Below are 144,179 nucleotides of genomic sequence, written 5' to 3' on the forward strand. Positions count from 1 at the left end.
CAGGAGTTTAGAATTTGAGACAGGCATTTAAAACTCTATGAGTAATGTTTTCATGTTTCTAGTGGAAGAAATAGACAAAATACTATAATATGAACCATTTCAACAGAGATGGAGACCATAAGAAAAAAATCAAAAGGGAAAAAAAAATCAAAAGGGAATGCTAAAAATAAAACCACAGTAACAGATGAAAAGTCATTTTGATTGACTCAGTACCCCTCAAAACAATGAAAAGAAGAATCAGTGATTTTGAAGATTTTTCAAAAGAAATTACCCAAATTGAAACAAATGGGAAAAACAAAAACAACATCTCAATCTGTGAGATAATATCAAATGGTTTAACATATATGCGATTCTTCCCCTCTCACCAAAAGGGACAGAATAAATACTTGAAAAGATAATCATTGAGGATTTCCTAAAAAATAGCAAAATACATCAAACTATGGAAATAGGGAATTTTGAGAATTCCAAGCACAATAAATTCCAAAGGAAATAAAACACACATATACACACCTAGATACATCATATTTCAATAGCTCAAAACCAGAAATAAAGACATCTTATATCCTGAAGATATACACAGAAAATAATGGGACAATTGCTGCAGACTTACTATCAGAAATTTACAAACTCCCCCAAAAGGATTACCATGTTTAATGTGCTAAAAGTAAAATGATATCAGTCTAAAATTTTACTCATAGTGAAAATACCTCCAATAAGTAAAATAGAAAAGAATATTTTTAAACAAACAAAAATAGAGAATTCATTGCCAGGAGAACTGCTCTATAAGACGTGTTTAAAAGTGGTCTTCAGGAAGACCATATGTGATATAAGAATAAAAACTTAGATCTATACAAAGAAATAAAAATTACTAGAAATGGTTAATGTAAGTGTAAATATAAAAGATTTTTTTAAAGAAATCTTAATTGCTCTGAAAGGTAACTTACTGTCCCCCATATATAAAAATAATAGCAGTATATTTGGGTTGATAACTATGAAGAAATAGCACAGATGACAACAGTAGTATAAAAATAGGAGGGAGCAATCTACTGTAATTTGTAAGATTCTTATACTACATGCCAAGCCATATAATATTATTGGGAGGTAGGTTGTAATTAAAGACTCATATTATAAACCCCAAGGCAACCATTAAATTTTTAAAGAGGTATAAATTATAATCCAGTAATGGAGATTAAATGGATTCTTATGAATATAAAAGTCATTCAAAAGCTGCCAGGAAGAGAAAGGAACAAGAAACAAACGGAACACATAGTGTTCTATGTTTGTCAAGTCTGGATGGAAAAATAGTGTTATTAACATAATATGATTATATAAGTATTTGGGAGAAGGTATTCTATATTTTATATTATACTTTATATATTTTAATATTTTATATACATAAAATACATATTTCTATTTTATATATTTTGCATATTTCAATTTTTTTAAAGATTTTATTTATTTATTTGACAAAGAGAGAGCACTAGCAGGGGGAGCAGCAGGCAGAGGGAGAGGGAGAAACAGGCTCCCCACTGAGCAGGGAGCCCGACGTAGGAGTTGATCCCAGGACCCTGGGATCATGACCTGAGCCAAAAGCAGATGCTTAACTGACTGTTCTACCCAGGTGCCCCTATTATTTCAATTTTCATGTAATTGTTTTACCATAAAGTTTATGCTGTGTTATTTATTGAAGAGATTTTTGAAATCATAACCAAGTAGAATTTTGTCTCTTTGATTCTCTTTCTCCACCTTTTTACCCAGACTCCATACTCCTGTCTCTAACATCAACCATCAGTGGGGAGTGTGATAATATATACCACTGGGTTATTACAAAAGCATCACACTTTATTTGTTGATACTGAATTTCATGTCAGTGAATAGAGTGAGACAGTGCTTGGGAAAAATAAATATAAAAAGGTAAATCTAAAACTAAAGCAAATTTCTTTCTAAAAAACTACTTGTTTTAATATTTACACTTGCTCAAAATTAAGTGTAATTAAGAAAGAAGAATACCCCACCATGCCACCAAAAGAGGATAATCAGTCACTATTTTGGTATGGTTTTTCAGACATTTTCCCATGCAATTATAAGCACATGTATGGAACACTGTAAAAACAAAATCAAATGTGCATATTTAGTTCATTTGCTCTTCCTGTCTTCCTTATTTTCCTCAGTCAATTATTATTTTTCATTTAATTTTATGATTATTACTGAAAATACTTTTTTGTGGTAGAATGAGGATATGTTAGAAATGATCCACTCTACATGTCTTTATGTAACATATCCTCATTTATCTGGCTATTTTTGCTAAGAATTGTATTTGGGAGATTCAGTAACCCTGCTGTTGTAGGTAACAGTTTATTCTTCTTGTTGCTGAATAGGAGTCCATTATTGAATATTCCACAATTTTTTAATTTAATAGTTTGATAAGCATTTTTGAAAGATGAAGAGGAAGGTGGAGGAAGAGCATTCCTCCTTGGACATTTGTTTGCCAAGCACTGTGCTTAGCAACTTATGTGCATTGTATCATTTAATCCCCACCAGGAACTTATAAAGTAGGCATTATTGTATCCCATATTTACAAGTGAAATAGCTGAGTCACAGGGCATATAAAAGACTTGTCCAACATCATATTGCTAATAAGCAACTGATCTGTATTTGAACGGTTACTGTACTCATTCAGTACCCTAAGTCTTGACAACTGTGAAATATTCCTTCTTCATCCACCTCCAGAAGTGTGTGAAACTGTTTCAACATTAACCAGCACTGTGGTAACAAATGATTTTTTAAAAATTTCTAACTGCTGTATTTGCTATATAAAAAATTTCTAACTGCTGTATTTGTAAAATCAAACCTTACACTGATAGCAGAAATCATAATTTCAATCTGCAGAGTAAAGCTACATTTTTCAAGCATATCCAGAAACAACACCTTGAAGTTACTTGATATCACTTTCATAGTATTGTATTCCCCCTTTCTTCTCTTTCCTTTTCCTTTTAACTTCTTATATCAGGTGCTCCCTGCATTGTACAACTTGGAATTTCTATAAAATACCACGGTCAGTTCAATATTGATATTTAAACTGTGAATGCCAGAGTTAGTAAATAAGAATACAAGAATACCTAGTTAAATTAGTTTCAGGTAGACAGTGAAGGCTTTTTAAATGGGCTTACACCCCTGTGAAATTTGGGGGATAATTTATACAAAAAATTTTTTTTGTTGTTCATCTTAAATTTACGTTTAACTGGTGTACTGTATTTTATTTGACAAGTCTAATCTAAACTAAAGCAATACAGTTTTTGAAGTTTTCTTCCCTGATGAGAGATAATCCTGTGTGTCCCAAGCAAGGAGAAACATAAAACATTACCACAAATGTTTAGTGGGTTTGTTTGCATAAAAAGAACATCTAAAGTCTACAATTAAAAATGCAGTTTCTAGACAAACTGTAAGAGACTCTTAATCTCACAAAACAAACTGAGGGTTGCCAGGGGGAGGGGGGTAGGGAGAGGGTGGTAGGGTTATAGACATTGGGGAGGGTATGTGCTATGGTGAGTGCTGTGAAGTGTGTAAGCCTGACAATTCACAGACCTGTACACCAGGGCTAATAATACATTATATGTTAATTTTAAAAAATGCAGTTTCTTCCCTCCTCCAGAAACCCTCTATACTAACCCCTCCTCTCAAGTAATTAAGGGGGGGGATCACAAAAATAAAAAACAAGGCACCAATAGGATGAATAAGAAACCTTAAAATAAACAGGGTTCACTTTTTGTCCAAGGGTGCTCTCATTGAAGTAAAAACTCATAAATATGGCCCAACATTCCTGAAATGAATAAAATTAGTTAGGAAGACACCCTTTTCTCTCAGTTCTGTTCCACTCTCCTTGCCACTATACTGCAATCTTGAAACAGATCTGGAGATAGCAGTTCTGCAAGTCTAATGAAATTGCTTGCAAGCAGCAATCATGAGCCACCCAGATTAGGGAATGCCTTTTCCTTCAACAAGTATAAAACTTGTAAAGACATTAAAAGAAGGCGTTTTGAGCCTCTTTTACCTTCCTCTTTGGCTTAAAGTTAGGGTTAAGGGACCTGGTGAGTCCCCAGCTCTCTTCTGTCACTAGCCCCAAGCCCTGATCTGCAGGAATAATCTGAGGCTCTCCTGGATGGCATGGGTATTCAAAGTTAGCATGTCGTTCGATGCAGTCTATTTAAAACTTTATTAGGAGTTTGGATTTTTCCTCCCCTATAATTTAGAAGGCAGAACAGAGAGGCAGTTTGCTCTTAAAACAATGCAATTGTGAGCTCCTGAGCTGTTGTCAGACTGACTTCCCTTCCATGGAAAGTAACTCCCTTGATGTGTTCTTGTGATCTGTGTACCCCCAGATTAAATGAGAGAGGGTTCACATAGCTTGTGCTTAATTCAGGACCTTGAAAAATGGTGATGTGACTACAGTGAGAGAAGTAGGAGAAGAGACCTAAGCAGCAGGCAGGAGACTAGGGTCTAGTTACCTTTTTCTCAGTCTTGCTTCACATTAGTTATTATGATCTTAGGTAAATTGCTTATCATCTTTGAGGCATAGTATCCTCTTGTATATAATACTGGGGCTTGACTAGATTATTATAATGATCTTATATTATAGTACTATAATAATTATTATAATTATTATAATGATCTTTTGAAACTACAGTTTTATCCCATTTTACATTATTTTTTTGTTTCCCTTGAGATTCTTGTGTTTTGTTCTGTTCTTCCAGCCATCCGCTGCTCCGACACCAGTCATATATCATGGGGCTCACTGGCTGTCTCACAACTTTTTAGAAACCTTCATATAACAAACCAGGATAAGGAATATCAAGGGCTGCTGCCTAAAGGCCCTCTGGGGAAAAAAACCAACAATGTGTAATTCCCAAAACAAAAAACAACCAAAGCACTGAAGTATAAATGAGAAAGGGAAGAAAGGGGAAATACAGCAGAGGGGACTAGTCAAGTAATTGGACAGAAAGATGAGTAGGAAGAAAACAACAGCAGCATTGTAGTGCAAGGTTCAAATGAGATGCTGATTTTTCCAAGGGGTGGTAAAGATACTAGACAGGAAGAAAGTGACAGAGATTGTCACATGAAGGAAGGAACAAGCACAGGCTGCAGAAGTAAAACTGTGTTCATTCTTCTGATGAGCAGAAGAGCTGTGAACTTTCTCTAAAGATTCCTGAGAAATAAATAAGGCATGTAGATCACGTATACAACTACCAATTTCTATCCTTGGATTGTTGGGCTATATGACAGAAAGAGAACAGCAAGGCAAGGTAATGAGTGGGTGGAGTAATTGGGTAGCAGTTCGTCTTATGGAATGGAAGAAATTAGTCATGTGGGAGTGGGGATGCGGAGGAAATGATGGGGAAGAAGAGCAGTGATGTGTGTCTATACTCCCTGGGAACTCAGAAACAGCAACCTACTCAGAAGCTCTTGACAGTGTTGGAGAAAGCCCTGGATGTTGAACACTGAAAGAAAGATGGAAATTTCTCCAGATTCTTCAGTGACAGAACAGAAAGAATATTCAATTTGACAGACCCTTGAGTTAGACTTCACGGATTTTTTCTCCTTTGGGCAGCTGATGAGTAGCTGCTCCCCTCAAGCTGTATAAAGAAATAGGTTTACCTTGAGCTGCGGAAGCAGCTGGTACCATGAGGCTCAGTCTTTTCTTGAGATAGATGCAAGCTTCACAGGAAAAATAGACAGGTTATGGGTTTTTTTCCTTCCCTTTCACCCATTATGCCTATTAATTTTACAACTTTTTCATTCACGTGGATGTAAAGAATGGGGCATATTCTCATCTGATCGACAGAAAGGAAATGGATTGGGCATATGCCGTTGACTCTTACCAACTGATGTCAAGTGTAGTTCCTGTTTTCTTAATGGAAGTTAAAACATGAAGATGGAGAGTAGAAAGGAGCCTTAAAATGTGAATGACTAGAGAGCGAAGAGGAATACAGACGGTGAAATAAATAATGAAGACTATCGTGTTCTAAGGAGCATTGTCACATAGGTCAGTAAAGGAGATAAATATCCCTAACTCCATGAATGTTTTCAAGTTAGCCTCTCTCAATAGGCCATTGGGTGTATAAGTTTAGTGTTCATTTAGTGGGTTCTGCACTCCTGGCTCTACAGAGAAGGACTTTGTCACATCCACAGCCAGCCCTCTAATCCTATAATGCAAATATTTCTTATTTCTGTGTCATTTAGCTTTCAGAATTGACAGCTAGACAGTCCTGTCATAGAAAGTCAAGCTGTAAGTATTTATTGAATTCCTACTCTATGCAAAGTCTGTATTAAAAACTGAGAAGATAAAGGTGGAAAGAAAATCTCTGTCTTAAGTTTTTATTCTGGCTCTAAGGAAAAACATCTAACAAAGCTAATTCATAGAGAAATATGTCAAAGCAGGCTCAGAAAAATAATGGAATAAATGTTGAAAATGGGAAAATGAAAAATATACAGAAAAAGAAACACGGCTTAAAATAGCTGAAAAGATAGAAAGATAAGTGTGATGTGTGTAAACATATACATATTATAATAACACATTAGTATTTTTATCAGGTTAGTTAAAACTGAAAACATCCATATTGGTGAAGAAAAATAAATCCCCATGTGTACTGTTGGTGTGTTTCGGAGGGAAACTTATGAAGCTAAATTTTAAGTGTATAGACAGTTGACCCAATATTTCCTTCTTGTCCTTTTTGATAAATCTCTCCTATAAATATTATATAAGTATTCTATAGAAGAGCAGAAATATTCATCATCAAATTGCCTGTCCTAGTGAAACATTGGAACAATCCAAAAGATATATGTATTATATATAATCACATACATAATATCACATTAAAAATGTGTGTGTGCATGCATGTGCATTTGCACACTTTGGGGGGAAACGAAAGGGAGATAGTGCAAAAGAAGGATTGAATGTGAGCTCTGTGGAACTCGAGCTGATTATTTTTCTAGATGTACTAATTACATAAGTTATAGGAGATGTGTAGAAAAACCTGAAGAGTATTAACTTCTTAGTAGTTGTTACTTTAGGAGGGGGAACTTGTAGGCAAGTTAATGGTCTTTCCATTTTTTTTTTTTTACACATCTCTGCACAGTTTGAATTTTTATAGCAGCAAATATACTTCTGTAATTTAAAAATCAATAAGAAAAATTGAGAATTATCACAAAGCACCACATGGTTAATATTCAGGTGAATTGTAGAGACAGTAAAAATGATACAGAGATTCAGAAAAGATAGAATTCCCAACTGGCTTAATCATGAAGATCAGTGGCAGGGATCACATTCAAGTTGGTCTCAGAGCGTACTGTGTTAGAATCCAGGGAATCGGCCTTGACATTGTCTTAGTTGCCAGCTCACTGGAAGTGGCCGAGCACAGCAGAAACAGCATCAACATCGTATTTCTGACCTGTGGGTCCAGAACATAGGGCTTTTACTTACCGAAGGAATTGGGGTTTGCCTAATCTTTCTGTATCTCAGTTTAAAATAAAGGGCTTTAGACAGATCTCTCTCAAGACCCTTGGAGTTCAAGAAGCAGGTGATACTGGAGGAGGAATGAGCATTTTTAAGGAGGAGGCACAAGAAGGAGGAAAAATACAACCTTGGGTCTGAAATGAGGGAGTAAACATTTTCCCCCACACAGAAAAAGGTTAGTAGAAAAGGATAATGGCAAATGTTGCTGAAAAGGTTTGCATGAATCAGATCGTAGTTGGCTCTGAATGTCAGGCTGGAGAAGATGAGCTTTATCTCATTTAGTCACTGGTGATTTCAGAGTGGGAGACTTAGGGAACTGTAATCTGGCAGTGATATGAAGGAGTAAAGGACTAGAAGTAGTCAAGAGGGTTATTTGAAGGTCCTGTCAATGGAAAAGATGATGTAAAAATAACTTGTATTGTTGGGGCACTTGGGTGGCTCAGTCGGTTAAGTGCCCAGCTCTTGATTTTGGCTCAGGTTATTATGATCTCAGGGTCCTGAGATCCTATCCCATGTTAGGCTCCACACTGAGTACAGAGTCTGCTTGGGATTTTTACCCTCTTCCTCTTTCTCCCCCTATGCCCTTCCCCCTCTCTAAAATAAATAAAATCTTTTAAAAAATTACTTGTATTGCATACTGGCCATGAACATTTAAAAAATGGGAAAATCTTGGACCTGGTGTTAGAATATAGATAATAGAAGCCTTAGGGTTGGAAGCTATAATTTTATTGCTGATATTTCACTTGAGGAATAAAAATATTAAACTGAAATGTGTATGTTACTAGAAGATCCTTTGTGGGAAAAAAGAAAAGGAATTAAAATTTAAGTCCTGGGTAATATTTATTACTGCCTTGGTCACTAATTTATAAACTCTAGGGGGTACATTAACAAATCCATGTTCTTGCTTGTAAATGGAAATGAGGTGATCTGCTCAACAGTAGCCAACATAAACAGTGCATTAAGAACTGAAAACCACAGAGGGCCTGTGCAACACAAAGGAAAGGTCACAGGGAGCTCCTCACTTCCGTATTTAAATTTTGCAATTTTTGTTCTAACAAGTGAAATGCTGGGAGGTTTAAATTTTGCCATTTTTATGACATAGCTTTATTTTATAAAGAAAAAAGTATTTCCCTTGTAAACATTTTTGACTCCATTGACTATGCTCAACCCTTTGAGCTAAGGATGCTAGTATTACAACATTGTTTTGCATGAGGGGACTTGAACTCTGAGAGCCTATGCTGATTTGCCCTAAGGCCAGTGGCTCCTTAGTGGTGGAGCTAAAGTGAGCGCCCAGCTCTTTCAGTTTAGTTACTCTGATGAGGGTATGTCCCAAGGTTCAGTGACTACCAAAGAGTAGTCTCTCATACATCCTTACATTGGAATAAACACCCGGTTTCCAGAAAAAAGTGATTTATTTATGATCACATTATAAGGTTCATAACATAACTAACTATATATCCAAGAATAAAACTGCTCCATGTATCCCTCACCCCAGATGGAGATTGTCTCTTGGAAGATACATTCCTCCCTCCAGTGTGCCCAGCAGGAACCCGCTGTCAGTGGTCATGACAGCACTTACAGGCTGCAACAGTGGGTGTTGCCCCAGCCATTCTTCCATATCTTTTTTATCTTCCATATCTCTAGAGCTCATGATCATTTTTCCCTTTTAAGCTAAGAAAGATTGTATTGCTTTTTTTCCACTTTGGATCTGTAAGATCCAAACAGTTTCTTGATATCTTAACCAGTTATTTTTCCTACTGTAACCATGCCAAAAATTAAACATGAAGAATTGCCATATTTGGAAAATTTCCTTTTTGCACATCCTATGGATGGATGTAACCCATGTGAGATTCCTCGGGAATGATTTCTGGATGTCTCTTGGACACTTAACAAATGGTCAAAACTTCAGTTGTTTTGAAAGTTATATTGAATCACGTGTTTGAGTATAGTAAGTGGGGAGGTAGAGGTGGAACATCCTGCAGTAAAGTTTCTCATTTGAATGAATTTGGATCAGCCAAGAAGCCAATGCCAATATGGTTTTAGACGTGCATGCAAGAGATTTATTTCCTGGAGATGAGCAGGAGAAGGAAAGATTCCTTAGACAACAGTGCAGATCTAACATTTTGGAAGGTGAGAGGCAAGGAAGAGGATTCAGTAAAAAGAATCTTGAACTGTAGCATATTTTCAAGAAAGATCAATGCAGAGTTCTCAAAGCAAAGCCAATAGTTAGAGTACTCCCACATCCCACCAGCTTAATCTGCTTTGACACCTCTTCCCAGTTTACTCTACGGGAAGCATGGCCTCTGTGGATCCAGAGCGACAGAAGTGAGGGTCACCAGTCAACTGTGCTGACGACAGCAGGAGATCTGAGCAGTGCATTTTCATAGCTGTTACACATTGGTATTATGTATTCCCCTGAAAAATGTTTCTTCTAGAACAGCTTTGGTGGCTTAATGTTGTTAGATATTCTGTCTCATTTACCATGAGATTCAAGTGACCCATTATGAAGTTAAAACTACTGAATATAAAATGTTTTTTTAAAAACAATGTAGCTAGGATTATTATACATGTATTGACTGAATTTGTTCTTTGAATTTGAATTGATTGAAATTATTTTACACAGGGGTACATAAAGAGATTTCTATATATCCTTAGTATAGGGGCACCTGGGTGGCTCAGTAGGTTAAGCATCTGCCTTCAGCTTCGGTCATGATCTTGGGGTCCTGAGATTGAGTCCCTCATCGGGCTCCCTGCTTAGCAGAGAGTCTGCTTCTCTTTCTCCCTCTGTCTGTCTCCCTCCTCCTCTCTGCTCCACTCTCTGCTCTCTTTCTCATGCTCTCTCTCAAATAAATAAAATCTTTAAAAATTATATATATATCCTTAGTATATTAAATATTTTGTGCATATCTTCTATTCAAATTTAGACTTTTGTAAGAAACTAACACTGACAAACCATATTGACATGTCTGTAGTAAGAGGACTAATCAGTGACTCTTGGAGGAAAGATTTCTGAAGATCAATGTCATAATGATTAGTATTTCCTGCAGTGTGTATAAAGAACTCCATAAATGAGTCTTAAAAGCAATAGAATCTTTTAATGTAAGTTTCCACTTGTTTCACCTCTACAGAGGAATTTGTGAGTTTTGATTGAAGAGGGATGCCTGTGCACAGAGGGACCTTAAGTTTTAAATAAAGCTTGGATGAGAAGTCGGTGGGTGGGGTGGGGGTGGGAAATGTGCGCCTGCATGTGCATGTGTGTTTATATTTCTATGAAATTAACACAGTCATTATAAATGGATTTATTCTTAAAAGAATGAAAAGGAACATGGCACAGAAGTACAGAAGACTTGGTTTTGGGTGTGAGTTCTGCCATGCCCAAATAATGAGTGGCCTTAGGTGCAGATCATTTTAAACTTGCTAATCTTAAGTTTCATTATTTAGAAAATTGCTCAGATGTCTTCTTCATATAGTTTCTAGGAAGGTCAGATGAGCTACGAAATCCCATTGGAGTGACTCCAGACAATGTTTCTGTGAAAACATTGAAGACTGGACTTGTGTAATGCAAGATTAATTATCCATAGGGATTGTTCATGGGGTGACAGTATGCTTTCTTCAAAGGAGTTGAATGCATCTCCTGAAAGCTGCTCTGTATTGTCTCCCAGTAAAAACATAAAATCCATCTCTGTCCATGAATTCTCTGGGAAGAGAGATGATTGTCTTCTCATTCATTATTTGGTCAACAAATATTAGTCAAGCACTTCTCAGGCACTGTTCTAGTCACTGAAGGATGCAACTGAGAATCAGAATGAGTCAGACAAAGTCCCCATTCTCATGGAGTTTATACTCCATATAAGTCTTAACTTGTGTTCCCAGGAAAACAGACTCTGAAATGGAGGTTTATGTACCAAAGGTTTATGAGGGATCAAGACATGTCCGAGTGATCGAAACAGGTTTGGGTGGAGGGAAAGGCAAAACTGAGAATTAATTGCAACAAAAAACTGCAGAGACGACCAGCAGCTCTGATGGCCTTCACACTGACCATATATCTGATGTGGTTGCCCCTTGGGAGAGACAAAACCTTGAGTGAGCCCACTTCCTTTAGTCAAGGGCAGTGGAGCAGGTTTTTAACCCATGATCTGTGAGCAGGTACCGCTGTCCACAGCTTGGGGAATGAATGTCTAGTTCCTGAAGGGATATCTGAGTGATGCCTCACAGAAATCCAGTATGGGAAATAAATGTATGCCCTGTCAGGTGGGACTGTGTGGACCATGGAGAAAAATAAGGCAAGGTGAAGCATTAGAGCCTCAGGGTGGAGGGGGCTTCTATCCAGAAAAGGCACTAGGGTACATTGAGAAGAGATTTGGAAGAGGTGAAAGCATAAAGCATGCAGATTTCTGTGGCCAGAATATTCCAAGTAGAGGGGAAGGTACCTGCAAAGGCTCTGAGGCAGGACGTGGTGATTGATGTATTTGAAGAACAGCAAAGAAACCACTGAGCCTTAAGTGGCATGAATAGCACATTGGTAAGAGGTGAGATCAGAGAACTGGTATTGGGACAGAGGAGGAGTCATGCAGAGTCATACTCACCAAACATTGCATTTCTACTACAGGCAGACCTGATGAGCAAGATACCAGTAAGTAAGAATGACTAGGCACCTGCTGTCACGGAGTTTATATCAGGTGGAGGGTTGGGGAACATGGAGCAGCACGTGGTAAACAAAAGTATAGGTGATTCTATTCAATAGTGGTCAGCGCTAGCAAGAAAACGTCTAAAAGGGTAAGTGATAGAAAATGAAGGCGGTAGAGAGGAATCCTCAGATTGTGTGATCAGGAAAGTATCTTCAAAAAGGTGTTATTAGAATTAAGACCCGAATCACCTAAAAATGACACCAGAACCTAAATACAAATTAGTAAACAGTGTAGAAACTTAATACAACTTATATATATTCACACTCTTTCTCTCATTTCAATGAATGGCATGTGGTCTTGAGGAAAATTCTGTCAGATATAATTAATTTTAAATGTGCCAAACTCACTAGCCAGGTACAAGATGCTACTGGACTGACTCTTGAAAACAGCTGGGCAGTCAGATCCTGGGGTTCATTGTTTTAGAGATGGGACCAGAATCCTGCTCCATCCTCATTCATTAAACTCATTCCTGGATTGCAAAGCTGATGAATGTCCAGAGAACAAAATAGATAAAATTGGTCTAATCGAGCCACCATTTGTCAATTTTTCATTACCTTATTTAATTAGGACTTGGTGAATGAGACTAAGGCAATCTCCTCTATGAGTCTATTAACTTCATACAGTTCTATAGTGACTTCGCAGACTTATTATCGCAACTAATATTTCAATTCAATTCTCCTCGAAAAAATGCTTTGTTAATAACAGATCATGTACAAAGCACAATGCTAGATGCAACCAGTATACTTAGATTATCAATATATGGTCCATGTCCCCAAGAAGGTTCCAAGAAGATTAGAGAAGGTGAAATTTATGGAAGAATAGAGCACCAGGCTGACCGTGATAAATATTATGGGAGCACAGTGACTAGTCATTAGTTTTTAAACACTGCTTTTGATCACAAAGCAGATAAGGCAAGTGAATTTAATGCAACTGATCAATACTAAAATAAACTTTAAAGAGCATACCTTTAACCAACATTAACAGCAGATAGCAAATATAATTTATTAACTTACTCATTTTGCACAGATATCAAATGCTATGGATTATATTGTGTCATCCCCTCCCCAAGTAATATGTTGAAACCCTAGCCCCAGCACCTCAGAATATGGCCTTTTTTGGGTAGGATCTTTACAAGTAAAAATGAGGTCATTGGCGTGAGCCCTAATCTAATATGACTGGTGTCTTAATAAAAGGAGTAAATTTGGAGATAGACTTGCCAAATCTAGAGAATGTCATGTGAACCCAAAGAAGGCTTTTTACAAGCTAAGGAAAGAAGCCTGGAACAGATTCTTCTCTTGTAGCTCTCAGAAGGAACTAGCTCTGACAACATCTTGATCTCAGATGTCTGGCGTACAGAATCACGAGGTAATATTTTTTTGCTAAGCCATCTAGTTTTTGGTACTTTATTATGGAAGTCCTAGCAAAATGATACATGAAGTTTAAATATGCTTCCTGTTATTGTCTAAAGGCAGGAAAGACTATTAGCTAATGCATTGATTTACCCCTGCTTATGTATTTATCTAGCTCAATATAGAAATGAGAGTTTGGGAAACGTTTATTTTCAAGATGACTAAAGTTTAGTCCTTCAAGTCCTGTTATTGGTGTTTTTTTTTCTTTAAGGAAATTAAGCTACAGATTGTATCAGCTTTTCTACCCTTTGAAAGAGTAGAATTAGCATAATTTAACCTCAAGATTATTAGGATAACTCAAAAATATTTAGCCAACTTGTAACACAGCAAACTTTGCAAGGGCCCTTGTGGTAAGAAAGGTTTTGTGTTCTGTCTGTGGCCCCAGAGATCACTGCCTCTGGAAGTCTCAGGAGGATTTTTTATTGATTTTTCTTTTTTTCACTCTTTCTAGGTTTTTAATCATCCATTCTCCTTAGTGTTTGTGTGCCTGTTCCTTAATTTTTATAATTGGATGCAGTTAACCTTCTTTTGGTTTGGAAATCAGATAACAGAGTCTGTGAGAGGAGAAGAAAGTTGCATCTGTGTAAGTGTGTGAGGAATTCCCCCCACAAAACATATGTTAGGGTCTTTTTAAAATATATATGTGTGTGTGTGTGTGTGTGTGTGTATGTTTGTGTGTGTGTGTGTGTGTATATACACACACCTATTTGTAAATCAGAGGAAGTATCTGTTTGTTTATTTGCTTGGAACATATAGACATGTTCCAAATACTTCATTTGGTGGAAGTCTGTGTTTTGACCAAGTAGGTTATTGCTTTATTTTCATCCTAGAATGAAAGGCTGTCTGGTTTCCTGTTCCCACAGGTATGTTAATCACCTACACCTCCCTAAGGATACTCTACCGCAATGGTCATATTCTTAGAATGGATTTGTCATTTATAAACACTCAACTTTGGGACAACTTGGGGGAAAAGAGTGGTAGCTGATTTCAGAGAAAGGAACTGTCCTTCATTCTCTAGTTCTGATAAACTGCATGATTAATCTGTGAAATAAATGCTTTTATGGAGAACCTGTTTATTGAGATAGAAACTCTTTAAAATTTTTTCACTGGACCATGGTGGACAGACCTCAGATTTCCTGATGTTGGTCCTGATCCTGCTCTGGTTCTAACTCTGCATCTTCTGCTCCTTCTTTGCTTGCTCTGCTAATCTTCCATGGTTTCCCACCCCTGCTGCTTCTCATCCCACAATCTCTCCGTAGGCTGTCTCGGTCTTACCCATGTCTTCAATTACCACCTAGGAGCAAATGACTCATAAAGTTATATATCTAGCTTAGACCTTTATTTGAGTCTCAGATCTGTAGTTTCAACTGTCTATTTGCCATTCCCTCTTGTTTGTCTGAAAGGTCCTTCAAATTCAGTATGCCTACCATGAAACCTCCTCTGAGAGCTTTTGTTCTCTTCCTGTGTTTCCAGTTTTAGTCAATGGCATCACCACCTCAGATTGCAGGCTGTCATCTCAAAATCCTCCTCTTCCTCCACCATATCCATGCCTTGCCAAATTTCATAAAATTCACCTCGTTAAATATTTTGGAGTTCACCATTTTTCTCTCTTTCCCACCACAGTGCCATCAAAGTTGCCATCATCTGTTCATTGGTCCTGGGCAATGGCCGTGTCAGCCTATCCTCATTGATTCTGACTTCCCTCCAATCCATTCTCCTCAATGAGGCCAGCACATTTTTAAACACATTTGATTATAGTCATCTTTTCTCAAACCTGTTTGACTTCTCTAGTGGCTTCCCACTACCTTCATTATAAAGACAAAGAGTTCTTAAAGATGACTATATTTCATGCATGGCTTACCTCCTCAATGCCTACCCAGTTCATCACCTCTCAACAAAGGCATCCCATGAACTTCATTTCATCCCTATGGATTTCTCTTTAGTTTTTTCTACCCTCCTCATTCTCTCCTACCACAGAACATTTGACCTGTGGTTCCATTTTCCAAGCAAACATTCGGCCCCTTACCTGATTCATTCCTCCCGCATCTGTGAGATGTTAACTCAAGCTTTCCCTTCTCAGGCAAGCCCTCTCTGACCTTCCTGGAAGATTCAGATCCCCCTGTTGTGCTCTCAGAGCAACATGACCTTTATTCTAGTACATTTGTCATTGTTGTTGTCACTTTGCATTGAGTTTGTGGGATTGCTTGCTTAATATTTATCTCCTGCACTACACTGTAAGTTCTTTGTTCACCATTGTATTTGTGGTTTGCCCAGAACCTGGCATATTGTAGTTGTTTAAAAAGTATTTATTTAATAAATGAATGGGTGAAAAATGATATTGCAGTGATTCAGAGGCTGCATGGGCTCCTAAACCTCTCCCCAGGGTTACAAAGAAATTTACAAGAATAACTTGGGCTAGGGTATGAAGGTACTACCAAAAAAATGACCGCACTTGAATAGAAAATTGTATGGATAAGAAATAAGTTAGGTCCTTACCTATATTTCTGAGATTAGATTGCTAAGAATTAAAGATATGGGTTCAAACATCTACCATGTTTTTCAAAATAAATATTAGTATGTAAATAGAAATGATTAGGTAAGAAACAGGGTAAGGAAAAAGAAAAACTGGCATTGTCCAGAGTTGTCATCCATGTCCAGGCCTGTTTCAAGAGGTACACAGTGTTGTATTAGAGCCTGGTGTAAGCATGTCTCCAAACCTTCACAGGAGCTCTTTCCACTTTTGGTAATATTCTTAGCCCAACACTGCTGCTCATTTATCACCAGTTGTGTCTCTGATGAAGTTTCAGCTCCATAGGGTCATGCCTTCCTTGACTTTTTTCATCAGTCAGAATAGGATAAATTGTTGTAGAGGTAAAGTGATATATTTGTGGCATAACACAACAAAGTTTTATTTCACAGTCCCATTATATATCCAGTGTGGTTAGCAGGAGTCATTCAGGGACCCAAAGTATGGAGTTTCTACCATCTTGAATGTTGCCAGTTGATGTATCAGAGGGAAGGACAGCCCTGGAGGTTCGTACACTGGTGAATGCTCAGCTTTGAGTCCTGTCAGTGCCACCCATGCCTCACTAGTAAAACTGATCACATGAGACTACCCTACCAAAATTTGTGTCAGTAAGGAGGGAGAACTATAATTATTTAGCAAACTGCATAATATCTGATCTAGACTAGTCTCTTTACTTGCTTTTGTATTTTATAGTAATTATAATTATTTTATATACACACACTTTTTTTTTTTTCCAGTTGATTGCCTGCTTCTCCTACAAGATGCCCATGAAAGCAACATTTTGTCTTGGTCACCCTTTAGCTCTAGCATACAGAACCATACATAGCTTATAGTAGGCAGTAAATATTGTTTATTAAATGAATGAATGTGCATAATCTGTGGTGCATAATTTTTTCCCCTGTACCTTCTACCCAAGCCTTTTAGTAGTGAGCTCAGTTTGCCTTTATTCTAGGTCAAGAGCACTACAGGACTATAAAGACAGGTTATAAGCAAGGACTTTGAGATTCAAGGCAGAGACTGAGACTAGCATGTGAAAAGACATAGGAAAGCTCAAACCATGAAAATTCACAGACACTACATGTGATCTGTAGCACTGGGTCAGGGAAAACCCGACATTTTGGTTTCAACTGGCTTTGCCAAAATTCAGATGAAGGAGTTTGATGGTAAGTCAAAGAGCTACTCCAAAATGGAGGCAACTTTGTAATTCCTTCGCAGGTTAAGATCAGTCTAGTCACTTCACTTCCCAAGCCTCAGAGATCTCGACAGAGACTGACACCACAAAATAATTGACTATTTGGGCCTATCCTCATCATCTGCTGTAGAAAAATGTATCCTGCCCTCTTTCCAAGGTGCTAATTCAAAACTAGTAAAAAGGTTGAAGTGTCCTAAGTGCTGAACATTTAATATCAGTAAACTGCCTCCTCAAACCTTTTGCACTACCCCCCACTCTCACCCTAAGAAAATTATTGTAGCCATTATACTTCACTAAGACTTTTGGGTGCAATACTTGGCATAATTATATTACCACTAACATGGGGACTCACCTGGAAATTTGGATAAGCTACATTAATGTTGAGCCTATGATATCTAAATCACTGTGACATTACTGGAATCTTGGCATATTAGTTTCCTTTGGCTGTCATAACAAATTATCCTATACTTGGCTTAAAACAATGTAAAATTATTATCTTATAATTTGGTAGTTCAGAAGTACCAACATGAATCTCACTAGGCTACAGCCAAGGTGTCAGGAGGGCTACATTGCTTCCGGAGTTTCTAAGAGAGAATCTTCTTTCTTGCATTTTCCAGTTTCGGCAGCCTTCCTTCATCCCTTGTCTCATGGCCCCTTCCATCTTTTTTTTTGTTGGGTTTTTTTTTTTAAGATTTTATTTATTTGACAGAGATCACAAGTAGGCAGAGAGGCAGGCAGGGTGGCGGGGGGGGGGGGGGGAAGCAGGCTCCCCACTGAGCAGAGAGCCCAATGTGGGACTCGATCCCAGGACCCTGAGATCATGACCTGAGCCGAAGGCAGAGGCCCAACCCACTGAGCCACCCAGGCACCCCACGGCCCCTTCCATCTTAAGAGCCAACAGTAGCCAGTCAAATCCTTGTCACATCATATTACTCTGATACTGAGTCTTAAGGACACTTGTGTAGCATGGGGCCCAACTGAGTAATGTAGGATAATCTATCTTAAATTAAGGTCAGTAGATTAACAACTTTAATTACATTTGCCATTTAAATATTTTTGGCCATGTATGGGAACAGATTCATATATTCCAGGGATTAGAATGTGGCTGTCTTTGGAGGGGGAGGCATTTTTCTGCCTAACAAACTTAGCATGTGTGTATAAATATTAAAGATTACAAAAGTCATCATAAAGTTAACCAAAGGACTGTTACGAATAGCTGGTTTCTCAAAATATAACAAGTCTTAAAGTATTAAAATATTTTTTAAATCGCCTAGAATTGCTTAGGATGGGCACACTGCCATTTTGCAGATAAAGAGAATGAAACATGGATGAGTTAAATTACCTGTCCAAGGCCATGTCACCCAGAAGAATTCAGATTGGGATCCAGAGCACTTACTACTAAGACATCACTGTTGCATTCCACTTAGGAAGCCAGGTTATTTTGTAATAGGTTTTGAAACAAATCTATCAGGTGGTTAACATTTGTTTTTAAATTGATGAAGCATAAAATCATAAATTTACAATACTGAGGTAATTAAGAAATACAGGATGAGGTCATCCTTTGATGTTCACCAAAGGATGTTGGTCATTCCTCTACATAGATGGTGCATTGGTATCCCAGTGCTTCAGTGACCTCCTTCCAAGGGGCTGATGTTCCCAGATGTGGCCGGGTGCACCTTCACCCAGTTCATTCCATTGCAGTAGGGCAGTGCTGTGTACAGACTACATCATCCTTTTTGTGAGAGGCTGAAGTTTGCCGTTTGCTGATCTCACCACACAGAAGTGTGCACATAAATAGACAAATGTTTGGCAAGTTATTTTTAAGTGAGTCAAGATGGTCACTATTAAGGAAATACATAAACATTTGCAGTTATAGGAGCAAACATAGGAGAAGGTGAATGGAAACTGGAGATCTACTCCAAAAGAACCATTCATCTGCAAATTCGTGTTGTTTGGAATTGCATTATGAAGTATTATCTATACTAGAAGGTCACTTTTATTCTTCAGGGCGAACTGAAAGCTAAACAAATACTCTGCATGTTTATACACAGTCACATAGAAATGCTTCAAAAACACTGCTTCCCTAGTGCTGCTGTGCTTTGTTTAACACTGGCATAGGAGATGCTATTTATATCTTTAATAAAACACTGAAATTAATTTTTCTGGTTCACCGTGGATCCATTTTGAGAGACACAGTGGCATGCTAGTTTTGAGTATTAGACTCTGACCCTTCTCCTTAGCAACTAGGTGGCTCCACACTTTCAGCTCTCTCCTCCCTGCCATCACCATACCCCAAGTGTCTTTTGAGTAAGTTATTTTCCTCTGTGGCATCAGGCTTCTAAAAGAGCCCCCAGAGAGAACTGTCATCGCACCAGGGAGAAAGCGAGCAAAGAGAAAGAAAGAAATGAGCAAAGAGAAAGAAAGAATCAGAAGGCTTTTCAGGACTGTTTTTGTTTTTGCTACTTAATTACCTTAAGAGCTTAGTGAAATGGGTTTATAAGCTGCATTGGAGGAGCTGAGAACTTTCAGGTTTGAGCATGAGAGAGAAGCTGTAGTTTCCAGCCGTTTAGCGAAGGAGCACAGAACAGCAGTGTCCCATTGCCCTTTCCTGACAGCGTATTTTGCCTTCCTCCCAAGGCCAAGGCCGTGTGTTGTGTGCACACATATGTATAACACATAATAACAGCTAGTTATTAGTTGTCTTTTTTAGATTGTGAGTATCTGAAAAAGTGCCTTTTTCACAATTTCTTCCCATATTCCCTCTGTCCACTGTAATCTCTTTCCAGCCACTGCAATCATTTTTAGAATTTATTCCTATGTCTCTGTTTTCATTAGTCTGTTAATCCAGTGCTTTCTTGTTAAGTCACAAGTTAAATTCACCAGTGATAGCTCCAGATTAGGATGACAAGAAAACAATCAGAACTTCTCAAGAGGAAGGAGAATGAAATACGACATTTTGCCAATTCTCACATTCCAGAGTAAGTCATTGTCACTAAACAGGCATAATGAGACATGTGTTTAATGTGTTGTGATTATTTTTAATGAAATATAAGTAATGTATTTGTGTTAATATGCATATTAGTGTTTTGGCCAAAAGTAATAAGCCCAGTGCCAAAGACAACTCCTATTTTAACTTGAGTTTTAAAATTCCTCCCTGAGGGGGCGCCTGGGTGGCTCAGTGGGTTAAGCCTCTGCCTTCAGCTCAGGTCATGATTTCAGAGTCCTGGGATCGAGCCCCCACATCGGGCTCTCTGCTCGGCAGGGAGCCTGCTTCCCTTCCTCTCTCTCTGCCTGCCTCTCTGCCTACTTGTGATCTCTCTCTGTCAAATAAATAAATAAAATCTTTTAAAAAAAAATTCCTCCCTGAGAATCATTATCACATTAGTATGGTAGTATCCTGAGAAACATTCTCCAAAGTTTTCAAATTGTGATCAGTTAACCACATTGAATACAGTTGAGACTGAATATGGCTAAAGAAAGCTGACTTGGTTACTGGAGGAAAGGTCTGCTGTGCCTACAGCTCATCTGTAGTGACCACACCCTGATTTACAGGAAATGTTGTTAGGTTTAAAAGAGATAGTAAGAGCATGGTTCAGATCAGAAATATATACATTTACGAGGGGAGTCCAAGTCTAAACTTACTCCAAGCATTAGGAAGTAGAGATTTGGGGCCTAGATTCTCTGGTGAATCTCAAGCCAATCTATAGGATGTGTAAGAACAGGGCAGCAGTTGGGCCTGAGACAATATTTAAAAGCAAATAGGCTTGGAATGAGAAAACATTTGTGAATTTGAGGAAGTCAGTTTCTTTTATAAATGTGTAGATTCATAGACAGTTAGTCTATAGCATTTTACTATCATAAAGTACTTATGGTCTAGATTAGAAACTCATTCCTAAAGTGAACAGGTATCACTACTTAACAATTTTAGAAGCCAGAGCAAAGAAAACCTTGGAATTCTGTATTTGATGCGAGGCAGGACAGGCCCTAAAACATTTTCTTTTCAGGACAGAAATTTTATCTTTACTTGTTGAGAGCCATATAAGGACAAGGGGTACCTAGATTCAGTATTCCAAACCAGGAATTGATGAGACCAAGAACGTGAACAAAAGGAGGAACCAATGACTCCTTCATTTTTCTGGTAGGAATTCACATATATTCTTTTCTGGTGTGATTTGAATGCACAATATTAACATGATACCCCAAACTTTCCCTGTCCCCAGCCACATATTGGTTAGTATTTTCTTAAATAGACATTATTTTTAATTAAAAAGGAAACACCTGCCTGAAGGGAGTTAGAATTGGTCAAGGAGAAAAGAAATCAGTCATTTGAATCACAATTTAATTACATATCCACAGTTAGTAGTAATTCACATTTCACAAAATGCTTTTCACAGATATGATGTCTTTTGATCATCATGACTCTGGGGCAGAATCTACACATTGTTTACATATGAGGGAAGTGAGGTGGATAAGGACTAACCATTTTTGTCTGAGATCACATATCTGATAAGTTGTGAACCTAAACCTTGCTTTGTTGTGTGGAGAGTTTTGGATCCTATCTTTCCTATGTTTTGGCCCTAAAAGCAAATCTCCTATTTCTGTTTTAACAACTTTCCATCTTCTTCACTTTCTTAGTATTGTCCACACAATCTCTGCTTCTGAGATGATGATGAAGAAGCTTCCTACAGAACACTATTCTTCTTGGATACTGGGTGGCATAATCCCACTTTCACCTTGAAAATGTACATTTTCTCCCAATTTTCATTCTGTCACCCATCACTCTGAGCCAGATCAGGGCAAGACATATAAATGCCTGAGAGAACATTCTCAGGGATAAGCCTAGTATCATTCTACAAACTGGAGGTATGAACTATGGCTTAAAACAGGGTTCCATTCCTTTGAGTCCATTCCATGAACAGGGACTACATTCCAGTTTGAAGTAACATGACCATCATCCCTAATGCTGTTAATACAATTAGAATAAGCTATAACAGCCATGACTAAGAGTTTTCTTCTCAAGAAATGTTTTTTTCTCTTACAGAAATGTCCATGTGCCAGGGGCACTCATTGCTAAGTGACTTTGTAATCACCTTATTACTTCCAAAACCTAAAAGAAAACAAATTAGTAAAAGAAAACAAAGAGTTACTTTGGAATTGGAAGTATACCCTAGAATATAGTTCCCTGGACAAAGAGTGTGTAGAGGTGTTCCTGTCCTGTTCTAGGCATCTCCATTAACTAACTTTGGAAATTAGGCATGGAATCCCGTGACTTTTAGTTATATTTGTCCGCCCCACATACTGTAAAGCATGAGCCCAAGGTTTTGGTAGATGGTGTAGGGGAGGAAAAATAATGTTCCCTCCACCCTTCTAGGTTCTTGGCTGAGACCCCCCCCCCATAATAAAAAATTAATAGGAGAAAAACAAGCAAAAGTTTACTAACATGTATACCTCTAGAATACATGGGAGAGACCCAGGAAAACTGAAAACTCTCCTGTAATGGCCCCCCTATTCAAGGCTGTCACCTTGAGTAACATCTCCAGCTAAAGACAAAAGAAGATACTGGGTGAAGAGGAATGAAGGTGGTTATGGGAAGTTACCCAGAAAAACAGTAAGTGAGGGTCAGGTCTGATGCAGATTTAAGTCCTCACTTTCTCCACTGATAAGAGTTTCCAGAGATTTTGTCATCCTTCTCTTCCTGGTACAGAGAGGAGACACCTTTATAAATGGAAATTTCCCCTATAAATGCCTCTTACCAAAGCTAACTTTAATGGGTGCGTGTGTGGTTCAGTCAGTTGAGCCTCCGACTCTTGATGTCTGCTCAGGTCATGATCTCAAGGTACTGAGATCAAGCCCCGTGTGGGACTCCATGCTGCGTGCCGATTCTGCTTTAGATTTCTCTCTCCCTCTCTCCCTGCCCCTCCCTTCTCTCCCTCTTTCATTCTAGCCCTCTTTCTCTCAAATAAATAAGTAAATAAAATCTTTTAAAAAAAAAGATTTTTAAAAAGGCAACTTCTCAGTTTTCAGAACTTGTATATCTCCTGTTCCTTAAAAATAACCAGCTCAAGATAGTATGTCAAGGAGGCATAGTTGGGGGGTGGCATATTCAGTTCCCTTCATGGGTCATTAATGTATGTCTTAAGTTTTAATAATGCCTTCCCAGTATTGCTTTACATGATTGCTTAGCTTGTTTACATGAAACTTGTTCAAGAAAGGAACATTTCCAGGGGATTACCATCAAGTAGGAGAATCTATGTACTCTGTATCCTGGCATCAATAAAAGGAGAGCACATTGTGTCAGCTGCGGATCTTTGAGGTTAGATTTTCACTGGTTGTTATTGAAGACTTTCAATGATTACCGATGCATGTTTATTTGGCATGCTTTTTAAATTAACTTGCTTTCTAGGAAAATGTTTGTCACTAAAAGCATTGTAGGAATGTAGCATGTACATTGGCTTTGCCTGGGACCTTACCTCATTCCTTTCAGTAGGGATTTATACAGTACTGCCTATGAGATTTAGAAATGAGGCTCTTAAGTCCCAAACCCAGGGATCTTGCTGAATAAATGAGAAAGAAGAGACAAAGTGTCCAGGATCCATCTCATTAGGCCCAGGAAATCAAGGAGTACTTTAAGGATGCTTCTTTGGGTGTGCTAGTTTTGGGGGGTTTTGTTTGCTTTTTAAATTTTTATTTAAATTCTAGTTACTTAACATACAGTACAATATTGGTTTGAGAAGTAGAATTCAGTGATTCATCACTTATATATAACACCCAGTGCTGATCACAAGTATCCTCTTTACTACCCATCACCCATCTAGCCCATCCCCCACCCATTTCCCTCTATCAACCTTCTGTTCTCTGTTGTTAAGAATTTCTTATGGTCTGTTGTCCTCTCTTTTCTTTTATTCTCCTTTCTCATATGTTCGTCTGTTCTGTTTCTTAATTCCACATATGAGTAAAATCATGGTATTTGTCTTTCTCTGACTCATTTCATTTAGCATAATACTCTCTAACTTCATCTATGTCATCGCAAATGGCAAAATTTCATTCCTTTTGATGGCTCAGTAGTATTCTATTATATTACACATATATGTATATACATACATACATATGTGTTAGGTATATATGTGTATGTATTTCTCACCTCCTCTTTATCCATTCATCAGTTGATGGACATTTGGGCTCTTTTCATTGTTTGGTTGTTGTTGATAATGCTGCTGTAAACATTGGGGTGCATGTACCCTTTCAAGTCTATTTTTGTATCCTTCAGGTAAATACCTAGCAGTACAGTGGCTGCATTGTAGAGTAGTTCTATTTTTAACTTTTTGAGGAACCTCCCCCATACTCTTTTCCACAATGGCTGCACCACTTTGTATTCCCACCAACAGTGCAAGAAGGTTCCCCTTTCTCCACGTCCTCACCAATACCTGTTGTTTTCTGTGTTGTTAATTTTAGTCATTCTGACAGGTGTGAGGTGGTATCTCATCATGGTTTTGATTTGTATTGCCCTGATGAGGAGTGACATTGAGCATCTTTTCATGTGTCTGTTATCCATCTGGGTGTCTTCTTTGGAAAAGTGTCTATTCATGTTTTCTGCCCATTTCTTAACTGGATTATTTGTTTTTTGGGGGTGTTTGAGTTTGGTAACTTCTTTATAGATTTTGGATACTAGCCCTTTATCAGATATGGCATTTGCACATATCTTTTCCCATTTTGTAGGCTGCCTTGTTGATTGTTTCCTTTTTGGGCGTGGTAGTAAAAGTGTTTTTAAAGTGCAAAGCTCTACAATGCCCTCCAGTTCCATCCACATCTGTGTAAATGGGCATTATGCTGAGCAAAATAAGTCAATCAGAGAAAGACAATTATATGGTTTCACTCATATGTGGAATATAATAAACAGTGCCCAGGATCATGGGGAAGGGAGGGAAAACTGAATAGGAGATCATTAGAGAAGGAGACAAACCATGAGAGACTCTTAACTCTAGGAGACAAATTCAGAGTTGCTGGAGGGAAGGTGGGGAGGAGGATCTGGTAATTGGATGATGGGCATAAAGGATGGCACGTGTTGTGATGAGCAGAGGGATTAGATGCAACTGATGAGTTATTGAACACTACATTTGAAATCTAATGATGTACTATATGTTGGCTAATTGAACCTATATAAAAATAAATAAATAAAATGACCAAAAAAAAAAAAAAAAGAGTGGAAAGGTCTGTATGGAATGATATTATCAAACATACTCAGTTTGAGTCTTGCTTAGCAAACCTCTGCTTTCTGCATCACAGTGATCTCAGTCACTCTCATTAAATAGAGGGTAAATCACATTTCGTAAGGAGGCTGTCCTGTGCTTTGGGGGCTCCAGGATATCATTTTTTAGAATGGTTAACATTTCCACCCTTCCCTTGAAAGAGCCTTCTAGCTTAAGAATGGGGTGAAGTATATGATCTGAGAAATTATGTGAATTCCCATGAGTTCACATAAATTAAGAATTAAATTAAATTCTAAGAAATTAGGTTTCTTCACAGAGTAAAAGGATTTTGAGTATTCCTACACTACCCTTTCCTGCATAATGGGCCATGGATTCAAGTAATTTGGAGCCCCATGCACAGAGAAGAGTCTGATAAAAGTTTCACTTTGCACTTGTGTTCTAGAATCTTATCTCCACCTTAGACACCAGCATCCAGCTTAGGCTGTGGAAGGAGGAAGCTTAAGCTGTTTGTCAAAATATACCCTGAGGTAGAAGGCAGTTGAAATGTTTCAGTTCTCTTTGTGTTAGAGGTTACCTCCGAAAAGGATCTCAGCATTACCTCCTGGTAGGAGGAATGCACATACACTAAATGCTTCTCTAAGTAAACATGCGTCCCAGTGGCCTTTTTCTTCTGCATGCTTAACACTGATTTATCACCATTGCAGCTGCTTAACATTTTACAGGGCGGTGTTTCATTCCCTACCCCCCTCCTTCTTTGCATTCCCTATTTGAAAAAGAGCTCTGTACTGTATTTTAAATATTTTAGACTCGGCAGCAGTTAAAGTTTTCAGGCTGTAGATAACACCATCCCTGCTAGTACAGGAAGATTTTAACACAGCTGTGACACCAAACTTCAAGAAAAAAGGAAAAGGAAAAATAAATAGCCAAGCTATTGTTTGTTAGACTTTCCACAAACACTGTCCATCAGAATGATTCCCATTTGTATTTGGAAATTCCTGTCGCAGGGTCTGGGGGAAAAAGAGAAAAAAGTTTATGATTTTCTGGGAGAAAAAGAGATCATCTTTTCTAGCTAAAGAATAGAAGCATTTCGATTACTCCAAGAAGGTTTATATGGAAAACAAAAAACTCTCAGAAGAATAGTGTGTCTTTTATGGGGCTGTTATTAAGATTTCAAAACAGTGAGGGATACTAAAGAACCCATTTTAAGCTGTGATTGTCATCTAGTGGAGGGTCACTTTTAATGCAGGGTTGTTCTATTTCACACTGAGGTCAAGGAATAGAAAAGTTCCTTTGGCAGATATTAGCCAAGTCAGCCTGCAGTTCCCAAATCTCCTGCTGATAAATGCTGTGCCTTCCTCCTTGGACTCTTGAAGGCTTTGTGTGAGTGGAAGGTGAAGGAGGCAGGCTCTCCTGCACTTGGTCCATTTCCCCATGGAGGCCAAGTTTTCACCTTCATTTTCTTTCTTGGTTCTTTGAAAGCAGAAAATTAAGAAAATGTTATGGCCGCCATACCTGGTGGGAAATCACTTGAGTTGAACTTGTCACCCTCTTAATCCACTTATGATGATAGAGTGCTGATTTGTGCATCTAATTACTGAACCCTAATTATTGCTGCACAGAAATCAACGTGCCAAGATAAAATGTGCACCACCTTCCCAGAAATGAGACGTGCCATTCTCCTTCTCCTCAGCGTTAGTAGTGACCTTATTCACAGTCTTAATCAAAAGGGAGCTTTGTCAAAGATCCAAAGTCATCCCTTTCAGGCAGCAGAGCTCTTCAACCCATGCCTAAAACTAGCTTTATGAGGTTGTAGGTAATGAAGTTTGGCTTCACAAATGGAAATTACTAATTTATTAGTGTTCTTTGAGGTGGAAAATAGCCATGTAGATAAAGGAGAACACGTAGGTACATTCTACAAAGTCTTTAAAAAGCACTTTTGAAAATGTTCCACACCATGACTTACTAATAAATGTAAAAGCTGTATGCTGGAATTGGGGTGTACTCTTTTATCTTAGGGAACTGGCTTAAGAAATAAAAGTAAAATGCTCAGAATACACATGATCTTCCCTTGTAAAGAAAGAGAAACTAGAAGGGAAAAGGATGGGGACCTGGGGAATCTGTGTTATGATGGACTATGTTTAAGATGCTTACTTACTGCATGGTGTTGATGAGCAGTATGGTTCCCATTGACAAGACTCATTCTTAAATATTCTGATTCAGTAGGTCAGAGGTATGGTCCAAGAATCTATGTTTTTAAATCCCAACAGTCTTACAATTATAGCTCATTTGCTATATAACAGGCTGAAAATTTTACATGAATTAATTCTATTCGTTAAAACAACCCCAGGAGATACCACTATCACTATCTCCCTTTTACAGGCAATTAAATAATTTTTCCAAAATCGCACAGTGAGTGGCACAACTATAAATATACATAAACAAAGTGTCTCCAGTGATGACCTAGAGGAAGAAAATGGACATCATTGCTGATCGTTTGGCAAAAATGCTGCTTCCATTTGAAGCTCGTTTCCAAAAGGCCATGAGTATAGTGACTTCCTTTGAACACAGTAGTTCAGTTATTCACAGACTGTTTTATTCAAGTTTAAGAAACTATTTGTTAGCTTTCATTGGCTTTTTGCTTGTACCGCTTTTTTTGGAATGTGTGGTCTTATTTATACAAGAAGGCATTAATGATATGAAAGAATAAATTAGTAACAGATCGCTGAGTTTTCTTCTCCATTACTGGTCAGGGATCCATTCCGCTTTACATTTCTGCTTTTGCTGGTGTTTGTTTTGGGGGGGAGGTTGTACTGGCAGGTGGTTCAAAAAGGTTTGAGCAACTCCTTGAGTTTTTAGGGATTTAAAAGAAATAATGGAGTAAGGAAGGAGAATGTGAATTCATTTTTAAAACAGCCCCTAAAGGAGAGGAAGTGACTACCTCAGATTGTTAATGTCATGGACCAAATGCTTGGGGAGACTGGGACCAAGATTGGACAAAGCTGTCTTGATTTTCTAACAAGTATCTTACAATCTTTTGGTGATGGCAGGATGCAGGGATTTGGAAGCTGAAGGTAAAGCCATAGTGTTATAATGCATTATTTCAGGATGACTTCAATCAAGTAAAATCGAGTGGATGCCACATCCTGCTTGGTGGTGACTCTGACTTAACAGGCAAAAACTTTTCAGTAGAGGATTTCCCTTTCTCAGTGAATTTATATTGCTGTATAATCTATCACGTTGATTGTCAGCTGCTGCATGGGTGTCTCATAGGAGTGTCTTTCCTAACTAATAAGACTGGAAGCTTACAAAGGGACACTAACTTTTGCTATTCCATATGCTCTTTGACACCTAGCAAAACCTGGGCATCAAGAATTCAACTGAACTGTATCAGATATATTAAACCAACTTGTTCTTTGTCTTTGTGATACAGGAGGTGATGTATCTAATTCTGTGTTATTCAATTTAAGTTTTCATTGTTTTTCATTTGATTGTGAAAGGTAAAAATCCATGTTATCTTCATATACACATTTACTTTTCGCAAAAGGAAGTCTTGTTCTCAGCTATGCTTTAGAATCATAACATTGTGCCTTTATCAAATGGTTTAGTATCTAAAAATAGTTAAGTAGTCTTCTTGGAAGGAATTTCTATGAAGACGTAAAACCTAAGGCTGTTGCAACACAAGAAGTTTGCATCTTAATTCTTTTCATGGAGACCCCCAATTCCATGAAGTGCCCTTGATACTTCGTAATGTAATGCCTACTAGTTGAAGAAAACATGGACACTAGACCATGCTTAAAATTAGAAGGAAAAAAATTTACCTCTCTCTGTAACACATTTGCCAATATCCCAAAGAAATAAACAATCTGTAAATAGTTCAGCATGATTACATGTTTACAAAGCACAGTGGATTTATTCTAACATTTTCCCACCTGGAAAAATTGAGCTTAAGGATCTTCGGCGATTTAGAAGCAACACTGTGTTCTTCCCAATGTGTCATGTCACCTCTATAGCAATCATGTACTTGCAGGAATGGGACTGGGTGGTGGTGGTAATTGTAAAGGTTCTGGTGTAGAAATTGCAGATGGGAGAGCTGGGCTCTGGGGATGGACGTGGAGAAGCGGAAAGGAGCCTGGAGAAAAGGCTGTCATATTTGCTCAGAAGAACCGCCAAATCAGAGAGCAGAGGAGATTTCATTGGAGGAGCGCCTTCAACAGCAACTAATCCTGTCATATTGGAAGAAAATTGTAAATGTTCTCTCCAGAAATTGTCCGCCCATTGCAGCTAATGGAACACACACGCAGGAACAGACACGGTCTTCTGCTATACCAAAGGCGCCAGGGCGCAGAGACCCGCTCCAGGGAGCGAGCCACAGTGCGCGCACACACACACTAACAGACATACACACACACACACACACACTCGGGCGCGCGCGGTCACACACACGCACGCACACACACACGCCAGCCTGCGGGTTGGCTAAGAGCCTTGAAACCGCAGATCCCACTAGGATATCGCCGGAGGCACTGAAGTAGGTGTTGCCCCCACACTAATTACTACTTCCCCAAGCACTTTGGTGAAGAAATGAATCCCGCCCAGCCCGCGAGTGCATCCAGGTCTTGGTTCTGTTATGCTCTCCAGACTCGCCGCCTTCTTCAAAGCCAGGTTTGAAAGTCCTTTCTGCCTTGCCTGTGGTGGTTTGGTGTGGAGGGCAGGGGCAGCGTCAGTTTAACTCCAGCCTAAACCGCGAAGGGGTTCCAGACACGCCAAGTGACCGGGACCGGTGTGGGGTGCGCGACTCTGCCCGCGCGCGCCCGAGCCCCGCAGCTCTCGTCCGATCCTTTGGGTCGGCTCTCACCCCGCCTCCCCGCCCCACCCCTCCGGGTGTCGCGGCACCAACTAATCTTTGCCTTTTTTCTTGCAAGATCAAGGGAGAAAAGGAGCTGGCGGCTGGCTTCGGACTCTGAGCGGTGCGCAGCCCGTTCCCGGGGCCACTCAGCCCCGAACCTGCGAAGGGCTCTTCGTTCCTGCCAGCCTTCACCAAGGAAATCGCAGTCCCGGGAGGCAGCTGGAGCTACACCGGCCGCAGGTAAGGACGCCGCGCTGCCCAGTTCTCAGTTCTCCCGCGCCAGCGACTCTGGCACGGCAGGGTCCCTCCCAGTCCCCAGAACCCGGCGTGAAGGGGTCGGGGACTGGGAAATTGGGAGATAGCCCTGCACAAGTGCAGATTCTCAGACGGAAACTTTGACTGCTGGGGCTTGGAGGGCTGAAGGCAAGTGATGGCGGGTTTGGAAGGAGGGGGCAAACGAGGCGAAGCGTGAGGCGGGGGCGCGATTCCGCGGGTCACTGAGTCCGGCGGAATGTGGCGGAGGCAGCCTGCGAGCCGCGCCTGCGGGTCCTCGCTCCCCTTCCAGCGTGCTAGCCCCCTCCTCAAGACGCTGTCAGGGAAGAGACAAGGAGAGCTTTGCCCTTTCCTGCCCCTCACGCTCCTTCCTGCTGGGGGGTCTGGCCACTTCTCCCGAGCGATTGGGGTGGAGGCCGGGCTCGCCCCGGCTCCGCACGGTCCCCTGGCTCCGCCTTCTGAGCAGTCCCTTGGGTGGCGGCGCTGGGTCCGTTGGAGGAGGCTAGGTGCTGCGGTCGGAGGACCTGGGTCAAGGAGCGGCGGGGCGGGGGGTAAGGAGGATGTTATAAGAATGAGAAAAAGATCCCAGAACAGAAGGGGGAAGCCTCCTGCAACCCCATCCCACTTCGGTCCCGCACACCAAGTCGGCAGTGCGCCTGGGCTTGGGGACACTGTCCCAGCCCGAAGCCTGCGAGATCCGGGATCATGCCAGGGCTTCCCCGACCCCCACCTTACCGTGGGCCTTGGGCCACGCAGGTGGGGCACGGGGTCGCAGTTAGGGGCCGCTGCACCCACAGTGCCCCTCGTCATCCGCACCTGCGGACCTGGGTGATCGCAGCTAACTTGTAGCTCACGGAACCCAGGAGGTGCGGTCCAAGTCCTTGCAGGGTGGATGGCGCAGAAATCCCACCTGTACGCTCTGCTCCGTGCCCCTGGGCCCCTCGCGGGGTGGAGGAGGTTCCCCGGGAGAGCTTTCAAGAAGGGAAGTTTCCCCTGAATTACTGACCCAGAAAGCAGCACACTCCCACTGCCTCAGTCCTCCTCCAGGGTCCCCATCCCTTTCTCGGCCCTCCTTCCCATCGCTGCCCTCGAGGCTGCTTTGAGCCACAAAATCATCCATGCTAGGGTCCATGGAGACACCAGCCCTAGGCCAGGAGACCAAGGCTGTTGCCTGAATGGAAATATCTGTGGGAGTCTGTTGGTGCAGAGAAGCAGGAGGAGAGCAGAGAAATAGAGGTAACTGCCTAAGGCAAGCAGAGCTGCCTGCTGATAGCTCACCCAAACCGCCCTGCTGTGTCCTTATGTCAGTTCACGGCCACGGTATGTCTGTGGCCTCAGTCACAGGAGGGTTCTGAGTCTGCCTGACCGGGCGCTGCAAGCCCAGCCAGAGCCGGCGCCTCGCAGCCCTTGAGCTTCAGAATTCCCCACGCTGACTTTCTATTTCCCTTTCCTCTCTCTCTCTGGTTTGTTTTTGCGTTTCTTGCTCTTTTTCCTAGCGCTGGGTGGCAGTGGGTATGTAGCAGCCAGGCGTGTGGTTTGTCCATCCCCTAGTACGTGCAGCCAGCAGCACAAACACAGGTCCCCACGCTCTACCCCACACCGGGCCGCGCTCTGGCATGCTGCCCCTGCTCCGCAGTGGGGGCAAGCTGCAGCCCTGGCCACCGCCAGGGCCATGCAGAGGTCAGGCTGGAGGAGAGGGGAGCCATCCAGACTGGAGAGGGGAACCATGGGGTGACAGGAATGGCTTGGGAAAAACTCAATTTTGGTGGTGGGGTGGAGTGAGGGTGAGGAGTCTCTGGGGAAAAGACCAGGGAGTTCTGGCTCCAGCTGTGTGTGCTCAGTGTTAAGAGGCAGGAGGCTGGGGCACCCAGGCCTCTACTTTGGGCATGCCTCAGGCCGGAGCCTAGCCACAGTGGGCAGCCTCTCTCCTGCTGGACCAGGGAAGTCCAAATGGCCAGATCCTTGGGTAACCAGCACCTGACTTCACTCTAGGCTCTTCTGGCTTACTGGGTTTAAGAGGACTCTGGGGGGCGCCCGGGTGGCTCAGTTGGTTAAGCGGCTGCCTTTGGCTCGGGTCATGATTCCAGGGTCCTGGGATCGAGCCCCGAGTCGGGCTCCCTGCTCAGCAGAGAGCCTGCTTCTCTGTCTCCCCCTCTCCCTGCCACTCTGCTTACTTGTGCTCTCTCTCTAGCTCTCTGTCAAATAAACAAATAAAATATTAAAAAAAAAAAAAAAAAGAGGACTCTGGAAGTGAGGCAGCTCGTAAACTCCCCTTGATGCTCAGCCTGGCATCCTTTGGCAAAGGCCCTGCATTCTATTCTGTGGGCAGTCTGTATGTATATACGTTGTATTGGAAAGCATATGGCAGGGAGATTACATTTTTACTGATAAGCAAATAATGATGACGGTACACTTTAGAAGCTGCAATTAGGCATGTGTGCATGTCTTACTTGGACGATAATAACAAGGAACTGATAATCATAGAAGTAAACCAGTTGATTTGGCCAGAAGACAGTTTCACATTGGGAATGTATTGGGTTACAATTTAGAAAGTGGACTTCAGAGATTTGTCACATGGACGGAAGAATTTTGGGCTGACAGTGTCGCAGCTTTGCAGGATTTGGTGCCTAAGGTCTCAAGAAGTAATATGTTAATGCCAGATGACTTTTTATTGCTATTACTATTATTAGTAATGTGTTCCAGTTGAGGCAGTTCATAGATATGCAAAGTCTTTTGGTTCTGTATTTTTTACTAGGCTAAACAATTAGGTCAATTAAAGCTGGAAAGTAAAGGTGTGGAAATTCCAGCCAAGTCAGCTTACTGTTTTAAAACTCTGTGAATGTGGTGCATAAACAATGAATCTTGGAACACTGAAAAAAAAATCAAATTAAAAAAAAAAAAAACTCTATGAATGAAGTGAGGTGGGAGTGAGGGAGAGTCCTGGGGCCCAAAATTCCCAACAGATGCTTGGTCTTCCTACAAAAGAAAGAGGCATATTTGTTTATGTAAGTATGCCTGAGGGTGTCTGGAGAGGGATTGGAGTGACAAAATAGGTGGATTTGAATATCCCTACCATAGTTCAAGTTCAAGGGAGCCCAGAGAAAACATTTGCAGCTTTCAACTTCAGGGGCAGATATGGAAGGAACTAGCATTCAGATGTAGGTAAAAGTCCCTTTGGGATGAGTCCCCACATTCAGTTCTGGGGGGAGGCAGAGAGAGAGGCTGTCTTCACTTTTACAAACCGCATTCCTCCAAATGTGACCCTTTCTCTTCTTTACCCAGATAATTCCAGTATCAGGCGCTTGGATGTACCTTCTAGTGGCATTTTCCAGTTCTAATCCAGGGCAGCCATCCCCCAGGGCCAAAGGCACAGGAAGGAGGGCCAGCCTCTGAGGTCTGAGGAAAACAGCAGTCCCCAGCCTGCTGGCTGACAGGGAAGGCAGGAAAGGCATGGAACCCACTTCAGTGGAGGAAGACAGGTAGGCTGATTAGGAAACACTTATCTCTTCTGGCCACAGCAGTGACCAAAGTTAAGGCAGGTGCAAAAGAGGAAGAAGAGGGGAGTTGAATAACAGGAATGAAGAGTAACTGGGGGAGAAATCTGTGAGGACAAGAATGTGTGAGTGTGCCATTAACAGCCCCCAAAGTGCTTGGTTCAAGCCCATCACTGATGTCAGCCTTCGCAGTGTGCCTGTGACAGAAGGCCTATCGGTGATTATCTCAACACAGCCACTCACATCACACCCCACTCATGATCTGATCTTAATCTTTCTTCACTTCACTCAGTAGGATCTAGAGACTGACAAACATTTTGTCACACATTTCTCTTGAAGGACTGGTTTCCTTCATTTAAACTTATCTCTGAGTTGGTTGGACATTTTATGGTATGAATTCTGTGTCATTTTCCTCAGACTCCTATGTATCAAACATCATCAGTATTCTCCTTGCAACTGTTAATACCTGTCTTTCATTCCCCGTCACCTGTCTGTACTTCATTCATTGAGCAGGGTGTTGGGACTGCTTTTGTTACAGGGCATCAGAGCCAGTGTCCTAATTGCATACCCCAAATCTTAGCTGAGTCACGTGAGCGTGGTGGTGGTGTGTGTGGTTTCTGTGGGACAAAGGAAGCAGGTTGTTCTTCCTTGGAAATGAGTTTTCACAGAGTGTGTTCTAAGTTGATGGCACTGTCCTAAGCACCTTTCATATATTATATCATCTGTCCTGTTAGTGCTTTATCCCCACTGTTGAAGATAGTGTCTGGCGCATCCTAGGAGCTTTTAAATATGTGTTGAGTGAATGAATAGATGAATCAATTCTCGTTGTGTCATATTAACAGTCATGTTACAGAGGTAGACGTCATTTTCCCCATTTTTCGGCATTCGGAGGGATCAGGTAATGGCCCAAGATTGCACAGCTGGTAAGTTGCAGCCCCTAGTTGCAAACACAAGCCGGTTGCACTTCAGGCTTTGTCTTATACTGTGCTGATTGGCTCTCTGAATAGTGGCAGCATCCGCTTTCCCTCTGTCTGGGGAAGTCAAAACTCTTGGTGTTCAGAGTTCAGCTAATTCTCCCCATCCTTGTTTTATTTTTATTTTTTTGAAAGATTTTATTTATTTATTTGTCAGAGAGAACACAGTAGGCAGAGAGGCAGGTAGAAGCAGAGAAAGAAGCAGGCTCTTCACTGAGCAAGGAGCCCAATGCAGGACTCGATCCCAGGACGCTGGGATCATGCCCTGAGCCGAAGGCAGATGCTTAACGGACTGAGCCACCCAGGCATCCCACTCCACATCCTTTTAATTCAGCTCTACATATACTTGTTGGATACCCTAAACCCTAAGCAAGGCAGATTCGGTGCTAACTAGATTCTTAGTTGGCACAGCATGCTTGTTCTGATTGATCAGTGAATGCCTCTGGCAGAGGAAAACAAGGGCACCGAAATTACCTGGTATTTTGGCAGATGTTCTTTCCACCTTCTGCTACACTAAGATTTCCTTTTGTCTGGTGTGCAGGATTAAAGAGAATGTTGATATCGTTTAGATTAACTCATGATATGTGCTGAAGTGGGTAAAGAGGCTTTTCTAGCAAAGGTAGGTCACCAAGAGCTGCCTAAGAACACACACCTCCCAACTTCGAGTATAGTGGTCTCTTCATTTTGCCATGCTGAATGAGTTCCTCTTAATTTATTAAGATTGCGGGTACTTACAGTTCTGAATTTCAATGGCAACTTTTAATTTTAGTTAGAATTTACTATCCCCCTTTCTTTTGAGAGGCATGACTTTGTGAAATAGCTATTAGCAAAGGGCGAGTGAGGTAGGTTCTGGCTGGTTTGCCTCCTTCCACACTTCATATATTCTTATCTTTATTTTGCTTCCCTTTTTTCCCCTCATGTTCAAGCTCCTTCTTTTATACTGTGACCTAAATATACAATCATCTTAACTGGTGCTGTTACCATGGTAATGCTTCATGGTAGATAAGGGTACATACTAAAAAATCAGTTTCTTTCATTAGCCATGGAATTCCTTCTCTTTCTCCCTCTCTCCCAAATCCTGGCTTTCACGGAATGATGCCCTCTGGTGTTCAGTAACAGGAAGCACATTACTTTGGAGAGGGCGAGAACATCATTTTTTAAAACTTTGAGAAAATTTCAATTTTAATTTGAAATAGACAAAAGCAAGAACGACCTGTAATTAGTATATTTTTTAAGCAGAAAGGTTGGTAGAAGAAGTTGATAGTGAGTGCCATTTGCTCTGTAGAATTCTAGAAAGTTATAGGAAAGCTGGGATATTTATACCCTTATCTGTTTAAAATTGCTGTGGAAATGTTTCTGTGGGAAACAAAGAGGTTTCATTGAGGTATCTCTGGAAGAAGAATCTAATGGAATCTTCTGTATTTTTAAATCTTTAAAACTTCAAAATGGAAGTCTTTTATCTTTAGAATGAGAATATTTTTATTGGTGTATAGAATTTTATATGTAATTTTTAGTTGTTGTTTTGTTATATGAGAAACTTGGAAGTTTTACTCTATATTGTAATGCCAATCTGCACATATTATTAGTCACAAATTATATGACTTTGGAAGAAGCAAGGTTGATATGCTATAAGCATGTCATTTTTTTCCTCCCTGCAATGCTACTCACACCATGGTGTCCCCTAGTCCAGCCTCTCCCTGAAACTTGCCTAGAATTCTTCCCCTCCTCTCCATCCACATAACTTTTCCAGACCTTTAGCGTCTCTCACATGAACTGCCACCAGAGCCTTACATTTCTAACTGGTCTCCCACCTCCAGTCTTTCCCTAGTACAATCTATGCCTCACGCTGCCAGCATGACCTTTCTAAAATGCAAATCTGAACATGTCATCGTCTTGTTAAAAATTCTTCACTGTTTCTCAACTGTCTAGGATAAACTCTAAAATCAAATCCACATGAGCTCTTCTTCCGTAACTGACCAAAGCCTTTTTGCCAGGCTGGATCCCTTTCTGCCTTTTCCATATTCCCCCACTGCACAAGGAGATAATACACATAAATAGTGGATAATGACTGGCACAGAGAAAATGCTAAATAAATATTGGCCAACATATTTCTTTGTCTCTTTATTCTTCTCCTCTGCTTCCTTTTCCTTTTTCCCCTCCTCCTCTTTATCTAATTTTTTAAAAGATTTTATTTATTTTTGAGAGAGAGAGAGAGAATGAACATGAATGGCAGAGAAAGAAAGAAGAGAGATTCACTCCCAGGACCCTGGGATCGTGACCTGAGCAGAAGGCAGATGCTTAACCGACTGAACCACCCAGGCGCCCTCTTTATCTAATTTATTAGTGGTACAGTAAACAGTGGTAAACATCACATGCTCATTAGCCATCACCCAAACTAATAACAATAGCTAAGAGAAGCAATGATGTGGCAGGTAGTTTGCTGAATATTTTACCCTCTGTATCTCATTTACTCTCCCACCGCCAGGCGCACTGCCCTCTAGTTAACTTGGTGTATGTTTATTGTTTTGGCATGCATAGTTGATATAATAATGGTGACACTCTTGGCACTTGACAGTTACATAGCAAAGTGCTTGAAAGGTGAAAACGTGGGTTTTTCATTTTAAGGAGTTCTTTGGGGTTCGCTGATTATTTTCTTGGATAGTAAACTGAACTTTTTACAAAAGGGTTAGCCTATAGAAGTGTTCTACGACTTGGGTGATTTTACCCGGTGCTGGTAGCGAAGTGCCAACTGGAGCTTGCTAGGGAGGCCCAGGAAGGTCTGAAATGGGAACAGAGGCCATAATTTTATAATATGTATGTTTCAAATGCATTAGAAATATGGAGCTTCATTTTTCCCCGTGTTTTCTGTAGATAATGTGGACCTTGGTCAGTAGTCTCCCATTCTATTTTATTGTGTCAAGGGAGCGATCGGCATCTCCACAGACCACACCAATACGGCAGGCAAGCCCATGGATAATGTGCAACAGTACTAACAACAGCACCAAAAATGTAGATTTCTTAAGGTCAGTGAAAATAAATAGCAAAAAGTGTGGTAGCAGAGCAGTATTTGGAAGTGATCTGTATTTACTAGGATCAGAAAAGCAGTACTTCTCTTTCCTGAGCCCGGTACCCCTGTGAGTGTTGATCTCATGGCAGAACCGGACCCACTTTCCCAGCAGTCGGTATTCAGAAGCATTGGGTATGATGCTTTGAATCACCACATTCTGAATTAGTTACACCACTACCGTCTTCCAAAAAGGCTTTTAAAAGATTCATTCACAGGTTATGTCATTGAAATACTCTGTCTTGCAAAGATTTTAAGGCAGCAGGTTTGGCGTCGGACCCAGAAATCTATTCTTTAACGAACATCTCAGGTGATACTGAAGTGAGTAATCACAGCGCCACATTTTAAATAATACCACATTGAAGAACTGGCATCTAAAGGGCGTCGAAGAGGAACAGAGATAGGACACTCTACCTGATGTCGCCACCCTGACATCCTATGAGTTTTCCATATGATGTAAATGGGCCTTGGAGGCTGAGAGCTTTGTTGTGGCCAGAGACTGATTTTCTGGTGTGAGGGATAAAGAGCCACCCAAGAGGGCAGCCAGAGGGAAAGCTGCTTCTTTTCCATTTCATACCATCCCTGGATCTGTTTACTTAGAGGGCACAGTCCCCTTCCGTGAATCTTGGGTTCTTATGTTACATCAGCTCTGGCCATTTAAGATGTAAGCAGCTTGATTTCTTTTCTACGCTTTGCTTCACTCCTTCTCCTCCACAATTTCTCTCACCTTCCCTGATACCTTCCTGAGAAGATTTCTTCAATTTGAAAGCTCCTCTGTGCTCTCTCCTATCTGGTGTTCTGACAACGTTTCCATTCTAATCCAGCTGCACCAAGCACCCGGCCTCATCCTCTTCCTCTCCTGCAGCCCTAGTGGAAGTGTTAGAGTGAGGGAATATTCTTAAATGTTAATGGGCATACATTTCACCTTTACTGGGAAAATTGTTGAACTGTCATGAGCCTCAGTAACAGACTGATACATGTATTACCTCCCCTAGTAGAAGGAAAGTTTTACTGATTTTTCCTGATGTTATTGCTCACCCTTGGTCATGAAGATGATTCCTCCACTTGAATAAAGCAGAGTAGCTTTCCCTTACCTCCCCAACTATGCCAAGCCAATAAACAAGATGGAATCATATAAGAAGACAAGCCTATTACTTCTTTTTTTTTTTAAAGATTTTATTTATTTATTTGACAGAGAGAGATCCCAAGTAGGCAGAGAGGCAGGCAGAGTGAGAGGGGGGAAGCAGGCTCGCTGCTGAGCAGAGAGCCCGATGTGGGGCTCGATCCCAGGACCCTGGGATCATGACCTGAGCCGAAAGCAGAGGCTTTAACCCACTGAGCCACCCAGGCACCCTTTGCTTTTATTTTAAAGTGACAGTGACTATATATTTCTGTGTTAAGGAAAATTTCAAATTTTGGATAAGGTACTCTTCTGTGATGTTTAAAATGACAATAAAAACAAGGAAACAGCAGCTGCCATTTCTTAGGTATAGACCAAGTTTTAGGACTCATGTCATTTCGTTACATATATTACGCCAACCACATGTGGTAAATGTTTGTTATTTTTTTTTTCTTTGTAAGTCTAGAAATTGGAGCTCGTTGACATGGCACAGTCTGTTCTAGGTCTGAGAGTGAGTTCGTTGCTTCAGGCATCAGTCACCCATTTAATGTCAAAGACCAGTGTAAATATTTGTTTTGCTTTACTATACCATAAGCAGTTTATTTTTATTTTTTTTTTTTTTTTTAAGAATAGTTCATTATATCATTTGGTATTTGATTCCAGTAAGGTAAGGAAAAGGAGAGAGAGAAGAAAAAGCAGTAGAGGTACATCACAGTTTGAGTCAGTGTTTAGAAAACAGAAATGTGAAAACCAAGTTTGTGTTCGAGAAACTGGTCTCAGGTGAGATTTGGAATGTGTCGTGGCTGCTTACCTCTTGGCTTATAGTCTAATTCTAGGCTTCCTATTTGAAGATGCTTGCTGCTTCCTAGCTCCGGGGAACTCTTTCCGGGCACAATGGGGGAAAGAGTCTCAGCAAGGCTTCCAGGTATGGGGTTTCTAAGACGGAAAATATGATTTCTTGAGTATTTATAAAGTGTATGTATGTTGGAAAATTTCTGTTGTCCATGAAAACACTATTTCACTATTTCTCCTTCTATTTCACGTTATTCTGTCTGTTCCCTTCCTGTGCAAAACCGTGGCTATTACTTAACATTAACCTCTGCATTGCAGATATAAAACAAAAGGCCAAAGGAACTAATTGTGCTGAGGGATGAACTGTCAGTGGATTAATTCTATTTTTGTTTACATGTCCACTGTCAACTCTAACCGTTTGTATGTTCCAAGTCTCCAGAGAATCATTAGTGTCTATTGATAAATGATAAAACCAGCTTATTTTTTACAATTAATTGAAATTTCACACTCTTACGTTTCAATATTAGTCAATATTTTTACACACTGACACTTTTAATCAAGGATTATCTTTCACAAGGGAGCTACAACAGGGCCCTAATTAATTAAAGTGATAATTGCTCCTCTCCCTCGCAGTTAGTTACATAACACATCTTTCAGGAAATTCACATCCTTAGCATTGCTCTTTAAAATTCCTTCATTTATAAGGAGATGCCTTGCTGCTTCTACCTCTGTAAGAATTTACTAGAAATTCAGATTTCTTTTATTTGCAAGCAGGGATACAGAAAAGAGGTCATATTTATATTCCAACAAGTTTCCATATTCAAAATAAATAAATAAATAAAATGGTGCCTTTCTGTCTTTGAAGCATTCGGATTAAATCCCAGGGGTCATTCTCATGGAAGAAGGAGGTTGTCAGGTGTCTCCTCTTTGATGTTCACTAGCTCATTTTAGTTTCTTTACCATAATGCAAGTTCCCATGGTCCATTCCTCGTGCATTTTTCTTCTGTTTCTCAATTCTCAGTCTCTTAATTGCTCCTGCCTCTCTACAGCTTTTTCAGTGCCTAGGGTTTGTTATATTTTTCCCCTTGGTTTAGTCCCATTATTTTAGTAGATATTGAATCTAGAGAGTTGGCTATAATTGGCAGCCCTGCTCCCTTCTCCTTTAATAGATATTGCTCCAATTTCTATATTTTGGAATCCCTTGGTGTGAGATGCGTTTTCAGAAATAATTGATGGTGACTGTAGATCCTTTAGCTCATCTCCCTAAGACTTGGGAATTCCAGATCATTGAAATCACTACATCTTGTATTGGTCAGATATTCTAAAGGTCATTATCCCTGTTTGCCTCTTTTAATTAAATTAGTGTGACTTACTCATTCCCCTTGCAGCAACTATTTGGCTACTTTTTAAAATCCGTTTTTTCTCTCAAACTCCCATGTGCTCTTACTCTGCGTTTCCAATATAATTGAAAACAGAAGAGTTTCAATAGTCCAGTTATCTAAAATTCAAAGTACTATTTCTTTAATTACTCTGTATAATTATTGAAAGGCAACTTCTCTTGGGGCACCTGGGTGGAGCAGTCAGTTAAGCATCTTACTTTCAGCTCAGGTCATGATCTCAGTGCCTTGAGATTGAGCCCAGCATTGGGCTCCACACTTGATGGGGAGTCTGCTTGAGCTTCTCCCTACCTCTCCCCCCACCCCTCCCACTTGTGCTCTCTCTCTTGATCTCAAAAATAAATCAATCTTTGGAAAAAAAAAAAAGGAAGATAACTTTCTTGCTGCACCACTAGTTTTGTGTTATTTAAATAAACTTTATTTTTAGAACAGTGTTAGGTTAACAACAAAGTGGAGTAGAAAGTACAGAGCTTTCCCATAAACTCCCTGCCCCCTATACACTGCCCCACTATTGACATCCCCCACAAGAGTGGTACATTTGTTAGACTGAATGAGCCTCCATTAACACATCATAGTCATCCAAGGGCCATAGCTTTACGTAAGGGTTCGCCCTATGTGTTGTGCATCCTGTGGGTTTTGACAAATGTATAATGGCATGTATCTACCATTATAGTGTCACAAAGAATAGTTTCATTGCTCTAAAAATCTTCTGCGTGCCCCAGTTTATCCCTCTCTTCCTCCTAATCTCTGGCAATCACTGGATACTTTTATTGTCTGCACAGCTTTGCTTCTTACAGAATGTCATATATTTGGAATCACACAGCACATAGTTTTCAGAATGACTTCTTTCACTTACTAATGTGTATTTAAGGTTCCTCCATGTCTTTTCGTGGCTTGATGTAGTTCATTGGTTTTTAGTGCTGAATAATATTCAGTTGTATTTCTTTGGTATTCTCATTAAATCAGCAATTTTTTTTAACTTCTCGAAGATACCATTTAGCTATACATTAGGGAAATTTTTTTTTCACTTCATTGTGGGTATTATTTTATTCTTATGTTGGATTTTCTGTAATCTTACAGTTCCATGTTCTTAAATTCTAGAGCTTTCCAATAATAGGCACAGCAGAACTCATGTTCTGAATATTTTAATTCTCTTTTTTTCCCCCTTTAACCCACCCTACTCCTATTTCAGCAGTTAGTGAGAAAAGAACATTGTTACTTGGCATCTTGTGGTTTTTATTGAACTATTTTTGTTTTCCCTATATTATCTTTTTCATAGGGCTTTTTTTGGTTGTTGTTTATTTGTATTGTTTTGTTTTGGTAATTCAGGCAGCAAAAATCTTTCACCTTTCTGTTGAAAAGCTTAAACGGTTTGTTTTTCCAGTTTTGGTGATTCTTCTACTCCATTGAGTCTGCATAAACAAGAAGAGGTAAGAAGAAGGACACCACAGAGCTGTTTGTTTTCCATTTCTCCCTCCCATTTGACCTTCCAAGCTTCAACAGCCAGTGTTCTTGATGAAGCTAAGTAAAAGCCAAAAGCTTACCCAAGATACTTCTATGGACCCCTGAATGGAGCTCTGTAAATCTTAATTTGTTTTACCAATAGCAGACTGAGCATTCTTGTTTCTATTTTTGAGAAGTAAACAAAGTCCTAAAAGGTGGTTTCATACTCCTTTGGGTTGTGCCCTTTCCTCTGTTCTCTGCCTTCAGGAAAAGTGATGCTATTTCATAACGTTGATATAGTCATTCCAGCTACTCCAACGTGGCCTTTGCACTGGGCACCTAATGAACAGCATCGACTTTTTTTAACTTGACTTTTAATAGCTTTGCTGGGGCCCCCTCTTCAGTTCCCACACATACCTTATATTCAACTCCTTTACACAACGAATTGTCATTGATATTCTCTGGTTTCATTAGAAGAAACCTGCTTTATATGGGCAAGATTTGTATTTTCTTTTTAAATTCTTCTTTTCGGCATTGAATCTTATGTCCAGCTCTATTCTTGTCACATAACAGAGCTCCATAAATACTTTTTTAATGATAATTTTGTGCCACTAATCTCCTGAACGTCTGAAGTTTCTTACTACCCTAACTTGCTTCTTCTGTTGTTTTCATAATAGCAAGTCCTCATTTTCTGAAAAACCTCAAAGAATCTCTCTTTCTAGGTAAAATAAAAAAATTTTTTTCGGAGGAAATCTTTCCTTCTGGCACATTTTCCCACTTTTAAAACCAACACTTCACCTATGCCTGAGAATATATGGGCTACCTTTGTAGGTACCTGGTAGTAGTATTAATTTATTTAAGACAGATCTAATTAATATCTAGGGTATGAACTTTTGAATGGACACAGCGTGTTTGCTTTTATGTGGAACCTATGTTGAAATAAATTTTAGAGCACAGATCACATTTGATTTTAATAGACCACTTTTTCCCTATACTGGATGGATTTACAGTGGTTCTTTTTGTTTGATTCCATCTACAAGATACATGACCAAAGATAGAGAACAATTTATATCATGAAACTAAGTACTGTATTGGATAATTTGCCATACTATAGCTTTGGTCTTATGCATAGAATTTGAGGATTCGTTTATCTGTTCTTTTATTCATTCACTCAGCAGATATTTGCTAAACACTTACTTTGTACACATCATTATGCTTGTGCCAACACTTTTCCCTCCTAGCTGACCTCTCTCTGTCATCACATACGCATATCACTCATCGAAGGGGTTGGGGTCTACATATGTCCATGTCACCCTCTTTCAAGCTAAGCAGTCTCTCACAGCAACACTGCCACGGCCTCGACAGTCAAGCAGCCCTGTGCTCCAGGCTGTGCGTGTCTTCCACAGGCCTTCACCACCTCCTTCAGAGCTTAAAAAGAAAAGGCTTTGAACACTTTCCCTGAGTTGAAGCTCCCGTGTCTCCCAAAGGGTTTCCCCACTGTCAGGCAGTGTAGAGTAGAGATTAAGAAGATGACCTTGGAGACAATTGCATCATTGTCAGTTTACCTTTAGTTCCTTCAGCTTCACATTCAAGAGTTTAGTGAAGTGTTCAACCTCGTCTGGTTTGACCCCTTTATTTTATAAGTGAAGAAGACCGTGACCAAGAAGTCGTAGTGAGTTGTCATGTGAGAGACAATAGTTTAAGGTGATAGTGCCAGGATTTGGAGCCTAAACATCCTGACACCCAAGCCTTGTGATTTTCGTTCCTTCACTATGACTACCTCTATGGAATGTTCCATGATTATTTTTAATCTTAGAGTTTAATTCCTTTTAAGAAAGGTTTGAACTCCAAACAAAAGAATATGAAAAACAAACAAAACCCTTGTAATTCTTCCTCATTTGTGTGGGACTTCTTTCTCCATCTCCTGTGTTCTGTTTCCTGTATGACTTCCAAAGAGGTCCCTCAGTTAGTGGTAAGATTCTGTTGTAAAGGCTGAGGTTCAAACATGAGTGATCACCAGAGCTTTAATGGTAGGGTATGACATGGTGCTAACCTATCGGAATATGAATCAATCATTGTGTCATTCTTCTGGGTCCCTGCTGAGAATCAACCCTGGTTCACTAGTCTACTCCAATCCTGAGAGTAGCTGCTTTCCTACTTTCTGGACATTTTGGTGATCTCATCCATTCATTTTTGCTGCTGAGTCACATGAAAGTAATTGGGGGTTTCATCTGTCTTTGCAGTACCTATTTGGACTAATATTTTTTTAAATATGCTGATGCTTATAAAGAGATATCAACTCAGCCTTTAAACTTTACATAATAAGGAATAATTAAAAACAAATTGCACAGTGTATTTGTTCCCTGGAGATATAATGACATCTTTTATAAAGCAGAGGGAAATATGATGAATGAAGCCTTTTGGAGAATGACATCAAAATCCAGTTCTTTCTTCTTCCCCCACTCATGAGGTTATTAGGAAACTCTGTTGTCACATTTATGTAATGCCAAATTGCCAGAAATTGTCCATGCAGTATCTTTAGAGTAAGGGAAAAAAAAAGACAGATTGGAAAGCTGTATTCTCATGTCATCCCTCCCAATTCTGTCGATGTGCTTTTCTTCCAAAGAGCAGATTACTTCATCCTGAAGTCCTAATAACCATAAGCATAATCACTGTCAGCACAAATGTTTTCAAAATGAAACGGCCATTTTTTTGGTTGTCTTTTTGCTTTGTTTGATATCAGAGGAAAGTGGCAAGGAGAAGCAGTTGGTGGTGAGTTGAGGAATTGGTCTTGTCTGGGACACTGGGCATTTCATGGTCCAGAGAAACTCACGGTGAGGTGACAGAATGCTCTCTCAGACCCCTGTCACTTACACTGGAATGTGACGTGCTCCTGGGGAATGTTGGGAAGGCACTTGCAAAGCTATTTTAAGAGGTGTTGGAGCTGTGAGAGGACAAGGGAGTGTAGGACAACATGCAAGAAGCCTTGTTTGTAAATACTGCATTCTCTTTGGGGGTTACTCAGTGGCAAAATCAAAAAGAGGTTTTGCCAGGAAATAAAGCTGCTTATCTTGCCTCACTAGAAGAGAGTCCCACATCTAATGAAGACCTACAATCAGGATGAAAGCATTTCTACAAAAATTGCAGGAAAATCCGCTTTGTTTATTTCATATTTTTTGATATGAGCTCCCTAAGCTTGTCAGTGAGCTGGTACCATTCCCTGGTAACAGTAAACCATTAGAACACAGAAGGGACTTTGTTTTCAGAGAAACTGTATTACAGAGGCTGGAAGCTAATTTGCCTCCACCTTTTAAGATATGTTTCATTCATCTTCATATAAGCTCAAAGAAAAAATATTTGGAGGGGCGCCTGGGTGGCTCAGTGGGTTTAAGCCTCTGCCTTCGGCTCAGGTCATGATCCCAGGGTCCTGGGATCGAGCCCCGCATCGGGCTCTCTGCTCAGCTGGGAGCCTGCTTCCTCCTCTCTCTCTCTCTCTCTCTGCCTGCCTCTCTGCCTACTTGTGATCTCTGTCTGTCAAATAAATAAATAAAATCTTTAAAAAAAAAAAAAAAAAAAAAAAAAAAAAAATATTTGGACAAAGATGACAATCCTTCTGTGGCAATTGCACCTCCTTAATGATGGCAAAAAGGGAGGAACAGAGCAGACCCCAGCGTCTCCCATCTTATCTGTCTGATGGATTCCGAAGGGAACTGGAGCCTAGCTTGCTCACAAAGATGAGCAGGACTGGGGAATTCCCTTCAACTCCACCTCTTCCCAGAAAAGAGCTCAAGTTCCAGAGGTATCACTCACTCAGACACACACACACACACACACACACACACACACACACACACATCTGTAAAGAGGACATTACCCAGATTTAAAACCAAGAGAAAATCCATCACTCATGTCATCCTCATCATTCTGCATTTTAAGCTTACTTTTCCATCTCCCTGCGGTATTCAGTCCTTGTATAAAAGACACATGGGAGTACTTTATAAGGGACAGATATTAACACACCAGAAATACTTATTTTTTCCTGTTCTCTTCAACATTTATTGCCACAAAATTAGTTGCAACCAGTTACTCTGAGGGGACATCTAGAATACAAAGAGGATTAATCACAGTTCCAGTGCTTAGGGTCTATCCTGGGAGAAAAGGTAGGAAGTAAAAAATGACACATGATGTATGGGTCATATATAGAGGTTATTGGGACTTCTGCAACCACAGAGGAGAAGGTCGCACTAACCTAGTAGAGGCTTGGTTTAATAGAACATTTAAAGAGCACGTAGGGTTTTACCATGTTAATGGAATATCTTAGTTTGGGGTCCTGTAATAAGTATACTATAGGTGAGGTGATTTCAACAGCAAACATTTATTTCTCACAGTTCTGAAGGCTGAAAGTCTGCGATCAGGGTACCAGCATAGTTGGGTTCTGGTAAGAGCGCTCCTTTTTTTTTTTTTTTTTTTTTTTAAGATTTTATTTATTTATTTGACAGAGATCACAAGTAGTCAGAGAGGCAAGCAGAGAGAGAGGGGGAAGCAGGCTCCCTGCTGAGCAGAGAGCCCGATGCAGGGCTCGATCCCAGGACCCTGAGATCATGACCTGAGCCAAAGGCAGAGGCTTTAAGCAACTGAGCCACGCAGGTGCCCCCCTCCTTTTGATTTATACAGAGCTACCCTCTTGCTGTATCTTCATAGGGTGGGGGTAGTGAGTGGGAAAGTATGAGCCAGCAAGATCTCCTGACTCTTCTTGTAAGAGCACTAGTCCATCATGAGGGCTCCACTGTCATAAGACCTCATTTTCTCCCAAAGGCCCCATCTCTAAATACCATCAAACTGGGGTTTAGAACTTCAGCATATGAATGTGGGGGGATACAATCATTCAATCCATGGCTGGGGAAGAAGAAGGATCTCCAAGAAGAGGTACAGCAGCACTAAAGCATAAGAATGGAACAGTCAGGGTCCTACACATTATTCTCAGTGGCGTCAGCAGTGGGTATGGGAATATGGGAAAGAAAGTTGAAGAGGTAGGTTGGATCAGACCATGAGACACCAGGATGCTATTACAAAGGTATAGACTTACCATGTTGGCTCCCATGAGCAAAATCTTTCATCAAAGGGAAACATTTTATTTTATGCCCTGCACCATTTGATTTCATCTGACATTTACCTAAAAAGGCAGTAGAAAATTGGATAGAACCATAACAGAGAAGATTAATTAGGTCATTCAGTTGGATCATCTAACTTATTATGTCTGCCAATATCATAGTGTCCTTCCTATATTAAAAGAGAGTGGGGCCGTGTAAACAGAGAGCAATAGATCTCTACTATTCTATGACTTTCTCCCATTTATGATATAGAAGAGTTGGCTTAGATAGAAGAGTAGGCTTATTCCTATACTAAAGGAAGTGACCAAGACACTGAAGGGAGCAGAAAATTCATCCCATTTCTTTTCATCTTTTTTTCCCCCTGGTGAAATAACTTGTTATTGACTGTTCCCAAGACACTAAAACCTCTAGGATGAAGCAGTGAATAACTGATTCGATCATCCAGATGTTTTATCTCTGCTGGGCCTTACAGCTTCTGATATTCTTTCCAGAAGGTGTGTTTATAAATAGAGAAACAAGTTGCTCTAATGGCAATCCAGTCAAAGCCAAGTTTATCTCAGGGAGTTACACCACAGCAATCTGTTAGGATCTGTCAATACTCTAAATACCGTGATTGGATTCCCAAATAACATGGTTGACGGACTTTCTGCCGGATGTTTGGTTGTGTAGGCACAACTAGGTAACTTTACATTCGTAGTTCAGTTAAACACAACAAAAAATATTTGTCTCAGATCAACTACTATAGCTGATGGAAAGAGTGATTGAGAAGGGTATGACTAGGAGTGGAACTGAGTCCTTATTAAGTAGTGCTAGACTTGGGGGTGGGGTCTTCCATGTGCTTCGTCTCACTTAGTTCTCACACTCAGTGGTGTAAGCATGACAATCTCCATTTTACATAAGAGGGAGAGAGGTTTAAAGAAGTCGAGTAACTTACTCCAGATGAAGCAAATAGGTAGAAGGTCTTGGTTTTGGATTTGAGTGGATTTGAGCCAGAAGCCCCAAATCTCTTATAAAAGAAGATCCACATAAAATAGAGTAAAATAGAGTATAATGTATACTATTTATATTATTTGTTGTCATTATAATTGAGTGCTTATTATATATAAAATATTTTAAAGATATAAATTTATATAAAAACACTTCTACATGTAAGTGTATGTAAGATACAAAGTGAACAACGGGACTTGACTATAATTGATCAAGCAGCATCTGTCACAACAGAAGTACAGAACAAGTATCAAAATATAGAAAGTACACATTGGGAGGTCAGGAAAAAACTGGATTTGAGCTATTAACCCCTTCTATTTGCATGTTGCCCTAGAGTTCCTAAATCTCATCACTGTTGTTTCGGAGTAGGAGTTGGGGCCAAGTGCAGCCTTCAGCCTGTTTCTTTATGGCCATGGGCCAAGAATTTTTTTTGGTATTGGTGAAGGGTTATCAAAAAAGAAAAGAAAAGTATGTGCAACAGAAACCAAAATGGGACCTCCAAAGTTGATATTTATAATCTAGCACTTTACAAAAATACATTTTCTGATCCTTCTCGAAGAAGCTTCACAGATGCTTGTAATGCTTCTCAAAGTGTAACTAGTTCCACTTTGTTCCATTTCTTGTGGAACTAAGGCAAGACTGGTGAAGCTCATTGGCCCAACAGCATCTGATTTGTGTTAAGAAACTTGATTTGTTGGGGTAGTTCTAAGTGACAAATTCTGTGTTCCATTGTCTCATAAATGTACCCAGTGGATTGCGTGTCTCAGTTTGGTTTTCAGAACACATGTCCACCTCTTCGTCACTGGGCTTGATTCCCACTCTTGAAGTCATATTTGTGAGATACATAATGATAGTTTCAAATAAACAATACTTTGTTAAAGAAGTAATACAACAGTTTTTAACAGATTACTAGATCCATCATCTCATTTCATTGTTACAAGGACTCTAAAAGGGTGATGTAGCAAATTGAAGAAATTCAGAATTAGCGATCTCTGAGGACTTGCCCAAGGTGATTCAGCTTGAATGAGAATTCAGAATGCCTGCCTTCTGTCCTCCTGTGTTTGCCGTCCTTTTTCGTAGAAAACCCACAGTGTCATTCCCAGAAGTGCCCTTGAGTGTACAACCAAAGTCAGCTGGTGACTCATGTGTGATAAATCCTGAAATGGTTTACAGAGAAGTAAACCAAGAACGAGGGGTCCCAACTTTTCTCTTAAGTCAGCTCACCCTCCAAGGACCCGGAATTCACTGTTGAACTCAAAACCCCCCAGACCCTGCTTCTGACTCTGTCACCCTCCTGAGGAAACCCAAGGGTCCTCTTGGAGGAAACGGGGAAGAAGTCTCTGCTGCTTGATCCTTGTGAAGCAGTTCCCCTTTGTGGGACACTGTACGATAATTTTTAAAATCTTAATTGGAAGTAAGCTTGTGATCTGACTGGGGCCCTGTCTGAAGAAAGAGATGTAAGGAGGAAAATCTCCCTATCCTGGGAGGTTGCTCTGATGACCAACCTTGATTCACTGAGACCGCGCCTGCTCAGGAATCTTTGCAAGACAGATCTGAAGGAAAACCACCCTTAGGACTTTTAAATCCTCTGGGTGGGACATAGGGTGCCTCCTGGGTTCTCTGAGGAGAGTGTCTGGGACTCCCTGATAAACTATGGTTTCCTCAGGGCTAAATTAAGGTGAACAATCTCCGTTCTTTTTCTTCCTTGCTGACTCTGCTGGATTTGTTGCTTTGCCCTCCTGTATTTAAACAGGAGTTTTACTTGTGTTGTGATAATTCTTAGAGAAGACTAAAGCATCAGGTCATAGCTTAGTTCGTGGGCTCCTAAAATGAACCCTAAGAGAGGCCTTCCTGTTTTAAAATGCATAGAAGCTGAATTCTCCTCTTTGGATGTCTGATGAATGTATGTGCCCATGCCCAGGCTATGGGGCCAGGAGAGCTGTGAACCTGTGAGAAACTTCCTGCTTTAATGCTTGCTTCAGCCCAGCATAAATGGTTGACCTGTGGTGTTGGAAGCTATGGGACTTCAGTGGGAAGTGTTTTAGCAGGTTTTCAGAAAGGAATTAAATGTATGGGTAGGAATAACATTTTTCAAGTCACACCAATCATGAGCCTTCTATCTTAAGGGCGAAAGGTTTCTCTGCTGGGGAGTGAAGTTTGAGAAATGAGGGATTAGCATTTTCTTTTCAGACTGTTTGTTGATGAGCCCCAGGCCTTACAGTTTCCCTTAATTTAACCTGGGGCTGTGATCTGTTTTCTTTCCTCCAGTGGGAAATCATAAGAATAGTGATTCTTGTTAATACAGTGACTTGGCAGTTTTAAAGAAATGTTCGTATGATTATTCCAATTAAAAGTGATCGGCTCTTCAAAAAGGACTTTTCTGTCTCCTAACCCAATTAATACTGTCCCCATTTCCTTCAGAATTATTGCTGTTGAATATTATGATAATACTCAGTACCATTGGGTCGATGTTTTCTGAGGAGAGAGGCTGGTGGTGTGACCTTGAGTGGACAGTAATTATGGAATGCTGGCCCTCTGCAGGTAGCTTGGAGTGCTCAGGGAACCAAGGACACTTAGGGAGAGGTGACTTGACCTCAGGCATCTCTCTCTGTTCCTGAGCTGCTGCTTCCTTATAGCTGTTGAATATTTACGGCTTGCAGATTTATTTTTGCATCTCTTGCTCCCTTATAATCCTGTGAGGTAGATGTCTTCACTAATTTCTAGGTGAACTTAGGAATATGAGTACTTAAGAGTTTGCCCAATCTCAACTTCAAGTATATCACATAACCAGGAAACTAATCAATTTTTCCAACTCAGGTGCGTGGCACTTTTTTCCAAAAAGCAAAACAAAACAAAGAGTGGCTCTTAGGGCATCATTCATCCCGAAGCTTATTTATTTCTGCAACGGATATTACCAGTATGTGTACACCCGAATTCATAACCCAAGAATCATATGCAATAAATCTGAAAGCATTTTGTAAACATTTAAAATGCTATACAAATGAAGCGTACTAAAATTATTATTGCCATTTACCTAATTTAGATTCAGATTAAATCTTCCAACTGTTTTTACCTGGTTTAGCTATCTAGTACTGTTATAGGCATGCTATTTTCTCCATTTGAAAATATTTTAAAATTATGTTCCTTGTCTTAGTAGACTAATTTACTTATTCCCGTTGGACCCAGAGGTATTTCACAAACGTAAAGCAAACATGAGAACTGACTACCTTCACAGTTGACTAGGATTTTAAGTGAGGAATAAAGAGTTCTCCCTGTCCTAACATATCTTATAATATCCAGCTTTTCCTAAATGTTTCCTATCGAAGTCCAGCATGAACTTTACAATTAAGAGTCCTAGAGATATTTTTTTTTTCTAATCTGGTGTTATAAGTTAAAGTTATTGTCAAAATTTTAAGGAAATTCCTTCAAAACTGAGATAAAATATTCCTCATCTTGGGGAGAGTTAAGAAATGTGTAGCTTGCACTTATATGTGATTTCTGAATGTGCTGACTTGTATCCTGCTGAGACAGATTGGGAAGGAGGTAACGGAAATGTAATCTAAGGAAAGGTTGTGGGCAGTGGAATCAGAACTGCGATATCCCCTCCATGTTTCATGTCACTGCGTCTCACACCAGGCGATGTACAGCTGTGCATGCCTAAAAATACCCACTGATACTGATCACGTATTCTGAGAAAAAAAGGAAGGTTCTGAACAGAGTATTTTGTGACCATTGGCTACCTTTCAAATTAAGTAGTTTTCCTTTGCAGAATCCCCAAAGGCTGTCAGTACTCAAAAGGAAATTGCCCTGTTCTACAGGAGTGAGAACGTGTGACTCAGGCAGAAAGATCATGAATAGAAACCGTCTGTTTATCAGGGGTGTTCTAGGGAGAAGCCCCAGAGGACTGCTTTCAGCCTAATAGCCAGAAACAATGGGTTCTGCTCTACTGTGTAATAGAACCTTCCACCTTAAAGCAGGTGCAGGGTTTGCCACTCTGGCTTTGCCCACTTGAAGGAGACTGACAGAATTCTCTGTCCAAAGACACTGTTTACAGTAATAAAGCTGCCCTTTGAGTACATCTTAAGATCCAATAATACATACATATATATACGTATGTATATTTTATAAACCTTACTCAGTCTTCACCTAAACCTTCAAGATAAATATTAGCTTCATTTTACAGATAAGGAAAAAGGGACTTAGAAGAGTTGAAAAACAGGGACGCCTGGGTGGCTCAGTGGGTTAAGTGACCGACTCTTGATTTCAGCTCAGGTTGTGACCTTAATGGGTTGTGGGATAGAGCCCCAGGTTGGACTCCATGCTCAGCGGGGAATCAGCCTAAAGATTATCTCCTTCTGCCCCTCCCTATAATCATATTTTCTTGTTTGCACTCCCCACTCCCCACCACCCCCGCAACCTAAAATAAATAATACATTTTAAAAAAAAATGTTGAAAAACAGACAAGGTCACAGTACCTGTAAGAGTTGCTGCTGGGACTCAAATGCAAGCCAGCATCTTTGTCTCTAGATGAAGTTACCATCCTTAGTGGTCATAGAGGGGCCAAGAATGTGTGGAAAAAAAAAAAAAAAAAAAGAGGTTCCTTCTGGGAAGGACACCTAGAAGAAGGTCAAGCAACTGAAAGTCACCACTTCAAACACACTCTCCTTGACTTTCCATCTAGAATAGGTGCCAGTCACCACCTTCATTGTTCTTGTCAGCACTTTGTGGGTTTGTGTGTACTTTACTGTTATTATTACATCTGTAATGCCGAAAAGGATGATAAAACAAGTACTTGTGTTTCTGCCACCCAGTCATTTATGGCTTTTTTATTATGGTAAAATATACATGACATTTTATTTATTTACCATTTCAACCATTTATAAGTGTACAGTCCAGTGGCATTAAATATATTCACATTGTTGTGCAACCATCACCTCTATTCATCTCCAAAAAGTTTCACCATCCCAAACAGAAACTCTGTCACCATTATTCTTTACCCTCCACCAGCTCCTGACAGCCCCTGCTCTCCTTTCTTATTTAGTTTCAAGGCATCATCCAGACCTCCATTCCCATGTGCCCGGCCTTTCTCTTTGGATATTCTAATGTAAGGTACTCAATAGTAATATGTTGCTGCCTCCTGAAACTTGTTTCCCCCTCCTCCTACCTTCATCCCATTTGGTTTCCTTGTCTTTCTCATTTCAGAAAATGGCACCACTATCAACTAATTTGCTAAGTCTAGAAACTTAGGACTCATTTTTTTAAATAAACTTTAAAAAGTTAACAGAAAAGTTATAGAGGTAGTACAGAGTTCCCATATACCCCTCACCCCATTTCTCCTGTCATTAAGATCTTATATCAGTACAATATATTAGACACAGCCAATGAGCCAACATTGATAGATGGTTATTAACTAAAGCCCATACTTTATTGGGATTTCCTTAGCTTTTACCCAATATCCTTTTTATGTTCTGAGATCCCTTTCAGATACCATTATAAATTTAGCTGTCATGTCTTTCTCCTTAGACCCCTTGATACTGACTTTCCTTGCCTTTGATGACTTTGACAGCTGTGAGGAATCCTGGTCAGATATTTTGTAGTACATCCCTCAATTTTGGTTTGTTTGATGTTTTTCTAATGATTAGACTAATGCCAGTCATTGGTTTTCTGGGGAGGAACCCAACCCAATTAAGGGCACATGCTATCAACATGACTTACTAATGATGTTCAGCTTGATCAGTTGGTGGAGGGAATGTCTGTAATGAGTCATTCTTGATTCTTCCCTTCCTTCCCTGGTTATACTTCTTACATGGTCTCCCTTTCATGATTGAGAACTTCCCACCTCTCCAATCTCATCTTGAGCAACTCTCTGCTTCAGTCAGGTCATAGCTATACTTCTTTGTCTCAGTTTCTTGAACATAATAGGCCCTTTCTGCTTCAAGGCTTCTGCTTAGAGATATGCTGTTTTCTGCTTAGAGATATGCTCCCTTCATCTAGAACCTTCTCAAGCTTAGCGTGGAAAGCTTCCTCTCATTATCTAGTCTGATTATCTGCCACATCCCCAAAATGTTGGTCCCTTTGATTCCAGTCTAAAATAATGGCTTGCGGGTGTCTGGGTGGCTCAGATGGTTATGCGACTGCCTTCGGCTCAGGTCATGATCCTGGAGTCCCAAGGTCAAGTCCTGCATTGGACTCCCTGCTCAGCAGGGAGTCTGCTTCTCTGATGACCTCTCTCCTCTTGTGCTCTCTCATCCTCTCTCTTTCTCTCTCACAAATAAATAAATAAAATCTTTAAAAAATATTAATAATAATGGCTTGGTTTACAAGCCATCTTAGGGACTTATGTATTTTCCTCCTAGAATTTAATACAGTCATTTATGTAACTTTTATTTTATGCCTTTAATATCCCACTAGAAGGCAGGGACAAGAGCTCTCTAATTTATCACTGAATCACCAGGTCTTAAAATGATATCCCATATTTTGTAGATATTAGCATTAGTTGAATGAATGAATGACATCACCTTTGATAAACGCCAGGCTTGGCTTTGAAAGATGAAGGGAAGGGCCTAAGTATTGGATAATTCTGATGATAATTTATATCTAGAGAAATCCCTTTTTCTTAAATTATTGATAGTTGACAAATTGTTCTTCATTTATTTAATGTCATTTATCTTTCTTGCTTTGAATATACTTTAAGAAGATTAAAGGAATAAGATTTACTTACTGTAACAAAAGAAAACTATCATTCACTTTTCAGTGAGATGATAGGGGTCTTATGAGACCCTAGCTGGATTGCCATTCTTGTTAGTCCCTGAACATCAAGATTATCCAAACCAATAGAAAAAACTCAAAGGGGCAGGGGGCAAAAAGATCCATGGTATGAGCGGAGTGGAAAATTATAGCCTAAGTTTAAAAACACAAACAAATAAATTGGTGTTAATAACTTTAGTTTAAACTCAAACGTAAGGGGTGCCTGGGTGGCTCAGTGGGTTAAAGCCTCTGCCTTCGGCTCAGGTCATGATCTCAGGGTCCTGGGATCCAGCCCCGCATCGGACTCTCTGCTTGGCGGGGAGCCTGCTTCCCCCTCTCTCTGTGCCTGCCTCTCTGCCTGCTTGTGATCTCTCTATCTGTGTCAAATAAATAAAATCTTTTTAATAAATAAACTCAAACGTAAGAGTGTAAGCACCAACATGGATAAAAGTTGTACATATTTGAAGATGTCCAAGGGTGACACCAAAGAAGAAAAAATAATAAGATATTTTTGCCAAAGTTCTTTTATAGTGAAGTTAAATTGAGGGTTCATATCTCTTCTGTCTTCCATCCTTTAAAACAAAGAAAAGTCCCTCTATCCTGTTTCTCTTCTTAAAGCTGACATTCCACTGACCTTGAAATTGCCATCAGACTTCTAGAAACAGTTCTCGGCTATGCTTACTACTCCCTTACTATCTCATTTCTGCCCTCCCCTGCTTTACTGACAGCGGCACCTATGTTTTCCCTAATCCTGTGGTCTTTTGGGGATAATCCTTTTAGACTGGGGACTGGGGGGTGGATACTTCAAAGACTTGTAGCAAAAAGGTTTGTTGTCTGAGAAGGTAGGAAGCAAATGTTATCCTTCCCTTATAGGCTTCAATTAAAATAATTCTGCCACTAGTTGATAATAATGATGTAGAACCAAGATAATGGTACAAATTCCTTCTACCACTGGTTCACCATTTAGGCCATGGAGTCACCAGTTAGGCCACAATTACCTAGGGATAACTTTCTTCTTTCTGCATGGCTCCTTGATAAGGTTTTAAGGTCTTCTAGAGGTTGTCCTCTCACTGTCAGGCTCCGACACAGGACACCACCGTAGATCAGGGTTCCCAGATCCAACCTGGAAGCCCAGTAGATGGATCTCTACTACCTTGCAGTCTTTCATAGCAGGAGGTATAGGCATTACAAAAGAAGGCTTTTTATCTGATAGTATAATAATCTCAGCTTAATTTCTAGCTATTGTTTTGCTGATAGACCTCTTCCTACCTAAGGCAAATAGGGGATGGGGTGAGGGGTTGTGTTGTCCTGGAAACTCCATTCTCTCTGGCAAGAAGGAAGAGGGAAGTTAATAGGGAGGGGAGTGCAATGAAACGGCAGTACAGTGGACTTCTGAACAACATGGGGGTTAAGGGTGCTGACACCCCCACAAGCAGTCAAAAATCCATGTATAACTTTTGACATCCCCAAAACTTAATAGCCTACTGTTTACCAGAAACGTCACTAGTAACAGTCAATTAACATATATTTTGTATGTTATGTATATTATATACCGTATTCTCACAATAGAGCAAGCTAAAGAAAAGAATCATAAGGAAGAAAAAAAGGTACTTACAGTACGGCGCGGTATCTTTCGAAAAAAAATCCATGTATAAGTGGACCTATGTAATTCAAACCTGTGTTATTCCAGGGCCAACTATAATTGGTTACTGGGGTTTAGAACACTTTTCTCCATAAACAGTCATATTTCATTCCGCTCTTTTACTTCTATGTCCTCATATTTCCTTCTTTCCTTCCTTCCTTCCTATCTTCCTTCCTTCCTTCCTTCTTTCCTGTCCTGTCCTGTCCTTTCCTGTCCTTTTTCCTGGCTGTATACTCCCACTGCTCTAGATTCTTGACCAATTTATTCCACCTTTTCTGCCACCTAAAAGCCATAGTCTTCCCCACCCTTGTGGCTTTTCTTGGTTCTGTCTTCATTGAAACTGTAATCAGCTCAGAAGCGATACTCCTTCATATAAATCATCATTTAAAATTATAGGAGGCTACAAAATATTTTATAATAATAAAAATGAAAGTATCTGATCTCAGATGTTCTCTCTGACCACACTGTACAGAATGATACTAATGATAATACCATGATCATCACATGTACATTTGTATACCTTATACAAAGAATAGCACATGAGTAAAAACAACCCCAAAGGATATACAGGAAATGCAGTATTGGTTATCTTTCAGAGAAAAACATAATGAACTTTCACTTTATATTCTTTAGCATTCTATTTTAATTTTTTTTTTAAAGATTTTATTTATTTATTTAACAGAGAGATCACAAGTAGGCAGAGAGGCAGGCGGAGAGAGAGAGGGGGAAGCAGGCTCCCCGCCGAGCAGAGAGCCCGATGTGGGGCTCGATCCCAGGACCCTGGGATCATGACCTGAGCCGAAGGCAGAGGCCCAACCCACTGAGCCACCCAGGCGCCCCTCTATTTTAATTTTAACAATGTGTATGAATTTATTTTCAATCAGAAAAAGGATTCTCAGTGTTTTCAAACTATAAACGATATGCAGTCTGGCACTTTCCTGTGGTCACCCATCGATCACCAAGAATTCTTCAGAAAGGATGGTGTTTCTTCAGCAGGGCCTGATTGTCCCTGTTGTCAAGCAGGGACATAACAAAATGAAAAAACTGAAAGCTGTCATTAGATGGGCTTTACATTTGCACTTCAGCTTCCTTGAATTTTTCTTATTTTTTGAGTCAGTATTGTGTAACTCACAGTGTTCTGAAATATCTAGGCATCCCTTGGCACCCTAGAGTTGGAAATTTTCTCTAGAACCGGCAAAGTAAATTAGGGCAGAATATTTTATCTGCATAGATTCAAATATTCCTAGAAATAATGATAATATTTTTTCATAATGTTACCTAATTATACAAAATATGTTCACAAAATTATTCTTTATTTGATCTTCATAATGGGCCCATCGGTAGAAATATAAAGCTGTGTGTTTAAATAGGTCTCATTTCCTAAAATTTATGTGTCCTATAATGCATAATTTTGAGTATGTATAATGAGAATGTAAGTCCTAACAACTTTGAAGAACCCTCTTAAAAATATATATATAATTTGGAATTCTCAAGTTTTTGAATTCAAGTTCCGTCTCCCCAGTTTTTCTTATGCCTGGAGCTGCAGCCTTTTCCCTCATTCCATTTCTATCTCTTCATTAGTCCAGGAGTTATATTTAAAGTGCAGAATTAATAGGCAGGTTCTCTGAACCGCTTCTGATGTTTCCATTCTTCGGGCCATGCTATTTCTGTGACTCAGTTTACCCTTCTTAGTGTGCATACTCTGAAAATAAGTTTAATAGCCCTCCTAGTAAACCATTGGAGTTTTAGTTTTAACTTGCCAATTCCCCTCTCTCATGGTTGAAATAGCAAGATTCACTCAGTTGAAACTTTCCTGCTACTATACTATCCTTACCCTGCCCATGGCACCTAAAACGATACATCGATGTCATACAAAAAGTGACATCGGTAAGTCACTTTTTCCTTTTTATGGCAAAGAGCTCAGATGCCAGATTGCATTTGATGGATCAGTATGCCTTTTTGCTGATGCATACTTTTACCGATGTGATTGTGTTATGTTGCAGATTTACTGTGTTTAGTGAAACACTGGTAAGCCTCTTTTGCACCTTTAAAATGTAAAGAATCCAGTGGGATGCTCAAGCACCTATAAGCAATTTTCTCAGCCTATTTGATGTTCAAATAAAAATTAAATGAAAAGAATTATAGTCACCATCATGTAAAACATGGATTAGAGTCCAGTAATTTTAAGAGTATGAAGCTCTGCTTCAAGACCATGCAAGTCTTGAAGCTGTATACCATCAGTGAGATCAATTAATTGGTACACCTGTCAGGAAGCTGGGGGAATGTGTGATGTGTGGCAGACTGGGGTTACTTTCTGGGTGGACTGTCCTTTTGCATATAACATTTCTGTTACCCATTTCATGCTTCATATATTCCAAGTCTTTAAGAGTGTAATAAAAACTCACCTTACTATTTCTTCACAGACAATGCAAGAGGGAAACAAAAGCATTTGAGCAGTGGGGAGATTATCTCTAATATTTCTTTTTTTTTTTAAGATTTTATTTATTTATTTGACAGACAGAGATCACAAGTAGGCAGAGAGGCAATCAGAGAGAGTGTAAGGAAGCAGGCTCCCCGCTGAGCAGAGAGCCTGATGTGGGGCTCGATCCCAGGACCCTGGGATCATGACCTGAGCTGAAGGCAGAGGCTTTAACCCACTGAGCCACCCAGGCACCCCTCTAATATTTCTGAAAGGAAAAAGACCTCAACAATAATAGTAGAGCTGTTCAGAGAGTGTCACATTTGTCCAGGCTTCAGTCTTATCCTAAAGTGAGAACATTGAACTAGATGTCCTTGGGAAAGTCTAAGAGATGATATTCACCAGAGGCACTTGGAAAGGCAGTCCCCACAATTCTCTGAGAGATGGGACAAGATTCTTCAATGATTGTAAGTGTTTAAAGTAAATGTGACTTTCCTGAATTCTCTTGAACTCCCCAAATTGCCCAGTCTAGTCTGGGTCTAGGAAAGCATCATAATGAGATCTTCAAGTGTATCTAAAGACAGCATTAATGTTCTCACTAGGAGGGATTATGTTTCTAGGTAGAATGTAGTATTTTCAAGGCTGGAAGATTATTCAGTAAATTGTAAGCTATACCACCCAGAGAGATCTAAGGCCCCTGTGCTTTTAGAGTTCATAATTCTGCCTTGTGTGTTCACATGTGCACTTGTATCTGTGTTTTGGGAGTGATTCTAGGTAAAACTGAAAGGTATGTAAGGACGTCTTTAGGGTTATGGAATCTTAGCTAAGGTTGAAGAACCAGAGGGAAGAACATGACGTGTTTGCTAAATTAAGGTAGTTCAAGATTGACCAGAGTAAGATTGGGGGTGGGGTGAATGGTGGGGGTGTGGCTGCACAGGTTGGCCATAATACACCTTCAAGAGTCTTTACGTCACTTTAGCAAGGTTGAGTTTAGGGAAGTGATGCATCATGAAAGGGTTAATCAACAGAAAAACGATTGATTTACGGGTAAGAAAAATGTTTGTGATTGAAGAACGCAAAATGATTTGGAAAGAAAAACTGAAAAAGGGGACCCTTAAAGAGTAAATGAAGTAAAAAAGGGCAGTGACCCCAAAGTAAGTCAGTTTTGATGTAAGTGGATGTAAGAGGATGGGTTGGAAAAATATAAAACACTCAGGATAGATTGGCCTGGGTGATTGGCTCTGTGTGGTAGTGGCGGTAGGGTGGTAGGTTGGCCCCCCAAAAAATCAGGCCCCAAAAGCATTTGGGTTTCTAGGGTAGGCAGTTGGGCTGATGGAGAAGGGGCCAGTCTTCAAAGAAGTGCGATTAGTTCAGTCAACGTTTGAATTTGAGGAGACCAGTGCATAACCTAGAGGAGCATTAGGGTAAGCTGTGATATCTGTCTCCGCAGAGAGCTCTGCACTGACGAGCCACATTTAGTATTTGCCGGCGGAACGGTGACAAACTGCTACTGCATATGTATATTCATGTCTAAACAGCTTATTTTCAACTCACATTTGTTCCCAACTCCAAAGCTCTCAGGCTGTATCCCTTTAGGAAACAAAATTGCCAAGTGGTGACAAACAAAGGCAGATTTGTAATAAATGAGCTCCTGAACTGGAAAGCAGTGTACGGTCATTTTTTTTTAATTGAAAATAGTTTATCTTTTATTCATTTTCCCTGCTTTTTGTTTTCTGTGTTTGCCTTCTGAATAGCTAGGTGTAACTCAGAGTATAATTAAAGGGTCCTGCTTGCACCACTGTTAGAGCCCTTTTTAGTAAGCATTAATAATAGTCCTGAAAAATAAAAACAGACATGTCTTTTTGTTGTATTTCACAGGAGAGAGCTCATATTTGCTTATCTGCATGTCTTAATTTTTACTTTTGTGTAAACCTAATCACTATTTCCCCCCACTTTTTGTCTTTCACTTATGTCTCCCCTCCATGTGGTTTTGTTTGGTTTGGTTTGGTTTGGTTTTTCGGCAGGTCTTTCTTTTTAAAATAAGAATGCTAGCCAAAAGAAAATAATTTTCTAAATGTCATCTCTATCTAAAATCAACATCCCATCTAATTTTTGTGCCTGTTTCTATAGTAGAATCACAAAAGCTGGCCCATACAGAGGTACATGTTCCTCTCTTAAATACTTCGGGATTGTTACTGATGCCAGCACTCTGTGATGGCAATAAATAAATTTCAAGTGATCTTATTTCTGGTTATCAGACACTTCAGCGAGAAGAGTTGACAATGAATTGAATGGAAGAACAGAAGGCTAAAATTAACACTGAAGATTATGGAATGTTTTTCTCAAGGTTTATGTATTTCTCCTAGTCCATACAGCTGGTTTTTTGGAATGCTTATTTGATAAGCTCATGTTTGCATTGTGTGCTTATAGAATTAAAAACAAGAACGTATCTGTTTTAAATGCTATTGGAGTAGTGTTAGATCTAGAACATACTCTTAACTTGATAAGGTATCTCCATTGATAAGGGCTAAATGGGTAGTGTTAGTAGAAAGTTGGTTTAGGTCATATGATTATCATTTATTTTGGTACATTGATTTTATCATTCATACAGTTAATTACTTCACATTGTTAAATCTCTAAGACTGTGACTAAATATTAGAGTGGGGTGTGTGTGTGTGTGTGTGTGAATTAATAGATTATGTGGAGCCTTTTCTGGGCCCTATTGGAGAAAGAATGAGACTGACTGTCCCAGTGACTAATCCACTCTCAAGAAAGAAGGAGCTGACCAGAAAGGAGGAGCTGTATCCTGACACACAGTAACCAGAAAGTAGGATAAAGGATGTATTCAGTGTATATTGAGTGTGGAAGACCCCGAAGGTAGACAAACTGATGCTATGACATGGCTACACAAAATGGGAAATTAAAAGGCTAAAATGAACACTATGTGTTTTGATTGGTTAAAAAAACACTTAACATGGTTAATTATCAAGATAGATACAATAGGGAAAGATTTCACTATTCAAATCTTGCTGTTAACCTAAGAATACTCATGAAACAATTACAAAAGAATAGAAAATTCTAAAGAGTTAATGATCAACTGTCGATTTATAAGTAGAGCAAATTCTGTTATGCTCAAGTTGAGTTGGCTGATTTATGGCTTACAGTGAGTTTGTTCTCCACAAATTCAAAACGTCACAGTTATTATTATTCTCAGGAATCTTACCGGTAGCTTAAGGAATGTTATACAATTCTGAATTTCAATATTTTGATTATGTTCCTAGTAATCTCTCATACTTTATAATCTGTGTGGTGTCAATAATAGGCGAGTGGGAATAGACCATTGCTCTCAAAAAATGAACAGTTTTGTTCTAGGGGGTTCTTACACATATGTTGCTCTTATTCATTATTTATAAAGAAAAGCTGAAACTCTGTCATTTAGCCAACTGAAAATGTCTCCACAGTTGAGTCCTGGAACTTCCTGTTACAGCACAGATCACAGATGACTGCTCATTAAATTTTTAAAATTTTTTTAGAGAGAGCGAGCATGTGTATTTGCGCAAGCGAGCATAGGTTAGGGAATGGATGAGGAGGGGCAGAGGGAGAGGGAGAAAGAGAATCTTAAGCGGGGCTCCACACCCAATACAGCCTGATGCCGGGCTCTGTCTCAGGACCCCGAGATCTTTACCTGAGCCGAAATCAAGAGTTAGACGCTCAACTGACTGAGACACCCAGACCCCCCCGATCATTAACTTCTTAATGTGAATAATTGACTTCACCCCAAGAAGAATCTAAGCCACTGATTCTAAACTCAGCAAAAAATTTTCTAAGATATCTTTGCATATGTGCTGGTTAAGAAGTGTGATGTTTAAGCATCTACTTCATGTCACTGAGTCAGAATATATCTTTCAATCAAATTAAGAATTTAAGAAGGCATTAATATAAGAGGCTTGAGAAGTATTCCATTCCCTTTAGAAACAATGCAGCAGATACAGAGAGAATATTGAAGTCTGCATCCTCTCCCTAAGGCGTCTCTGTGCATTGTAAAATGTACAATGTAGTAATCCGTCTCTTGTTTTACGGTTCCTTGAACTCAAAGACTTGTTTGTGAGAACATCAGAATCTTCTTCCAAGTTAATATTTGGAAGGAAAGCTACAAAGAGAATATTATGGATTAGGTGACAAACAGTAGAGATAGGTGTACGTCATAGCTTAAAAAGCATGTTTTCAAGCAAATATCTCTAGTAAATTCCTGAAGGAAGAAAAACACCGAAAAGTATCTGATAATGAAGAACAATCTTCTATAAAGAGGAATGCTTAGTTTTTATTATTGTCATTATTTTCCCTTTTGTTTTCCAGGAGGCAGTGAAGACTGTTTAAATAAACAAAACAAACACAGAAAGCTAGTGAGCCATGATTTTGTTTGCATAAATTAATGGGAAAAAAGTAATGCCACCAACATAAAAGCAGGGTTCTTGCTGAGGCCATCATGACCAGCAAGTGGGATATCTTCCCCATCCCTCCCTTCAGAACCTGGGAACAGCCCCGGATGGACTTGGCAGATACTGGTGAAAGGAGATGAGTCTTAAGACTAACTTACATGTTCTGTTGCCACATTCGCCTTTTTTTTTTTTTTTTTTAATACCTACACCATGCCACAGAAAGAACCGGATTGATTTTGCTCTGTCAGTGACTGTGAGCAGTTTGCCTTGAAAATACATAAAATAGGATCATGGTTTGGAGCAGTAGCATCTGAATGACTTTGACCATACACCTGTTTTGGTTTGGGGTTCTCCCAGGAAGGAGACCCCGCTTCTGCTTGGGACATGAATGTGGGGAAGAAAAAGCTATGGAGGGGAGAGAGGACATGAAATAGGGAAGAGAGGCGAGCACTACAAGATTTTCTGTTAGGCTGGGCCCCTAGAGGGTGACTAGGGCCTGAACACATGGGAAGTGCTAAGAAATGGTGCCTCATAATTCTCTTGCCTGAGGACTGAGGAAGCTGGAGAATTTATATACCAATGGTTGAAATAATCGTTATGAGAGGCACCTGGGTGGCTCAGTCAGTTAAGCATCTGCCTTTGACTTGGGTCATGATCCTGGAGTCCTGCAATGGAGCCTCTCATGGGGCTCCCTCTCAGCAGGGAGCTTGCTTCTCCCTCACTCTCTCTCTCAAATAGATGGTTAAAATCTTTAAAAAAAATATATTATTTGAGAGCTGCCTCCTAGGGACGTTTCCAGTTTGCCATAAGGGGAGGGCAGAGCAGACTTCTAAGTTTCTGAAAAAGCTCTGAGACATAGAGAAGCAGTTATGGTCAGAGGGAAATCAGCAGGAGGACCCCGAAAGATGGGAGTGATATGGGTGGGTCCTTAGTGAAAGTATCAGCTACTTAGCCTCTAATCACAGTATTATGAGCTCTGATCAATAACTTGGATATTTATTTATAAATTATATAGATTAAGGGGGTATCACTTGATTATGTATATTGTAGTATATATGCATTTTTTTAAAGCTTTAGATAAAAATGCATTCTTCCTGCAAGCCAGGGGATCGTCTTGAACAACCACTGGAGTGCAGGCACCCCTATATGGAGACCACCACATAATGGGAAAGTGACAGTGGCCTTTCAGGGTCTGGACAGTTGCAAACTGCATAAAATTAAGGACATTGAGGGGGGACCCCTGGTTCTTGGCAAAGTAGAAAGGTACAACGTGAGTTTGCATCGGTATTTCAGATATGGGCTCTTGAGTGGCACATTTCCAGCATCGGTGTGGTTTTAAAAACAGACCCACCAAACACTGACCCAAAGAGCAGGAAAACTTGTATTTCTTTATCCCACATCTAGTTGCACTGCATCTCTCATGTGCTGGGTCCTTGCTGAACTGAATCAGACAGACCAGCAGCTTTCCCCGTGAGCCCGTGTGGAGTAGCACAAATAGCAATGACCTCTGGATCTCGATGACCACCCCTTGACTATTCCCTTTTGTCCTTGCTCTTCCTCCTTTCCATTACTTTTATTAAAAAACATGCAGATGCCATTTGATCATATTTGTTGTAAGGACCTAGCCCTTTAGCTTATTGATCTGTTGAATTTACTAAAATAATGATATAGAAACTTCTTATAAGCTTCGTAACACACAGAGAACTTGCACACACGTTATCTTATTCATACCCCACACAGATTCCTTTGTGTTTCCAGATACCACGTGGAGAAGCAGGGAATTAGGGGCTGAGTGCCTCGTGAAGGTAGCTGCTGGTGAAATTGTTTGAGCCCCAAGATGAAACTGATATGCAGGTTTTCTGACACGGGAGTGTGTGTGCATGTGTGGTCTTGCTAATCTACTGTGTAGCCAGATAGGAAGAACGGTCAGTGGATTCCATCATTCTCTCCTTCTATATTGAAATATATCCTTAGTTAAACTAGGATTAATGAAGAGCCATTTTTTAACAACAGCTCCCCCCCCACCAGATCTTCATTCTTTCCATGGCTTTCAGTGGGTTCCAAGTTCCTCTCTGCACCATCAGAACCTGCTGTCTGATCAAAACATGAAGTAATAGTTTACTACTAACATTCGTACTACGATGTTTCTTTTAAACTCATCTATTAGTCCATCTATCTGCTTTTGTAGTCCATTGTCAGTAATTGAGAGGATTAGAATGGTTTTCAGAATTAACAATTGGTATAAATTTCAAAAGAGTTTAAATTTCAATAGCAGCTTTGTAAGAAGTGAGAAGTTAACCTATGGGGTCTTCCGACAGTATATACACTTTAATTTTTATCTCTCTCTAATTGAAAAGTAACAGACATTGCCCCCATTAAATGCATCTAAAAATCGGAAGCAGATGGGATATGTGTATTTAAGCACAGCCCTCCCTTTGTCCTATGAACTCACACCACATAATGCAGACACATTCTTCACCTACACTTTACTCCAATGTAGGGACAGTGGCTGTGTTGGAAGCGAGTATTCCTGTAGGGCTCTGGAGCAGCTGGTGTGGCCATCTGTGAGGAGGTGAGGAGCACGGTAGAAATAAGCCAAGAAGAAAAACACTTCAAGGATCCCAGGATATGCAGCTCCAGAGGCACGAGGAGCAGACCACGGTGAAGACGGAGCAGCTTAGACCGGTGGTGGGGGGGGCGGGTATTTAGGACTCCCCTGAATGGAAAAGGACAAATCAGAAACAACCAGGCCTTTAAAAGTTGGTTGCAGGGCAAGCCCAGGTCAGTTTTTAAACATGACCATTAGCTGGGCATCCTTTCTCCACCATGTTAAGTACGGGTAACAACTGCAATCAGAAGCATAGTTGTTGAATTTTGAAATTCTGGAGCAAGATGTATATATTTTCCCACCACGTACAATTTCATATGTTTGTTCTACAGCAACCCAAACTGTGTACTCTTTAGACCTTTAGGAGAAAGTAGACATAGCCTGCAATTCTTTTTGCTGGTTTCCATGTTCATTTTTCTTTAGCAAAGGCAAAGTGTCCAAGCCTAGGATTAATCTGGATTCTGGGAAGTATGCATCCTGGCTGGGAGCTTAAAAATGGAAAATGGATGGAGGAAACTTTGACCTCGAAGACCAAGGACAGAACCTAATTTGGGCTAGTGTAGATGCAGGTTGTGTATTCTTCAACCAACGATGGTGAAGAGGAGCTCCCTCACTTTATGGAGACCTTGCTGGTGTGCAAAGTTCATTGTTCGACACCATGGATCTCCAGGTGGGTCACGTTTAGAGATACACCAACCTGGAGGACTCCATGCTGTTGAGCTGTTCACAAGCAGCGGACACCTCTAACCCCATCTGCCGAGGGATTCAGGTGGTGCCTTCCATATGTTTATGCGTATCTTCAAAAGGAAATCTTGCTTTTCCCTTTTTCAAAAATGGGAACAAACTTCCCATCTCTGCATCAAAATATATGTCACTTTTGTGGGTATTCGTAAAGCACGTTTCACAGTGTACCCTTATGAGGACGGAAAAAGGTATGGAAAGTTTTACCTTTACAAAAGTTTATTTAATATGACAGGGGTATAAGTAAAGTATTTACTTGCAGATTTTAATTATGTCTAGAGGGATTTTTAGTAAAAGGTGAGTCTAGCATATAAAACTGCATTTTTTATAAAATTGTAATTTATTGCACTTGATATATAAGTATAGTATTTATAAATATATTGCATTATATTTTCATTATAAATCATGAAAAATGTCCCTTGCTTTGTAATAAATATATTCCTTGTTTTTATTTAACATCTTTTGAAGTCAGTGTTTTATATAAATGTTATAAAACTGAATAAAATAGAATTTGTATTGTTACAAAACAATAACGATGTTGAAATAATCAACTCTTGTTAAAATAAAAATTCTATGTCTTTTACCAATAATATGGCATTGAGGTTTTGGTTAAGGCAGATGCTACATATGATATTAAGGAATTAACTTTCATCAAATATTTTGTTTTTAATGCTTTGGGAGTATTATGTGTGTGTACATATACACACATTCTTGTTGATAGGGACTGTTATGTGATGTGTCATATTAGTTTTCCTAATATTAATATATTTTCAAATTCAGTGGCTTTATTATCATGATAAGTTTCTCTTATAATGTACTGTTCAATTCCATTTATTACTATTTTACCAAAACATTGTGCATTTACATTCATAATTGAGATTAATTTAAAGTTTTCAAAAAATTTTTTGAGTTCTATTTGGTACACAAGTGTATCAGAATCATACTGATTATATATGGTGGCTTCCCCTTTCCCCTTATGCTGCTGAAGAGTTCATAGAGCATGAGGATTATCAATTCTTTAAATATTAGAATGGCCCCCACCCATAAAACTTCTGATAAAAAGCTCAAATTCTTTTTTATAAATTTTTTTACAAAAATAAAAAAATTGATTATGATTCTTTCTAAGCCTTTTGATTATTTATATTTTATACATCTTCACTCATTAATTTTGGTAAATTATGGATTTCTTATCTATTTAATGAAAATTCTTAACAATTTTTATCAAGTAATTGTGCAGATGATTCTGTTAAACTAGATTATTCTCCACATCTGTTATCTTTTTCTTTTCCTAATTTTAGTGATATTTTTCTCATGCTCTTTTGGTAAAGTGTGCCAGAGTTTTTTGAATATTTAATTTTCTTAATTCTGCTTTTGATTTTATAATTTATTACTTATTTTTATAGTTACTTCATTCTGATTCCATGGAGATCTTTGTTTTCATTCTTTTCATAACATCCTGAGTTGAACACTTAGCTCCTTCTTTTTAAAATTCTTCTTGTTTAGGACTGAGAACATTTATGACTATGACTTTGTCTCTAACAATTGCTTTGGTCTCATCTAAAACTTTAAAGTATAGTCCAGTTAATAAGAACCTGGGAGTGGAATGATGCAGGCTTGGGTTTGATTTCTGCACATATTGTGAAAAGAACTTTAACTCATTAAGTTTCTTGATTTGTAATTTGTAGTAAAAATACTTACCTTATAGTGCTTTGCAAGATTGAGTGAGATAATATATTTGTAAGTGTACAGTTCAATGAAAGTAAAAATCATTGTTTGACACAAATAGTATTTGTTGAAAATTGTGGTTTGGTTTTTCTTTTAACTCAATACTTTACTTTAATAATTAATAAAGTAAAAAAATAATTTTTATTTTAATTTTTAATACCTAAAGTGTTGAGTGCTTGTTGCTTTTGTTCTTACTTAAAATTTTCTTGTAAATTTCTGATTTTATTGCACTTTGGTCAGAAATATGGCCTTAAAATGTCTATTCTTTGAAATTTTTCTCAGTTTTCGGTCTTGGAATTACTTGGATAATTGAAAAGAAGATTGTATTCTTTATTGAAGAGGGTCCTTCATACACACACACTACATTGTATTTATATTCATTCCCCATGTTCATTATGTTAGTCAGTTCCCTTTGTTCTTATTTTTTTTAATCTACCTGATCTCTTGATATATTTGCATTTCTTGCACTTACTGTGTTTGGTCAAATTCTAATAGGGTTTTGTTTTTACATACTTTGAATTTTATACATGATTATTACTGTTTTCTCTGTTCTGTTTAAAATATTTTGCTTGTAGTTCTAGTTCATATGAAACTATTATTAGTACCTCTTCTCTTTTACTTTGAAAGACATGTGCCATTCTTTTATTTTTAAATTCTCTGTGTCATTTTGTTTATGTTGGTTTCTTCTAAGGAGGCTATGGTTGGATTTGCATTTGCTTTTATTTTATTTTTTGAGAGAGAGTGTGCAAGTGTGTGTGGGGGGGGGGCAGTGGGAGAGGGAGAGAGAGAATCTTAAGCTGACTCCCCATTGAGCATAGAATCCCACATGGGGCTCAGTGTCACCACCCTGAGATCATGACCTGAGCTGAAAACAAGAATTAGACGCTTAACCTACTGAGCCACCCAGGCTCCCCGAGTATTTGCTTTTATTTTTATTTTTAAGATTTTTATTTATTTATTTGAGAGAGAGAGAATGAGAGAGAGAGCATGAGAAAGGGGAGGGTCAGAGCAAGAAGCAGACTCCCTGCCAAGCAGGGGGTCCGATGCAGGACTCAATGCGGGACTTGATCCTAGGACTCCAGGATCATGACCTGAGCTGAAGACAGTAGCTTAACCAACTGAGCCATCCAGGCGCCCCTGAGTATTTGCTTTTAAATTAGTAGTTTAATCCTCTTACATTGTCTCCTCTTGCATTTTTGCCTGCTTTCATTTTATCCTTCCTTCGTGTCTAATTTCTTCATGTTTTGCCTTCACAACTCTTTCCCTCTCTCAAAATAATGATTCGGAGAGTATAAATATGTATTCAGAATTTAATTAGCTCTTAGTTTTACTTTGAGAAATTATATGCTATCATTATTTTTATGGTAATTATCAAAGCCAAGGATGAAATGTGGTATATTTTGTGTTAGTGTTTGCCTAGTTCGCATTCAGTTTCAGATCTTTTGTGATATAATGTGAGGAGTTAGGGTAAAAGTATTGCTATTAAATTTTTGTATTTTTATTATTTATGCATATGCTTCTATACATGTTTTCTTTTTTCCAATATTTTCAATCATTTGCCTTGTAATGTGTAACCATTACTTTATTACTCCTTGCTTCACTGGTTTCAATGATTACAAGCGTTGTTTAGCAGGATCTCTATTTCTAAATTCCTTGTTCTGATCCAGTCTCTTAAAAAATGGTTCTAAATACTTAGCTTTATTTTAATGAACTTGATATTTCTTGAGCCAGTGCATATCTATGTGTATATTTCTGTTGCCTTCACATGTGAGTATTTTAGATGACTGTGACAATCTCAAATCCAAAATCCTCTATCTGTCCAGGTTAAGTGCTTCTGACTCAGTTCATAAATATGGGGGCAGGAACAACAGTTGCTTTTCCTCTCTAGGACAGAACTGAGATGGGCTACCTTGACAGAACCTAGAACCTGTCACTGAACTAGATGGATGTTTGTGTGAATTATTCTAAGCTCTTCACTCTCTTTGACATTCAGATTATTAAGCACACAAACAGGGATGTTCCCGTACATTCTAGTTATATTTCTGTTCCTACATTTCACCCTGAACCCCTACTTACTTCATACCCAGAAAAGAGTAAATTCTTAAAATGAAATTTAAAGTGCCCCATGGTACCTCTCTCTGAGCCTAGAGGCAACTTATATAACAGGCCTGTGTTTTGTACTCTGTCTCAGTCAAAGGTACCTACAAAATAGGCTTTACCAGGCCAAAGAAAAAGAGAGAATGGAAGATCCGGATCTCCCAACAAAAATATCTCAGCCCTCCCATTTTCTCAAATTTTGTAAAACCCTGTTTTCTGTCCCAGAAGTTCCATCTCAGAGTGTGAAGGTGCCATCGGGGATTCAGGAAAGAGAATGTGGAGTTCACCATGACCCAGGGCAGCGCAGAGTCCATTTCTTACCAAGTTTTTCTTATTGTTTCTCCCAGCTTCATTCTTTTCATAGTGATGCTTCCCAGTTTCTCCATAAGGAAAAATCTGCTTGACTTCCTTGGAGATGTCAGAATGGATTGACAAAGGAATCATTTGGGTTTACGCTTGACGTTTAAATATCAGTTTCCTACTTGGGAAATAGGAAAAGAACATTTTACAAATAGAGAATAGGAAAAATAATAGCTCCTAAATGCTTGAGGACTTAATGTATGCCCGAAACTCAAAGCCCTTCCTATTCATTATCTCATTTAATTTTCAAAACAACTTTATGAGATTAAAGTTTTAATCAACATCCTCCTTTGGTGGGGTGGCAAAAGAGTCGAGCCTTGAGTAATCTGCACATGAACAAACATCTAGGAAGTGAAAGGGCACAGTTACAAGGTGGTGGGGCAATACTGCCTCAGTGCTTCAGCATTTTTGGACCAAAGGCAGAGTGAGATAGGAGATAAGTAATTGTGTTTATTCATAAATAACTGTATTTTGAGATTATATTATGTTAGCCTTTATAAATTGGTTTTTTTGAATATAGATTGTGGTGAACATTTTACAAACCTGCCACATGAAAAACAAACATTTGGGGGCAGAGGCAAAGCCATTTACCCTGACACATTAGGTGGACTTGAACATCCTGACTAATGAGTAAGCACCGAAGAATTTCCATCTTTTCTCTTCTGTTTTGATCATAGCAGTATCCTTATGTATATTGACTAAATTCTGAATGATCTGGTATTATTTTTTTTTTTCAAAATGAACAAGCCTATCCTAATTTTCAAAGTGGAATTTTGACAGGGTCCTCGTGCTTATCTGCAAATCTAAGCTTTTTATTGATGGATATACTGTAAAAACATAAGCAGAAAATTTATTTTTACTGCCTCCAGATCTACATATATCAATGAAAGGAAGAGATGAAACATATATATGAGAGTAAACTTGGAGGAGCAAAGATAAGTCTGCGCCTCTAATACATGAGTGAGCTCTCCTTAATAGACACAGAATTTGAAATGCTAGAATCACTGGCATTAAACAACAAGGAAGTTTGTAAATTATTTTGAATTATGAGTTTCAAGTTTGTTTTCCCAAGGAGTTAATAAGTCTCACCTAGATTTTCTGCTTTATTTTAACATGTGCTAATTGTGTGCTAATATGTTTAATAGGCTGATTAGCCAGGGCACACAGGATTCTCACTGGAATTTCCTCACATTGACTCAGGAATTACTCTGGGCTCACTGATTGCTTCCAGCTCTTCTTTCTGTTCCTTTTATCTAATGGTGGAGAAGGTGTCAACATTTATGGAGTTGGGGGGTGGGGAGGAGAAAATAGTAAATGCACGTAAGGTGTAGACAGTGTTCTCTAACACATGTGGCAAGCCCTTTTATACTTCTCAGAGCATGTATCCTTTCTTTTTGGGGAGATGATAATAGACAATAACTTTTACTAATGACTGTGTGCCAGGATTACAACTGAAAAGATTATTTAATTCTCATTATGACTCCATGAGGTAGGTAAAATTTTATGCCACTCTGTAGATGAGGAAACTAAGGCATAGAAAGTGTAAATAACTTGCTCAAGGTCACTTTGCTTATAGATATTGGTCCTAGGATTTGGCAAAAGATTCAGCTGCAGAGTTCAGGTTTCTAATTATACTAAATTGCATCCCAAGAAGATCTATATTTACCTAGGCATGCATATACATTTATATACATATATACATACACACGCAGATCAAACACATGCTTGAAACTCATGTTCTTCAGATGTGTCTGTGGAGAGTCTGAGACACAAACCTACCCAAGTGTATACATTTAGATGAATTTCCTCAGTTCACACACACATTTGTATTTCTCAAGTACACGTGGATAAGCAACCATTTTTGTCAGAGAAGGGCTGACTTTAAGATACTGAAATCGTCTTGTGCTAGGTCATTTGCAGAGTATAACCAAGAGTGGGTGAAAAGTTATGCATTGAACAAGTTTTCCCTCCAAAATAAATTACACACACACACACACACACACACACACACACACACTCCAAGAGCCATATTTATTTACTAGCTGGTAAGTGTGACTTTGAGCCATGCTGAGGGGTTGGGTTGGGGCTAAGGGCTGGGGAAGTAGGAAAGACCAAAGACAACATCGCATTCAGATTCTTTAAGTCAAGCAGAAGCCTCACTAATCATTTTGTTCTTCATATTTAAAGTATTGCCCAGTTCTGTACATGATGTTATAACTTTATAAATACTCAGATTTTAATTAGCATGATTTTGATTAGCACAGTAAACGTATACTTACTGCTTCTTTTAGTAACATTCTGTGTCCACATGACCTTAATGCTTCCTTATTTTCTGGGAGTTTAAATTGAAGCAAAGTAATTATCGTTGCAATTTGATAGATTCTGCAACAGGGTTTTGAATCATCTTTCAGAAATTTAAGGTCCTTATATGAAAGCACCAAATGCTCTACTGGCTCAGCTACTACACCTGTCACCTTTGTAAGATGTGAAGATGGCAAATCTCTTTTCATCACTGAGATTCTCAGAAAAAAGCCATTCGTATTTACTAAGGAAGGACTTAAAAAGGAACATGATTGGAGGTGTGCAGATACTTATGCACACCTAAACCTGCCTTCACACTCTCTGCTTTCAATATCATGGTGCCATCTTTGAAAACTTGAGGATGCTTTTTTGCTATTGTTAACTATTTTTCTGTGCTGTGATGTTTTGTTAGTGACAAGGAGTTCCGTACTTCTGATTGTATGATTCTTAAGTTTTGGTGCAGTTAATTAAAATTAAATGGTGTGTGTGTATGAGAGAGAGAGGATTCCAAATTATTCAAATTATAGTCACTCAGTTGTCATTCCAAATGTTCTGTTTTTAATTTAGCTTTGCTCAATAATTTAGTTGTTCCAATATACAAATTCTATTATTCTGTAGTGGCTCTACTCATGGTTTCAGTCTCTTCCAAAGAAAACTTAAGCTATTTCTGATCAATCCCATCCAAATAGCTTTACTTAAGGGTAAGTCACAGAACCAGCAACCTCACTGTACAATGTTGGTAAATTATTCATTCATTTGAGAAGCACGTACTTTTATTCAGTAGATGAAATGTTGGGTTTCAGTAATGATATGAGTTAAAAATTAATGTTTTGTCACTTCACATAGCTAACATCATAGTAAAAAATATAATACCTAATAATACATCTAATATGATACTTTGGATTGACCACTTAAACATAACAGCGGCAAAATCAATAACAGAAAAGGAAAGGTAACATTTACTTAGTGCCTAGTAGACATTTATTACTTGCCTAAGCATTCTACATATACAACCACTGTATTAATTAGATGTATTATTTTTCCCCATTTAAATTTAAGGAAATTAAAGATCAGAATACTTAGTAAGTAACTTCCCCAAAGTCATACACTTTAGTTTCTGGTAGAGCCAGGGTCAAAGCCATGCTCCTCACCACCATACTGTACTGACACAAGTTTATTTGCATCCTCAGGCAGTATCTTCACCTACACACTGGTTTGGTGGAAGGAGGTGGAATGATTGTTATTTGGTTACATACACCACTTGGCAACTAGTTAAAATGTACCTATAAAATATCTTAGTTCAGTCAGTTTCTCCTTTTTTAAACCAGTTTATGTATTGAATTTTTTTGTGTTTTTTTATATAGTATTTATGAGTCAGATGAATCTGGTTATTTTTTCCTTTGCTTTTCTCCTCAGTGCATATTATGATGTACTTACCAATATGGATTAGAAAGAGTGTTAAGGCAGATTTTTAGATATTCTGTGGACAAGGAGGTCTGCTTTTTCAGTAGATCCCACTACATTCTCAAGTGGCCACCCACAAATTCCTTCCATTTCTTTTTTGCATATTACAACCATAATTAAATATCTATCCCTACAGACAATGCTTTCAAAAAATAAAATAAGTTAATACTGTAATGGGTAATGGCCATTTCTCATTTTCCTTATAATAATTTCTTTGTTAAAATTTTGTCCTCACAATAAAAATGTGATTAAAACATAGATTATAATTTTCATACCTTCCTATGAGAAACTTTTTATGGGAAAAGGAATTTTTAATATCAGAAAAATGTAATTAAACACTTCTGATCCTCCTTCAATAACGTTATAGTTTTTTATGGTTTAAATATTTACTAATTTGATATTGATGCTGTCAAGGAATAAAACAATTGTTTGACTTCTTTCTTCCTTCTAAATATATTCAACTTAACAAATATTTATTTAGTACATACCACAAGTTAGCTTATATTCCCTGTTGTGTTTCCATCAATTTTTGACATGTCTTACATGACAAGTAATTTATGGACAATAATATTTAAGGGACAAAAATCTGTAAATAGTTTCCTTTCTTAATACATTAGAACAGATCTATTTTCATTTTAGTCACTTGGAATGTAGAGTACTCACTTGAATGAGAGAAAAAGTAGAGTTATATTTATTGCCTTTTAATTTACTAGCACGCCCAAGGGAATGTCCCTTCACTGACCCATGTGTGTCATAGCAGGGAAAAAAGATTGCTTTGAAAGATAAAAAGATAATAAATCCTGTTCCCTGTCCCAAAGGAACAGGGACCCCATAACCTCCTCCTGACCTCGCAGCATACTCTCTTCATCACACCTCACACTATTGTCACTCTGTACTGGTGGAAACAATTATTAAGTTCATGTAGAAGGTCTCCCCTTTCTCATCAGTAGGTAGCAAAGCTGAGACTTTGCACCCAGAACCTCTGGCTCTTGCCATAGCTTGTAAGGTGTTAAAGGCACTACCACCAAAAGTGAGTTGTTGGGTTTTTTTTTTTTAAGTTTATTTATTTACATAATCTTTACCTCCAACCTGGGGCTCAAACTCATGACCCCGAAATCAAGAGTCACAGACTTCTCCGACTGAGTCAGTCAGGCACCCCAAAGTGTTATTTTTTTAAAGCTTTTATTTATTGATTTTAGGGAGAGAGAGAGAGCGATCCAGAGCTCACATGCAAGTGGGGCGGGGCAGAGGGAGAGGGAGAAAAAAAACACTGCATGCAGAGCTCAGCAAGGGGTTTCATCCCACAACCATGAGATCATGACCTGAGCGGAAACCAAGAGTCGGACACTTAACCAACTGAATCACTTAGGTGCCCCCAAAGTGTTGTTATTTTTGATGAGAAACAGAACTAGAGTCTTAATTATCCCATGGAAATGCCATATTAATTTTTAAAAGATGACTAAAACAGATAAATTTATGTCACTACTACCACAGAGTAACTAGTTGACTTTAAATGAATTTAGTAGCAACACATGTAACATTAATTTATCTATCCCTTAGTTTCATCCTCTGCGAAATGGGACAGTAAGGGCACCAATATCTCAGGGTTGCTATGTGGGATAAGTGAGATAATCGGCCAAAGAGCTTGCCATGACTCTTGGCACAAAATAAGCCTCAGTGTTCTATTACTATTACAGTTTTATTTAGCTCACCACTATTGTGTAGGAAGAGCGGAAAAACCTAGGATGCAAGTGGGAAACTGATTTTTCTATATTATTTTATAATGAATTTGTAATTAATACATTTTAATGCATTAAGCTCCCGAAAAAAAATGTGTAACTTGGTAACTATTCAACATCTATCCAAATACTTTCATAATAATAAAACAGATTGTTCTACTAACTGATAGGCGCATATCTCAAAGATATTGTGGGTTCGGTTCCAGGCAATCAAAATAAAGTGAGCAAAATGAATCCTTTTGTTTCCCAGTGCAAGCACAGGTTAGGTTTGCACTATACTATATTCTGTTGCATGTGCAATATATTATGTCTTTTTAAAAAAAGTGTCTGTGCCTTAATAAAAAATACTTTATTGCTAAAAATTGCTAACCATTATCCAAGCTTTCAGCAGGTCCTAATCACTGATTACAGATCACCAAATATAATATTAATGAAAAAGTCTGATATATTATGAGAATGACCTAAATGTGACGTGGAGACATGAAGTGAGCAAATGCTTTTGGTGGCAGCAACAGACCCACTGGACGCAGGGCTGCCCCAAACCTTCCATTTGTAAAAAGCGCAGTATCTGCAAAGTGCAGTAAAGCGAAGCACAGTAAAACCAGGGATGCCTGTGTACAATGTGTATTTCTGAGCACCTTCTTTGTGGCTGGCACCTTTGTGATTGAAAGATTTAGAGTAGAAATAGAATAAATTATGGATTAACCTATTTATTATTCAAAGTGGCAGAATATCAGCTTTCTATCTGTACAAGGAGGAGTTGTTTAAAGGAATCCTTTTTCAGAAGCAAAAACATAAATCTTTGGAAATCTTGCTGAAGTAATCTCAGTTTCTGGAGGAGTCTGTTTCCGGAGGAGGTCTCTAGAGCACATTTGTCTATTTTTGAGGAGATTTCCTTCTCAGCTTATGCCCACAGCAAGTAGAGCTGAGTCTCTGCTCTCAAGGATTGGAGCCCTGGTAATACAGTGTAGTTTTGCTGAAGACCAAATAGTGGACTACCATTTTCGGGTGCCTACTAAGTGCTTATCACTTCAGTGGTTTGATTTTCAAAACAATTCTATGAAGTGGGTATTATTTAAAAAGATAACAAAGCTCACTCTGTGGCAGTGGTCTGAAACAGAACCCACAATATCTTTGATGTATGCTTGTACAGTAATAGAATGGTGTGTTTTATAATATGAATTTGGATAGATCACAGATACTCATTACGTTAGATTCTCTTTTCAGAGGCCTAGTGTATTAATTACAGATTTTTATAATTCATATATTAAAATCCCAGAGAAGTGACAAAATGTACAGGTAGCAGATCTGGGGGACTGATGGCAGATGCCTTTCTTTTTCCATTACAGTTTATTGCCCACTTGAAGCTTATTTCCCAAAACTCATTTCTGAATGCAGAACTATTTATATTGTGATTGGCAGCCCATTGTGCCAAGAACAGTGCCATACTGTTCATTCATTATCTGGTCACACATTAAATGCCATTTCAATATATTGAATGAAAAGTGTAGACCTTTTTGCAGAGGATCACACAAAACCCCATGGGAGACTGTGGGCTCTGAGAAACAAACTGAGAGTTTTGGAGGAGGGGGGGTTTGGAGGGCCTGGTGGTGGGTAGTAAGGAGGGCACATATTGCATGGAGCACTGGGTGTGGTGCATAAACAATGAATCTTGGAACACTGAAAAAATAAAATCATTCTTTTTAAAAAATGGACCATAAAAAAAAAATCCAGGTGAAACCTGACCTTAACCCCTTTCCTCGCATGCCTAACGCAATCTCCTGTCTTGCATCAGGATTCCAAAAATACACTTGGAGTTGCTTCCCTCTGCTTCCTTGTGTTTCATTTTGTCATTGTTCCAATTGTTAGTCTAGTTCCCAGTTCTTACGGTTTTTCTCTATTGATTCTGTCATCGCTGATGTGGCAACCCCAGACTCACCTACCCTCCAGCTCATTGCCAGGGATTTATAAACCAGCCTCTAAAGAAAGGTTATATTTGGAAGAAAAACAATTACAAATTTCAGTTGTTATTGCATATTAGAGTGGTTAGTAAAAGAGTCAACTATCAGCCTGCTTGCTTCAGAACGGCGGAGCAGAGCTCTCTGGAGGGTTTCATTTTGGACCCCCACCTGGGAGTGACTTCACTCTCCCACTTCTGAAAGTAGAATCCTGTAGGAGCATCATGACGTGCACCTGGAGCAGCCCATGAAAGGAATCAGAACAAGCACCATTAAAACATGTAAAATGAGGCAGAATTATACAAAAGGAACAGGGTGGTTGCTGCTCCCAGTGCTTCCTTGATAGTGTGTTGGATAATTCTGATAAGCAGTGGGATTTTGAGCCTCGGTTTCCTCATTTATAAAATAGAAATACTAATCGAATGTACCATATCTCCCATGTTCGAACTCTTGTAGGGATACAAATGAGATCATCCAAATGGCATGTTTTGGTAAATTCTAAGTTACGTCCAAATGTTGGTTATTATAATAAAGTAGTCTCTGCTGAGCGAATGGCAAATTAAGTCCTTGGGTACTTTCAGTTCTTTTAGATAATTGCTCATTTCTTTTAGAACAAAGAATTGAGATCCTATGTGATACCCTAGTGGTGCAGAGGGAAGGGTTAATGCTCCCACCAGTGTCTGCACTCTATCCAGAGTGTGACTTACAAACTTTTAAGAGTCAGCACCATCAATCAAGTTAAGGACTTGTACAATGTTGAGCTCATTCCTGTAAGGAATGTACTTGGGGAGAAAAGAGAGATATTTTGGAAGAGAGATGTATAGCTGTTGCAAGGCTCATTTTGAGAGTGTAGCGAAAGCTGAATAGGAAAAGATGCCTTAGTAAAGTTTTATTACTTGCTTAAAGTCACAAAGTACATTCATGCACTATCAATCTCTGGTTCAGTGGGATTAATTAATTAAGGCTGTGCATGCACACCATAAGATTAATTTACTGAATAATTCACTGAGAAAAGTATGTTCAATTTTCAAGTGCTTGAGACTATAATGAATCATTGATGTGACTAATTTACCTTCCCTGAATTGACGGATAGGTTTTAAATTGAAGTGATCAGTAATTTGGGCATATTGATCCCACTTCATGTCATCTATATTATTAGGAATTCCAAAGACTTCTAAAGGACTGGAATGTGTTTTTCTCTATAGGGAAATTGAGGAATGTCATAACTTGTCAACTAGAATTTCTTCTTTAGATCCACATATGTCAACAAGTTCCAACTTCTGGTCACAGTTGATGAATCAAGAGAGAGGATTACATTGGGAGTGATCTGTAAAATTCTCAGGATTTCAGGGAAGAAGGTGGACAAAGAAATGCCTGCTCTTATGTTTTGTGTCAGAATTCTTGTCCACACTGCTGATGACTAGCTCTGAGAGTTCAGTACACCATGAAACTAAACAGTAGAAAATGTGGCAAGCACAATAATGTTTTCCAAATTAGGAGACATTTTGAAAAGAAGAAACTTTTATTTTTGGTCTTGTGAGATAATCTAAATAATGTATTGGAGAGTCATATTTTCTTACCTAGAAACGGAAACCAGGAGAACTTAGATATGCATCTTAATGACTATGTCATATTCATCTTTATATGAATTCCATCCATTTCCAAGCCTGACCTATTGTAGGTGCTTCTATATTGTTGGATTAATAGAGTAAGGGTCTAAAAAGAGGAGTAATGAATGATCTAACTCAGTGGTATAGGTCCTATTTATAGGAAACATTACTGTATTCTCTTTCATCGGGACTGGGTGCCTCTTATTGGAGAGAATGGTGTTCTGACTTGTACACTATCACTGCAATTGCCATTTGGTCATTATATCCAAATAGGCATTATTGGGAGCAATGTAAACATAGCCTCTCAATTTGAAAAACAGCTGCATCATTTGGAGATCAAGTTTTATCTTAGAAAGAAGAATGAGTAAAAATAAGAACACACTTCACTAGATTTTTGCATGTATGTCTTCATCTGTTTTTCAGTCATTTGGATACTACACTGTCCTCTCTAGAGAAGCACTCAGTCTATAATGGGTCTGCTTTGGACTTCTTGAAGAAGGTGTATTTTGTTTTGTTTTGTTTTTCAAGTATTTGAAGAATCTCATCTAAAACATACCCTTATGGAATGGATTCTAAGGACCAATTTACTCAGTTCAGTTGAAGATTTATTTTATACCTATTCTCTTCTTGTTCTTTTCTGAGTGGGCATTGCTACATTTTGAATTCTCAAAAATTTTCCTCCATATTTTTCTGTATTTTCCTCTTTATTTACATTCCACTTCAGAGTTTACTTTTTCTTCACATTTCCCCCTTTTACTTACTTATCTCCTTTCTTTAAATATTCATTTTTTTAGCTTTTCCTCATTTTTAATATTATATCATATAATGTTCCTGTGTTTTTGTAAATGGCCACTAAAAATGCAATTTACCATATTATTTGGGCATTTTCATATAAAGACACAAAAGCTAAATGCCTATTACAGTTCGGGATTAAGGGAAATTGACAGTTGTTATATTGTTCTCTCTCTCTCTCTCTGAGTAAATGTGTATGTAGGTGTAGTTCCTTTAGCTCCTGGGAAGCTTGAATTTAGAATCAAGTTTTGATTGCCATTGTACAAGTTTCCTTTGCCACATGTTTCTTATATGTCCTTTCTGCCTCTTTTCTTATGACTCCTGTTTCCTTGACCTGTATGTTGACAGTTCTAGTATATACTTTTAGTTTATTATAAAACCTCCCCAGGTCCTTCTCAGAAATAGTTATATTATAAATTTTAAAAGAGTACATGATAGTTCCTACATAGAGCTCAATCACACCCACTATTGTTAATTTTTCTAATTTTTCTTTGCTTTCTTTCATATTTTTTTAGTCTTGTCCACTTATTTATCCTTATCTTCCTCATTTCTTACACCGCTATCTCCTCCCTTCCTTGGATGTTCAAACCTTTTCTCTGTTCAGCATTAGTCACCATATCCTTAATTTCTTTATCCTTTCCCGTGATCTGACTTGGGGGAATGTGAAAAACCAGTCTCTCTTCACCTGTATCAGTTCGTAATAGTGTGAGAACATATTACTGTTTGACCCATTGAAAGGAGAGACTGGTTGCTGGCTGTCCACAGGCTTAGAATCCTAAAAGGGTCCTGACCGATTAATTGGTTATGTTTTTTGTGGTTCTTCTCTGCATTACCAAACATTCAGAGCTATTTTGCATGCATATGCTGTATTTCATAAAGAGAAATAAGGTAAACAAACGTGTAGTAGATTGCTGATAGCATTTGCTAGAGCTAATGTCTCTTAAGCCTTAACCCCAATCATGGGTCGATGTTACCATCTTCCTAGAAAATGCAGGGTCAGACTAGGAAAAGCAGTGATGTAAAATTTATTTTTAAATTTTTATTTCATTTTCCCAAAGGTTCTTATAAATAACTTTAGCTCTTTATAACAACTAAGATAGCCAGTAATATTGGGGTTATTAGCCTATTTAGAATAACCGTGACTTCTGCTGAGAAAGAAGAGAAAGCTTTTAAGAAATAGGGAAAATGAATGGAGAGAACAGGAAACAGATTCAACATGCACATGGAACAAAATTTCTTGTCTTCCCAACCAAATTATACATTTACTGAAGCTGGGCACTCCTCAACTCATAACTTTATGTCCTTCAACTCTTTGACAGGGCTATTGAATAACAGAATCACATAACAATTGCTAACACCTCAGGAGAGTCAGAAAGTTGAAATTCACTTAGTTCAGCTCATGCATTATGCCCTCTATTTAACGTGTAGATATTTGATGAAATTTCTACCTAAAAATTACTAGTTACTAAAAACTTGTGTTCTGTTTCAACTAGTATTTTGTTTCACTAACCTTCTAGAATTGATACCCATCTCATTGTTATCCTCCTCAAACTTTGATGCTCATAAGTGGAGTTGATAATCACTTGATTGAGGTTGTCAGCAAGTTTTGACGTTGTCAGCAAGACTGTTGATTCTCAAGACTGGTGTTTGAAAAATTTCCAGCAGTCCAGTGATATATCTTTCTGTGGGACCCTCATGACCCTGTGCTTCATTCCTGGTCACTGGGAAGCTCACAGCCTAAAGCAGGTAACGTGGGAAAGGCAACACACAGCTCATTTCATGGCTGCCTCCACCCCAATGATGGATAAATTATTTCCGTTGGTGGTGGTTCCTCCTGGGGAGAGCCATACACTGAGGTCCTCTAATGTCATTGCATAATGAGATATGAATGTGAGAAAATCATGCTGAGTGGCTTCTTAACCAAGTGGAAATCTGGGTGAATCTGGAGAAATAGCTATTACTAATGGTCCAAATACTTTTCCCAGGCAGTGAACATTTATAACTTCTGTGTAGCTAGCTATTTCTAAAGCGCAATGTGGCAGAAAACAGTTGGCCATTTCCTCTCTGTCATGCTGAATGGACAACCTTTTGAAGACCCCTAGGACATGTCATAACATTTTATTTTGCCTGTTCTTAGTTCAGAGCACTGTATGAAAACAGTCATTTGTCCAGCATTACTGAGGAAAAAAGGTATTTTTTGTAAGTGAATTTCCAAACAATGGTAATGTACACCTTTAAAAATTTTTAGAGAGGATCACAGTAGGATCAATGCTTTTATTAAAACTTTCAGTTGGATAGAAATATTTCTTTAAATGTTGTACATTTCCATATATTCTAAAGCTCTAATGAACATGGTTTACCTTAATTAAAAATCATATTATAAATATAAATGAGCATTAGATAATTTCAAATGTCATATTCATATTCATAATGAAACTACTGTGCTCCTTCTAACTTGAAAATCCAGTCAAGTCATCCTCCTACTTAGAATCCTGAAATAACCTCTACTACCTGAGGTTAAGTCTATGTCCTAGTGAGTTCTTCAAATCACGTCTCTTCTTACCACTCCAGTTCTCTCTCTCGTCACCCCTAAATCTGGAACCCTGTGGAACTGTATACTGTCCCCACAGTGGACCACAATGTGGCACAGCTCTGTGTCCACTTTGCCAAAATATCCTCTCTCCATTTCTATCTTGTGACCACCCACTCAACTTTCAAGATTCCATTTGTTTTACTTCCTGGACGAAGCTTTTCCTGACCCATGTCCCACTTCCACTCCCATTACCCTAGCCCTTTTGGCACTATTGTGTCCTGTGTAGACTTCAGGTCAGTGGTCCTCAATCTTTGGATTGGTTATTTGTCCAGATATTTAACTCATGGTAACAGTCATCTTTTTTGTCTTCCTCAGTGTTCCTCATAACTGGGTTTTCTAAAGCTTCATTTGTGCTTGTAGCATCAGTGAATGCAATGGAGTGAAGCTCCCAGGGCATTCAGAGATATGTGGGACACCTTGTCCCTGACTAATGACCCCAGCTATTCCAACACTGGTGTGTTTTGTGACTGAGTTTTATGGGTTTTGTTGTTGTTGTTGTTGTTATCTTTTCCCACTTGATCAAGCTCTTGTCTGTTCTTGCTGCTGTCAGTGTGTACCCTGAGCTAAACTGCAACCTCCTGCACTTCACTTCCTTCCTTTTATAGCTATTAGTGAAATAAACTGGGGGAGCATAACAAAGTGATTAAACGATTGACCATGAATGTTTACAAGTGACTCAGACTTTGAACTTAAATGAGACTTCACATCCATTTACAGAGCATCAGAATGTAGTGTGTTCATAATCATTATGATGAGGAGCTCATCAGCTCCACATTGTAGGCCCACACTGACCACATCTGTGAGGCTCTGCATAGCATTTTGAAACTTCAGCTTAGAACATTTCTGGGGACAGTGTTAAAGCGCTGCTCCCCTATTGCCCTTACAGATGAGGATACACACCCTTCACACACTGAATCCTGAGTGTATGTACACTAGGTTTGCATATTAATCATTTTGGGGAAAAAAATAGAGTCAACCTTCAGTCCACCACACCCTGGATCTCTGTCTTTGTATCTCAAAGCCCATGCTGAAGTATGCTTTCCTGACCTGGCCTTCCCTGTGTCACACTCATGACACTCAGTGTTTTTTCTTCCCACACACAAACACCTCATCTACCCACTTCTACCAAAACTTCCCTCCATCCCCTCCACATTTCTCATTTCTGTGATGAACAATTTTCCTTGCCCACAACTCCTTCCCTGAAATACCTCCTGATCTCCACTGACACCTTACTGGCTGTTGAGGGCACTGCTTTCTTTCGCTGCAGCCATCTCAAATGGAAGATGCTTACTTTTTCACAACCCAGGGACCTCTGGAGCTGGATGAGGCTATTGGAATCCTCCGACCTCCCAAGTGAATGCTTCCATTATTTCCACACAGAGGACATAAAAAATCTCTGCTCCCCCGGGGGCTTGTGCTGCTGCAACACCAACACTCACTCTTCTCATTACTCTTACCTACTAACCTCTGACTCACCCTGTCTCCTTCAGTGAAACTCCAATACTTGCCCACACTGTTTATGCTCCACTTCAAGTCTCCTAGTCCCCCTGGGTGGCTTTAATGTCCACCCACCTAGTCATCTAGTCTCTCAGCCTCTCAGTCTCTCATTGTCTCCAACAAGGCTTGCCTTCTCTCATTTCAAGTCACCCAAACCCACAAGACTGTCATCATCTCAAACAATTCCATCACTTTTTAAAATCCTAAATTCAAACACTACACTCTGTCTACAAGTTACTGCCCTCCTAGCTTTCTTAGTCTGACCATATGTACTTCTCAGCACTATAAGGACCTTCAGCAAGGTTCCCCTCTCACTTGACCATATTCCCAGCTTCCTTCTCTCTTCACTACTTTTTCTCACTGGTTTCAGTTTTACAACTCCTTACTTCAGGACTACTCATTCATTCAAATCACTTTCCCCACTGCCTTCAAACCATGCTCATTCAGGAATATCCTCTTTTCTAATAAAAATAAGTCTTCCTAGACTGCCCTCTACCAGCTGGTGCTGTAGACATGTCCCTTCCATGAAGATTAGGACCGCTATAATATCATGGTCCCTACTCTCAGCTGGGCCCTTGGAGATGCTCAGAAGTCTTGTTTCCATAGTCAGGGTTGTTACCTGTTCTAGAACTCTCCTAAACCTCATTCACACCACCAACTTTGGTATAATCCTTGATTCTTTGCTATCTTTCATGCAGCATACCTCATCAGTCAGAAATCCTGTGAATTTTACTTCACAAACACAATATTCTTAAATGTCTCTGCATTTGCACCTTAGCTCACATCATGTTTCCTCTAGATTATCTGAAAAACATTTTTTTAAAATCAGTATCTCTCTAGTTCTACTCCTTTCCATATAGTAACTAGTTTGATCACTTGACAATGCACATATGTCCACTAGCTTAAAGATGTTCTTGTACTTCTTAGTAAAAAGCCAAAACTCCTTCATATAACATTCCTCATCCTGTGGGATCTTCTGCCAAGGATTATGATCCCAGTTTATGTTTCTTCACCCTCTCTACGTCTGCAAACTCCTTCTACAGCTCTCCTCTTTCCTGTTCTCCCTGAACTCTGCAGCCATCATGTTCAGGCTTCTCGGTGTATCTCTGGTGCTCCCCCATGACTCCCTTTGACAGGCTTGGATAATGGCAGTGTATCTTTCAGTTGCTGAATTTGATAGAATACCTCTGGGATGTAATCCTTGACTCTATTCAGCAACTGAGAGCAATTGGAGAGTTTTACTGGCACTCTGCTTTTATCACCAAAAGCCCTGTATGTTGAGTTGTTGTTTCTTCTTTCCTTGCATTTTTATGTTGAGGTATAGTCTGACAGAAGGTCCTTTCATGTTTTTTTTTCCCCCAGAGTAAAATACCCTTTACAAAATGTTGAGAGAAGGTACTCTCTCACATACTTGCCACATCCTTTGAGCCTGTCTTTACTTACCTATTGAATAGAGATTATAATAGGATGTGCTAAGAGGAGCACTGTTATCAAGTGATTAAATAAACTATCACATGTTAAATACCTGGAAAATATTAACCCTTCAATAAACTTTAATTACAATGCTATTTTGTAGACTTAGTAGACTGGAGGGTTTTTAGATCATTATTGCAAATCTGATGCCAGATTTTATGTAAAATGTTTGCTTTGAGATATCTGTTCACACATCTGATAAACACAGAGAAAATACTAATGCTTCTTACAAAAACAGAGGTCATACCTGATTAAAACACACACACACACACACACACACAAAAAACACACAAGCAGGTTACCAGTTTTTTCCTAGTATGATCAGTAAAGATGTGAGATCTCCAAACCAGATTTTGAGTTATGGTGATCACAGTAGGCACGTGTCAAGTCCTTACATTGTCCCTTGCTCTGTCTACGCAAACTGATTGTATGAGTCAGGTATGAAAATTCCTTATCAGTCAAGCAATTGATGAGTTGTTTCAATCTAATCCGTTGTTTATCTTTAGTCAGCCAGAGTAATGCCCTGAGAGATGGGTGGCTCCTTCAAAAGAATTGATCATGAATGTAGACTCAACACAAAGAGGCTTGCATTACATTAAGGAGCTCCCAAAGCTACATGGTAGATCTGTGTGCCAACATCTCAGTGAGCATGTGCATATACCATGTATCCTAATGATATTTTCACTAATGTTGCAACTGACTTTTTCATGTTTTTGCTAAAAAGAGGCTTTCATAATTTAAAAAATAAAGTGAAAGGAACTGCATTTTTTCAGTATTCTCATCTCCTGCAAATAGGTAGGCTACAAATAATTTCTCACCTGTTCACCTGAATACAGCATTCCTAAAGGAAAAATGTGGGGAAGGCAGGGTATGTGTGTGGTATGTATGTGCATTATTTCTAAGATCCTATGGATTCTGCCCCATTAATACTGTAGCAAGAGATTCTAGGTTTACCATTCCTTTTACATGCTGGGAGCAGTTATCATAACATCCTAGATTTATCAACGGAATTAATCCAAATAGTTACGTAAGCAGACTCACCATGCAATTTGGAAATTCCCTCTGCTAGCTCTGACCTGTGGTTAGCCACACCATGTCTGACCCCTTCAAAGCAGTTTCACCTCTGCCCACATTCTGCTTCACTGCTAGTTGTTATAAGGCTCCCTTTTATGGCAACCCAAATTCTTTTTTTCATAGTTTCCCTCCATTTGTCATGTTTCTGCTTTCTGGAATAATAGAATATTTGAGAAAAATTCATAATTTTTCCACTTATTTTTCTCCCGAGCTATCTTCTGTACTCTTACCTACTTTTTCATAGTTTTATAATCATGTGTTTACTCATCCATTTATCTAGCATCAGCCATGTTTTTCCTAAATATAGGGTATTGTGTATGGGTGCTATTAAGGATTATAAAGATACATAAGACATGATCCCTTCCTTCAAGAAGCTAACATACTACAGCAATTTTTGAATGTCTCTCTTAAAATGTGATAGGCTAAATAGAACATAACCCTCCAGATATGTTCTGAGGAAACTCTCCAGATGTGTTCTGAGCAATGAAGATTGTAATAAGACTGCTATTTCTCATGATCTCAACTCCTTATTTCTATTAGTGAAGTCTATGTTTGTCTTGACCTTATCGTAGCTGTGTCAGATACTGGGTTTCTGGTCAAAAACTCAAGCCTTTCTTTATCTCAGCTGGCTGAGCAAGTTGCTTTTCATAAATTATGTTTACCCAGTTGTGATTAACCCCACATTACTTAAGAGGAATTGAAGGCTCAGTAAAGTCATGCAACATGCTTGAGGCCACAGAACAATTAAGTGATGAGTAAAAAGAAACTTTAGCTTCCCAGTGGGGATGTTCATTGATGACTTTTTAAAATTTTCCTCAAAAGTAGAACAATCCAAAAGCATAAACAGCTTCAAAAAAGTTTGTTATTGGTAGATCCATAATAGAAAATATAGGGTGGCGCCTGGGTGGCTCAGTGGGTTAAAGCCTCTGCCTTCAGCTCAGGTCACGATCTCAGGGTCCTGGGATCGAGCCCCGCATCGGGCTCTCTGCTCAGCAGGGAGCCTGCTTCCTCCTCCCTCTCTCTCTGCCTGCCTCTCTTCCTACTTGTGATCTCTGTCTGTCAAATAAATAAGTAAAATCTTAAAAAAAAAAAATATATATATATATATAGGTATTTGGTGAAATAGCCTTTTATGCCCCTCCAACATTTTCTGAGTATGGAAGGATTCTTTCATTGACTGGGTGTTGGGAATCGTACTGTTGGTGCTTCCTGTATCTGCAAAAATATTCAGGGATTTTTATCTAAGAGAGTTCTTGCTTCACTTTCAGATCTCCTTGTCTTTGGTTCATTGCATCTCCCTCTTCTCTCTTGATTGCATTCCTGACACTGAATATTTCTTTATCGTGACCTAAAACCTCTACTGACTTCCTGTACACTGATGCTTGCCAGATGTAGACATGTCTATTTGCCACCTGGGAGGTAGTTGCCTGCAACTTTAAGACCCCAGTTCCAGACTTTGATCTTTGATCTGGTTCTACTAGCTTCTACTTACAATTCAACTCAGATTAATTTACTCAGCATGTATTTTTGAACACCTGCTGTGTGTCAGACAGGGATAGACGGTTGCTCATAGACAGGAAAAGTCATATACACTTTGGTGCCATTACCTGGGATGGAATACTGAGCAGTATCTCTCCCAGTGTGGAAATCCATGCTTTCTATCCCATTAATTAAATCTGTCTTTACAGTTTAAGGTAAATAAGTGAAATAAGAGCCCCATTATTCCATGTCTCTTCAATGAGGCAGTGGAGTTCAGATTGCCTATAAATGTTGTAGCATGAAACATTTCAGAGAAAATGATGGGAATGGGTGGTATGAAAGAAATTAGCTGTTTGTGGGAGAGGCCTGAGTCCCAGGAGGCTGTTGTCTCTGCCTCTATTCCTCTGTAGACTTTGGTGGAGACTCTGCTGTGAGCCTCCAGGAACAAGGCAGTTAGTGCATTTGCAATGCCTCCTGATGGTGTTCCTGCTGCAGCTGTCAGATGTATGGAGACATAATTGATGAAATTCTATTTATACCCTGGGATAAACTTAGAAAACCAAGCCATGCCGCCTAAACTAGCATATTCAGTGGATCCCCTTGCTGCAGTCTCTACCATTCAAGTGTCAGAGCTATACATTTCCTATTCGTCTCAACATCGCTAATTGGTACATACTTTTAAATACGCTAATAGTGCAAAAGGAGTGTGGCTTCTAATGTCAGAAGGCCTGGGTTCAAATTATGGCTCGATTCAGGGTCACGATCGGTGACAAGTCTATCAACTTCATCAGCAAAATTAGAAGAATAAATAGTGTCCACTTTACGGTATTGTAGTAAGGATTGTACTAAGCTCTTAAAACTGCCTACATACACAGGAGGCATTCAAAACTAATTGTTATTTTTATTCTCATTATTATTTTACTCCAGTTAAGACACAAGAATGGGTACTATGCCAGAAGGTGGCCTGGATCAGGAGCCGGAATACCTGGGTTACAACCACAGGTGTGCTGCTGGCAGACTGTGTGACCATATGACGTTGGAGAAGTCATCAGACTTCTCTGAGCCACAGTTTCCTTGTGTGTAAATAGGTGTATGTTACAGTGTTTTAAATGCTAAGGTTTCTTTTAGCCCCAGAGGAGATCATCACCACCATTGGTTGATGGGTCCCTAGATAATACAGCTTTAAAAAAGAAAGAAGATAAATATTATTGAGGAAATTATATTCTTAAAGACTCCTCAAGGGAAAATTAAAGCCTATAGGAAATATTTATACCAGAATATAAAATTATAGAACAAATAATGCTGCAATGGTGCACTTATGGGTAGCATTTACAAAATTATATTTTTAGGCAAATGACAAGGTATTTGCTGTCAGTGTGGAAACAGGATCAGTAGGCTTCTGTTTCTCAGAAGAATCACGTACACCCCCATTGTCATTCTCATCACTAATCAGACACTTAAGTATATGTATATGGCTGGAAATTCTAAATTCTGTGCAGAGAATTTCATCAGGGATCTTACTTTAAATTGGTTACTCCTAGAAAGTATGCTTGTAATATCAACCCTGAAAACAGGATTGTGAATTTTGGGGTATTTATCTGATATACTATAGTGTTTGTGGCACAAAGGATTTCTTTCAGTCTAAGCAGAAATTAAGCTTTATATTCCACATCTCAGCTCTTTTCCCAGAAACAAAACTATTTCTTGTTCTGTAGTGTTGCTGCATAGAACCTTGCACCATGGGGTGGATCAGGAAAGGGAAAAGGAAATGTGTAAGAACAAAATAAAAATTAGTCAAAAGGAGAAGAAGAAAGAAAAAGTTATTAGTTGCTTTAATGGTTAAACCTAGAATCAAATCCCAGCTTGCTGACTGTGTGACCTTGGGCAATTTAATTAACCTCTCTGGGCCTTATGGTTCCCATGAGTAGGCTGAAGATAATAATATTTGGACTTTAAAGTAAATGAAATATGTAAAGTGTCTAGAATAGAGCCTGGGAAGTAGTAGATGTTTAGTAGCTTGTAGTGATTATTTCTGAATATTAAGGGAGGAGGTTTGTACACACTATGCTGTGTTGATCCTGGAACATAGTCACATGCTTCATAATTCTTCAAAACATCAGAAGAAGCTATGTTTTTAATATTCACTCACTTCACTTGTATTCATTGTAAATAATGGAACTGATTGCCTGAGTTAGCAATGTGGCTGTTCCAGCTGCTATTTCTTTTTAAATGAGATTATTTAGTAAATATTCTTCAGAGAAGAATTCACTCATGATTTCAAGACTGTAGAGCAAAGGGACTGTAGCTAGACCATTTTTGGCAATGTTATATATTGGTAAGAGCCCATGATTTTGAATCAGATATTTTGTTTGAATGCCAACTAAACCGCTTATTGGCTTCTGTTTCAGGGGTAAGGCATTTAACCTCTGAGAATAAGATTATCAACTGGAGGTGGAAATGGAAACAAAAACAGCACCTATTTCAAAGGGGTGCCAGGAGAGTGGAGTTCAGATGGATGTGGGTGTATTTCTTGAAGCAGGAGAGTGCCGTGAACAATTGATGTTGATTATTGCCCATGTCTGACCCAGGATCACAAGGAAAAGAGTTTCACCTCCTCTTAGAGTCTGTTGTTGCATGAAATACAGGAAGGAGTGAAGGACACCTCTTTCTTCTTTATGAACTTTTTTTACTCCTAACACTTCCAACACCAAATGTGTGTGGGTTTTTTTCCCCCACACCAACCAGTTCTCCAGCTCTCCAGATACCAACTGAGTGTCCTACAATCCAATTCTGACACTACCTCCTGAGAGTTATTGCAGACTGCACAGACCAAGGGCTCAGTGTTCAAAGACTTCCATTCACTTCAATGATGATCACAAGTTGTAGGCCTCCTGGACCTCTGACCACCTGGCCTTAAATCGGGATTCCCATGATCCCCTCCTCAGGTTCAGTGATTTGCTATAGTGATTCACAGAACTTAGGGAAACACTGTGCTATTATTGGTTTATTATAAAATATATTAAAAAGGATACAAACAAATGGATAGATGAAGAGGTACATAGGGAGAGGTCCCAAGGATCCCAAGTGCAGGAACTTCTATTCCTAAGGAACCGAAGTATGCCACCCTCCCAGCATGTGGATGTGTCTATCAACCCCAGAAGCTGCCAAACTCTGTTGTTTAGAATTAATTTTTTTAATGGAGGCATCATCACAGATATGATGGAATATTAACTCAATCCCTAGTCCCTCTCCTCTACCTGGAGATGAGGAAGTACTGATGAAAGCCCTAGTTTCTAATTGACATTTGGTCTTTCTGGGTACTAGCCCCCAAGCCTGAAGCTATCTCAGGACCCACCCAGAGTTCCCTCATCAAAAAAAAGATGTTCCTGTCACCTCTGTCACTTAGAAAATTTCAAGGTTTTTGAAGTTCTTGTGCCAGGACTAGGGACAAAGATCAGAACTATGTTTCTTTCTGTATCACATATCATCCCTTTTTCCAGGATCAATAGAACCTTTAATCGTTTTACTTTTTTCCCCTACCAACTTGTTCTGTGGAAGGAGCTTCAGATTTACTAATTTAAATTTAATAATTTACTGTATTTAATAAATTTACTACTTAAGCCAGACTTCTTAGTTTTCTCAGCTTTTTTGAATGGGAATCAAAACCACAGTGATATCTCATCTCACACCTGTTACAATTGGCTGTTAGCAAAAAGGCAAGAGACAGCAAGTACTGGTGAGGATGTGGAGGGAAGAGAATCCTTGTGCACTGTTGGTGGGAGTGTAAATTGAGATAGCCACTTGGAAAACAGTATGGAGGTTCCAAATTTCTTAATTCTGGACCCCATTAAAAACTGGAACTCCTTCTCTTTACCCCCAAAGGCACCACAGTTTTTCTGAATAGAGCAAGGAGAAGTGTGTATCTTGTCTCTTGAGTTTTGTAGACACAGCTGTTCATTTAAGAAGGAGGTTATATGTTCAGTCTCGGCCCACCCATGTTTTCACTGCCAACCCAAAGAAGCTGGAGGAGATAAAGATATATAGTAGCCGCCTCCTCACCTCCACCAGGTTACAGGATATCCTCCTTCAGGAAGTCAGACGTCAGGAAAAAGAGGGAGTCCCACTTTTGAGCACTCTTGCTTTTTCTAGCCCATTTATTTCCTTCCTCCTTGCCACTCTGAGACTTACCCCTCCCAGTCCAGAGCTTCCAAGTGGATGGAAGATGATAACCTGTGGGTTAACTGAACAAGGAAATCTTGAATCATAGAGACAAGAAAGATATGCAAGAAGAATGTAAACAGTTGTGGAACTGAAGATCAGAGCCAGGTGGGGGAGGAGTGGAATATTTGATACTCTATTTTATTTTCAAAAGTTGGAAAAATACGTTTCTGTTTATTGAGGAAAAAAGAAGGTTACTAATTAAGGAGAGGTAATGAGCCTCCAAGTTAACAAACATAAAAATAGAATGAGTAAAATATTCATTATGGCAGCAGAAATAAGAAAGAGGATAAAGAAAAAACCACAAAGGAGAATAAATAATAATTCTGTAAAATGGAAGGATTAATACCAAGCGTGTTAGTCATTACAATAAATATAAATGGGCTGAGTATTCCTTTAGATGATGGATTGTCAAATTGTATTTTAAAATGATAGCTCAGGGGCACCTGGGTGGCTCAGTGGGTTGAGGCCTCTGCCTTCGGCTCGGGTCATGGTCCCAGGGTCCTGGGATAGAGCCCTGCATCGGGCTCTCTGCTCGGCGGGGAGCCTGCTTCCTCCTCTCTCTCTGCCTACTTGTGATCCTGTCTGTCGGATAAATAAATAAAATCTTTAAAAAAATAAATAAATGAATAAAAATAAAATAAAATAAAATGATAGCTCAGTACGTGCTATGTGTGAGAAACTACTAGAACAAAGAAATAAAGAAAGGTTGATGGGAGAGAATGGGCACCAGTGGTAGTGATAATCCAGCTGAATTTTAATTTCATGTGAGTTATTTCTGTTCATAAACCATAAATTTAAGGGATACAGCCTGTGCTATCTGGTCTATAGATTTTCTGAACTATATGGTTTATATTTTGCATTGATTTATTTATCCTTTTATTCAACAAATAGTGACTCCCACCATATAGTGGCAAACTGCATACGTGACTGAGAGCTTTATTTTATGAATCTAGGAGATACTTGTGATTGGTTTGGACTCTCAAATCACTGCACCTTTTCTCTTTGTCTACTACTCTGGCTGGCAAGTGCAGCTGCAATCCAGTTGTGTGAGCTGATATGACTGATATGTGATATGTGGCAGTCCCATCATCTATTCATTTTTGTAAATCTTATGTTCAGTGTATGTTAAGAGTCTTAAATGCATTTTGAATGAAAAGGGACATTATTAATTCAGTAATTAAAATTCCAGATTATTTGCTAGTTGCTTTCTTTTTATCATCTTTAACTTTAGGGCTATAATTTCCTTTTGGTATTTAAAAAGGAAAAACACGTTTTTTTAAATTGTTCTTCACCGAATTGCTATATGGGTGTGCCAGCAGCAAAGGTTTCAAAAGGATCTTATTGTGCTTCAACCTCATCTGGGTCCTAGTTGCAAATGCAGATACTCAGACCCCAGACCTTCTGAATCATAGTCTGCATTTTAATAAGATTCTTAGCTGATTTGTTTCTACATTCAAATTTAAGAAACACTTCTCTAGGAGATTTTTGGGGGCTGATAAATTAATTATGCAACTAAAATTATCACTGGTCACACAGTAGAAAATAATGACTAGAAAGGTCTTTATCCCATACTCCCATTTTGTTTTATCTGTAGGAGTCTTGGGATTTAACAGGGTGTTCAGTCACAGAAATTATCTTATCCTGCTTTTTGGTACAATCATTTCTGTATTTACATTAATGAGATATTTTCATTCATTCTTGGTTTCAGTGACCGAGATATGTACATGGCTAATGTTCATAAACATCTTCAGAACCTTTTTGGAAGTGGGTATAAATGACAAATAGAAAAAAATTTTAAATGTGTCTTTTCTGATAAGAGAATTTAAGTATGTTGGAAAGTGACAATACTTTAGCTTTCAATTCAGTTGAACTACTTTGGGCACAAAGACAGAAAGGGATTTTTGTTCCAGCAAATGCACAGCAGGAACAGCTGAAACCCAGAGAGAGATAATGCACTAAGTATAGCAGTTAAGTGATAAAGATTTTGATTCCTAAAGTGGCAAGCTCCAAGCATCAAAGCAGCAGGAACAGCTTAAGACAGCAAACAAAAATGGCAAGAATCTTCTGGAGCTATGAGGATGCCTTTGGTTTCTGTCAGAGAGGAGGCCAAGTGGGATACATCCCAAAAGATAGATGATTACAATTGGTGACTGTTGATTGTAGATCTTGCAGAACACCATGTTTTACTAAGGTACCAAATGCAAGGATCTTTTCAAAATTATTTCTTGTTTCCTCTATAACATTCTGTACTCCTGGACATTCCTATTTTTTCCTTCCTTGACTTTGCAGACCTGATGTGCACTGTCTAGATTTACCTCCATGGCCTGATCCTTTTTTTAAAAAAAGATTTTATTTATGTATTTAGCATGAGCTGGGGGAAGGGCAGAGAGAAAGGGAGAGAGAGAGAATCTCAAGTGGACTCCCCTTTGAGCGTGGAGCCCAACAGCCCAACACAGGACTTGATCTCACTACCCTGAGATCTTGATCTGAGCCAAAATCAAGAGTTGGATGCTTAACTACCCCTAACCTTATCCTTTGAAGACTGCATTTTTTTCTTTCTTAACCACTTAAATGTTTTGTTTCAATTTTCAGTTCAAAAGTGACCAAAAAAATACATTTCAAATCCAGACATCCAGATCCCAAAACAAGAATATCCTGTACACATGTAAGATTCGGTGGGTTGATCAGAAACAAACAAAAAACAAACTTACAATGCTTAGCCCTGCATAGAAGACTTTCAGATTGTGTCTATAAAGTAATCAGACTTTTTTAGGGTTGTGTCACAAGCCCCTACAGAAGACAAGTAGGACCATGCCACCGAGGTTTTTGGAGGAGATCCGTCTTTGTCAATTTCATATATGTCAATGGTCCTCCAGCATTGACAAAACTATGGCTGTTCAATTCTTCCCATTACTGGATTCAGGAAAATAATATAAGGCCAAAACATTTAACCTTACTTTGAAGTTAAAATAATTTTTTTTCAAAACTTTAAGTCTGGTCATAGTTATTTCTTTAAGAAGTGAACGTAAGAATAACTAAAGTAAAAAAATTATTAAGGTGTAAAGAATTAAAGAATGCTTGCTCAGCAATGATGAAGCATCTTTTTCATTTTGGTATTAAACTAAGTGCTGGGGATATGATGAATCATAAAGCAATCTGTTTTGAGGAATTTATTGTTCACTTAGGATGATTACATAATCTTTATATTCAAAATCCTAAGAAATCCACTGAAAAATTATGAGATCTGTAAATGAGTTCATCGAAGTTGCAGGATGTAGAGTCAACACAAAATAATTATATTAATAATACAAAATAATAGTATTTCTATACACTGGCAATGAAAAAATCTGAAATGAAATTAAGGAAATAATCCACTCATAGTAACATCAAAAATAATAAAACACTAAGAAATAAATTCAACAAAAAGTTCAGAATTTGTGCTGTGAAAACTACAAAACATAGTTGAAATAAATGTAACAAGACCTAAATATAAATGGGAAGGTAGCTCATGTTCATAGATTGGAAGATTTAATATTGTTAAGATGGTGCTTCAACGTAATCTCTATCAGGATTTCAGATACCTTTTCGCAGACATTGACAAGGTAATCCTAAAACTCATATAGAAATGGCAAGAGATCCAGGATCGCTAACACAATATTGAAAAAGCAATGTATAGTTAAAGGACTCACTCTTCCCAATTTCAAAATTTATTAGAAAGCTAGAGTGATCAAGACAGTGTGGTATTGGCATGATGATAGACACATAATCAAAGGGAATGACTTTTTGTTATCTTGGATTAGGTAAAATTTTCTTAGTTATGACACACAATCAATTCCTACCATTTTTCCAAGGCCCAAGCTTTCATTTTTCATCTCTGTCATTCCATTGGCACTTAAGTTGTATAGACTAGAGTTGAAAATGTCTTATGTTTATATACCCAGACTCTAACTTAGTGGTTCTTAACCTTGCCTGCACATTGGGATCACTGGGGAGCTTCAAAAAATACTTCCTAGGTCTCAAGCTCTCACACTCAGAACTTCTAATTTCACTAGTATGGGGTGCAGCCTGAGCATCAAATTATTCTAAAAGTTCTCCAAGTGATTTTAATATACAGTGAAGTTTGAGAAACTTTGCCTGAGTGAACAGTAAATTCCTCATAACAGACTTGCTTTGTGATTCATCATATCTCCAGTGCTTAGTACAATACCAAAAATGAAAAAGATGCTTCATCATTGCTGAGCAAGCATTCTTTAATTCTTTATCTTTTTTTTTTTCACTTTGGTTATTCTTACATTCACTTCCTAAAGAAATAAGTAAGACCAGGGGTGCCTGGGTGGCTCAGTTGTTAAGCATCTGCCTTTGGCTCAGGTCATGATCCCAGGGTCCTGGGATTGAGCCCCGCACCAGGTTCTCCACTCTGTAGGAAGCCTGCTTCTCCCTCCCACTCCCCCGTTTGTGTTTCCTCTCTCCCTCTCTCTCTCTCTCTGTCAAATAATTAAATAAAATCTTAAAAAAAAAAAAGAAATACGACCCAATTTAAAGTTTTGAAAAAAAATTATTTTAACTTCAAAGTAAGGTTAAATGTTTTGGTCTTGTATTACTTTCCTGAATCCAGTAAGGGGAAGAACTGCACAGCCATAGTTCTGTTAACACTGGAGGACCACTGACATTGGTTTCCTATGATCCAGATTGGAGATATCCTCACTGATATTGGACATCACTGGCTTAGCAGTCATCCCTGTGCTATGCAGTGTGGAAATAAAAACACGTAAGAAATAGCACCTATCTTTGAGGCTCATGTAGTCTATTGAGAGCACTCAATGAGCTAGGGATCTGGAGGCATTCTATTTCAAAAATTATATATGTAACACTGAAAGTGTTTTCTTTACTATCAGGAATGAAACCGGGATGCTCACTATCATCGCAATTGCTTTGACAGTGTATAGAGTTCCTGTCCAGCATTTTGAGCAAGAAAACAGAAATTAGAAGGTTGAGGCTTCAAAAAAAAAAAGAAGAAGAAGAAGAAGAAAGAGGAGGAGGAGGATCAGGCTTAGAAAGTAATAAATAAAACTGTCATCATTTACAAGTAATGTCCTCTTTTTTACACAGAAAACACAATATAATCTCTAGATAAATTATTAGAAATAATAGAATAGTTTATGGTATGATGGCTGAACAAAAGGCTAATATGCAAAAAGGAATTTGCCTTTCTATGCCCCAGCCACAAATAACCAAAAAATATAATTGCAAAGTGGACATTATTTACTGTAATATCAGAGATTATCCATAATCTAGAAATAGCTGTAGAAAATTGCAAGATACAAAGGAAAAGTCATGGAACTGAAAGAGGTGTTAATGATCTAAATAAATAGAGATTGAATTTATATTCCAGGTTAAAGAGACAGTATTTTTAAAAGATATCAATTCTTTTTTAGTTGTACTTGAGATTTATTAAAATCCTGATTAGTTTTCATGGACTTTTCATGGAACTTTATAAGCAAGTTCTAAAATTTCTGTAGAAAGATAAAGAACCAGGGAAATGGAAGATTTCTGCCATACCAAATATCTGTAGTTGCATATTACAAATCAGTCATAGCTTAATCATTTAAGATCTTCATTGTGTGTGTTTATGTTTCTGAGTGTTGTGTATACATCACAATGAAGAACTGAAGTAACACAGAACTTAAGTACAATGACTGCTTTTTTTGTTTTGTCTCTGCATTTTGTAAATTTTCTACAATCACTTTTTGCTACTTCATAATCAGAAAGAAAATCAGTTCTAGTTTTCACATATCTGCAACATGCTTATATATGTTCTAACAGTGCATTTGGCATTTTCTTCTATATTAACCGCTTTATGTCTCCGCTTGCTTTTTTTTATAAGTTAAAAAGGCTCTAAATTGAGGTGTCTGAATATAGCTGGAGACTTTGTGTCACTGCTCTTCTATAATCTGCTCTATTTCAAACAGATCAAGGTCACACATGCCTTCAAGCCCCAAGATCAAACCATTTCTATTAAGCCAGTCAACATGAATAGAGTTTCTTATAAGCCCAGTGATTTAAACTAGAAGTACATTGCACTTCATTACATTCTGAATACTAATAAATTTCAGCTTTTCTTATTGTCTCTTGGCCCAAAAGCAGAGGTTTTGACTTGAATGAAAACAGGTAGAATTTGATGTTGTTTTTCTGATTTATTCAGTGATCTTTGGAAAGAATGAACATAATTTTCAATGGCCACATAAATGAAGGTATTATCCTCATTGACTCAAACATACAGGTTGAGGACAGTTAGAATAACTTTAGAATTACGGAGAATTTAGGTTCTTATAAAAATTCCTTTTTTCTCACTTTAATTCCTAGGAATGAGCAAGAAGCCAAACTGAACATAAGAATTAATTTCAGAATTTAGTAAAGCTGTGTTCTTTCTCAATGTTTTTTTGGATATGAATGACTTTTCTGAGATCTATCTTGCTTGTAGATTCACTCTATTATATAATACATTCATTGATGGTCACCTTTTTTACTTAATAAGCTAAAAATAAGGGATGAGGCAATGACTGTGATTGCACCCGACTCCAGCTCCCAGGGTAGAGTCTAAGCAGTTTGAATTGACATTTGTGTCGTTGTCAAAAACCAACCGCTTGCCACATCCATTGGTGTAAAACACAACATCTGGTTCAGTATAATTAGGTTTTCAAGTAAGTTGATGAGAAAATGAGCCTTGTGCACTTATCCAAAAGAAGAAGCATTAAGAATTTTCTTTTGATTGACATAAATATATGAGATGAGGTTGAAAAATAGAGAATGAGGTCTTGGAATCACACTCTTGACCTCTACATGACCATTGCGTATCACTTAGGAGAGGAAAAACAGACTGCCAATTTTCTTTCATCACCACACATGTGCTCGGTGATGACATTTTGGTATGAAGTGTCATGGGGGTGGATCTCCTAGGGTTGTTCTCTAATTGGGTGTTTGTCCCAGAAATAAAAAGGAATCAAGCCCAGTGGCTTCATGATGCTGAGTGCAGAAGCCTTGGTATTGTCCTGGGCAGGGGTAAGCGTGTCACTGGACCACAGCTCTTCACTGTTTGTCAGAGGGGAGTGGAAGGCCTTTCTGGAGTTGGGAAGTGGTGTGCTGGGCAGAATGGAGGTCTTTGCTTCTGCCTCTTGTCAGAGTCTTAATACTGTCTGCACATTACTCTGGAATAAACCATAGCTTGGAAGGTGCTCAGTCTTTAGAGTAACCTTGTGGAGCTGTTTAATGAGTGAATTCCAGTTCTGAGAGTATGACCACTAGAGACAGTGGTTTCAGTTGAGGGAAGCTGCCTCCCTAGTTTCCTTTCACATCATTCTCAAGTTATGCTCCAGTTGGAACCACACTTACTTGGCCATCGGCCACGGTGGGCATCCACCTCCTGGTCCCCACAGAGAAGGGGGCGGCAGGAGAAGGGAAACTACGACACAGGGCCTCTTAAAAGACAATGCAAATCCCAGGACTCTTCCCTTTATGAGGAGTCGTGTTTCCTTTTAGAAGAAGGCTATTTTCTCTCTCCTTTTCTAGGCTTACGCAGGAGTGGAGCCTATTGAACTTGTAATTTCATTCAGGGCTTCACTGGTTTTAATAACAATAATATGTACTTGAGTTAAACAGACTTGAGCTCAAGTTCTTGTGCCCTTTTCAAGTTATGTAGATTTGGGAAATTAACCTCTTTTCAATGTTTCTTTATCTGTAAAGATAGTATTTCTTTTCCCCCAACAAATGGGTTGTGGTGAAGACTAAATGGGGAAAAAAAATACACCAAAGGACTTTTTATAAGTTAGCATTCTATGTAAATGTGACTACATTTTCCTCTTTAAAATACAATTATGGAAAAAAAATAAAATAAAATATAGTTATGGGATTGAAATATCAAGTAAATACCATTAAATGTTTTCTAATTTGACCCTTTAAAAAATCAAACTAGGTATAGCAGGACTCACTATCTACATTTTTCAAGTGAGGAGATAGAACCTCACTTAAGTTAAATGAATTAAGGAAAGGTAGTGCAACTGGTACTGTGCAGGAATAAAACTCGCATTGTAGTGTATTTTAAATTGGCATTTTGGGAAATTTCACAGGAGAAACCACTGTACTTGCGGTGAAAATTAAGTATTGTGAAATGTAAGATTTATTTAAATGAGTTCATAGCCAGTTACACAGCTATACCCAGAGAATACTGACTGTGTAGCAGTGTTTGTCTAGGAACCAGGTCATTAGTTGTGTTCTGTTCTGTACTTGGTTCTCATGCTTTGTAATGCAGTGTGACTAATGGCTCAGCCCAAACCTAGAAAACAATCTCAGGAAAAAAATGCAATAGGTTTATAATCTGGAATCAGAAATCAAAGCAACATCAGTAGGTTTAAATAATGAGGCAAAACTAGATGATATTTGAAATGATAAGTACAATATTATACACATTCTAAAAATAAACCAAATAGGAAGAAGTTTTTAGCAGTTTGTATTAAAGAGCTACTTAGTTTGATGACAGAATTTACCCATCTGTGGTGTGATTCGGATAAAGTAAAATCTAAGGAAGTGACCTGAACGAAAAGCAGTAACAGAGCACTCCTGGAGAGGAAACCTTGTATGGTGGAACTAGACTGATTGCCTGTTAAATCCTGGCTCTGTGACTGTCTTCTAGTGGTGTGACTTTGGGGAAGTTACTCAGTCTACTTGTGCCTCGTTTCTTCAACGGCAGAGTGGAGTAAACAACAGTACATGGTTAAAAGAGTTTTAATGAGGCTTAATAGCATAGCCCAGGTGCTGAAAATGGAGCCTGGCACAAAGCTAGTTAACCGTTATGATTACCACTGTTAATTCTGAATCATAAACTAAGAAAAGCACTCACGGCCTGGACTATTTCCAGAGACAAATAAAGTAGCATGAAGATAAGAATTCAATGCTATTTATTAAAAGATTAATTAAGCTGCAAATCATGAATGAAAAGCATTTGTATTTAATCCTTTCAAAATCCCTGAGGGTTAGGTGTTATTATTTTTACATTGTGTATGAAACAAAGTGTGAATTAGAAAGGTTATATAACACAACCAGTAAGCGGTAAGATGTCTGCTTGACATTGAAATACCTCTACCCATTAAGTAATGCGCATTTGAGGATCAGCTGACACACTGAGGAAGTTTAACCTGGACAAGTAGGGACCAAGTAGAAGCATATTGTTCCCTGACATTTGAAGGTCTGTCAAGTAGAACAGGGGTTTGACCCTGACCAGCTAATAATACAGTCCTACAGAAAGGCTCCAGGACAGGGCTCTAGTTCATCTCCTTATCTGCTCAGGCCTGGGTTTACTGCATTAACCTCTTATCTGAACTTCATACCACTAAGCTTTTCTTAGTACAATTCATCCTGCATCCTGTTATGAGATTAATCTTCCAAAAATACTACCACTATTATATCAGCCTCCAGCTTAAAACCCTTCAGTGCTTCCTCCATGATATGCAAGATAACGTCCAGATACCTTCACTTGGCATTCAGAATCTTTCATGAGTTGCTTTCAACCAGCATCTAGAATCGTTTACTTTTTTCATATTTTTAAAATTTAAATTTAAATTCTTTAAATTTAAATTTTAAAAATTCTAGTATAATTAACATACAGTGTTATATATATACTTTTTCTTTAAAGATTTATTTATTTACTTTAGAGAGAGAGCAGGGGAAGGGGCAGAGGAAGAGAGAGTCTTAGGCAGACTCCTCGCTGAGCACTGAGGCTGACTCAGGGCTCAGTCCCACGACCCTGAGATCACAACCCAAGACAAAACCAAAAGTCAGATGCCTAACTGATTATAGCACCCAGGCACCCCTGCAGTGTTATATTAATTTCAGGTGACAGTGTAATGATTCCCCCATTCTGTACATTACTCAGTGTTCATCACAAGTTTACCCTTCACCTCTCAAGTGTACCCTTAATCCCCTTCACCTGTTTCACCCATCTCCCCAAACACCTCCCCTCTGGCAGCCACCCATTTGTTCTTGTGAAGGGATCACAGTTTGTTCTCACAGAGGGTGTAATGCTAAGTGAAATAAGTCAGAGAAAGACAAGTACCATATGATCTCACTCACATGTGGAATTTAAGAAACAAAACATTCAAAGAAGAGAGAAAAGTAGTACCATTTACTTCTAAGACCAAAAGGTGCCTAAGACATAATGTAACCCTTCCCCATCATTATCACATGGGGAAAATTTAGCTCCCAAAAGTTATAGCTAGTTGAGAGAAGAAAGCAGATGACTATTCAGTTTCTGTATTATTATTGCAAGATGTTCAAACCAATGACAGTAACTGAAGCAAAGCAAAGTACATTGACCTGGACAATATGGTAAACTTCCCATATATATTTCTTCCACTCAGGGAGAGGTTTGTCTTTTTTTTTTTTTTTAAGATTTATTTATTTGAGAGTGTGAAAGTAAGAATGAGAAAGGGAAGAGTCAGAGGGAGAAGCAGACTCCCCACTGAGTAGGGAGCCCGATGGGGGATTCGAACCCGGGATGCCAGGATCATGACCTGAGCCAGAAGCAGATAGATGCTTAACCAGCTGAGCAACCCAGGCACCTGAGGTTTGTCTTTTTCCCCCAATTTTAAAAACTTGAGTTTTTAGGAGGAGTTTTAGATCCACAACAAAAATTGAGAGGAAGGTACCGAGTTTTCCTGTAAGTCCCCTGCCTGCTCCCATGCATAGTTTCCTTCATCATCAACCTCCCCCTCCATACAGCACCTTACAGTTGATGAACCTACACTGGTGAATTGGAAATCACCCAAAGTCCATAGTTTATATGAGGGTTTGTTCACTGGTGGTGCACATGCTGGGTTTGGGTGAACACATACTGTTGTGTCTCCACCACTGTAGTATCATACAGACAGTATTTTTACTGCCCTAAAAATCCTCTGTCCACCTATCTGTCCCTTAACCCCTACTTTTCAACCCCTGCAAACCACAGATTTTTTTTTTAAGATTCGTTTATTTATTTTAAAGGAGGGGGAGGGGCTGAGGAGGAGGGAGAGAGAAACCCAAATAAACTCTGTGCTGAGCAGAGCCTGATGCAGAAGTTGATCATGACCTGAGCCGAAACCGAGAGAAGTCAGAGGTTTAACCAACTGAGCCACCCACCACGGATCTTTTTACTGTCTCCATAGTTTTGTCTTTTCTAGAATGTTGTATAGTTGGAATCATACAGTATATAGCTTTTTCAGATTGGCTTCTTTCACTTAGTAATACGCATTTACGTTTCCTTTGTCTTTTCATGGCTTGAAAAGTTTGTGATTTTACAATCTGTTATTAGTACCTTCCTGTAGTTTTTGGGTTTGGTTTTTTTTTTTGAACCTATAAATACATATATATATAACTCAAGGCAAAGTCAAGATTTTTTTTTCTTTTTATTATTTCTTATGTCATCTTTGAGCCCAGGGGAAGAGTGGAGAGGTGTCCTACCAGTAGTGGGTGTTTCCCCATAGTTGTCAAAATGCACTCGTGGTTTAGAGACAAGTAAGTGCTCGTTCTGGAATCAAACAGTACAGTTTTAATATCTTGGCTCTGTCCATTTCTAGTTCTGTGACATTAGCCTAATAAGTACATTTCTCTGAGCCTCACTTTCTTAGGCCTAAACTTGGACTTTTATATCTTTCTCTTTTTTTTTTTAGATTTGCTTACCATATTATATTTGTCCTAAAGAAACACTTGCTTGAGTTTTCAGCTCTCCTTATTTATTAACTTACTTATTTAGTATTGAACTAATTAACATACAGTGTTATATTAGTTTCAGGTGTACCATATGGTGATTCAACAATTCTGTACATCACCCAATGGTCGTCATAATGAGGGTATTCTTAATCCCCTTCACCTATTTCATTCATCCCACACCCATCCCACCTCTGGTAACTGCCAGTTTGTTCTCTGTATCTAAAAGTTTGTTCTTTTTTGTTTGTCTCTTTTTTTCTTTGTTGAAGTGTTCTGTTTCCTAAATTCTATACATGTGTGAAATTAAATGGTATTTTCTCTGACTTACTTTATTTCACCTATCGTAATACCCTCTAGGTCCATCCATGTTGATACAAATGGCAAGATTTTACTTTTATGACTGAGTTTTCCAGTAGATAGACAGATGGATAGATCTTTATCCATTCATCCATATCCATTCATCCAGTCATCTATGCATGGACACTTGGGTTGCTTATTTAGCCAAGATATGGCTAAATAACGCTTCAATAAACATAGGGGTGCATATATCTTTTTTAATTAGTGTTTTTGTTGTCCTTGGCTAAATACCCATTCGTGGGATTAATGGATCATAAGGTAATTCTGTTTTTAATTTTTTGAGGAACCCTCGTGCTCTGTTGGTGGCAATACAAATTGGTGCAGCCCCTGCAGGAAACACTATGGTGTTTCCTCAAAAAATTAAAAATGTATCTTACTTATTGATGCTTGTGATGTTTTGTTGAAAAAATGATTTGAAAACACCTATTTAGCCTTTAGAGGCTGAGCTGAGCCTCAGGAGGAGGTGTCCTTGAGGGTACGAGGAGTCCAGCTGTCCTTTGTAGCAGTCTTTATTTTGAACACCTAGTGTAGGTGTTGGCACATTACCCTAGTGAGACAGTGACATAAAAAATGCAATATTTAGGTCTGTTGTTTTTCCCTTATTGGGACCCACTGTCATCTTCCTGAAGGTCCTCACCCTCTGGAAGCTGGAGCTGGAAACTTCCATGAGAAGACCCCCATCCAAACAAACCACAGCAAGCTCTTTCTAACCTCTGCTTCGTGTAATGGGGAAAATAGGCTCTTGTGTCTTGGCAGCTTCCAAGCTCATCTTCCTCCATGCCTTAGAAAGTGCTCCTGGCCCCTGGTCCTAGAGGACCAGGATCAGTCCTATTACTCAAAACCAGTAACAAACAGGGACCCCTGCAGGACTCAGTTTTTAAAGTGCCTATTTTGAAAGATAAAACACATTTTAGTCAGGAGGCCCAAAGTGCCTCTCTCTCATTCTTCAGAACCCACATCCTTTCTCTGTGATGTCTGGCATTTTTAGTTCTCTTGTCCCTTTACCCTTTCATTTAACACATCACTCCTTGACAGAGGCTCACCTTCACTGTCGGGGAAGAATAACCCCAGGGCAGGCCGTTTGCTCGTCATCCTCTGTAGGGAAGAGGAATGCAGAAAAATAATTTAGTTTTTCCCAAATCTCTTTATCCTCTTTGATTTTTCTCATGCTTTGCTGGTTTTCAGGCACTCACTGGGGCGGCTACAGACAATGCACTGGAGAATTTTTTTTTTTCCCGTTCTTTTCTTCTCCCTCTCTTTCTTTTTTTTCTCCTCTTCAAAATCTCTCTTTGTCCTTCACATCATTGTCTAACCTCTGACTGTCAGAGTCTTCATTCCCAGCTAGGAGATGTGATGTGTTCACATTTCCATTTTAATCATAGCCTCTAAGAGTTGGAAGGGAACCTGGAGGTCACCAAGCCCAGCTCACACAGGGGCTCTGTCTTCAGCTCATGTAACAGACAAGCATTTAGCCTCTCTGTGGACACTTCCAGTTTCGGGAAGCTCCCTGTTTTGTACTGCAACCCATCCCATTACGGGAACATATCCGTCATCAGGGATCTTTCTTATTTTCAGCTGTCATCTGTCACCTGGTGACATCCAGCCATTACTGAGGTTGTATCTGGAGCTGTACAGAACAAATCTATCACCTCTTGGACATGTTATCTCTTGTCATGCGCTCCTCTTACTGTATGCCTTCAATGGTTCCTGACACAAGGTGGCCTCCTGATTGGTTTCTTTAATTTCTGGTGGAAACAGTTTAGCTTACAACTGCTGTTATATCCCCCCAATTGAAAACAAAGTACATAATAGGAGCATAAGTGAGCTAGAATTTTTTGTTTCTTTTACTAATGCAGCCTAAGACCCTTTGCATTATAATATGAATTCTTCAGTTATGTTGCTCTGTGCATCTGTGATACAGGCTGTTACTGCTATGCTAGAAACAGACCCCAGGCTAATACTTCATTGACCAAAACTCATTTCCTCAATCAGAAATCTTTAACTTGGTATTACCTTTCAGGAACATTTTTGAGCACGAGGAAAAGAGGTTTTGCAAAGAAACCCCACCTCTGCCACCACCAAAAAAGGGCAACAATAAGAACCAACAAGCTTTTCAAGGTAGTATCATGTTTTAAATTGATACAGTGTCAGATGATCTCACAGGAACTCAGCTGGAGAATGGAATAGATTAAGATGGTCTGTGTGCTTTCGTACAGAGAACTCCAAGATATCTCAAACTGCATTCCACAAAAGGAGAGAATGTGCACACTCATAAATAACAAGCAAAAACATTGGCTAACACACTTCTTTCAGAGAGTTTAATACACATAGACACCACCTTTTCATGTACACAAAAGGGGCTATCTGGACTCCTGTTTAAGCACAAAGGCAGGATCAAATTGAAAATCATGCACAGCTCTGTGGCAGATGGGACTCTCAGGGATGTGATTGTGGGCTTCCCAACAGTAAGGGGACCAAATGACCCTCTAAGCTGTTTTCTTCATGGAATCAGGGGCCTCTGGCAGCAGGGAATGAAGGAACCTGATAGAGAAGTAGCTGTATCTGCCAGACCACTGAGCAGGCTATGCACTGAGAGATACCTGTAGGTAGCCATGGATTTGCAGGTACACATAAGCACAGAGAGAAGCTCTCAGAGAAGGATGCACAGGGTGGGAGATTCAAGAAATGGTGTTTGTGTGGGTAGGGAGGGCTGGGTGAGAGAGAGGTCAAATGGAAGGGAAGAATTAGGAAAATAAAAACATAACAGAAACCCCACTAAAACTGGACTCTGATATTAGTCACATTATAGTATGGAGAATCTTCCTGGAGACCTTCTCACCTCAATTTTTAAGAATATGTTTCCTTGTTTTTATTGAGATTAACTATTACATTTCAGCAAACTTTTATTGGGCACTCTGCTGAAGACCTGACTAAAGGCTCATTTATTTCCTTTAGTTGTTCAGTTAATCCTTAAAATTTGGTAATCCATTATGCTTTTATTAGTGAAGAAAATGACAGAGAGCAGAAGGGTTAAATAATTGTCCAGGATTACACTTCTAATAATTCAAATCCAGCTTAGAGAGAAGATCAAAGGGGAAAAAAAAAGAAGATCAAAGAATTTCAGCACCATGACATAATGGTGTATGATTATTCTTTCATGTTAACCCAAATGACCTCCAGGAGTCAGTTTAATTCTTCCGATCTTGCACAAATTGTATTACATGAAATGAAAAATAGCAATAGCTTAACATGGAAGGAGAACCAGAGTGGGAACTTTGACAGAGATGGTTGTCCCCACCTTGCTCCTAGCTAAATTCCCCTCAGGTATATCATTCAACTCTTAGAACCAGTGGCCTCAGCCAGCAAATGGGAATAACAACTATCTTAGGGGTTTTCCTGTAAATCAAGTCATAAAATGCTTGTGAAGGTAAAAAGTAATGTATGAATGCAAAACATTTGGGTCATGTAACCAGAAGGCCTTCAGGAACTTTGAGATTGGATGCAAAATCCATGATATAAACTGATAAATTATATTAAATCATTTTTAGATTGATTTGTAAAGCATTTTTGGAGCACCTGCAAATCAGGTGGTGTGGAGAGCAAAAGAAGATACAAAGATATGTAAGACATAGCTCTTCCCTCAAAGGGTTTATAGTCTAATAAGTAGTTTTACTGGTATTAGCTGCTATATTTCAAAAAATTAATTTTATTTCTACCATGGTTTGTGTATGTCATAATAAACAATACTCACATTCCTGGATTTCTTGTGCCTGAAAACACAGAAAACTGAGATTTTTGGTCTTGGTTTTGGTTTGGTTTGATTTTTATGCACAGTATGTACCTTGGCTCAGTACCTCTATTTACTCTGTTCTATTATATTCAACTTACTACAAAAAGAATGATGCTACTCATTTGTAGATATATTTATAAATCACTTGAATCTGGAGATGCCTGCAATTTCAAGATACATAACAATCTACATTCAAGTTAAAGGCAGAAAGGTGTGAATGTATTTCTGGAGGAAGCAATTTTCTTCAAAAAGGAAGGACAAGACCTCAAGAACCACTCCCTGACTCTGTAGAACCCTTCAGTTCACTCTTATCAGCTTCTAGGTTCTAGTTACAGACACAGAGGATGGTGATCCATAAAATTATTAGAGTTACTTTCCAAGATGGACAGTATGCTCAGGGTAGCAAAAGGTGTTTAATCACTAGATTCCTTCTATTGAAATTCCTGCCCAAATAAAATCTGCCATTTTATGTCAGCCAGATTATTTTTGCTTCTCATTCCCGGTGAAAACTTGAGCCAAGCATCATTGCCCCAGCAGACTGAGAGAGGGTTCAGCCCATTTTATGTCTAAAGCCAGCAAGTAACTGGAAAACCGTGAAATTACTCACTAGAAAAGCAGCTGAGGAGGATTTTTTTTTTTTTTTTTAGATGTGGAGGTGGTTGAGAAAGGAAAAAAATGAAAAGAAACATATTTGATCAGAAAAAAAAAGGTATGTGTATGCCTCTTTTTTTTTTTCTACCATTTTCTCATGATCTAGGGATGAGAGGAGTATTAGAATGGGAGAAATAATGTTACAAATAGAATGTAAAATTGAGGAGAAAAACAGTATAGTAATTGAGGTATTGGGGGTTTTCTACTTGGATAATAACAAAGGTTAGTGTAGACATGCAGTAACATGATTATCAACAGTCTTCTCTGTGGAAAACTTACCACAGTTTTTTCATCTTTGCTGGTTTGGCCTTCTGCCCAAGAGGTGTCTTCAGTTATGTCCTATACCAGTTAACCTGTCTAGAATTGCTGCCAAGGAGCTCTGCTTCTTTATATTATCATCTATAATTTACAGATCAAGACACAGAGATTAAGGACCTTGAGAAGCCTGGAGTTGATGGGAACTGGTGGTGGGATCGAGTGCAGCTAAGAGGCTTCCCAGCACAGAGTCAGGAGAAAAGATTGGGTATAACTGGAGAGAAGTGAGTAGGTGGCAAAGGTGGGTGACTAGGGCTTTCTCTCTTTATAGCCTCAATTCCTGACAACGTAAGAGACTAGAGATAATCGTGAGAGTTTGGGGAAATTTGCAAAAAGAGTAGTGAAGGTTTGAAACAGCTGTTGAGAGAGTTTGGACGGAGAGCTGATTAAGGAGAACCCTGGTGAGGTTGGAATCTTGTCTTCATTACGGTTCTAGTCCTCGTGGCAGGTGACTGTCTGCAGCGGCAGGCAGTACTTTACCCTGCCAGTGGAGCAACTGGGATGTTTCACAAGAAGGAGTCTACAGAATTGTAAGGAATGAGTGATCTCTGTCCTCTAGTGGGTAAAGAAATGGACTGCAGAGTATTGTCTACATAGGGATGGAAATGAGGGAAGGAGATTAGGGAGAAACTTATTAACTGGAAGGAAAATAGAGGGTCTAGTAGGGATCTCCCTACAGTTAGGAAGATAGTTTATTAGAAGGAAAGGTAGTGAGCAAGAAAACTAAGTTGGAGTCAGTGGAATATTAAAGTTTAAGATTTTAAAGATGGAATAATTCTGAGTTTTAACAAGGTCATACTTGTGCCAAGGGAAATGGATCACTGAAAACAAGTAGAAATGAGGGCAAATGGAGTGGAAGAGGTCAAGGAAATGTTAATCTAGGACATGGAGTGGGTTAACTCTGTGGACATTTAAATTCTTCAAGTGGTTAGTGGAATCAGAAGTGTAGAATGTCATGAATCTAGAGCCAGAATCTTCTGAAAACATGGTTGGGCGTGAATGGATTTGGCTAAATGGAAATGGGTTAAATGGCAAGAATGTCAAGTTGTTTCTGTTTGGTTATGAGTTTGCACAATGAAAAGAAGTAGTCTCTCCCACACACATGCACAGAGAGCAAGAAGATGAGCAGTCTGCAGTGGATAGATCATCTAGAAGGTAGCATCTTCGGAGATGGGAAGCAGAGGCAAGTCAGTTCACATGGATCCACAGACTTTGCAGATGGGAAGGGATGGGAGGAAAGCCATGGAAAGCAATCAAGGTGAAATCAAAGAGGGTAGTAACTGGAGGGGCTATGATTTGGGTCAATGTGAAGGACATCAAGAACAAGTGACAAGATAAGATTAATCAACTGGAACATTGATTTAAAGATGTGTCTGCACTTAGTCACACAGAGTCCCTGGGTGGTGTCCCCAGCAAGATGGCATTTGTTGTCTTTGCTTCTGCAAAGAGGCCTGTATTACAGAAAGTAAAGAAGACAGATACTAATATTGACTGCATTGTAGACAAATTATGTCATTTAATCTTTATAAAATTTCCCGAATGTATGCATAATTATCCTCATTTTTTTAAAAGATGAAGACACAGGGGCACCTGAGTGGCTCAGTGGGTTAAGCCTCTGCCTTCTGCTCAGGTCATGATCTTGGGTCCTGGGATCGAGCCCTGCATCAGGCTCTCTGCTCAGCAGGGAGCCTGCTTCCCCTCTCTCTCTCTGCCTAGCTCTCTGCCTACTTGTGATCTTTCTCTCTGTCAAATAAATAAATAAAATCTTAAAAAAAAAAAAAGATGGAGACACAGAATCTCAGGTAAAGTAATTCTTCCAAGGTTATTAATGTCAACAAGTGCTTAGTACAAAAATCCAAACACAGGTTTTTCTAAGCATAATCTCTTGTACCAAGAATTGACATCTAGCTCTGGATCCATACTTTGCTCTAGGTGAATCAATTAATTTCTAAGTCTGATTCTTTATTTTCCCCAAAAAATGCAATATCAGCTTTGTCTAACACTGACTTCTTAAATGATCAAGTGAGATATTTGTAAAAACAGTCTGAAATAAACTTATAAAACTACACACGCATATATTAACTCCTTCACTCACAAGTCTACTCTTTTCTTTTTTGTATCCTTAAATCCCTATGAATATAAGGAAATAACTGATACATTCAGTAACTTCAAATGTAATTGTGTTTCTATAGTGGAAACCCCAACTATCAAGAGTTATTAGATGTAGAAAATAGAAATATTCACCTTTATAAGACTGAATTATTTTCTATAAAGGAAAATTTCTCCAGCCATGTAGAAGGGATCATGTTCACGCACATTCTTTTGAGCACTTGTCATTGTAATGTTTTGTTGGTAATGCCAGTCTAGTGGTGGTAAAATGGTTTCTCATGGTGGTCTTCACTTGGATTTCTTTGCTTGCTACTGAGGTAAGCATCTCTCTTTTTGTTCATTGGTCGTAAATGTTTCCTTTTCTATGAAACATCAGTTAATATTTTTTCTCATTTATTGCCCTTTTCTATTAAGACTTTCCCATTTCATAAATGTTGACTTTGCATCAAGAACATGAAATAAGGTGTCCACAGTCACATGGTAAATTGGTGTAAGAACTCAAACTAGGACTGCACTGGTCTTCTACACAAATCAGGGTTTCTTTTCCACTGGCATTCCTCCTCCTCAAACAAAAGGGCCACCTGAGTGAAGCTGTTAGCATGGGACCCTGTGGGATATCCAGCTAGGATGGTTCTTGTTACTTCAGCTTTATTCTTCCAACAGAAATGAAACAAAATGTGCCAAACACATCAATATCCAGAGAACCCTGTCAATTTTGATGATACATGGAATTTGTTGTAAAGCAACCACTAGCACCAGAGTCCCAGTCCAGAGAGAGGTGGGGGTCAATGTAGATATGATTTGAAGCCTCATGTAAGATATATGATAGGCATTAAAGCAATGACAGTTGGAGCCACAAATATAAACTGTGACTTGCGAGAGGCTGGCTGGCTGGTCAGTGTTAGGCTTTATTACTGCAGCCTACCTCCCCTTCGTCTCATGGTATTTATAACGTATTTGATAGTTTGTCATTCTGTCTGTTCTGATTGTGTATGAGAAAAGGTGGAGTGGGGGATTGGCATATGAGGAGACAGAGGGAAGTGATTTTCTGTCATTTCCAGCGATATCCTCAAATAATAATTTGAGATCTGGAATGGAAGAATACTGTACAAGTGGAATATTTTAGTGAATTCACTCATTCATCAATTCATTCATTCCCTCACTCCTTCCTATCCCCCTTCATTCATCATTTTAAGCACTAAGTCATTTTGCTTGAACAATATGCTGAGTTGAGCTAGAGGGGAATCATGTTTTTCTATTGAAATGGCATCCCATGGTCATTGCCTTCCTGCCTGCTATCAGGTTCTTGAGTTCTGCCCACCATCTTTCCTTCTTGCTCATTTCTTTCTCCTCCTTATTCAGTGGCTCTTAGATAAAATATAGCATTTATGGAGCTTTTTGCATGCAACTTGGGTGACTCTCCTATGAGACACCCATGGTCTGTGTCCCTAGCCCCATAAACACTGGGCTGACACCATGGATCTTCAGGGTGGTAGGAGCAGAACACCAGTCCTTGATAAGTCCCAGCACATGTTCTGTGAGATGAACCCCATGGCTGTGGGCTGATTTTCATGCCAAGGGCAGAAGTAGATGTGAGGTTATGTGAGGATATAGAAAGAGAAGAGGGAAGACAGCCCACAGCAAACTTTTGAAGACATTTAGTGATCTCTTTCCAATATTTGGTATAGGACAAATAGTTCTTTGTTTCCAGTATGACAGTTTAAAATATAATATTTGTAACTATGCCTTGTTCTATCACTACAACATGCAAAATATTCCTTTTGAAGCAATACTTTAATTATCATCCTACATGTCTTGTTTTTAATTCCCCTTCCTACCTACCTTCCTTTCTTCCTTCCTTCCACTGTTATTCCCATATCCTTTTTATTGAGCTACTATGAAGATCTTGTAATGCAACCTTGTCATTTTAGAGAAGAGGAATTGAGGACCAGGGGCTTTGTTCTGCTTGCTTAAATTTTTAAATCCTAAAGCTCTGGTCTTTGTCTTCTAGACTAGTATACTGTACTCATTGTGACCAGAGCTGATACTCCAGGAAACTCCTTCACAGATGACACCTCTGACAGCCTCATGGAGGGGCTCCCTTTTGTGTTGTTGTTGAATATTTGGAAACTGAGCCCCTAAGTGCCCCCAAGGTTTGTTGCCCCATACCCCTAACTTTGTCGTATTGACCAGTGGACCTCGCTGAGACCTTATAGAGTCCTTATCCTCTGTGATAGCTTGCCAGAATGCAACTCAATACAGTGATAGCTTTTCTAGTATGCTTATTTTTTGGGATTCTCCAAAATCACAAATATCTTGGTTATATGAAGGGCTTACTCTACTTTACCTATCTTTAGGAACCCATATTTAGTAAAATGTCACATCAAACAGGGCATTCAATTATGCCACATGCACAATAGTTCATTCAACAAATGTGATCTCTTTGAATACCGGTCATGTGCATTCAACCGACAGGCAGTGAAAATATAGAGGACAGATACAATTTTTATCCTCAGAGAGCTTATAGGCAGTGACAGAAATGGACACGTAAACCAAAACTTCAAACCCTGTGCCAGAGCAAGCATCATATACCCTAAGATTTAAAGAATGATCCTGTGTTTTCAGGCAGACAAAGCAAGCCAGAAGGCATGGTGGCATCAGAGATACAGTGTCTTTTGCTTGCACCCCTCAGCATGAGTCCATCAACACTGACAACTGATGGTAGAGGCAAGAAGACTGAGGATGATCTAGGAGGCAGGCTACTGCCTCAGACAGTGCACATAATCTGCCATTTTCCTATCCAATGTCCTGTCCATCCTTTCACCATGACAATGAGAGGGGTGCTTGGGCTGGAGCTGAACTAGTCAACTATGTAACAGGAAATGGATTATGGTGGGGAAATGGCCTCTTGAATATGGGAGGGCCTCTGGAGCTCTGCTACTCAGGTTAAGTCAGAAACTCATTTTTCCTTGATTATATAACAAAGACTGTGATAGGACTGGCAGGTTCATAAACTACCAAAATGGAGGAGGAAATAATCCAAGACTACCCAGATTTGTCTCTATTCTTTATTATAAACACATCTACATGTTTTCTCTCAGAATGTCATTTTCAAAAGTTGGTGACCTATCTGAGCAAGTAAGCATGTTTAGTGTGAAATCTCAAACTTGCAGCATTCTTTCACTTCTTCTTCATCTTCTGGAATCAAAAGAATGATTCCACAGTTCCGTCAGCTTTCCCCTCAATATTCTCTGTCTTTCCATTAGATCCTGTAGACTTGCGTATTATCATCTACTCATTCAGCTTATTTTATTTATTTTGACTAACCATCCTGCACTTTCCTATTTATTCCCTCATCTCTTCTTCTTCTAGGTCGCTATAGATTGCTGCATCCCTCTACTGAAGGCTAGAGTTCTGGTCAGGCAGCCCTTGCCACAGAGTTAAAGCCTGGTTCCAGGAATCTCTTTCTTGTCTTCCTCCTCCTCCAGGCCTAAGGATATCAGTGAGTCCTGCTTGTACTGTACCCTAAGTACTGCACTTTTCTTTCTTGGTTCTCTTAGGGCATTCTCATAGATCTGGGGGTTGTAGGTGGTAGAATATATGAGCCTGAGGCTCAGAATAGAAGTTCTAGAATTAAAGTATAAATTGGTAGTTGACATTGGGAATAGTACACAGAAAAGAAAGGAAAATGGCTGAGGAGATAAAGTTAGAGATGCTCATAGGTTCTCTAAGGGATGTTTCTCTCAATGTTCTTGCCATATTATCTTCTTCTTTTTTAACCCATGAGTATTTTTCCCATTCAAAAATATAAATACAATGGCCAGATTATAGCCATGAAAAAAATGAGTGATTCTTTAATGGGCAAAAACAAAAGTAAAAATCTTAATCCTTAAAAATTTTTGAAGATTTATTTATTTATTTGAGAGAGAGAGAGAGTGAGCACACAAGAGTGAGAAGGACAGAGGGAGAGAGAATCTCAGGCAGACTCCACACTGAGCAAGGAGCCCAACGTGGGACTTGATCCCATGACTCTTGAGATCAGGATCTGAGCTAAAACCAAGAGTCAGACACTCAACTGACTGTGCCACCCAGCTACCCCAAAAGTAAAAATCTATTAAAAAAAGAAAAAAAGGATATGTGATAAGCGATCATGGCATATTTGAATCTGTAGAATAACAAGTTTTATTATAAATTCTTTAACATGTGCTATGTATTTATAGAAAGAAATGCTTTAGCTAGACTGTTTTCCCCAATAACATTTCTCACTGGCTGCTTCAATTGTTTTCTCCTTTTTATGGCACATTAATTTAAATGGAGCAGGCCTTGCTCTCCATGATAATTGTCATTTAGTTGGATGTTAATTATTTTCACAGGTAGAGTAACCACAGGATAAACCATTTTTCACAGTTTCCTTTATTGCTCCAGGAGTCCCAGTTTCCATTTAGCCATAAAAGAGTTTTAAACATTTGTGATTTTTTTAACACTGACCAACTCCTCTTTTGAGAAAAACATTCACCTTTCCTCTCAATTTCCCATGACCAAATTCTAAAACTATGCTCTACTGCTTCCTTCAGTAGCCAAATCATGATACTCCAGCCATAACAATAATTAATTCAGTTTTTATAAATTATATTTCTCGCCCAAATAAAAATAATGTGAGTGAAAATGGCACTTTTCATGACTTTTTTTTAATGTTTCTACTTTGTACATGTTTACTTCCTTGAAATATTCCTGCCTTTAGATTGTCACTGCCTGCTTAACTCATTATTCCTCAATGGCAAAGCCTCAATTTCAATGGTAGAATAAAATGGGACATATTCTACCATGTGCAGCATGTCATTCATCAAATTCCAACTATGAGTTGTGTATCCACAGCTGCGATGAAACATAGTTCAGCTTCCCTATTTCACACCCATGAGGAGTGTCTAGGCCTTTTTTCCCCATGTACTTAAGAAGACACCTTGACTTTGTCAAGCTGTTGGAGTCCTAGAATGTATGGCCACTGGTCTTAGCAGTTGGTTTTGCACACACACCAATATTTGGGAAATTCTTTATGCTCTTTGGTGCTTAGTCTTTTTTTTTTTTTTTTTAAATACTATCATGAGACTAAGTTGGTAACAATGAGAACCTGCTGGGGGATCTGGATGGCTCCATCGGTTAAGCGTCCAACTTGATTTCTGCTCAGGTCATGATCTTGGAGTCATAGGATCAACCCTGCATTGGGCTCCTCGCTCAGTGCAGAGTCTACTTGTCCCTCTCCCTCTGCTCCTCCCCCAGCTTGCTTGCTCTACCCATCTCTCACAAATAAATAAATAAATAAAATCTTTTGAAAAAAACAATGAGGACCTGCTCTTTTGATGTCTGAATTTCAGCTTGGCACGTTAAACATGTTATCTATGCAAAGTGTTATAAATCACCATATGAACACTAACTATACTTGTTGTATGCATATAGAATGAGTTTTTATTTTAACTTCTGGTATACATTTTGTTGTACTTGAATAAATGGGGATAATGCATCAACTGATAATTATTGAGCACCTTCCCTCATCCTTAAACTGCTCTTGGTGTTAGAATTAACTCAAGAGGAAAAACGTTTGGATTCTCCGTCCACTCTGATGTAGATTTTTGGTGGGAAAAGGAGAGATACTATAATTGTCATCATAGAGAGTAGAATTTAAAAAAAGTTTGAACAAGGGGGGTGAGCTCATGAAAAGAAGGAGTCTATTTCAGGATTCTGGAATGGCATAGAATATAGCATATGGCCTTTACGAGAAGAAAGAGAAAGGATTGTTAGTCAGTGGCCTTTTTGTTTTGATTCTTCCTTAGTTTTTATGCATTTTTATGTACTATTTCTTTTCTGTTTGAACTATTTTCTAGATGATCCTTAATATAAATGTACTGTTTAAGGGGAAATGCCAACTCTTAGTCATCTAGAAAAGCTGTTTCACTCTGACCTAAGATTAATGGGTATAGATAGTAACAGGAAGCCCAGATTGGAAAGAGATCTGGTTTTAGAATTCTCCGTTACAGAACACCAATATATTAAATAGATAGAAGTGGAGCTTATCAGTAGCAAAGGAGATAGGAAGCCTCTACCCACACCCCCACACCCTTGCCCAGTGGGTTTGAAAATTACTAATGTACTTCTTTTCTGTTTTCTTGTTAGGCCATCTTCATATTACCCTCTGTTATTAAATAAATGGGAACTGCTGACACATGAGCCTTAACTCAGATCTCTTTGCCCGTGGTTATACAGTTAGTTGCCAGGACGGTTGTTTAATGTAAATGGGAGTAACCAATCGATGCAGGCAGGGAGCAGAGAGGGGGAATGGGACCATAAGAAGTGTTTTTCCTTTTCTTTTGTCCTTATCACACCTATTTTACCAGAAGATACGTGCAAGCAGTAGCATGATGACCCCTTTTCCCCACTGACCCTTCGGCAGACACTGGACATGTGCTACTTGGAGGCTGCATCTTGGATGCGGGGAGGTGAGCCTGCGACCCATTGCCCGGGGGATTCTCCATTCTCCAGGTCTCCTCAAGGAGCACCTAATGGAAGAAGTCAGTATTTTAACCAGGGTTGACAACCATCTTGGCTGGCCCTATAGACCAAGTGCCAAAATGCCATCTTAATTTGTGCTGAGTAGGTGAGTACATAAGTCAGGAACTCAGCGGGGGCAGGAAGCCAGGGCTTTGAATGGCCACTTCTGTGCCTTTTCCAGCGCATCTTTTGGAGGCAGCCCACTCCTATAAACACGAAATCTGTCGTTGTTTTCTCCCCCGCACCCTCCCCTGCCCCCGCCAAAAATAGTTCTACTAAGTAGGGAGCCAGGTAGTGTCATTATTGGCCTGGTATTCAGTGGGGTTTGATTTCCAAGTTGTTGACTTACTACCGGTCCACTGATTTGATGCTCCTGCAAATGAACCAAAGTACAGAGCTAAGCTGACACATGAGTCAGAGAAAGAAAATGAGTGAATTTACTTCCTTTGCAATGACATCCTTAATATTATGAAAATACTGGATTATTCTTTTGAACTACTGCTTAATGACACCCAAGAAATGAGTTAGGATCTCTGACAAATGAGGAGCTACCATGGGAAGACAAATATTTATCTGAGGAGGCCACAAGGCATGTACCAGGACTGTGAATCTCTGTACTTTTTTTTTTTTTTTTAAGATTTATCATCTTAAGATGAATTCATCAAGAGCAGAAGGGAGGGGCAGGAGAGGGAGAGAGAATCTCAAGCAGACTCCGTCCTCAGCTCAGAGCCTGACATGAGTTTCGATCCCACAAGCCCAAGCTCATTACCTGAGCTGAAACCAAGAGTTGATGCTCAACTGACTGAGCCATACAGGCACCCCCGAGTCTTTGTATTATATTAAACATCTAGTGTCTCATCACCCCTCAGTCAGTTTGAAAAGGTTTTGGTGTGTTGTTGTTTTTTTACTGAATATACAAGATGTTTTATAGAATTCTAAAACCAACTTAAAAATATTATGACTTCTCAGTGACTTTGGTTACTGCATAAGAAATCTTTATATCTAGATTAAAATGTAAAGAATTTATGGAAGCCACATCTCTACTTAATCAAAACATGTTATCAATTCAAGGATTAAATCAGCTCACCAAGAAGTCCAGTGAATTTTTGATATTTAATGAACCAAGCTAGAAGTTTAATAACTAAATACTTGCCATTTAATCACCTGATTTGGAAAAATAACAGTCATTCCTTGTGGCAGTTTGTTATAATGCAGCCTTTCAGTGTAGGGACACATCTTGAAACTGATGACCCTGGTGTCATTAAAAAAAAAAATTCTTCCATTTTTCTAGTGAGAATTTGGCAAATTATTAGTTAATAGCTTATTTGTACACTGACGGGAATGAGCCAGAAGGAGAAGAGGAGGGAAACTAGCAGAGATGTCCTGAGGTAGATGAGAAAAGACAGTACCTGTTGAACGGGGGAGACATCTTCTCTAGCTTAATACTGGGACTTCAGCTCTGGGAGCAGCAGGCTAGGCAAAGCGTTTGGGCCCTGAGGCTCGTAGCTGTAAATGTCACAGTGGGAACATGGGGACGTTTTCTTTAACTCCTATCTGTTTTCTTATTGTAAGAATAAGGGACAGGGTCATCTGCTGAAAGTGAGAACAGGTGAGGAGGTCCTGGGGATCAGAAGAGACAGGAATGGTATGAAAGGGTCTTCTGATGGAGACAGGATGGAGAGGAGTAAGTTACTTGCTGGGTCCTTCATGGCTCTTCAACTGACAAAAATGGTATTCCCAAGTTTTAAGAATCTGTGTGTCTATCTAGTCTCAGTTGTTCCCTTGCCTTTCAAGGATGTGTGGAAAAGGAGGCTAAGAGCCTATTTTTATATTTGTCCCTGGAGACCCTGAACCTCTTCTAGGGTAAGTGCTGATGGCACATGAACCACAGTGACCCACGTCCTGGTATGTCTTCCTCTCATCCCTTTCCTCTTCTCTCCCCTTCATACTCCCTTCCTTCCACCTTCCTCTTATCTTCTTTTCCAATATACCTTTCCTTGTCTTTTTCCTCTAACAGAGTTCTCTGTACTTACCTTTCAGCTAAAAATAAAACTGAGAACTTACCCACCAAAAATATATTTATCACTTATAAATAAATCAGTATGCATCTACTGCTGAACTAATTTTTTCATTAAAATGTATCCCAAAGCAAATAAATAAATAAATAAAACCCTATCCCCAAATATAAATTTTAAAGGGGCCTATACCCTTCTGCCCAGGATAAGTGATTTGGGTGAGGGAGTAAAAAGGAATTTGTTTATTGAGATATGGGCACATGAGAGATGTGGGTGCCTACGTCAGTTTCTAGGATTGCCAATCCTCCAGGCCCCTTCTGAGTTCCATCAGGTGGAAATGGGGGCACTGGTGACAGAGTTGTTAGATCTTCACCATGTCCCCAGAATGTGGAAGATATGCTTAAACATGGTCACAGACACCAGTGGCACATTCGTCTGGAAATTTTTGAAGTAGATGATGATAAAAGACTAAAGCAAACAGTGAGAATGAAATTAAGGATGGGGTTACCCCACCCCAGTTCTCAGATGCCTCATGTAGTACAGATACTATCGTGGTGGCTCCAGAGGCACCAGGAGCAGAAGAAGAGATAGCACAGGAAGGGCAGGCAGGACCCTGGCTACAAGCAACTGTGCCTCAGCCAGAGAGGAACCGAAGGGGGTAGTTATCACCAGTGGCCAAAGAGAGACGAAACTGCTTCTCTGCAGCTGGGTCTGGGGGGTAGCAAGGGCTAGTCGAAGGTAGCTCACTGCCCTAGAAAACCACCCACATCATCCACACGGAAACTGCCAAGTTAACCACGAATATGTCAGCCATGTTACCAGAAGTCCATGGAATGAGCTAGAAGCTACGACTTCCTCTTACATAGTATAGGTGTAAAAAACTGGCAAGAGGATCTCCTCCTTCCCTTCTTCTGACATCCCCCACCCCAGAATAGCAAGACTCAGGGCAAGGTGGGAAACCACATCCCAGGGTTATAAGCACCCCCTCACTGCAAGGTGCTTAAGGAGGACGAGAAATCAAGTAGATCAGGACCCTGCCATATTCCAAAACCAGAGATACAGTTCCTGCTGGTGATGAGGGATATCTTCAAGTGGAGTGGCCATAGGTAGTGAAAACATCTGGGATGTCCCTAAGATAATATTAAAGAGCAGTTTGACCAAGCATTGCTGAGCCAATAGTTAACAAAATATTTACAATCTCATGTTTAAAGCTCACTGTGTTACGCTCAATAAACCAATCACACAAGTGTAAAACTAAACTGAGCTTGGAACCAAACCTTTAAATGACTGTCCTTTAAAATGTTACCCCAAGGTACTTTCAAAATGTTGTGTCTTTAACAACGTTGCTTCCACTAAAAATATTTTCATTGTATATTTTTAAGGAAAGCAAAGTTGTTTCTGTTCAATTAATATAAAAAGTAGCATTTTAAGATATCATTTCTTTTATTGTTTTTTCATTCTTCAAGATTCACACTTTGGAGTATATTTTAATGTAAAAATGAGGACAGTAGTAGATGTACATTTATTCGTTTCTTTATAAATTTATTGGTGAGTAAATTCTCTCACTTTTTAACTGAGAGAGGTATCTAGATACATTTTGTTAGAGGAAAGACAGAGGAAAAGGAACCTAGAAAAGGAACATGAGAAGAAGTAGAGGGAAAGAAATGTAAAGAGAAGAAACCAGAAAGGAGCTCAGAGTAAGGCTGGCCATTTATAGGGGGAAGGAGGGCGGGGGGGCAGGGAGGGCAGAGTGAGGCGGGAAGAGGAGGGATGAAATGAGAGTGACCATTGTTCTTGTGACATCAGTACTATTCCCAGAAAAGGTTCAGGGTCCAGAGCACTTTTTCAGACATCTGTAAAAGGTTAAAGAAGAACTAGAGGGTTTCAGACTGCACTGAGAGGCATAAGGCCATGTTTTTAAAAAAAATTCTGGAGTGACAGTATTACTGTCAATTGAATGGATGGTTGGGGGAATAGAGTGCTAGGGGAGAGGAGAAAAGATATTTAGGTAAATTTAGATAAACTCTAAATAAGAACAGAAAGCCATGCCCTGGTCTCAGGGGTCATCCGTTAGGCACTTAAGATTTAGAATATGAAAACATCCTTGCAAGTCAAAGTTTACAGAGAAATACAGTTTTTGGAAGAGTAAGAATTTCATTTACTTAGAATCAGTTTGGAAAACAACAGTACAAACTCAAAAGAGATGCTTCACCTGCTATAGCTGGTATTGTACTGGGAATAACTAGCAGCACCGGGTTGCAAGAGCCAGTCAAGGTCTCGTGAAAATCTACGTTTATGCAAAGTAGTTTCTGTACCCCTGAGAAGCCACCTCCGAGTGACTTAGAGTTCACTCACAGAAAAATCATTAAACCCCTGAAAGTTGACAAATAGGTATTAACGACTGAAAGTATGCTCTCTATGCTGTAGTAGGAATTATGATGGAAGAAAGTCGACAAATAGGTATTAACGACTGAAAGTATGCTCTCTATGCTGTAATAGGAATTATGATGGAAGATACAGTCCTTGCTTTCAAAAGAACTTATCCACTTGCGGGTAAATTGAAGATGGAAATTGCTACATAGTTTCGATACAGTTATGATTAAGCACTCCTGCTAGTATTTACAAAGAGAGAATGCTAGCTGAACTTAATAGAACTAGATGTGTGATATTATATGGATGAATGAGAGAAGGGAGCAGAAGTGTGACGGGGAAGACAAGAGAGAGAAAATTACTTTTGAGGCAAAACATTGTCCAAGTGTTCAAGAGGAGCAAAACGAAAATAAACAGGAGGGTAGAGAACAGAAAATTTAGACCAGAAGAAAAAATGAAATGGGAATACCCAAAGTAACGGAGACCCCATGTGCCGAATGCTTGCTTGTTCTCGTTATAGTTTCCATTAATTAATACATCTATTGAACAGACATGTATCTTGTAAGCGTCGGGCTGGTGATAAGGAATGAAAAAAGGGGGTCAAGGAAAACATTTGCCCTACCTTGGAAGAACTTCCAATGCGGGGGAGCAGAATAGTAAAGCACTGGTCCCATCGCAGTGGGTGCCGATGCTGGCCTGAAAGAGGCAAATGTGGGAGTTCAGGAGGAAGTTAATGACCTGCAACGTCTGTGTGCTCCAGGATCTCAGATATTTTGTTTTCAAGGAGGAAGATCCAAGGATCCTGAAATTAATGTATGACACTGACTTTTCTTTATTCAAGACACATTTCCCCACTAATCACATTTAGACAGATCAGCTGTGGTTCATCTGCTTGTACCTAGAGGCACAGTTTTGCTAACCAGGGATCTCAGCCCTGATTTCACAGAAGAATCACCTGATGCCTGGATCACACGGCAAAACAATTAAATCAGAGTTACTTGACTGGAACCTGGGCAAAGGTATTAATTAAAAAACTTCTCCAGATGATTCTGATGTGCTTCTGGATTTGAGAACCAGCTGTCCACATACAGACCTGAATAGACTCTGCTATAGCCGTTTATCCAAGGTTTGTGACTTGGTCCCAGATGCTATAATGGAAACTGTCTCTTCCTTTGGTGGGACTTACGTCCTCTCCTGTACTTGCCCTTTGCATATCGCACTGTTTGGTTGAGTCCATATGACATTTGGTCATTGATGAAATAGATTTCTTTGTAAAAATTTTTAGGGTGCCTGGGTGGCTCAGTTGGTGAAACATCTTGCCTTTGGCTCAGGTCATGATCCCAGGATCCTGGGATTGAGCCCCACTCCCTGCTCTGGGGATAGTCTGCTTCTCTCCCTCCCTCTGCCCCTCCCCCTAATTGTGTTCACTCGCACGTCCTCTCTCTCTCTCTCTCTCTCTCTCATAGATAAATAAAATCTTTTAAAAAAGAAAAAAATTTTAAATAGATTTTTTTTTTTGTGGCAAATTCTTGTTTTGAAAGCTTGACTGTTTGCTGTTGTATATATGCCATATATATTGGCCAAAATGTGGCTGGCCAAATTATTCTTTCCCAGGTGTATTTAGTTAAAAAAAAAAGTAAATTCTGATAGTGTGACATCTTCATGATAATAGAATTTCCAATAATGTATTAATATCTGTTAGTTGGAATCTCTAAGAAATGGGTAAAATATATATATATATTTTTTAAAGAAAATTTAAGAATTAAGACCATTTCTATGAAATAATCTATATATCAATGCTGTCTAACAGAAAACTTCTCCTCCAGCTTGTTCTCGTGCAGATTTTAAAAGATTTTATTTATTTATTTGACAGAGATCACAAGTAGGCAGAGAGAGAGAGGAAGGGAAGCAGGCTCCCTGCTGAGCAGAGAGCCCGATGCGGGGCTCGATCCCAGGACCCTGGGATCATGACCTGAGCCCAAGGCAGAGGCTTTAACCCACTGAGCCACCCAGGTGCCCCTCTCGTGCAGATTTTAACGCTTTCTCCCCTATAGATTTGAGAGCCAATGAAGACTAAGCCAAGTCATGACATTCTGTGACCTCTGTAAGCTTTTTGAATGCTGCCTGGATGTTTTGTATTATGATCCTATGTCGGTGTTGCCAGTTTAAGGCCTGGAAGCAAAAACAGTTTTCAATTGTCTGCCTGCAAAAAAATACCAGAAAATATTACGAGACTAGTGAGCATTGCTGAAACACTTTCTTCTTTCTTTGTCTAGTCTCCCACAGGAAATACAAGATTCCCACCTCCTTTTCCTTTAGTTAGAAAAAAAAGAAAAGAGAAAAGAGCTGAAAAGTATGTTAAGACAGTATTGCCCCTGCCTTCACGGGCACTGAATCAGAGTATCCTGTCCGGAGTTTCCTGCAGCACAGGCAGCTGTGGACCTCGTCTCTTTTCTGTCTGTGCCATCTATTCAGTTTTTTTATTTCTCCTTTCTGACCAGTGGAACAACTACATTTAAAATAAAATAAATGGTAACAGTTTATTAAAAGTGACCAAAACTAATCACAACTCTCTACTTAAAATTAAGTTCTTTTCCCATCTAAAACACACAGAACTGGAACAAATTACTTTCTGGATATTATAGAATCCTATTGATATTGGAAAACTTGTTGAGCAGGACTCAACGGCTGATGCAATGCCACAGAAGTTATACCTTGTTTAAATAAGACAGGTGCCATACAAATGGTGGACTTTCTAGGTCAAGAATTATATTGAAATAAATACAAATATTAAATCATTATGTTGTATACCTGAAACTAATGTAATATTATATGTCAGTTATATGACCAAAGAAAGAAAGTCTAGGAATGCACAAATTAATGTGGCGAAGCACTGTGATGAGCTCTTAATGATGACAAATTAATAGCAAAACAAAAGCAGTAATGTTTAGGATGGTTTATACAGACTACCTTGTCAAAATGCTTTCTTAATCCAGGTATCCAAGGTGCTACAAAAACAATATTTATTATGAGTGAAGGAATTCAAACATCTGCATATTGGTTAGGACTCAATTTCTGCTAAAGGGAAACAATCTAAAAGGAAGTATCTTAACTGTAAATTACGTAGTTCAGAAGTTGACAGAATGGAATTACTACCCTGGATTTACTTCTCACTGACAAAAGCAAATTGATAGGTGAAATGAAAGCAGAAAAAAATGGTCAGAAACTGTGGCCGTGCCATTTTCCTGTGCAAAGAAAATTTCAAGAGAAAGAAAGCATTGGTAAAATTTCATGTCCAGATATTCTAAAAGAAAAAATAGCTCAAAATAGATGGAGGGGTCCAACAAATAAAATGAGAACGATCAGGGGACTCAGTTGGTTAAGCGACTGCCTTTGGCTCAGGTCATGATCCCAGCGTCCTGGGATCGAGTCCCACATCGGGCTCCTTGCTCGGCGGGGAGCCTGCGTCTCCCTCTGCCTCTGCCTACCACTCTGTCTGCCTGTGCTCTCTCTTTCTCTCTCTCTCTAACCAATAAATAAATAAAATCTTAAAAAAAATGAGAACAATCTAATTAAAACAGTTGGGATGAAAAAGAAAGAGAAGCTCCTACAGACACACAAATGAATGCAGAAAGAGCTTTCATCTGATTATTTCACAGTGCAGATTTCTGAAATCAGCCCCCCGGTGGCCTACCACCAAAGCTGTCATTACAGTGAGTTCATGTTTTAAAGGGAACTTTGCAATACATATATGAACTAGGATGTGAAGAACAAAAGCAAAAATAAATACAAAAGAATGACACGTTGGAAAGCTAGGAATAATATTGGGAGGGAAAATACCTAAATGTACTAAAATGTGTTTAAAAAAAAAAAAAGTGGGGCACTGGATGGCTCAGTCAGTTAAGCATCTGACTCTTGATTTTGGCTCAGGTCATGATCTCAGGATCAGGCAGTTGAGCCCCACATCAGGCTCTGTGCGGAGTGTGTAACCTGCGTAAGATTCTCTCCCTCTGCCCCTCCACTTGTGCTCTATCTCTCTCATTCTCTCTCAAAAAAAAGAGAGAGAGAGAGACTGAGGCTGAAGTGGGTGGCAAAAATAACCGTAAGCCTTCATTTGGAGAAAGCTCAGGGAAAAACCGGTTCCCCTGCCTTTCAAATATGGTATAATATTCACAGATTACCAAAGGGAAGTAGGACTTAGAAAATATTGTTTTGCTTCCACATTTTTCTAAGAACATATACTACGAACTAGAAAGGGCAGAAGAATAATCGATGCCAAAAAAGGGAAAGTTAGCATAGGAGAGTCTTGTGGTTTGAATCACTGGCTTCTAAATGTTTATCTTCTGCAAAATGATATAATAATAATAATAATAGTAAAACAATTTACTTGAATTTATTTTATAAAACTCTAATTTATAGCAGTGTCTTTTATTCTGATATTTTCTTCATTTTTTTTTCAGGTTTCACTTATTTTTGTTTTTGTTTTAATGAAATGATGGCGATGGTATGTGTAAGTTCATTGTCCTTATGTCATGAAATAGAAAGTTAGCAATGTTATATGAGCTCCTGTTTTTAAGTTTTATTGGTTCACAAAATCCAAACACCTGGAAGTCCCTAGAGATTTTTCTTTTTTCAGTTTAAAAGTTCCTTTGAATAAGGAATAGATGCACATGATAAAAATTGAAAAGGTTCATGTAGTCATGCAGTGTTTTGTCTGCTCTTGTCCTCCAGACTCTTGTCCTCTCAGTTTCTCTCAGGAAAGGCAACCATTGTAGCTGATTCTGTATGTATTTCTGCACAAGTTCTGGAATTTGCATTAAAATTGCTTATGCTTTTGACACAAATGACAGCATATACCACTCATTTATACTTTGCTTTTTCTGCACAGACTATATATATACCGCAGAACATGACCACCACTGTTTTCATTATATTTAGAGTTGAAACTCAATCTAGGTACAGAAATAATTTATTGATATGTTTGTGGAATCAGTTCCAAAAATTCTTGAGAAATGCTGTATGATGAAAGAAGTGTCATCACACAGGAAAGATGAAAATGTTGGCTGGAGATTTCACAAAGCAACAGAAGAATAATTTAAGAACTTACACATTGGGGGCACCTGGGTGGCTCAGTGGGTTAAAGCCTCTGCCTTCGGCTCAGGTCATGATCCCAGGGTCCTGGAATCGAGCCCCACATCGGGCTCTCTGCTCAGTGGGGAACCTGCTTCCGGACCTCTCTCTCTGCCTGCCTCTCTGCCTACTTGTGATCTTTGTCTGTCAAATAAATAAACAAAATTAAAAAAAAAAAAAAAGAACTTACACATTGGCAAACTTGATATCCATCAGGAGCAAACTGTGCTTAGACTGATGGCTTATGCACATTTGAAAATTAGGGACCTGTGATGACTTGGAACAGTCATGAATTCATAAGGCTATAAAAGTAAGAACTTCATCAAGGTTTCTGAACTGACACAAGAAAAGAATGTCGTCTATCTCGTACATTTTGATTGTAAGTAGCCACTTGAGAGCATTTTTCAGGATCTGTGTTTGTGGCTATGGAAGGTAGGGGGAATAAAGAATAGCCCAAAACCGACTGAACGCTTCTATCCTGAAGGGATTAATTAATTACTCCTCGAAGGGACCTTAAAGGTCAACTTACCCAATTAGAATGTTGCAGGGTTTTGTCTGTTAGCATTTTATTCATGCATTGATGACAAAGTGGGCATGATTAACAAATTTGTGAATAATGCAAATAGAGAAGGAAAAACGAATGGGTATCGTGTCAGAATTCAAAAAGATGTTCACATTATGGAACAATAAACAAATTAAAACAAAATTAAATTTTAAAGAGGTTCAAAATATCAGCTGTCTTAAGAGCAGGGAAGTTGATATGGATTAATTTATATAAAGAAAAGCTGTGCATTTTGTAAGTTAACTACAAATACATCCTTCTTAACACACATCAGTCCCTTCTAACTTGAAGATTGAAACTTTATTTAGATCTAGAAGTCTTGTTTTTCTTTTATTGTTTTTTCCTTTCTGTTATTTCTGTTCTCTGTTTCTGTAATTTCTATTAGACTTTTGTCTCTAACTTTCTTCCTTTCTATTCCTGGGTCCCTTTACACTCCCTGTGTCCATGCTGTGAGCTCAGAGTTCCCCAACTCTTACACACTGAGTGGTCATATCCTGTGATTTCCTTCTTTTATGATATGATCCCAAATATATCCGTCCTTTAAGAATTTTGTAAAATGTGCATTTCTTACACACACACACACACACACACACATATTTATGTTACACCATGGGAATTTGAGAAGTAAGAAGGATCAGCATCAGGGCGCACCTGGGTGGCTCAGTGGGTTAAAGCCTCTGCCTTGGGCTCAGGTCATGATCCCAGGGTCCTGGGATCGAGCCCCGCATTGGACTCTCTGCTCGGCAGGGAGCCTGCTTCCCTTCCTCTCTCTCTGCTTGCCTCTCTGCGTACTTGTGATCTCTGTCTGTCAAATAAATAAATAAAATCTTTAAAAAAAAAAAAAAAGAAGGATTAGCATCATGTTCACTGCTCTATCTTGATCCAGTATCATTAACATAAACCAGTAACACCTAATGTGTCCTATGATTACATGAGAGTTAATGGAAGTAGTGTGCTCGGGAGAAGAGCAGTAATAATTGTACGCATCAGAGCCTATTCGAACTTATATTCAGTTCAATGTATAATAATAGAGAATCTAAGTTTTAGGAGGAATGTTTGAAGAAAGTAGAGATATTCTGATTATAAAGAGATAAGATAGTCATCTTCAGTTATTTGAGGGATTGTTATGTAGAAGTTAAACATTTTAAATATCTGGAGAAAACAGATGTAGGATCATTTTTTTAAGAACAAGATGGTGGACTTTATTTTAGAATAAAGAATAACTTCTTAATAATTAGGCCTGTACAAAAGTAAAATGAGCTACTCTCATAGTTGAAAGTTTCCCAGCACTAAAAGTGTTCAAAACCTGAGGGATGACTTTTCACTTACATTTTAAACAATTATTTATCGAGTAGTACCTTCTAAATTTCCAGTCCCAAGTTGTCTGTTTCTTTGGGTTCCAAATAATCTAGCTAGCCCTGGATTAAAGTTTGTTTCTCTTATTGGATCCAACTGATCGTAATTATCTACATAGTTGCTACCTTGCCTTAAACTCTGAATTTCCTAGGCCTCCAAATTCCTTACTCACTGCTCAGCCGGTTTTGACCCTGTGCCTTGCTCACCTCTAGACCTTGAAAGCATTCCATCTCAGATGTCCCACTTGATTCATCCCCAAGACACCTATCAGGTTTTGTGTATTGTTTTGATTAGGCTTTAGTCTCTTGCCTGTCTTCTGCTCAGAGCTTTCTTTCATGTCGCGGTTCCCACAAATATTACATCATCTCATTTCATTATTACAAGAACCTTCTAACTGGGCACTGCCATCAATCTATCTTCCTTCTGTTTTGGGCCTCCTTATTTCCCATAAACGAACATGCACCCTTCCAGTACATTAATCTTTCAAAATGCTACTTCAATTATGGCTTATCTTCCAAAAACCACTATCTCAAAACAAATGTTTCCCACTAGCTATGAGATGAAGTGTACATTAGTCAGCTTGGGCTGCTCTAACAAAGTACCACAGACCAGGTGGCTCAAACAATATGCACTTTCTTCCTCACAATTCTGGAGGCTGGGAGATCCAAGGTCAAGTTGCCCACGTTTTTGGTTGCTGATGAGGATTGTCTTTCTAGGCTGGGGAGGGAAAGCAAGCTCTTTTGTGTTTCTTCTTATAATGGCTCTAATCCCTTCATGAGGCATGAAGGCCCCACCCTAATTCCTTCCCAAAGTCCTCACTTTAAACACCCTCACTTGGGGGCTAAGGCTTCAACACAGGGATTTGGGTGGGAGGGAGGACACAAACATTCAGTTCCCATCAAAGGTCTTTATGGTCTGATTCCAAACTATCTTTCTAGTTTTATTTCTTTGTCTCCTTTACATAATTTTTCTACAACTAATTCTATTTACTCTTTCACCATGATACTGTTTCTGCTCTCATGACTCCCTTGCATGATATACCCTCCCCTACTTCTTGAATCCTACCCATCTTTAGCTTATTTCTTTTATTACTCTCTTAAACAGTTTCAACCCTGTATTTTAATTGACCTTCACATGGTGACATGCGGGGAAGGGGATAATTCCTCCACAACTACCTTGTAATTCTTGTTGAATGTAGGCGCTGTGTCTTAGACGTCTTTGTACTGAGCACATGGGTCTCAAAAAAGATAATTTTTAGTTCCATTCGCTTTCACTCTTTTATTCATTCAACAGCATTTAATGACCACCTACTTTGTGAGAGGAGGCTAAATATAATTCTCCACCATGTGATCTGAGTCTCAAAATTTTTCCTCTCCCTCAAACTTCCATGTCAGTGACTTAGAGAAAGAGGCCGTTTCTCTTTTTACCTTTTTTCTTTATAACTTTACAGTTAGACTGCCTTCCTCACCTGCCCCACTGGTGACTGTCAAGAGATGCTTGTGCTATAAGCCCAAGATCACTATCTTTCCTTCCATTTTGTTTGGAAAACAGAGAGAGAAGGTAAAATTTATAATGTTCTTTTAGCTTCCTCAACTTTCAAAAATCTGAGGAAAATAGCTTGAAAAAATGATTTAAAAAATTAACTATGCTTCTGTTCCATTCCCTTGGTTAGCCTTCATAGCCCAGTGTCTGGCAATAATAAGCCAGATTGAATGTTGAGTGAATTAATTCTCAAGACAATTTGTGGTATCTGCCATTATAGAAACCAGAAAAATAGAATTAGGACCAAATTTCAAAGATCATCTAGATCAACTTGTTCATTTCTAGATCGTGGAATAGAAGTCCATAAAAACTAAAATGTTCGTAAGTCACACAGAGAGTAGCCACCCTGCATTAGAACTCTGATCCTACCCCATTCCAGTACTGTTTTCATTGTATCTCATGGTCTAGACCACATGCTTCAATAAGTCTAGGTGGATAACTTAAAGGTATATGGAAGAAGTTTGGGGAGAATATGACAGAAAAGGATAGTTACAAAAAGTTCTGGGAATAAAAATGTAAAATGAAAGAGAATAGATTTACTTTTAAAAAGAAGCACTTAGTGATTGCTATCTTTCTTCTATGACTTTGATAAGGTTCTGCATTAGAACCAAGGACAAACTAAAAGAATCTTTGTGTTCCTTACAAGCTACAGGGCCTTTCTTTTCCATTTCCTTCCCCCCCACCACCACCCCGCATCCACTACCTGCATCTGTATTTTTGGTGCTAATCTCTGAAAGGAGGAGACTGTAGTTAAAATCTCTGAACTCTTTCTTTAACTATTTGAAAACTGATGCTCTGTTTTCATGATTCTAAAAATGGTTGGACTGTCCTATTACTGATTGCTCTGATATTTGGACATTCTGCATTACTGAGTCTTAGAGAAAAAGAAACACAGTCATTTTGGGGAACGTCAGCATGACTCTTTTACCCTGGCTTCTTCCCAAAGTTCAGTAAAGGCCATCTATCCGAAGCACATAAATCCACTTACAGATAAAACAAAACTGAAAGAATTACTTTCTTTACATGAGAGTAAAATCCTTATTTATTTCTTAAATGCCTCTCCTACTTCTACCTTGAGGGAAGCTTCTGGTATCTGTGTTCATTTTAAGCCTATGTCATCTGTCCTCCTCCTTTGAATCGCTGCCTTGTTTTGTCCAACTTAGAGGATAACAACGTCTATTACTTTATATATCTTGTTTCCAGAAACAATAGCCTGTGGCACTTCCATTATTTATTCTCTCTCCTTCTGTCAGTGACATAATGGTCTGCTGCTTGCCAAAAACTCTGCTTTTCCAGGCCAGTGATTCCATTCCCTCTAGCATTTTCTCAGATTTAATTTCTTATGAAAGGAAAAAAATATGGCTGATAGTTCTGCCAAATGGGAACTCAGCTTTGACTGAATTAGGATGGACTTTAGCATATGCTTGTGGCCAGCATTTGAATTGTTGATGATGGTGCAGTGGTGGTCATGATGGTAGGAGGTGGTGGTGGTGGTGGTGATGGTAGTGATGGTGGTAAATGGTTGTAGTGGTGGTGGTGGTGATGGTAGTGATGGAGGTGATAATAGTGGTTGTGGTGGTGGTGATGGTGGTAATGGTTATAGTGGTTTGGTGGTGGTGGTGATAATAGTGACTGTGGTGGTGGTGATGGTAGTGATGGTGGTGATGGTTGGAGTGGTGGTGGTGATGATGAGAGAGTAGTGATGGTGATAATGGTTGTAGTGGTTTGGTGGCGGTGATGGTGGTGGTGGTGATGATGGTATCTATTTGTTGGAATGCCTTTTTTTCTAAAGAGCTCATTGTTCTTAGGATGATTTGTTCCCATTGTAGAATAATAGAGAAAAATTTAATAATAGTCTAACATGACAGCAAATAATTTATGATCAGCATTACACTATTTGTCTCATTCTCAAGAATAGAAGATCATCAAATTACCTTTCTTGAGAAGAAAACATTTAGTAGTAGTATCATTTACTGTCTCTTTGGCTGCAGTCTTGTATTTTTGTTAATTTTTATATGGGAGAGCCTGTAGTAAATATAAAAAATAAAATTGGAGCATGTCTTATATTTATGTCACCTGAATAAATCTGTTTCTTTATCAGAATGTACTTAATAAGCTTCTTCCAAGCACTCGGCACTAATTTTGGGACTGAGTGAGGTATCGTGCATGGTCTTTGTTTTCATGTCAATATATTTAGGTCAGAAGATATGATATTCATTTATCCTATAAATATTTATTGAATATCTTCTGTGTCTCAAACGCTGTACTAAGAAGAAGGGATGCAATCCTTGCCCCCACACTAATTGAGAACATAGAATTGGACACACTGTTCCATTGCAAGAAGCTTGTTAGAATGAAAATACTTAAAGTATTCTGAAAATCAGAGGACAAAAAAATCTAAGTTTCACTGGGTGGTCAAGGAAGGCTTTATCTGAATAGGAAACATTTTAGCCAAGACTTAGAGGGAAAAATTAAGCATCTTCAAAGGAAAGGAACAGAATGCATAACAACATACCAGCTTGAATGCATCTGCCTTATTCCAGGAACTTCAGCTACCTCTGTGTTGCCTTAGTATATTACTCAAGTAAGAGGCAGGAGGAGATAGTACTGATTTGAGATGAAGCTCAGCAGTGAAAGGTCTTGTAGGATGGACCATGTTGGAGTTTTATTCTCCCCCAATTAATTTTCAACAGCAGATTGGCACAATTAAGTTGGTAAGTTAGAGAAACCACTGAGCAGAGGATATATTTGAGTGAGTAGTAAGACTAAAGGCAGGGAGACTTATCAGGTGGCCTTTGGGGTGAGAACTGATGAGACTCTAAACTAAAATAATGATGGTAATAAATCAAAAGTGGTGACTAATACACAGGGCATTAAAGAAATAGTATCCTAAAGAGTTAATTTTTTTTTTTTTTAATGTGGGAAGATTTAAGGATGATTTCCATGTTTCTGGCTCACAATATGGGACAAACAATGCAAGACAGTGTATAATTAGTTGCTAAACTATGCAGCTTCAGAAATAAGTACTTTAATGCTCATAGGAGTGAGCAATAATTGAAGATGACTGCTTGCAGAAGGTGTTAGGATGTAAGCTGAGATATCAGAAATGGGTGAGTACAGCATTCTGTAAGAAAAGCAATTATCCTAAGTGATTTAGAACTTGCTTTCTTGTTTCTGACTTGTGTTCCAAAGGGTCACCTGACTCCCACAGAAAAAACCCTCTTCTCCCCTCCATCCTTACTCTGAAAAAGTAGGGTAAATGGTCCATAACCCTTTCCTAAATAAAATTATATGTCTAATTAGATACATAAATTTTCTATCACAGATCCCAGTAGGGAAGGACAGAGGAGGAGGGCAGGAAGAAGAAAGGAGCTAATTAGTAATTATTTTCAGAGAAAATGGGGGAGGAGTCTGAGAGTAAGACTGTACTTTTTAGGTTGGGAAAAATTAATCTGCAATGCCCCAGGAAAACAAAATAAAATCCAACAATAAAATAATCACATCAGCAGTCTCAAAAATTAAAATGTCGTTTTTCACTGTTTTCAAACAAGTTCTATAATAACAAAGGAGAGATATTTTCTTTCTTTTTTTTTTTAAGATTTTATTTATTTATTTGAGAGAAAGAGACAGGCAGAAAGAGGGAGAAACAGGCTCCCCACTGAGCAGAGAGCCCAATGCTGGGCTCAATCCCAGGACCCTGAGATCATGACCTGAGATGAAGGCAAACGCTTAACCTGCTGAGCCACCCAGACGCCCTGAGACATATTTTCTAGTTTGCTAAGAGTGCTATAATATTTCCATTTATTTTATCTCTTCCTTAGGCTTCATTTTGATAAGTTGAGGCAGTGTTTGGGAAAAAAAAAAACAAAAACATGTAAGATTAGTGCCCATAATATAAGAGCCAATGTACAGAAACAGAACAAGAAAATAGAGTAGGGCAGCATATCACCTTTTCCAACAACACTGTAGGTAAATCAGGAAGTTGTAGTCCTCTGAAGAACGAAGATTCTTACTCATGTGAAATGTACATCAATGTGTGTGCGTGTGTGTGTGTGTGTGTGTGTGTGTGATACAGTGTTGTTTTGTTTAGTCCAGAAGATACAGTATTATGATCAAAGAGACAGAAGAATGATCTTTCCAGTCGAGTTCCACTGGACAAGGCCCTGAAGAAAGGTTAGAAATTGACTACTTAAAAAGAAGAAAGGATATATTATGAAAAGGGAACCATAAGTACAAAACCTCAAGGTTAGGCTAAGAGTTAAGCATGGTTTGGGGTATACATAGGAAGTCTCCAAGCTGAACTTTAGACTGAGTGTTAAGGAAGAGTGGGAAATGAAATATTACATGAGATAGACAGTTTTCAGGGGTATGAGTTCAGACTTGGGAAGATCTTAGAAGGTTTTGAATAGGATTAGTGAGTGACGTATTGCTTTGGGAATGATAAAATATTAACATTATTCATACTAATGAGATTAATAATAGCTAGCACTCAGTGCTTATTTTAAGAGCCAGATGCTTAATAACTGATTGAATCCTGATCATACCCACTGGTGTAGACAATGTTATCCTCATCCCTATTTTCCAGATTTGTAAACTGAGGAAGTGGTCAGGAAGCCTGCACAAATATCACAACCAGCACATGAGAGAGCAGGATTGTGAACCTGGCACAGTCTGGCATCTTAAGCTCTACATCAAGTTTGTTATTTGTAAGGCAGAATGAAGGGGAAAGCAAAAGCGAAGAAACCACTTAGGAGCCTGTGGTCATCCATCGGGTCTGAGGTTTTGTGGTCCTGAGCTTTAGTGACTACAGAGGAGGTCCATATGTGAGCCTTTAGTTTTACTTGGAGCAAGATCACCATTCAAGTCAAACTGAAGCTTTTTTTTTTTTTTAAGATATTTATTTGTTTGTTTATTTATCTATCAATCAATCAGAGAGAGAGCACAAGCAGGCAGAGTGGCAGGAAGAGGCAGAGAGAGAAGTAGGCTCCCCACTGAGCAGGGAGCCTGATGTGGGACTCCATCCCAGAACCCTGGGATCACGACCTGAGCTGGAGGCAGCACCTTAACACACCAAGCCTTAACTGACTGAGCCTCCCAGGCATCCCAAAATGAAACTCATTTGGAGAGAGAAACTGTTAGGCCCAATTGCAGAGATGGATCTTGCCACCAGCCCTGAATCTAGTTGGATCCTGGAACAATGCCCCTAATTCTCTAACTGCAGCCTCTAGCAATAGCATTTTTCCCTGAAGGACATCCTTAATTCCATTCATAGGGCTTTGTCTCTAGAAATGTTGCAATCTATTGACTATGTAAATTGCGTAGTTGCTTTTCCATGAAAATGCATAAAATTCCTATTGTACTATGTACTACTATTGGCTGTAAGGGGGAAAAAAATGCAAGTAACTCTGCATCATTGTGGGAGACAGAACATCTGTTTGCTTTGGAATCCAAGAGAAACTCTCCACATGGCTTCCCTCTAAAGCAGATTAGTAAGGAACTTGTGAATAAATTATCCCAAGGGCTTTCTGGTCCACATGAACGAGAGTTTAATGTCCCCTAGAACCAATTCCATCATTTTAATGGTTACATGATAGCCATTTTCTCTGGGATAAATTTCTGGTGACAAAGGGAAGCTATGGTTTCCTCTGATTCCTTAAACCTCTCTCCTCAGGATCTTATTATGTTCTTCCGGATCAGCCCAATGTCTCTGAGGACATGCTTCCCTGAAATGTTTTTTTTGTTTTCCCTCCTCATCTATTTACCAAATATTTATTTATCAGGGTCTTAGAAGAGGCACTAGGTTTATAATAGGAAAAAGGTGCAGTCAGTTCCTTCAAATAAAAAAAATAAGTAAAAATTTGTTAAGTGCTAATACAGTGCTCGTTCACAGTATTAAGAAATATGAGAAGAGAGACACCCCATGTAGTCTTGAGGTATCAGGAAAGGCATCCTCCAGGAAGTTACTTTTAAGCTGGTACTTGAAAGGTCTTAGCCATCATAGGGACAGGGCTGGAGAGTGGGTGGATTGCTGATGAAAGACGGTCATTCCTGGAGAAGGAACAGTATGTACAGATTTAAGGAGGAACAAGAATAGTTGTCGAGGAAACTTCAATTATTTTAATAATTCAAATGCCCCATCAAGTTATTGATTCATTTAACAAGTGTTCACAAACTGTATTCCATGGCATTTTTTAAAATAAGATATTAATATGTATCCTGTGAAAAGAAATGTTCTCTGGGGGAAAAAATTTTGAGAAGTATTGAAATAATCTAAATTAATGGTTTCTTTACTGCAGCATTTTTAATAGACCAGTGTAAATAGTGACTCACCAAAACGAGAATTGAGGGTGCAACTTTTCCCAGACTTATTTGATGGTGAAATGGTTTGTTGCACAGAACATCTTTTAGCAAATTATGGAACATGTGTTCTACAGAACAAACTATAAGTTCTGGGTTTAGAGTCATGGTAAGGTATTGGAGCTCTGATTCCAAATAGTCAATAAATGGTGTTGAAGTGAAATCTGTAGATGTTAGAACATGTGCATTTCAACCAAATGCACCATAGGAGATTGCTTAGAATTATGTTTGAACCACCTCTAGTATCTGCAATGTCCTGAATCATGACATTGAAGAAACCAAAGAAGTTGGTATCAACCTAAGACGGATTACATTTCAGTCTTCCAAGATTTATTCCAAGGAAGAACCTAGATGAGCATCTTAGAGACAGTTCTATGGAGTCTAAATTTATCTTTACACTCAAGACATATTATAATGTGAGCATTTTCTTCAGTTCTCTGCAGAGGACCAGTGGTAAGATTGATTGGCTGTGCTATATGGAACTCAGTTGCTGTGCAGCCCACTTTGGATGAAGAACGTGTATGGTTACATCAACATTTTCCATATTTATTTGGTAAAGACCAGCTTTCACACTGAGGTCGTTTGTAACCAGTGTGTGAGGCCAGCAAAATCTAATAGCTTTTCCATAGCACAAAGGTTTGGGGAGGGGATCTGGAGGATAGATGACACCTCCTTGTTCTTCTCTTTGATATAAATGGATGGATCCTCAATAACTACATCAAGTGGCTCATCCCTCCCCCATTCTAGAAATAGATGAAAATACAGTCAACTGATTTATGACTCATGTAAGCAGTGATAGAAGTGGAGAGGAGCCCTGAACCAACCCCATGACTATTTTTTTAAGTTGAATCCTTGTCTGTGGAAATACCAAAGCACTTTCTTACTTGGGCAGTTTAAAAAAAATAAGCATGAAATAGCCTACCTTTTTTCATTTCTCTAGTTACTCCATTTTTTTTTCCTTCAAAGACTAGGTTATTTATATTGATACTTTCCTACTCTCTCATTCACTCTCCAAAAAGTCTAAGCAATATACATATGAACTGAATCCTATTCTCAACAGATTCTAAGCTGTAAGCTCTCACTCCAATATAAGAGCAAAGAAAAGCAGAGTACATATACTGATTCCCAAGGGTCCTGATGACAGGTTAGTTCAACCCATTATAAACTGCTTAACTCTCTGCCAGACGTAGACCTCCTTCCTTCTCAGCTATTTGGTTCATTCAGTATTGGTTGGGCCACTTAGGCTGAGCTATTTTTCCCTTTCCATGATTTGCCTGGTCTTAATTTTGGTAATGCATATCTTGTTAAAAATTTTGTCCAAAGATATGTTAAAAGATGTCCAAATGTCCAAAGATACTCAGCTAAGACAGTGTCAGTAATGCTTTCCTCAGCCTCTGGGGAAGGTCTGTTCTTGATCAGGTTCAACCAAGAGAGCCTGTATGACACTTTATCCCGGCTTCCCTTATCTGCAGGAACCCTTTCAAGTTGTAAGGTGAGTAGAAGTTTTATGTTGTTCAAAATCACTCTGATTATATTTGAAACACACCCATTCTATTCTGCATTCAATATGTTTATGAGGACATTTATTCATTTATTAGCTTAAATTCTGCCTGTAATCCTGTGCAAAATATATCACCTTGTATGGAGTAAAACCAAACAAACAGGCAAAACCAGAATAAACCAAGCAAAATGGTTTTCTTCACCTCCTTTCTTTTGTCCTCCTTTCCCTGAAGTCCAGGTTCACAGCCCCTCTCCTGCCCTGCTCCAGAGCAGCATTAGGGGACTGTATTAGCAAAGGCACAGGGAAACCTGGGTGGCTCAGTTGCCTGAGCATCGGACTCTTGATTTCAGCTCAGATCATGGTCTCAGGGTCGTGGGATCTAGCGGGCGTGGAGCTGCCTGGGTTTCTCTCTCTCTCTGTCTGCCCCCCTTCTTCCCCACACTTGTGCCTGCTTCTCTCTCTCTCTTAAAGGGAAAAAAAAACCACAACCCACATTCAAAATTTCTTTCTTTGGTATTAGGCATTCAGAGGTCCCCTCTCTTGCTTCAGACACATCCTCTAACACATCTCCATCTATACCTTCTACCTGGCCAATTAGGGGTCAGAAGGTGGGTCTTGAGAAAATGTCTCTTAAAGCTGTGTCCAGTGTCCCTCCTAGTCCTTTGATTAACTTAACACCATTTATCACACACCCAGTGTTTACCTAGCATGGACCTAGTGGCTGAAAACAAAAACTCAAAGATTCTCCAGTGAGTACATTTGTCACTGTCCTTAACAGTGACCACAGCTTTGCCAATGGACTGAGGTAGGGCAAATGAATGAACTGTATGTAGGGCATGAATAAATTAATTAGGGCTATTGATGACCATTTCCAGAAGATTAATTGTTAAGGACTCAATAATATTTCCTTTTATAGTTTTTACTTTCTGCATCTTGCCTTCATATATCTCCTCCCATGTAATAGGTATTCTTTATTTTTATTTAATATTTAAAGAGATGAAGGTTAAATTAGTTACTTCATTTATTCAAGGTCACATGATGATTAATTACTGAAGTGGAATTCAAACTTAGGTTATAAGGATCAAGGGCTCTTTCTCTGTGTGACACATGGTAAATGCAAACCTATGCAAAGCCAGATGCTTAACTGAGAAGCAGTTTTCTTAATGAGAGTAAAATCTGTTGTGTCCTGCAGGCTCACTGACAAAGATACGCATCAGTGATATGCACAGTGGTCTCATTAGCCTTTGTAAGGAGTTCAAGGCCCTCTGCTTGTTTGAGTTCACACTAATGATTGAAATGTGTATGTTATCTCTGATGACCCCTTCTCCTCATCCCTCATTTGAATCACACATTTTAAAGTCTAGCATCTATTTTCTGGCCCTACCACTCCTTCCCTGGGTCTGTTCTTTGCCTTGGATCATTGCTATAATCCAGGTACTGGTCTCCCTGCTCTGGGTCCTGTCTCTTCAAATCCAGCCTCTACGTAATGGCCTCGTAGATCTATTTAAAACACACATGTACTCATTGGGCTGCCTTTTATTTCAGTCCTCTTCTCATCAGATCACCACCCACAATAGCATAAAGTCTGAGTTTCTTCAGCGGGGCATGTGAGTGCTCCACAGGGTAACTTCTTAATGATGCTCAGCTACCTCCTTTGACCTCTCCCAGACTCAATCTTGCACTCCCAGCACCACTGAACTTAGATGCACTGCAATTTCTTCTTCTCTAAATTTGCTCAGACTGCTCCCTTCCACATTATCGTGATCATATTTAGTCTTTACAGCAAATTGTTGAGATGGGTACTATAATTATTCCATTTCAGAACATTGCCTTGCTTGGGTTAGCTTTCTGTAGCTACCATCTAGAGATCTGGAGGAATGCACTTCTCCAAAGACATTTTCTACAGATGTAGTCTTCTCCTGGTTTTCTTTTTCTCTGATGGAAACTCTTCCTCTGCATGTCTACCTAATAGAGTAATATGCATGATCAATTTTCAGTGATGCCATGTGAGGGAAATGTAACAAATATGTTGTATCATGAAGGCAAACTATAGTTGCTAAAATAAGTCGTTTTATAGACACAACTTTAAGTTGGTATGAAGTCACAATAATGCTTTGAAGGATGGATATGTCAGTTCAGATTGAACATCAGATACTATTATGGTTTAAAAAATATCAATTAATCTAGGTTGTCATTTAGGATGTTTTATTAACTTCAGCCTGAAGAGACCAACCGCAGATCAGAGACAAGCTATTTGTTAAGACGTATCTGCTATTCCAAGTCAAGTTGATTCAGCTGTCAGGAAGAGGGTCCAAACATTACCTCAAGCACATTGCTTAATATGTCAAAATGTTCTGAATTTGGACATTCTTCTCGCTGTTGAAAAACAAACCTCTATTCTGATTAGTTCATAGGCTCTTCATCTGTTGACTACTTAAGGGTCAGACTTTATTCCTAAAGAAGGAGGGATTGTGGGGACAGAGAAGGCCAGAGAAATGCATACCAGAGACTAGCATCTTGGTAAGGAAAAGATAGGTAGGAGGGAATGAAGAAGAGGGTAAGATTGACACTGACAAAATACCATTTAAAACAATTGTGTTGTGGCTTAAAAAAGTCATAGAACACAGATAAATGATAATACATATATGTTTACATTCTAATTTATGTATAATAACAGTAATACATGTGAAACCATGTATCTAAAACACAAAAAACTTCCAGTGAATACTTACATGCAGTGCTCATAGTTGATAACTGGCAGGAGGAATGAAAGAACACAGATCAATTTATCTGTATGTGCAAGCCTCTGTAGACACAAACCAGTGTAAGTTGATTCAGTATTCTCAACAATCAAAAGCAACCTCTCATCCAAGACTTTGAACTTATATCTAACAAATAACTTGAAATGTTTTCCCCATATGATGGGTTAAAGTGTAATAAACACAGGCTCAGTCTCACACATTTGTAATTATCGAATTAATTCTAATAAGCTCTACTCTTAAATTGAGCGCAATGTTGATATATTTCATGAAACTTTCATTTCATTTTCTTTCCTGACTCAATTATTCATAATTAATAAATTAAAATGTCACTTTATTTGGGGTTGTGCTGATATGGTCATTGTATCAGTTAGGATTCTCCAAAGAAATATAACCAGGAGGATGTGTGGATATATGTGTATACATTGATATACATTATATGTATAATCCATATTTGTGAATTGACATACTTACTAAAATATTGTGATCCCCAAATCAACATTTGTGATATTTTCATGGTCATTTCCAGGCATGCACAGAAGAGTGAAAATTTGAGTCACGTGACATACATATTTTCAGCTGAAGTCAAAGGTGATGCTCTGTCTTCTTGGGTCCTTTTGTGGTCCATTTAGTGCCACATGTTTCACATTTTTGTGCTTTCTGTAAGTGATTTTGCTGCTTAAAATAATCTTCCAAGTGGAATGTTGAACTGCTATCTAATATATATAAGCACAGAAAGCTGTCATGTGCCATATGGAGAAAATATGTGTGTTAAGCAGGCATCATTGAGCACAGATATAGTGCTGTCCGCTGTGAGTTCAATGTTTAACAAATCAACAGGGTATGTTAAATAAGATGTCTTTAAACAGAAACACATACATACGTGAAACACATACATATGTAAAACAAGGTTATGTATTGATTAATTGACAAAAATATTGTGACCAGAGGCTTGCAGGAACCTAACCCTGTATTTCCTCTAGGAGCAATGTGTCAGTACCCACTGATTAGTGTTCATGTGGACTTTATAGAATGTAATTGCTGCAGCTAATAAGGATGTACTGTATATCTTCATC

At 39.0% G+C, this 144,179-nt stretch overlaps 1 protein-coding gene across 3 annotated transcripts; it reads left to right on the plus strand.

Moving 5' to 3' along the window:
• Positions 1 to 29,613: 29,613 nt before the first annotated feature.
• LOC308352037 (uncharacterized protein) lies at positions 29,614 to 117,084 on the plus strand. 3 transcript variants are annotated; one of them, XM_080818068.1, is made up of 3 exons: positions 29,614 to 30,195; positions 30,456 to 30,619; positions 110,541 to 110,688. In XM_080818068.1, the coding sequence occupies exons 1-3, from the start codon at positions 30,161 to 30,163 to the stop codon at positions 110,570 to 110,572; spliced, it is 231 nt and encodes a 76-aa protein (XP_080674194.1). In that variant the 5' UTR covers positions 29,614 to 30,160; the 3' UTR covers positions 110,573 to 110,688. The 3 variants fall into 3 exon arrangements, with proteins under 3 accessions (XP_080674194.1, XP_080674193.1, XP_080674192.1); XM_080818067.1 differs by lacking the exon at positions 110,541 to 110,688 and adding an exon at positions 116,341 to 117,084 and having other exon boundaries at positions 29,793 to 30,195; XM_080818066.1 differs by lacking the exon at positions 110,541 to 110,688 and having other exon boundaries at positions 29,793 to 30,195; positions 30,456 to 33,525.
• The last annotated feature ends 27,095 nt before the right edge of the window (positions 117,085 to 144,179 follow it).

Source organism: Martes martes (assembly GCF_963455335.1).
Source record: "Martes martes genome assembly, chromosome: 11".
NCBI lineage: Eukaryota > Metazoa > Chordata > Mammalia > Carnivora > Mustelidae > Martes > Martes martes.

Excerpts from the sequence above, each read along its gene's own strand:
- LOC308352037 (XM_080818066.1), top strand. The coding sequence starts at position 30,161 with ATGCTCTCCAGACTCGCCGCCTTCTTCAAAGCCAG. Across the intron at positions 30,196-30,455 it reads GCCGCCTTCTTCAAAGCCAG|ATCAAGGGAGAAAAGGAGCT; the intron begins GTTTGAAAGTCC and ends TTTTCTTGCAAG.